The 111,931-nt window shown below is 41.6% G+C and overlaps 3 protein-coding genes across 7 annotated transcripts; all 3 read right to left on the reverse strand.

Annotated features, from left to right (window-relative positions):
- Nucleotides 1–42,800: 42,800 nt before the first annotated feature.
- On the reverse strand, nt 42,801–45,577 carry LOC117498887. The gene is made up of 6 exons (XM_034151046.1): nt 45,204–45,577; nt 44,815–44,919; nt 44,579–44,709; nt 44,275–44,436; nt 43,737–43,963; nt 42,801–43,569 (listed from the first exon to the last, which is right to left on the reverse strand). Exons 1-6 carry the CDS (start codon nt 45,268–45,270, stop codon nt 43,467–43,469), a joined length of 795 nt encoding a protein of 264 aa, XP_034006937.1. The 5' UTR covers nt 45,271–45,577; the 3' UTR covers nt 42,801–43,466.
- A 946-nt stretch (nt 45,578–46,523) lies between these two features.
- On the reverse strand, nt 46,524–99,025 carry LOC117498850 (FERM and PDZ domain-containing protein 4-like). 2 transcript variants are annotated; one of them, XM_034150988.1, is made up of 16 exons: nt 98,653–99,025; nt 64,351–64,473; nt 60,602–60,753; nt 59,748–59,850; nt 59,154–59,199; nt 58,657–58,761; nt 58,310–58,417; nt 57,061–57,192; nt 55,942–56,061; nt 55,404–55,540; nt 54,863–54,989; nt 52,881–52,970; nt 52,594–52,776; nt 52,362–52,500; nt 51,029–52,039; nt 46,524–50,762 (listed from the first exon to the last, which is right to left on the reverse strand). In XM_034150988.1, the coding sequence occupies exons 1-16, from the start codon at nt 99,003–99,005 to the stop codon at nt 47,437–47,439; spliced, it is 6,255 nt and encodes a 2,084-aa protein (XP_034006879.1). In that variant the 5' UTR covers nt 99,006–99,025; the 3' UTR covers nt 46,524–47,436. The 2 variants fall into 2 exon arrangements, with proteins under 2 accessions (XP_034006879.1, XP_034006880.1); XM_034150989.1 differs by lacking the exon at nt 98,653–99,025 and adding an exon at nt 81,118–81,273.
- A 1,740-nt stretch (nt 99,026–100,765) lies between these two features.
- On the reverse strand, nt 100,766–109,709 carry LOC117499106 (male-specific lethal 3 homolog). 4 transcript variants are annotated; one of them, XM_034151404.1, is made up of 14 exons: nt 109,488–109,709; nt 108,181–108,260; nt 107,896–107,991; nt 107,558–107,655; nt 107,374–107,471; nt 107,008–107,136; nt 106,744–106,901; nt 106,472–106,630; nt 106,107–106,342; nt 105,848–105,937; nt 105,225–105,334; nt 104,834–104,933; nt 104,607–104,691; nt 100,766–102,193 (listed from the first exon to the last, which is right to left on the reverse strand). In XM_034151404.1, exons 1-14 carry the CDS (start codon nt 109,578–109,580, stop codon nt 102,094–102,096), a joined length of 1,632 nt encoding a protein of 543 aa, XP_034007295.1. In that variant the 5' UTR covers nt 109,581–109,709; the 3' UTR covers nt 100,766–102,093. The 4 variants fall into 4 exon arrangements, with proteins under 4 accessions (XP_034007295.1, XP_034007297.1, XP_034007298.1 ...); XM_034151406.1 differs by lacking the exon at nt 109,488–109,709 and adding an exon at nt 109,023–109,072; XM_034151407.1 differs by lacking the exon at nt 109,488–109,709 and adding an exon at nt 108,982–109,048.
- Between the last annotated feature and the right edge of the window lie 2,222 nt (nt 109,710–111,931).

Raw genomic sequence — 111,931 nt, forward strand, 5'->3', positions numbered from 1 at the left:
TTGGTATTTTGAAAAAAAAAAAGTATAAATATGCCTTATATAGGTATGGTCCTACACTATATTATTCAAATATAGCATGATAGGTCCACTTTAAAGGAGGAAGGTTGAAAAGGCCCTATTCTACTCATTTTCAAGTTCATATTTATATGTTGTGCATCAACTGTGACATGTTTACATACTTAAATGTTTAATCCAAGAACACCGTTTATCACTAAGTTACTCATATTAACAGAACGCATCTATATGACAAGGCTTTCTAAAAAGTAAAAAAATCAAATCACATGCATTTGAGGGCCTCCGTACAGTATTGTAACGGTATTGTTTTAACCCGTTGCCCTTGAAATAGACAGATCGAGCTTTCAATAGTAGAACAAAGCTTTTCACCACAATTCCCCGGGCTATGATTACGGATAAGACTTCCCTCAGGCAATTCCGAGTGAAGGGCAGATGATGAATAGAAACTTAGCATGTGGTCTAACTACGGGCCAACTAATTGGTTACAAAGCCAGATAGAAAAGCCTGCCTTCTTTGTATACATATGGTAAAGTACCATATGTATACATAAATAAACAGAACGATTGGCAGGTTTGGCATTGCCTGTCCCTATTGTCCATCTTGAGAATGACTCTATTCATCACTTCATCGCAGCTCTGGGCAGAAAATGGCGATCAGTCTCTGATGGCATGTAGCACAGCTTTGGAGAGCCATCACGCTAAAGGCCAGGTTTGTTTGAAGTTCGCTTTGCAATGCATCAGTGGCGATGACCTAGATTTCCTATCTCTGGTTCCTCTAAGAGTGCAGAGAGAGACAGCCTCGTTTCAGCCCTCTCCATCTTCTAACTATGTCAGCTTGCCTGTAAACATTTGGCACAGAGTCACATCGCTGCGTCTCCCCATTTTCCCCGCAGACAACTCCCCTTTCCTGGTGTCAACTCTCGACTCCCCGAGTGTTTGTCCCCTTGCAGCAGAGCTTTTCCTGAGCCGAATGAAAGGGAGGTACAGTACTAGATGATATCAAACAAACAAATGATGGAACGGATGCATAATCGTGCAACCGCGAGGGCAAGTCATCACTTTCAAAGTCTTTTGGAGAAAATAATTGGGATTAAAAAATAATGACTAGTATAGGCATATCTGTTTTTCAAGATTGTTGCACAAAAGGAAGCATTTGGAGAAGACATTTGGGTCATCATGTTCCTGCTCTTTTGGCTAGAACCGTGCACGGTCGCTAAACCTCCTGCAGAGAAAGACTATGCTACTCCAGACACAGGTTAAACCCCAGGTGGGCTCAGCAGCATGGTGTGTCTGATTCCCTGACCTCACGTCTTCCGGTCTGTAGTCCTACTCTTCTAGCCATCTGCTTTCATGGTGCGTTTGTCTCATTGCTTGACAAAACGTGAAGAAATGCAAAATACAAAGAAAAGAACTGCTTTGCAGCCAGCCTGCTGCCTCTGAAGTTTATTTTTGATCATATCTAAAAGCAGCATCTTAAAAAGGACCTTCCACCTCCTTTCCCTTGCATCCCTTCCTCCTGTCCTGTGTCCTTACCACACAGCCAGAGTACACCAGAGTGAAGGCTCAAGGAAACCACTAAAAACCACTTCAGCTCAACTGCAGATTCAACAAGCCACTTTTTAATTATGCATGTGGCACAGCATTACGTAGCCCTGTCAGTCAGAGAAATTGCGCCCTCTTCGCCATTTCTGCTCGAGTCTTTTGTTGGTTTCCTAGGTGACCGTGTAATCTGACATCATTAGACATGTACAGTAAGTTAGCTCCAAAATAACCTACCTGCATAATCCTGCAACACCTACCTCTCACTGTGTTGTAATTACCAATAGAAAAAAACACGTCTGAACAACTCTGTCAGACCTCACGAAGCCAGTGGAAAACAGAGTGTCTCAGGAGTGCAGCTAATTAATGTTCTTTCATGGAAAATCAACCGCACACTGTAGGCTTGTGTGTGGGATTGAATTTTGGCTCAGGTCCTAGCTATTTTGCTCGTTCGGCTCTGCTTCTTAATATCCTCTGTGTGCAGAAGCAAGTGCAAATAAAAAAACACAAAAAACCCGGGATATGATGGATTGCTCGGCTTCCTCACAGCAAATGAAGAGGCAACAATTAAACATTTTCAAGGCAATAAAGTTTGACCTACAACCGTTTTTTTTTACACAAAACGGAGCGAGGACTCATCCATTGTTGCCTTTTTCTGATTTGTACTACAAATAACTTTATTTTAGTCTGTAGTCTTACCCTTTATCGCATTAATAGGTGTTTGTAATGTTTTTTTAAGCTCTTGATTATAATGATGGTACCTGTTGGTTTGCGCCCTCCCTGTCAATAAAGGGGGGCCAGTCATTTTGATTCTGATTGATACAATAAAGGTCAAAAGGAATGTTGTATTTACATGAATTGATTGCTAGTGACCTTCACTGCAATAACTCTAGTCCAACTTATCCACCAGTGATGTTATGGTTCAAAGGATAGGCGAGATCAGAGAGTGCAGTACAGGCCTGAGGGTCTAATGCAGCTGCACACTACACAAGGCTGAGATTTACACCTTGCAACTGTACAAATATCCTTGGTTACCAAAAAAAACCAAGATACAATATTCTACTGCAGAATATCTGGTTTTGCATTTTGCAAAACCTAGAATATTGTTGCTTTTAACCGGTCAGTACAAATTGTGCATAAGATGTAAGCTTGTTAAGTCAGGAATGAAACTCTGTAGAGACATCCAGTTAAATATTTCATCTTAGTTTGTGCATGAAGTGTCACAGTAGGATGAGGCTCTTGCAGTAAAGAGTCTTTCCACAGAAAATGTGTCATGATCAAGATCAGATAAAACACATCCCTCTTATCCCTGATCTTCTATAAGATAGCATTAAAATCGGATACTTATCAAAACTGAAATGCGTCCCAGTGCCTCTTGTGTAATCATCTTTTTTTTTAACATTTGAGGATTTTCTGTTAGTAATCACAGTCAAGTGTTAGCAACAAGCCGTCAATAATAAATACTGTTGAGTTGAATTAGTACAAACTAAGCAGGACTTAGAAAAAACGTTCACATTTTGAAGACATGCCCATAATCCTCAGGAGCATATTTTGCAGGCGTGTGCAAAGGAAATATGGTGGATGGAATAGCGTTATATTCAGTTTTAGTAAACCCTCAGATTATTTTGCTTAGTTTACGTCCAAAACATAGCGACATAACTATGTAGCACTTGCGCTTCTATTGGCTAGCACTTCAACACATATATGTGAAAGGCTAAGGGGCGGGACATCAACAGAACTGTCCAAATAACCAATCAGAGTAGACTTGGCTCTGGTTTCAGACAGAGGGTGAAAAGAGGTGCTGCAGCACAGGCAGTATGAGAAAAATAAAGAGCTTTTTGAACATTAAAGCATGAAAACATGTCACAGTAGAGACACTACATACAAATATGAACCCGGAAATTAGCTAAATATGTCCTCTTCAAAAACCCAATGGTCAGAATGGCATAATATGTGCTATACGCATTCAGTTGAAAAAGCCTTAAGCCATTCATTTTCATCAGAACCTCTATCCTTTTAATACCTTTATATACTGTAGCTCTTCTAGCCCACTACAGTTCACTTAAAAGTAATGGATAAGTGTTCTTAAATTCTGCAATCAGAAACAAAAGGAGTTATGCCACAGCTTCTAATTGTATAGCATTGTGTCATTTCTAAAGAAATAGCATAAGCAAACTGAGTGAATGTTATACTTCTGATGCATAAAAGCTGCAGCACTTTATATACTAATGGCTTTCAGACAAATGGATTTAAGGTCAATGTTCCTCTAGCAGGTCTTTATAAGCTTTTAGATTGATCTACTGCAGTCCATTAATAGTGGTTTTCACTACTCCTAAATATTAAATACATGTAATCGCACCATGCTCATTAAAGTATAATGCCCTAATGAGTCCCGAGTGTGTGCTGGTTGAATGGCATGCAACAGACAGTTGTCAAGAATATTTCACTTTGCTTAAAGGACAGAGTTAGCACTTCATTTCCAGGGAGACTGGCAAAATCAATACTCCATGAGCAGAAACTGAGAGCTTGGCATACAGTAATTGCTATCTTTAATATACTGTACATTACAGTAGCTCAGCCACAGCTGGGAAACGTATTGGTTATTGCTAGCAAACATCTTGGTGTCTGCATGCTTACAACAAGTTAGCAGCATTCAGGAATGACCTCATTCTGTCGAGTTTTCCAAAGAGGCCCTATTCTGCTTTTTGGGGTTTTCCCTTTCCTTTAGTGTGTTATATAGGTTTTTGTGCATTTAAATGTTCTGCTAAGGCTAAAATCCCAAAGTTCATCCAGAGGGAGTTTCTCTCCCACACATATAATTAGGGGTGGAACGGTATCCGTATTCGTCCCGTACCGTCACGGTTCGGACGTCACGGTTCGGCGCATGCAGTCACACGGCGAATACGCCTTTTTTTGGAAAAAAGTCTGTCACTCAGGGCAGTATCCACTACACTATATATAATACAGGGTGCGGTATTGCGCCTAAAAGCTGTTTGCCAGCCGCCCTTAAACAACAAATGAAGAAGAAGAATAAAACACAACGAACAAAATACAAGAAGAATAAAAGTTAGTATGGCGAGTTCAGATAACACACAGGAGCTAGAAGACCCACCTGCTTCTTTTAAATCAGCTGTGTGGGAACATTTCGGGTTCCCTGTGGACTACAATAACGATGGAGTGCGAGTGGTGGATCGGACGAGGGCGGTGTGCCGGCGTTGTTGGACAGCGGTGCGGTATGCTAATGGTAACACAAGCCAAACATGCTAAATCATATCAGAAGGCATCACCCAGATTTGGCAATCACCGGAGCCCGGCAAAAGACAACAGCAGTTCTACAGCTTATCCCCGCTGTTTTTAAGAAGCCAATAGACATGAGAGCTGAGAGACCAAAAGCAATAACGGAAGCTATTGGCATATATATTTCAACGGCTATTCTGCGCCCTTATGCAATAGTAGAGGACCCCGGCTTTTATTGATTGTGATTGAAACACTTTCTTATTATTTATTTTGTAATATTTTCAAGACATTCTTTTTAGTTGTACAGCTTATTGAACCTTTTAGTTTGACATTCAAACAGCCATTATAGATAATATGGCCATCTGAGTTTGTGTGTGGTACTGTTTGTAGTTTGTTTTTAACTGTGTAATAAATGAAAATGTTAGAGTTCCTTATTTTTAAACTGAAACTTGCACTACTGTTCAAAAATAAATAAAAAACAATCCTGGAATTAGGCATTTGGGACTTTTTTTTTCTTTTTCTTGTTGTACCGAACCCGTACCGAACCGTGACCCCCAAACCGAGGTACATACTGAACCGTTACACCCCTACATATAATATATAACATTATGCAAGAGTTCTGTAACAACTTATGTGGCATAGATTAGACACAAATACTGTATAAAATGCACAAGAAAGTTTAAGATCCAGTAGAGAAAAATGAGTTATTTGGCACAGAATACAAACTTGAATGTAACATGGGCAGTGAGCCACCGATTAAAACGAACCGAATAAGTATCGTGTGTTGACAGTTCTGTAATGTGATGAGTGAAAAATAGCCTCATAGAATTTCTGCAAGCAAGACACTTTCAAGCTATTAATACGGCTCGTAACGAGCTCTCTTTCTCAAAATAACATCTTCACTGTTATTAACTTCAATTGATTCAAAGTGATCAAATACAAATGGTTCCACATTAGCTCGGAGCCATTAGCAGTTTTGGTACGAGGCCAAGCTGGCCCATGGATTCTTCCTTTAGCAGCGTCTCGGAAAGAGCGCTCTGAAGCTTTTGTTATCTTTATTGTCATTTCGCTGACACAATTCCCCACTCAGCACAGGTACACAGATACGGCCCCAGATCTGTGGAAAGCAAAGATGCCTTACAAAGCAATACCAGCCGCAGGAGTTCACAGGGGGCAGCTCTCTAATGATTTAGTATCTACACTTTTTGTCAGGCTATTTTCAGGTAACTCAATTATATGTTCAATCCAGAGCAATACACTTAATTTATCCCTGCAGGGCAATATTCATGTCAAGCATAACATATACAGTAAAACACAATCAAGCACGTAAACCCACAGGACTACAAGCAATAACAATATCTTATAGAGAGTATTACTTAATTTTTTAGGAGTTCCAATATTTAAAATCCTCTTGCTTAGTGTGTGCATTACAGTGATCTTCTCTCACACACACCAGCACACATTCAAAATGTACTTTAAAACATATGTAATGGCATCCACGGTCATCATCTGTGTAAAACACAAACTGCTGTTGTCAAGAAGCAATTATTGAAGGTTGATACTGAAAGACTTCACAGATCCACACCTTGAGTATGGGATATATAATGGCGGGGAGGTAAAACACTTTGATACCAACTTCAAAATGTGAAGCGTGAAGATTTCCTCTGGCTCACACACTTGCTACAAGCCATCTTCGCAACCGACCTTAACACATTTTTCGCATGATCTACACATCTTACAGTTTGTCCCCCGTGGAAGAAGATGAAAGCTTACATGGAAATCTCTGTCAGATAACACAAGGCAAGAGTATGTATGAGAATATCAGGAGAGCACCTGCTGTGAACTCAAGGTAACAAGCTACATTATTCCACATACTATAAAGGAAAGAGGCTTGGCTCTATGCAAAATATCTTGCAAATGACTGCTTTAATGTGGACTCAAGTGCACATATTAACCTTGTAAGCTGTGAAAACCCAGTCTTAATGGATTTTATTACAAACCTCTTTAAGATGCTGTTTAATTTGCAGTGCCTTATATTCTAATCAGCAGAATAATCACAAATCAATGCAGATGTCCCTGCTTATTACAAACTCTAATTTCAGCGCGGTTCAATTTCACCCGCTAATAACCGCTATCTGTTCCTGTGAAAAGCACATGTGGTCAGACCGAGGAAAATATCTGATCAATAATTCACTCTAGATTGAAGCAGTCTTGGAGAAAGCCTATCAGGCTGAGGTGGGGAAAAGGGTCATTCTACATGAGAGCTTAAGCGGAAAGGTGGGAAAACCAAATGGGTGAAAAAATATATATATCACATAAATCATTGTGGATGAAAGAGGAGAAACCTTGAAGGAGGCACAAGGGTATGTCTTCTGCATGATGTTATCAAAGCAACTCCAGTTATCTGACAGGTGGCACTATCTACATTATTATTGAGAAATATTACTTCACATGTCTACACTGGTGCTCACAAACAGACGGTACACTACGAAAAACGTCCATCTTCCTGTAGTGTCAAAACAATAGAAGTGCTTTAGACTTGTGCACCGCTGGACAGAGAGACTCTTATTTGCACTAGCAACCTCCATGTTATGTTTCAACATGCCCCTGAGCATGCTTTAGTGAAAACCGGGTAGTGCAAGAGTCACCATTATCATTGAGTTACCTTGTGTCCTACCCAACCTGTTGAAATCAAACTTGACTAATAAAAGCAGTTCATGGTTCTACCATTGTTTTACAAATTGCAAGTCATTCATTTAAACTCTGCTAAGCGGCTTCATTTTCACAAGCTTTCTAAACATTGCCTTGAGGCACATTTGATGCATTGAGTGCACAAAAGTAACCAGGATATTGTCGGCTTTCGGCAATAAATAGATTTCCTTAACATCATGTAAACAAGGAATTGGTTTTGAAGGTTAGCTCTGCAAATACATTTCCGATGCACAATTCATCACTGTGATTATGTAGATGTTTCTGAATGTATACAGTATATGAAAGCCCCAGAATACATGAGTCCCCATTTCCTTCACTACAATATATTTGCTATTCATACATGGACAACTGTTGAAGAAGAAACTCAAATGGGAATCAGCATTTATGAGCATTTGGGGTTTAGAGAATTTAGAACAACGCCAAAAAGTACATTTAATCAGTTTGAATGAAATGTATGGAAGCGCTTAACCTCTTTACTCTCTTTTGTGATGAATTCCTTTTCAGTCTTTGGTGACAGGCTACTGAAGTGGACCCTCTCTGTATAAAATACAATATGGACAGGGGCATCTGTTTCAAGGATGTTTTACTGAGTCTAAACAACCTCCATGAAGGGCGGATTTACTTTTCATTCCCTCATTTTAGATATCATTCAGACGATGTCTTTGCAAGAAGTATTCAAGGGCAGAGTGGAAGTACGTGACCCTCTTCTCTTCTTCGATGGAGGGTTGAGCTCCAGCACTGCTGCCAGAGTCAGATGCCAGCATTGATAAAGCCAGAGGCATGATGGCAACTGTCCACCCTGGAGCCTGCATTTTAAAACTGATCCTGCCTGCAGCTTTCAGATGGGATCTAACTGCAGAGAATAAAACTCAGCCTCAGCAAGCCTTTTACTCTATTTGTGTGTATTTTCTACAGCTCTTATGAACATATATTTTAAAGTAATATAACAATACTGTGTTGTGATAAGTCCTAGATAGATACATCTTCAAAAATGTTTTGTCTAAAGTCTATTTTCTGGCTTATCTGTGAAGCTTTCAGGCAAGGAGCACACAGCTGAAACTAACATTCACAGCACATCAAATAAAGCCATTAAATGTCACAGACCTCAAAACCAAGTGAGTGATGATCCACTCGGTAAACACCCTGAACACACCCTCCAGCCATGTTTAATGGTCGCCTCCAATTTCAAGATTGCAGATTCTTTATCTGTATAAAAAAAAAACACACCTGGGAACTGTGCTCAAAGAATGTTTCATCATTTTCTACTGAAATGCTTGACATTTGATGCAAAGATAATTAAAGGAAATGCAGGTGGTGGAAAGAAAATGCCATATTTTTCTGATGCTTCGACACACCTGCAGAAAATGAGAGCGGGAATGGTTTCAACCAGCCTCAGCTTCACAGCATGAAAGGTTGAAGTGCACGTTACAGGAGCCAAAACTAATTATCGATGAGGTCACTGAAACTCCATCCAACCCAGCTGCTGTTTCATCTGATTCATCTCAACCCGTGTGTGTCTTGCTGCTCAAATTATTATCCTTGAACATTATTTGAAGTAACAAGCTCAAAACACACTCCTAGTTGGAGGGCTTACTCTAATCTACTTTTGAAACAGCCGCAATTAAACTGCAGCTAAAAAGCCCATCCTGACAGTTTGAACGTTAGCCACTAATGATCTGCTTGCTATGGATTCTGACGTACAGGTTTTACAAAGCCATTGTCACTCACAACCTCTGTAATCTTCAATAAAGTAAACAATAACATACTTCTACTGCAGGTCTTCCAAAGGCAACATTTTATAAATTGATGACATCAAAAGGTAAACGTAATTCCAGATTACAGTTTGTACAATCACTGTAAGCGACTCATACTCTTCATAGAATAACATACGAGTGGTTAGGGCACTAATAAAGCCTCACACCTATGACATTGAAATGTGTCTCCTTTTTTTTGCGACAAAGGAGTTTTGTTAAGCTTAATTGTTAATTATGAAACCTGAAATGAGCATATTATGTCCTCTTTAACAACTGTTTCCACTTAACAAAGACACATTAATTAGACATTGGATGATTAATCCTGAAATTGCCATCAAACGCCACGTCACAAGTATGATTTAGGAAATGTAAAGATTTTGATTTGACATTAAAATACCTCTTCGGTTATTGAGTCAACAGGTTGTATTGCATTAAGCTTTGCAAATTTGAAGAAGCATTCAGCAGCAATTCTGCTTTTCAGAGCACACTTTGTCTATGAGATGGCTGTCATATGCTGTCATATCATCAGTGTCATGGAACACAAATAAGAATGTATTAGCAGTTAGAAGGCAGCTTTTATTTTGAAATGTACTTTGAAAGAGATGGCACTTCCTTTACCACTTCCTTAAGTTTCAGGAAGTCCTTTTACACATGGACACTAGGGGTGTTTCTCAATCTCGAGTAATCTCGCCGAAGGACTGTTCCAATGTCCAGCATACTTGGAATTCTACCGAGCCCGGCGTACTTCGTAGCGAGAAATTTCGAGGCTGCACATGTGTAGACTCCGCGGTCTTAAAATCCCCACAATGCTTTGCGCACGGACCAATTTCCCCAAATATGTGGCGGGAAATGTAAGGCGGGGCCTCTCATATGACGCACACCTGCACACTTGCTCGCCTGTTCCACTCTTCGTTTTCCGAATGCCAGGAAGTATTCTTGCCTCGCTTCTGAAGCAAGTGACTCGGGAAATTGGTCCGTGCGCAAAGCATTGTGGGGATTTTAAGACCGCGGAGTCTACACTGTCACTACCCGATCTGCCCCCCTGCCCGATCTGTACTGCGCATGTGCGAGATGGTCCGCCATATTGGACAACTCCGTACGGCAACCCAACTAGGACACTTGACACCCGGACACTAATGCATTAAGCATGTAATGGGAGCACTCGCTGCAGAATCCCCATCCATCCTTCGTTCTAAGCCCTAAACGTGTCATTATCAGTAAGTCAAGTTACTAATTATTATCTTAGCTACAAGTGTTTGATATTATTTGTGGTAATATAATTTTGTAGTAAGGATAATTATTATTTTTGTAAGAACTTGTTGCTGTGTTATAGTGTGTTACGTAATGCTGTGTAATGTTGCATTGCATATTTACCTGCAATAACCTGCTCTTGTAAAAAGTACATTTATTCTGTAAATGTTAAGAACATATCATTGTTTTATGTGTACTTATGGAGAAATGTATTCTGTTTCAGTTTCACACTTCAAAATACAACACCTGCCTGTTCCTTGGAGGAATGATGCTGAGGAGAGTTGAGCTGGCTGTTATGTTCAATATCCATACGTTGAAACGAGAACAGTACAATCCGTTTCCTTTTGCCAAAGATATGATGTCAGTAAAAAGGCCAATAAAGGCTACAATGTGTCACAGGAGATGGCACATTCAGTTCTCTACGCAGCTTTGTTTTTCCCTTCAGCTCTCTTTATCTTGTCCTCCCACACTCTCCACCCTGTTCATTCACTGCACTGAAAACATTTCTCTTCTCTCCTCGTCTAACCTGATTGTTTTCCGTCACATGTATACTGTCTCTGCGTATGTGTGTGCACGTACAGTATGTGTGATAGGCACAATATAGCATCCACTTTGAACTCCTCACACCGATGGTCCACCAAAGCTGTGATCTATAATGTATCTGCCATGAGACCTGTGTGCACACGAGTGTGAAGAGAGTCCAGGTCTGGTTGTGTGAGGGAGAGAGTGAGTAACTGTGTAGGGGGGGAGCCTTGAAAGCCATGCAAATTGTGACTAATGATAAGAAACTAAACCCAGACCCATTCTTAGTGATAAATAGGTATAGAAACTTTTATACAGAGTAATGTGACATGTGTTACTGCACATACTAGCCTTGAAAACAAAAATACACTGCATATCCATCGAAATATTGGATATGGTGGCGGTATGCTGGGAGTGTGTGTGTGTAAATCCCAGAATAGTATCTTTTTTAGCAAGAGGATAACACAATCCATAAAGCCACAACGGGCTCTGAGGAATAAAAAGGTGAGTGGAATGGACCTTCCCTAGATTCCTACCCCTTACTTCTTGTTTGGACCATGAAACATTAAACCAGCTTTTCATGTGCTGAAACTTAAAAGCTGTTGTTAAATGTTATCATCCTGCATCACAAAGTGTGGCTTCCTTGAGGCCTCTCCTCTTTCCTTAAATACAGATCTGGTCACAGAGATAATCTGATCTGTGTCCACAGGATTTAACAGTGAATTGAAAACGTTGTTAAAGGGGGGGCCCTATTAGGCGCGTTCACACCGGAGTACTTTGGAGTACTTTTCCCACTGCACATTGGTGTACGTTTGCACCACCTTCTCCCACCAGGCCGAGGTTCTATTGTTCACCCAGAGAGAGCGCGGGACACGACGCGTTCCGTAGTATTCGCATATCTGGAAAACACATACAAAGACACAAATTAGCCCTACATAACTCCATAAATCCTACATTAGATAGTATTCATGTATTTAACGTACCATTGCTGTTCTTTGGGCGTGATAACGGTCATCATGCTCGGCTGTCCTACGGCGAAACATGTCCATAGCGTGTGCTTTTCGTGGTCCAATCCTTTTGTTAAGACTTCTTAACCGCCTTCGCCTCCGACTCAGCATTTCTATTGCATTTGAATGGTCGATCTGTATTCGTATTTGTGGCTGAGTTATTGGCTTAAATAACTCAGTTACGAAGCTGTATAACACGACCACCAACGTCAACTCCATACCGTGTCTGAGGTCGGAAGGTAAACAGAAGCATACAGCGGAAGCGGAAGTTTTTTTTTATCTTCTTCTCTCGGTTTTTTGGCGAATTGCAACTTTAAGGTGCATACCGCCACCTACTGTACTCGCCGTGAAGTTGTTTGCGGCCTGCCACTAAACCCAAAGCAGAAGAAGAAGAAGTGACGTCAGCGGCTCATTTGCCTAATCCACCCCCAGGAACTCATTTTGGTGTGAACGCGATCTGCTTTAGTTCATCAGAACTAAAAGAGCTCTCATGAACTAAAGTTCTCATGAACTACTGTGGGAAAAGTACTTGGTGTGAACGCGCCTAATAGGCCCAAATTGTGCTTTTGGGAGTTTCCTCTTAACTGCAGCATGTTATAAAGGTTGTTGTGCATGAAAATGGTCTGCAAAGGCAACAATCCCAAAGTTTGCTCCTGAAGGAGTTTCTCTCCCTCACACTCTTTAAATCTAAAATCAATCAACCCATAGTAAGCTGCTGAGTTTAGCTACAGCACGTTTCGTAATTTGTTTCTTGTCGTTTTTTTATAGGCTGACTAGTCTATAGTTCACTATTACTTATTTTAAAAGTTATAACTTTAATGCAGGTTTTACCACTCTACTACTTTGAGACTGCAAAAGTCTGAAATACCTTGCACACATCTGTGCGTGTTCAGCAGGGCAGTGAAAGGTGTGACAAATTAAACAGATTAGTTGAACATATATTGTTTAATGTAATTTGTCCTGCATACATTTAGTGTAGGTTTATTTGAGAGTCTTTTGCCTATTTTCTCTTATCTCCGACTCACAGACATTAATTACCCGTGTGAGTCCATGTGGAGTGCACACAACACGGGGAGGTGGTGCACCACTTGTGCTGGTAATTATTTTGTACTTCAGCAAGCTTGTAGACAACCCACTGAAAATGTAAGCAGCATCCACGATGACAACACATCAGCAATGGGCTGCTCTGGGCTGATTACAGAGTCTGAGCCCGTAAAGTGGATTAAACAGAGATGGAACATCGGCCGTCGTGACATAAAAGGTGAACTCAATGCTCATGAGTCACATTTTATTTCAACTCTTTGTTTCAAAGGAATTGCATCAGTTTAAATGAGAGTATTTGGGTTAAGAATAAAAGCAGCAGTAGCAACATTTATCTCCATGACAGTCAAGGATGGTAAACATACTTCCGAGTGAATTACAAGATCTGAAAGTTTTCAATTCCCCCAGAAATAATTTGAGCAATGTTTTAAAATTTGATCTAACTTATGTTCCATTTGAAATATTTCAGCACACTGTCTCTATCTTGTTCAATCTCCTAACCGTGATTTAATGAGATGCTTTACACAGGGAAAAGGTCTCAGTACTGGCTGCTCATGCTGAGCTCTGCATGCCGGCCAGGTGTCATCGCTTTACACCAGTGTTCAGAGACAAGACCCCTGACTGTCACCAGCTGCTGTCCTCTAATCTCCATAACCCTCATCTCTCCCTTCTGTCGCTCTCCTTATTCATACTCTGCGTTAGTCTTGTTTGTTTCTTGTACTCTGTTCATGGATCCTAATTTCTACCCTTTGTCTTTGGCTCCGACTGTTTTCATGTCCCTCATGTACCAACTGCTGTTGAGGATTGGAAACTCACTTGGCAACATTTTTGCAGAAAGGAACATTTGTATCCGACAAACGCAACAATCCCCAAACTTGTTTTAAATATTTATAAATTACAAGCCGTCACTGGCCTTGTCCAGTGGACGGACACTTTTTGAAGGCATTAGGGTTTTGTCAACTGTGAAAAGAGGAGGCTGGATCAAACAATGTGGCCTTGTTGAACATTGATTATAGTGATTTGGAGAAACTTGTTTTGGTTTGCACCCTTTCTGTACGGTGGCCAAAAGGTGCTAACAACGGCCAAACAACACATGCCCATTAGGAGAAACACACTGCAGCTGCAGAAACGATGCTAACATATAAACACAAATGGGCCAAAATACAAGCAAATGAAGAAACATCCTTACCAACTTGATGAAACATGCGTAAGGAAGCTCAAAACACATATTAGCGTTTCTACAGCGACAGTGTGTTGCTCCTAATGGAAAGGTTTTGGCTCATTGTAGCACGTTTACACCCGTCAGCCACCATTTATAAGTTGTTTAAAAGGTATTATACAAGAGGGAAAGTAAAGCATGTTTTGTTTGTGCTCATCATTTTAGGAACTACTTGCTTAGTTTTTAAGATATGTTACCTGCAGAATTACTCCTACAGAATAAAAGGCTGCAGATTTAAACCCAGGATCTGCGTGATCACTCAGAGCATCCGTCTGTGGGTGTGCGGTAATTACAAGATGTGCACATCACTTTGGAGAGGCATAATCAAGGACATGCGAACAACCACTTGGGTTAGCTGAACATTGCTTTACAACAGCTGTCATTATTCCTGGACCAACCCTGGTAACCTTTAGAAGTACAGAGAGAAGGAGGTATTCAAAACCAGAAGTTAGGAGTGGGCATTAACATTCAGAGACGTTATGTCCAGTATTATAGTCTCCCACGAATTGCATTCACACTGAAAGAAAATGTAAGATACTGAACATAATTGGGTATTGATGCAGCTCCTTTTGCAAGAATTCAACCATCATGTCAGAAATGTAAGTTAAAGCTACTGCAGTCAACTCAGAAAGCACCACGGATCTTTGTGACATCTGCAAGAGTCTCGCTGTGATTAATCAATAAATCTAGCTTCCACTCTTCTCATTCATCATTCCCTTTGGCTTTGTGCTTTTGGAATTATGCCTGGTGATATATCAACACCAGTTTGCAGTCATCAAACTGTAACCCTCACCAATGATTTACTTTCTAAACTTGTTAAATACCGGGCTTCTAATCAATGTTACCAGCTTGTGTTGGACTGATACACCATGTGGAAAGAGCTTCAGTAAAGAAGAACTTTCATAAACAAATTGGCAGACAGCAGCACTGTTGGAGACAATGCATCCATCTTCTCCATCATCACTATTTCCAGCTTGTCATCACTTTGTCCTCTCATCAACCCTTGTAGTTATACCCAGAGAGAAGTGCAGGTTTTAAAAAGGGGTGTGTGAATGATCATGGAAGTGAGTCTGCCAGTATTTATTTTTGTGAACAGCTGAAATAAAAGGACCTTCTGTATCATACATTGACATAAAGTTATGCCTCAGGCCAACATTATCTTCAAAGCAACTTGATCAAGTGTCGAGTGGCAGCGAGACTGCTTTGAAATTGAACCTTTTAATGTGAGATCCTGATGGTTTAAGAGCGGTTTAGTCAAATGTAAATGTAATGTTCAGTTTCTAATGTCTAGTCAAGCTGGTTTGAATGCCAAGTGTAGAGTAATGATGAGGAGAGAAGTGCTTTCTTCTCTCAGTCACCTATACTTACTGCTATCTCTGAGAGGCTGAATGAATGCCACGCAGGCCTCACATCTCTATGTGCTCTGCGTGGGCGGCTTCCTACACAGAGAAGATACGAAATTCGGCTTTGTCAAAATTGAAAATGATAATACATTTGATATGTCTGCCTTTGCCTTTAGCACATTCTGTACAATTGATGTGAAACACTCAGAAAAAAGGTGTGTGGGCAGCACATGCCTTACTCAACTGTTACAATAATTCGTTATGAAAATGTGGAAAAAAATGTTACAAGGCTTCCGTGTTTGGTATTCGCTACACTTAAAAAGGGGAAAGTGTTGTGCTTCATCGAAATGTTTATATTAAAGCATCTTTTCAAAATTAAACATGTCCCTCTTCCATCTGTTTTCATTTCATTGTTCACACAATGTGCTATTTCTGTGACCGAGCGCCCCTCAGTGTAGCTTAACGTCAATAACCGTGGCATCAATGAATATGAAGTCCTAAGACTCCATCTTGCCTGCTACAAATATTCACTTCATGATTAGGGTGTAGATGTGACACAAAAACAGCCTCTATACCACCACACTGTGAAGAGTAAAATGTATTTGATTATTTCCCTTTTCAACCAAGAGAAGCAGCATATTAAATCTCCTCTGATCAGGCAGGAGCGACAGAAAAATGCACACTTGAATGGATTGGCGCTGGGAAAAAAAGGGTTATGAGCTCTATAAAGATATCATCTACAAATTCCCTTGACTGGACGTCTACACAATAAAATGTAAGTGATACAGGTTTGATCAGAGGTGGAGGCTGAAACGGCTCTCTGGCAGGGCCGGGCCATTTCAAGTAAGCAGAGAACCCAAAAGGGAAAGGAGATGATATTGGTTTTACTGAAACATCATTGTTCCCAGGAGATTCAAGATTCACTAGGCTGGATAGTCCATTTCATCAGCACCATTTACTAAGGCTCCGTTTGCACAAATTGGACAATCCTCCACTCTCACAGAGACAAATCAAAACTTGCAATGAAAGGTTGGTTAGTTACATTGTACATGTTTTGCAAAGTCCCTGATGTTAACTTTCACAATTTCTGGATTCTTCAAATCTTTTCATGCTTAGCAGAGCAGCCAGTGTGTGTTAGCTACCCTTTGTAGCTTTTAAAGAGGACATGTGATGCTCATTTTCAGGTTCATATTATTATTGTGAGCCTCTACTGTGACATGTTTACATGAATTAATATTCAAAAAGGACTTTATTTTAGTTAGCAGCTGTAGTGCAGGGTGACTAATACCTGGCTATTATTTAAAACGTAGGAACTAACTGGGATAGACACTCAATGCATTCATTAGATCGAGGGTAACTAACAACAACCTAAATTAAGCAGATTTCTGCAGATTTCTGCTTATTCAGAAATGGATATCTATAACTGTCGTGAATCCCCTCTTCAGATAATTATGATGCTTTTATTCCACTCACTATTCTCTTCCCGACCGTTATTAATCCATTTTAGAAAGAGAGGACATCATGACAGATGGGATACTTCTTGTGCTCGTGTCCTCCCACTTTGATTGCAGCAACTCATCCATACTGCCCAGGGGGCCATATGTGCTGCACTCCTCCTTGGAGGAGTGCAAGGAAGGGGCATGGAGACACGCCAGCTCACTGTAGCCTCGTTTTAAACACAATGCCAAACATGCAAAGCACACACGTTGTCAATACTTTAAAGTGGACCTATCATGCTATATTTGAATAATATAGTGTAGGACCATACCTATATAAGGCATATTTATACTTTTTTTTTTCAAAATACCAAACAGATCATGCATTTTAGCCATGCCTCATTTTGCTCTATTTGAAAAATGTTAGCTCTGTTTTTGCAAGGGTTGATTCTGTGAGCAACAGCACCATCTACAGGCCTGGCATATGTACTACAGCGTCTCCAGCGCTTTCGAACGGCAATGCCGTGGCTGTCTCCTCCTGATTGGTGGAGTTGGCCCAATAGCCGTAGCGCCACCGTCCTGACGTCAGGACAGTGTTCAAATCTGGATCAGTTTTTATCAGATCCGTTGCAGCCCCTTTTTTAGAGATTTGGGTATGGAGGAAAATAGAGAGGGTTGTGTTTTCTGACACTTGGTGAGTTCCCTGGAACACCGGGGACACATATTCATGTATAAAAGACGTACAAAAGTGCATTTTGCATGATAGGTCCCCTTTAAGGCAGGAAACCTATAATGTCTTAACAGCTATGCAGTTTTAGTTCCCGGATTAGTTTTAGTCAACACAAACGGTTTTAGTGTGTCCGAATCAGAAAAACTACCCATCATTTTCACATTTCTCAGCTGCTAGAGGAGATGTTTTACTAAGTAATTTCAGAAGAGGCAGTTTGGATCTAGTATTAAGAGTAAATCAAACAGGATTGACCTCGGCCCTGACAGCCACCGCAGAATTGTGCTGTGAGGAATCTACTGTGAAAAAGTGTCTGTTGGCAAAAGTCCAAGGCTGCTCTGTCATGTCAGAAAGAGCTTTTATGGACCATTTCCAGCACCATGTGCCATTTCTTTTGCCCCGAGTCACTTCCTCTCGTCAGTTCTACCCCGGAGTGCTGCAATTGAAAGGATAGAGGCCCTGGTTGGCTGTTATCTCTAATGTACAATATCTTAAGCTGACGTGAAAACAGCAGAGAAGAAAAACTGAACAGGTGAATTCTGCATCAATCTTTTAGGTCCCGACCCCTGCAGGGGGCCGGTCCCTCATGCGACAGTCTTTGTTTCTTGTCAAAAACGATGACAGATTGGAAGCAAGTAAGGGAGGTCAAAGGAGTACAATACACATGTTGCTTTCATCCAATTCCTGAAAGAAACCAGGTTGAAATGTCTGCTCCATTGTTGTTATTAAAAAAGGCATTTCTTTGGCTAAAGGGTGACATTACATGGGAAGCACCGCATCCGCCGCTGATCTAAAATTACAACTTCCAAATACCAAAGCCATTACAAAAGCAGACTAACATAAATGACCCTCGGTGGCTTTTCAGTTTCACTTCATCATGAGTGATATGAACAAACTGATTCAGTCAGCTGGGTCCACTCAACTGTGTTAGATGCTGTTCCAATTGCCTCCAATCTAGTTCCCTTTGTAGAGCATGTATTGCTTCTGGCATTTGGAAACCATTCACCGTGCACAATCAAATGAAACAACATACAGTAACAACACCAAATAAACAATATATTGTCATGGCTTCCTATACATGATCAACAGAGATTTGTAGAGGGTATAGCACAAATCCTGATAATAAATTAAAGACTCACGCAGACACATGGAGGAAGAACTGATTGCATTTTTTTTTATCCAGAGGTGACAGTTATGTTAATGCGGCATCCTAATCTGTCAGTAGCACTCCTTCAGGATTGATATTTTGACAGCATGACAGACTTGAGCCGTCTATTTTTGGGTAGATAGATTCGACTGTCAGACACACTGACTGAACCATCTTGCATCAGGATAAATATTGTGTTTGAGGGCATATTCTTATTTAAGCTTAGAGTTTTTGATAGTATAAATAAAATGTATTTATCTACTGGTTTAGGGTTGCAATGAATGTTTGTTAAAATAAAATAGGACTGCATGGAATTTCAGGGGCAGCTCACAGATTCTGCAAAATGGATATGATCAAGTACAATTTCTAAGACTTTAGGGATTATTTCTTAAAGGGTTTAACACTACAATGGATACAAGTGATGTTCTCAGTTCCTAACATGCTGTACATTCCCACTGAACTCATCATTCACATGTGCTGCGACTGAATAAATGTTCCCGGAGGCGGCAGGCATCTGACCCAATGATGGCTCTTATTCTCCCCAGCAGATGCAGAGAGTGCAATTACTGCTCACACAATTACTGCTCCTCACAGCAGGCCGTCGGGATCACTTTCTGTCTAACGCGTCTCTCAAAAAAAAATCTCCAGAGCAATGCTGAGAGAAGGAATCCTCTTAGTGGCCATTTCAAGATGTCATATTGAAAGATAATGCGTTTGAACTTTAAACCCTGAAGAGAAGACTCATGGAGATTTTAGTATATGATTGACAGCAGTGTATATTTAGCCAAGCTATGGATAATACAGTATTATTTACAGAAAAGCCATTGGTGATTAGAGAGTAAATACTACTCCAGGATTCTGCAGCACATTTGAATAAAGGACTGCACGTTGACAATACACACTCCTCTCATTGAGTAGAGGCTATTTTGAGATTTTATGTTTCTCAGGTGGTTAATACTGTTCAGGAATAAGGGTTTTCTCCTCATATTATTAATCAAGCCAACAATGCATGTAAAGAAGCCAGTGGCGCAGAATGTACTTGTTTGCCCCTCAATGGCACTCCGCTGACCAATTTCCCATCAGTTGCTCTGACTCACCCCATTTTGAAGAAGCAGCGCAATGACTTTATTACCGCGGCACAACCAGACAGGGACTCATAAAGCTGACGGGTGTGATAACTCGTTCTCTACCTTGTCATGGCTTGGAGAGGAGGCTGGAACAAAGGTGTGATGGAGAAGGGCATGGAGCCATCGTCTCGCAGTGTGCTCGATGGGTTTTTCGCAGTGACACCCTGTCGCTCCAGATTTAAAGACTGAGCGGAAGGTCCAGACAGTGACGGGTGATGGAGTGCCGTCGATGCAACACAGGGCCTGTGTACCTTTGTGTTTACGTCTTGCTGTGTACATCTACAAAGAGACGTTTGTCTACTTGACTGAGGTCCTTTTAAGGGCTTCGGGAGATAAGGGCATTCGTGCCTCTCTTTTAGAGTGGACCTACTATGCTCATTTCCAGGTTCTTATTTGTATGTTGTGCCTCCATTGTGACATGTTTGCAGGATTTTATGATCAAAAAGCTTTTTATTTTTCTCAAAATGCCTGAGCTGCAGCACCTCTTTTCACCCTCTGCCTAAAAAAAGAAGCACATTTTGTTTCTTGTAGTTATGCAATGCCAAATGTTTAGAACAGGATTTGGTGCAAAATCCACATTCCAGAAACCAGAACATCCAGAAACCGATTCAACACACTATACAGTAGGAAAGGAAAAACCCCAAAAGCATAATATGGCATCTTTAAAACAGTGTATGTGTATTCATTGTGCTGCTTTGCACATTTGAACTATTTTTCTTTTTACTGTTCCAAATAGAGTAACAGACATATGTGTTGGATCTAGTAATTATGTAAATCATCCCATTTGGATGTGAAAGTGGAAAACGTGGTGCATGTTAAACTATTTCGTTTTTTCTATCTAATGACAAAAGCGATTATCCACCTTGTAAATGTCCTTAAACGCTTGTTATTCTGCAACAACCCAAACTTTTATTTTATTGTGGAATACAAAAGTCATACAAATGATTATGTTAAAAGCTTTGACTTACAGGTCAGCGTATTTTGAATAGCCGAGCAGTTTAGGAGGTCATTGCTGGTGAGGCTATCATTTCCTATGCACAGCTCTGTGCGTTTGCTCGGGGGTAATGTCGACCTCTGCACTGACTCAAACGTATTGCTGGTGTAAATCACACACACACACACACACACACACACACACACACACACACACACACACACACACACACACACACACACACACACACACACACACACACACACACACACACACACACACACACACACACACACACACACACACACACACACACACACACACACACACACACACACACACACACACACACACACACACACACACACACACACACACACACACACACACACACACACACACACACACACACACACACACACACACACACACACACACACACACACACACACACACACACACACACACACACACACACACACACACACACACACACACACACACACACACACACACACACGTCCATGCCCTTTCGCCATGAATATTTGAACAAGTATACATAGTGTACATACCATGCTGATTCACATTGTCAAGAATAGTATTGCTTCCCTGGAGCCATGCTTGAATTATGCCTTTGTGTAAAGAAACATTCACATTTGACATATTCTGGATATAAAAGACACATAGATGATCAAATATCTAAAATAAATACCTGCCTCATGCACTTGTCTTGTTACTGGGGACACAGAAGTGACGGGGTGTATCCACAGTAATGCATCTCTGCTCACAGACAGATGACACACCTCCAGACCTATCTGTTCATTTACCTCCACAATCAAGATTCACGGCTCTATTTTCCCCTGCCCTGTTTGCCAGAGGTGCTCGGTTTTCTTCAGTGTTAAATGAATTAAATGGGCAGGGGGCCAAAAGCACTGCTCATTCCACATACCAGATATGGCAGGGTGGCTTCGTCTCGGGTATGTATAGACAGATATTTGGAGTGCGTTCACACGTTGCCAGCGGCCGATTCATAGCTCTGCACCGCAACCTCTATTTTCACTGATCAAGCTGTGTTAATGTCATGATAATAAGAGAAGGAATATGAATAACGGCTTTAAGTTATAATTACCATTATACTATACTTTTAAATGCCACACTTGTGGGTGCACAAAAAGTCGGCTAAGGCACGTGATGAGCATGGTTGCTCCTCTGAATGAGCTGCAATAAGCCTGGAGAAACAGTGAGCAGCAGACAGCACAGCCTCCGCTCTGCACGACTGGCTCTTCAATGGCAGCATACGGAGGACTGCTGCTGGACAGGTGGCTCCTACATCTGGCCCATTAACTCAAAACCACTGCAATGACTCTCCACACCACTAAGAGCCTGTTGAAATAACATCATCAGGTCCGGTAAGAGCTGACGGCCGCCTTGCCCATCGATGCTCAAAACTAGTCATGGCTACACTTAGAAATCTGGAGTGTGAGCTGTAGTCCTCAATATCTTGCAAAACTGTGAGGAGTCTGCAGTTAAATGTGCTAAAGGGGCCCTATAATGCCAATGTTTCACCCCCTTTGTATTAAAACAGAGCCCAGACAAGCCAAATAAACTGCATCAAAATGTGTGTTAGTGTGTATCCTCAATCGCCAAAAGCCGCCATACATCTCTCTGACCGTATGCAGAAAGATATCAAGTGATACAACTTCTACAACTTTAATACATATCTTTACGGATTTTAGTCAAGAGCATCTAGTAAAGGTGTTGTCTTTGCTGCTGCAAATGTTCAGTATTCATCACTCGGATGTAGCAGCCAGGTTTGAATAATATATGTTTTTGTCTGAGGCTTCATCCGAGAGACATGTTTGTCCCTTGTGAATTTCGTGTCCCTGTCAGGTCACGGTAGTTAACGTGAACAAAGTGTCCGGGTCTTTGGCCTTTACTTTCTAGTCTCCAGTCTCCTGACTCTCAGGGACAAACCCCAACCTCCAAAAAAACATGCCTCTTGCCCCGAGCGCTGCACCAAGTGACATCTTCTATCCATCAACTGCGGCGCTGCTACATATGAAGCAAAAATGTGCAGGGATGGCACATTTTTCATGCATAAGATATTCAGGCTACAGCACATCCACCTACGTTAACCCAGGAGAGCGAAAGACGGGGGGGGGGGGGGGGGGGGCTTTGAAGATGGATTACCAGATCACGTCACGAGAAAAGAAAAGAGGCTGCTATGAGCAAGCAGCAATTCCAGGAGAAGGCACTCAGAGCGAGTGGAGTGTGTGCAGAGAGGAATACAGATACTCATTTGCAGCAAAGACTTTATTTTCATGTCAACTAAAGAATACTTTGTATTAGTGCTGTCAAAGACTTTAGACCCCAAGCTAAAAGCCACTCTTCTCTGGTCTCTCATAAATAATAATAAAACGAGATGTCATGGCCCTACATTTTAAATGATGGAGCCGCTGATATCGTCACAGATAAGTGGTGATAACATGAATTTTTGCTTCCTCTCATTAGGTTTAGCTAATTAGCTACATTTGGCATGTTAAAAATCTTAAATTAAAATGCATAATTCAGGGTTGAACAGGCAAAAGGGGACACAAGCCAAAAGAATATGTGGGTTATTCCTTAATGAATTAATCATCATGCTACACCAGTGACGAATAAGGTAGAATGCTCTATTTATCTCCTGCTGGCAACAACTCTTGTAAAAAACGAATAAAACCTTTAAAAAAATGATTTTCTTGTCCTTGAATGACAAGGTCTTGCTGTAGTAGTTTCTCCTAAATAAATAAAGACCAGTGTAATGAATGCCCGGGTCTTTCTCCTGCCAAAAACTGCATTACAGTCCTCCTAATGGTTTCCCTCGACTGAACCAAGCTCTCTGCGGACATGCACCCAGAAAGAGTGAATTAACCCGCCAGAGATGAATTGTGGGAGGTAACAGCTACATGACCCCATTCACAAACAAGGGGCAGGGGCATTGAGTATCATAAGCTCTCTGAAATGAACAACAATTCATCACACACAAGGTTAGCAGCTCTCACTCAGCAAAGACAGCATGTGGGGAAATGGCATCAACATCATTAAACAACTCTGTCACGACAACAAGACTGACTGAAATCATTTAACAGCAATAGAAAAAGTGGTGGTTATAGATGTCAGTGTTTTCATTTTTATGTATGCATTTCCACTGTTATAGCAAAAGAAAAGTCTCACTACGTTTCCTAGAAATGAGCAGATTTAGTATAGTAAGCATAAATAATTAAAGAAGTGCTCCAATGAAAGGATTATGTAGCAACTGAGCAGGGCATTTCAAGTCAAAAGGCTAGCAGAAGGTAACTGAACATGCTTTTGTGTGACCTGGTTCTTAACCTTATACTATTTACCTTGATATTGATGGTGCCTGAATTGTATTCTCCAAATGTTCTTAAGGATACAATCTTGATACAATGCTATTGATGCTGCTAAATCCCACACACTGTCCCTTTAAGGCCAGGTTACAAACTCTTTGGCACACTGTGGGTGTTTCTCAATCGCGAGTAAAGCTGCTTCAGAGCCACTATTTCAAGCATACTACGTCATCGAGTGCCGCCGAAGTACTGTTCCAATCTCCAGCATACTTGGAAATCTACCGAGCCCGGCGTACTCCGTTTGGAGAAATATCGAGGCTGCACATGAGTAGACTCCGCGGTCTTAAAATCCCCACAATGCTTTGCGCACGGACCAATTTCCTCAAATCTGTGGCGGAAGATGTAAGGCGGGGCCTCTCATATGACGCACACCTGCACACTTGCTAGCGTGTTCCACACTTTGTTTTCCGAATGCCAGGAAGTATTCTTGACTCGCTTCTGAAGCAAGATGCTCGGCAGACATGTGCTACCAAGCAAGCGTACTCGCGATTGAGAAACACCCTGTCCCTTTAAGGCCAGGTTACAAACTCTTTGGCACACATTGACTCACTTTCATGCAGAACTAGAGCTGTGCAAATGAGAGAAGATATGTGGGCACACTATAAATTGGATGATGTGGAAGAATTAAAATAACCTTGTGCGTCCTTCCTTGGCATTACCATCTCTCCCTCTAGCTCTGTCCTTCTCAGTTATTTTCTATTGTGTGATATATTTACATTTTACATTTACATTTTTCCCAATCATGGAGATTGGTTTTGTGCCCCACACTGCATTTGCACTGGCTTCTTAAGGTTTTGGGAGGAATTTGAGTAAGGGCAGTGTGTCTTAGGTGACTGTTTAAGGTACATCACCGAGAAATATAGACTTCATCAGGCTTTCTACACAAGTCCTCATCGCAAAGGGCAGATGTGCTCGGCTGGAGATATGAAGGAAGATTTTTTTAACCTGATGAGTAGAAAGACTTGATGGATTCAGAGGCCATCTCTGCCTGATCCCTGGGGTTTGTCATTGTCATTGTCATTTGTCATCAGACAACTATTGCTAGCTCAGCAAGTCAAACGCCTGCTGCTCATTACAGCACACAGGACCGCTGTAGTTTGTCCAGGCAGTCAGACTCCTGTAGCTCAGCCATGTTTAAAATGGTCACCCATAAACACACTTAAGTCCTCAAAGCTGCAACAGTGATACAAGGCATTGAATAATCATTTGCTTAGGGAGATCACTCATACTCCATCTTACACGCACTGTTTAATTATGTTCTCTCTACATATGCAGTCTTACTCTGATATAGCCCCATGGGAGAAGCAGGCAGGTTTGGGACTCACCGAATGCATGCAGGTCCCTCTGGTCGAGTGCTGAAACAGCAGAGCGTGAGTGTTTCTTCTCCTTGGTTGCAACATCATCATTTTCAGTGCCTGTGATGGACAAGAGGAGAATATCTTATCACATCTTATGATAACATATTTTTCTCCAACATTTCAACAGCTAAACAAAAAGCGTATTTACCTTTTATATGGACACGTTGGCAAGTCCATCAGCTGACGTGTCACTTGCTGTAGGTGTCCTTGAGATCTGGGGGGGGAAATAATAACACAAAAGTGTAACCATCATCATACAGATGTACATAATCTCATCTCACAGAGCCTTATGGCAACATCAAAACCTGCTAATAGAGGTCTGCACAGGGCGGGCTGGCTCCGTCCCACCAGGCCGACAGCAGATGTTAGGTGCACATATTTATTTATTTGTTTCCACTGTTCTCTCCCAGGCTGTGTGAGTGTATGTGCAACTTGTAATCTGCTAGACAGTGTACTGTTTGACTACAAAAGCCACAAACGGCTATTCAAACAGCATGTATTGGAATTGCTATCGGGATCTTTTGCAAATAAAAAGAAAAGTTGTGAAATGTAAATAGTGCATGGCTAAAGGTGCTGCTGGGGAAGTCAAATAACAATTGTTAGATTTATATGACTTACTCGCACAAATCAAAAATTGCCTAAAGGGGTTTTAGAATCTGTAAAGAAATAGGCATCCTCTGCATCGAATAAGGAACAATTCCCCCGAAAAGAGCCTTTTACAGGGCAGACCTGATACAGTGGGCTGGATAAGTGCCGAAGAAAATCTGCAGATGTTCACAGCTGTGGTGCAGAGAGCACTAGGAGCAGGTGGGGAGGTATTTCAGGCATGGCAACACAAATACATCTATTCCTGGCATTAGGTCTAATTCCAACACATCCAAATACACAAAACTATTACTGCTTTTCAGTGTTCAAATGTCTATCTCTCTAACCAAGATACTTTATTGGAAAAGGAACTAAGCAAGCCTCAGACCATTGTTTTTATTCTTTTTTTATCTAATATTTCAAACACCGAGGACAGGTGAGGTAGTACATTTTCTCAAATGTAAGATTATTCTACATGTAGGCTATGTTTACAACATTTACACCCAAACAATATAGTAAAAGAAGCCCACCCACAGACATGAAAAACGTGCACAGGTGTCACCAATTAATCTGATTAGACCCCTTCTCATAACTATTAATGTTCCTCTATCTCTGGGCTTTGGGGACATTAAACAACTTCAAACACTTACAAATAAAACCGGAAGGTAAATGGAAACAACAGAGCCAGGTGTTATGGGAATAAAAAAGCAGGAAAGTAGCCACAGGCATACAAACTACAGAGCAACTTTAGCAAAGCTAACTGAACATTGTATGTTGTGACAATAGACTGTATATCTAAAGGTTGTGACGCACCATTATTTACATTAGTTTCAACTCTGTATTACTCTTTGCGTGGACATAAGAAGGTTTGCAAGTTATTTCAAGAAAGCTAGCTTAAGTAAACATGTGCTCAATAAAGCTAGCTTTGGCAACATTTGCACGACAACAGCTAGCAAGCAAGCTGTAACAGTAGAAACAGCTTGCAAGCCTCACCTGTTGCAGACAACATGCAGCTCCCTTTCGGTTTGTTTTGTAGACATAGTTCTTTAGGAATTCGCGCAACACAAAACTGCGTTATTTATTTATTTTGTGACTATTCGTTTTATGTTGGGAAAAAAAGTGGTGTAAATTGCCGCCACTTCCGACATTCACCTCTGGTCAAAAGAGGCTGCATGTGCATCGCCTCACGATTATATATTTATATATAGTCTATGCTCACGACCCATAATGACTCCACTGTAAACAAACTGTATTCTATTCTTAAATATGACATTTGCGTATTAATTAGTTCTTATTTTGAGGAATTTTCATACTATTTATTAGTAAATATAAAGTTATTCAATATTAACTGGGTCTAAGATTTGTGTTGCTGTTTGTAGTAGTAGGCTACACATTGCGATTTGAGTCATAGCCTCGTAGAATAAAAAAGGCGACCAAAATAGCTGTATTAGATTAACATTAACATGCTTATTGTAGTTGTAAGTGCACTGCTGCGGCCTGTAGCACCATATGTGTGGGCTGGACCTGTATTTTACAGGAAAGGAGTGAGCAGAGGGTAGAATTGTCGATTCTTGTTCTGTTTGCTGTGACTATCTTCCTCACCCTCTCAGACTTTCAGTTGCGCGCGCTACGCTACCATGGAAACCAAACAATGGTGTAGCTGTATTAAAGTCCGAGTGGAAACAGTCCTGAGTAAATCTGATTTTGTCAGAAATCGGGAGAAATGCGGGAGAAATATGACCCCGGGAGGAAACCGGGAGAGGGCAATGAAATCGGGAGTCTCCCGCGAAAATCGGGAGGGTTGGCAAGTATGATGGGTGGTCCCATAAGCATTATCAAGCAGGAGAGCAGACTATGACAACCATTCAAGACAATATTTTATGAACTTTATGAAAAAAAGGGAAGAATGCATTTACATTTTTAATATAATTGGTGCACATTATTACACATTTTACAACTCCCTCTTCTTCCCAAACGTTTTAGGAGCATCTATGCATTATAGTTTCACTTATGGCTGTTAAGATTAATTAATAATAATTGAAAAACTTGAAAACCCTATTGTTCAAAAGCACTTTCATGCATTCTCCTGTGACCGAGTGTCAGAGCAAGACACTGCAAAAAAAAAGCAGCTTGCAGCTTGTAAATCTCACTCCCAAAAGAACATATCTAATCCGAGTTGGCTCTGTCTGTTTGCTTCGACATTGTTTAGCTAAAACAACAGAACAGCAGGGAGTCATGGTGATTAAAGAGACCGCCCCTCAACTGGAGGATGCTGCGTTCGGGCCCCCGTGTTGGCAAGCATCTGTCCGGTTGTTTTTGCGACACAGTGTACCCCCGGATCGCTCAGGGGAGGTCTGTTCTTTTCACCAACTGGGGGAGGATTTACATCACAGTCTCACAAACTTTGGAGAGATGAGCACATTCCCTAAAGATTATGTGTTGTTCTGCAAGATCTTTGGTAAACAAAATAAACTTTTGGCTACATTTAATGAGTTTTTCATGCACAGCTCATACCAATTCAGCCATAATCTGCTTGTTTTGTCCATTTAGTATGAGGGGAAATGGGCATACCTTACATGTGGTGGCCTTATCAACCTGAATTTGGAGATTTTAAAGATCATGTTTGGTTCTGCAGCATCTTTGGTGCAAAAAAAATACTTTTTGGTACATTTCATTTGTTTTTCATCCACAGCTGACACCTGACATTTGGAGTCCTATTCAGCCTGAATGAATTACATTTGTTGTCATTGTTACAAGAGAATTTCATCAGACTGAGATATTTCCAAAGGGATCATCTAAGTCACACATTCTAATTTAAAAATACTTCATAGCTATAGCGACTGTTTCCAGAGCTTCATCATGCCAAAGCATCCACCTGAGACGACTTTGCTTGCATAAATAGAAGCTCTCATCTAATGGCGAAAATCATAAAAAAGGGATGCAAAATCAGGGCTGATCTGACAGGAGAAAGAGTGATGGTGGATTGTTAATTCATAATCACCCTGAATTAATGATTGAGTGAGACTGAAAGGCACGGGGCATATGGAAAAGAGAGGGCTGCAGATGCTCCCAAGTGCCTGGGGGCGCTTCTCAGAATGAGAGCAACTCAGTGCCTTGTCACACAAACACGCCTGTATGCATGCCCATAAGCACACACACACACACACACACACACAAAAAAACATCTCATGTAGGGAAATGGTTTCAGTGTATTCAGCATTCAGGTCACATTAGACCATATTTTTTTAAACCTTAGTGGTTTCGATGCCGACAGCCTGAGGGAACTTAAATAATGAAAAAGATATATTTACTCATCCCTGGACAGTAAATTGCAGAGGGGATGCTTAAAATGCGGCATTTCCTCTTATTTAATTTCCTTTGTCTTGACATTATTATTCCAAAAAAAATTATTTATTTGCTGATTTACCTGAAGTGATTTCTACTTGAGCTACTCGTCCCTTCAGACTGCATCTCTTATCCGAGCAGGGTAAAGGGATGTCAATTTGTGTAGACCGCAAATTGAAATGAAAACTGCCTCCTCCAAGAATCACCAACGCCTCAAGCGAAAAGCAAAGGGTTTTCTTTTTCATTGACCAAAAAAGGATTATCTGGACAAGCCACAAAGAAATCTCTGTGGATTCATTTCTTGGTCGGGGGAATATTGCACATCCTATCTTCTGACATACAATATAGCCAAGGGAAGCTGGAATAAGTGTCCAGACTGTGGCAATGTGAACAGCGCCTAACTGTCTGCTATCTATATCTACAGCTGCCATGACAAAAAAGCCAGGAACGGATGCCGTAAGAAACCGCATTCGTTCATTTTTTTATTATTTATGCTCTCAGAGTCAGGCATGGATTGGGATTTGGCAATGACTGCTGGCTATTCTTTTGTTTTAAAGTTGTTCGCCTGGATCAAAGCATGGACTCCTGTTCGTGTTCCACAAAGAAGTTCAGAAAATATCTTGTATTCAGCGCTACTCACTTGAAAGAAGAGCTTGAGCAGAATAGGAAGTTTGATGGCCCTCTTCTGGAACTGCTTCCTCCTGTAACCCGAGCCGAATAAGCGGTAGAAAATGGATGGATGGGTGTCGATATTCTTCGCTAGGTGAGCTTGTAGGCGGTCTTGGTTGTGTTTCTCCCCTACACACAGTAGACAGTAATTGGGTGCATGTTAAAACGACATAACCAAAATGATACTTCTTCAATAAGGCATGATCACAATGAAAGATGTCTGATCCTAGAATCAACTTCAGTCTGCAATCTCTGGCTGTGCAGCCTGGGTTCGTGGGAAGAGAATGTAGCTTGGTCTGATTAGGAAGGAGTGCTGAATGATAGAGCAGAGGGCACCTTATTGTGAGTGAGGCAATCTTCCTGATTGAACTCGGGCTAAGCTTCATTTAGCTGCTATTGAGACAGAACAATGGAGGCTCAACAGTGTGAATTCATGCTTAAACATGTAGTGTGAGCCCATGGGTATTTAGGGGCTAATTCAGCCTTTGACCACTTAAACTACTTTTTGAATTTCTAAATGATTAAAAGAATATGAGCATGTATTAGAGTACAACATAACAAGTACTGGATCAATGTTTTCGGTGTCAATCTGTGAGAACTCCTTTTTTCCCCTGATGATTACACCTTTTTATTTATTTTTGCATAAAAGTTGGTTTTCTGTCTGGATTTCACAGGACTTTTGAAGCGCTTTGAAGCTAATGGACAATCTGAATGTAGCATCTTTACTAATGGGTCACTCCTCTGACCACGTTGCACTTAAAGGGGACCTATCATGCAAAATGCACTTTTGTACGTCTTTTATACATGAATATGTGTCCCCGGTGTTCCAGGGAACTCACCAAGTGTCAGAAAACACAACCCTCTCTATTTTCCTCCATACCCAAATCTCTAAAAAAAAGGGGCTGCAACGGATCTGATAAAAACTGATCCAGATTTGAACACTGTCCTGACGTCAGGACGGTGGCGCTACGGCTATTGGGCCAACTCCACCAATCAGGAGGAGACCGCCACGGCCATTGCCGTTCGAAAGCGCTGGAGACGCTGTAGTACATATGCCAGGCCTGTAGATGGTGCTGTTCTCACATAATCTGCCCTTACACAAACAGAGCTAAAAAATGTCAAATTGAGCAAAATGAGGCATGGCTAAAATGCATGATCTGTTTGGTATTTTGAAAAAAAAAAAAGTATAAATATGCCTTATATAGGTATGGTCCTACACTATATTATTCAAATATAGCATGATAGGTCCACTTTAAATGAGCAGAAGCAAGATCTCCTCCCTTCACTTACTCTCCTCCTGTGACTTCACGGTCACCACAATGACTGCAGACGTGTGGTATATGCTGCATTCATGTCAGCATAATGGGAACAAACGGAAAACCTCCCATTATTTTTGACTTATTCCAAGATGGTTACCCCCGTTACAATTATAGTGACATCAGACAGTTAGAGCTTACATTTCAGGAGATAATATAGTAAAAGGATGGATGTTTTTTTTTCTTATTCAGCCACTTGTGAATACTGTAAGATATGACGTGGACGCAGCATTCAATCTCTGCTTGTTCAAATGCCCGCTGAAAATAGGATTCCTCACAATTATAGTCCATATAAGCCAAGCCAGATGCCTCCATTGTTCACATGAATGTAAATGACTGTTGGCACTTGCTTAACTTCTCATTACTCATCTCTGGCCTCTTCCCACTTGACACAGAGGAGTGGAAAGGTGGTGGAGAGGCTCTTAACTCCATCACTCTCACTCGTTGATATTTGAAATTCTTAATAACTTGAGTTTTTATTCGAGGTTGACCAAAATTGGATGGCCTTCATTTTAATATAATAAGGTCTCAGATGTTGGCTGAGGATATTAGTTCCTGTCAGTGATGCCCCAGTGCCCTCCAGATCTTATGTTTAATGATACTTCTCAACCAAGTATATTTTAGTCATCGGCCACCACTATGGAGAAAGTGACTTGCTCTGAATATTAAGCAGACATTGAATTGTATTTTGTTCCCGTCTCTGTGTTTTCCTGCCTGTTGGTTTGTCTGAAAATGGTTGAAATACACCAAGATGAGTGCAAGAAAGAGAGCAAATAATGCATCATAATATAAATATAAGAGGAAGTTATATCTCTCTTCAAGTCCATGCTTGCTCCGTGTGTTATTTTGAGTATTTCACGCCATAAGAAATGGTTCCAATTTACAGTGTCTTGAATTGTACACTGCTCAAAGCATGCCTTTTCTTTATACCTGTGTTTAGCTTTATACAAAGTGTCCCCAATAAATGCTTGGTAAATACAGAGCAAAACAAAGTTATGACAATAATATTGACTTGCAATTTCCGCGTAGGTAACAGCTTCTTCGACTCTTTTTATCATTTTGTCTCTTTCTTGCTCATCAGGGAGGCAATAACAACATAAGGTCACTTTATCGGATGCAGCTAGAATAGCTCGATAATTCACATTATATTACAAACAGACACCCACGCACACCGGCAGCATCTTTCACGAGCCAACTCCATACAGCTTGGACTTAAGACGGAAAAAAGCCTCTAAGCCCAAAGCAGGTTGTGGGAATAACAAAGAGGACTCTGTCAATCTGGAGGGTATTTGGATTTGGATTCATTCATAGATCACTTTAGATATTATTATGCCCCACTCTCTTTCACACTGTAGCATGCACTGCAGTAGGTGGACATCACGTACAGATGCTATGTAATGCACTTTGAACCTAAAGCTCAAAGTGCACAAATAGGCTTTTACAAAAGTGTGAGGATCAGTGCACTGCCAACAAAGGAGAGCAACACATTTGAAGGATTTGAATTATAACGTTTAAAATAAGTGACAGGATATTTCAGTCACTCACTGCCTATTTTCATACGTATTGATACATAAACACCATGCTGTTGTCTCTTCTAGGCATTGCTCTCTTCTTCTGCCGCAGCTGATTGATGCCACTCATCCCAGCGTATCATGACAGAAGTGCATATTGCCCCTTCCTCTGTGGAGTATCACAATGCCCCTAAGCGTTCCTTCGGAGCCCTCGAGAGGTATGGGACCAAAGCTGCACCTCAGTGTTTGTTTGGCTTGTCTCCTCTTTGCTATCGCTGCCTGCCTCTGAACACAGATGGAGATTCATCTGTTGCCTGTTCCCTCTTGACTCGTTTCCCTCTTCTATTCCCATCTACTGCCCCCCCCCCCCCCCCCCTCTTCCCCTTCTCTCCTTCTCTCAAGAGCCTGTCTGCCAGCAGAAGCCCTGTACCTCACCGTGCGCTTATCAGACAGTTTATCCTTTTCCTGTGGGCGCCGTCCTCCATCTGTGTTCTGTGACAGCCTATCGCCGCGTCAAGAGTCCATTCCAAGCCGTGATTTAGACACCCGGCCGTGCCAGCAGTGCACTCTCAACCCCCTGTCTCCCCCCGTCTCTCATGTGAACAAATTCTCACGCAAAGGTGCTTGGACATAACATGCTGCCATTCCTGCATGCTCACAAAAGTTGTACACATGCAAACCCACACAGTAGCTAGATCCTAGGGCTGTGCGATTATGGCAAAAATCATAATCACGATTATTTTGGTCAATAATTGATATCACGATTATTAAAAACGATTATCCATTTACTTTGAAAACATCCATTTATTGAAAAATAAAATTGGAACAGTATGTTTTTAACAGTTGATTACCCTGAACTTAAAGTATAATTCAACTGAAAAACCAATAAAAAAAAATATTAAAAAAAATAATCACATTTTTTTTTTTTTTTTAATAAAAATAATAACCGTTTTATTTCGATTACGTTGTTTTCGTAATCGTTGCAAGCCAAAATCGTAATCGAGATTAAAATACGATTAATTGCACAGCCCTACTAGATCCTTCCCCTTAAAGTTCACAATGCATGTCAATTACAATCTGCACCATCCAGAGGAATATGCTGTGTGTAATCCAAAGTGGAAGTGGACTAATGAATAGGCCTTGTGTTTACATTCCCCATTGCTCAGGCTCTCCTCCTTAATAGCCAGGATACAGTGGTATCACTCAGCACTTGCAAACATCCTCAAGAGGTCTCTTCGTTAATATTTGACTCAGTGGAGATAGTAAATAACAAGCAAGGCATTTCCAGAGAACAACAGCAAACACAACATAGCAAGGAGAAGAGAGGATGGCTGTCTCCGGGGTGTCAGCCACAATTGCTTTCTCATTTTTAACTTGTCAAGGCGGCTTTATCCGTTTTATCACCAATGGAACTCCAAACGCACCGAAGGCTAAGGCAGCTTGACAGAGCAAATATGGCTATTACAAATTTCGATGGAGCAGCAAAGGGAGATTTGAGAGGAAAAGGCCTGCTGTGCATCAGCTCTTTTTTTTTACACGTTACTCAAAAACAGAATAAAAAACTGAAAATAAACAAAAGGGGAAGTTCTCATCAGAGCTACAATGGTTTATTTGCAGCTGTGCTAAGATGTGTTTGTTCAGCAAGGAAAATAAAACTGCACAACCTCGCAAAACTATTTAAAGTGTCTTCTACCTGAGACAAACACATAAATAAATGAAGGCGCCAAGGTTGAAGAGCACCCCCCCCCCAAGCCCAGCACAGCAGGTGAGTGAGAGATAAACATTTGTGCAGAGTCGGCCGGGTCTAGTCAAGCGTCTGCCGCTCCTGGTTCATTTGCAGTTGCCAGCGAGGTGTTAAATGGCCATCTGTGATAGGGTGAGAGCCCCTGTAATGACTTCCTGTCTGGGAAGGAAGACTGGTGTGTAGGGAGGGCTGACACACACACACACACACACACTCTGTCTGACAACATGAAAGGTGCCGTTGGAGGCAGAAACGAAGTGGATGTTTTATGGGATAAATGTTCAGTTTGTGTGGCCTCTGAAGTCAAAGTTGAAAGGGAGTTGAGATAAGTTAAAAAAAGGCGATGCTGACTGAAGAAAGAATTCTTCTCCATGCCATCCATGCTTAAAATAAATTAAAGAGCACATATTATGCCCATTTTTAGGTTTTATTTGTAGCTTTATTTTGCTGTAAAGACACTCCAAAAACACAGTTATTTTACACTGTAACTTCTGCTGTGAAAAAACTATTTCCCAATTTAGGATGAGTAAAACACATCTAATCTACTCCAATTGAATAAACAACAACAATAATAGTGTAGCTAGAGACTTATATTGACACTGTATGTGTTTGGTAAACAATCCTGTCATCCGAATGCTCTAACATCTATTGTTTCCATTATACAGACGTAAGGTAATTCTATTTAAATGTAAGTTATGACAGCTCAACCAGCAGCAGATGCTCGTCTGTATCTGTGTGTCCATTCCAGCTAACCTCTGAAATGTGGAAGGTCTCCCTTTAGAGGACATTTGAGGCTGCATAATTGCCCGTAATCATCTTTTCAACCCGGCTCGCTGTGTAATTTCAGAGCTCGACAGCTCTCTACTTTTGTGTTTCTACTTTAGCACCATCAGCACTTCTGTGCTCAGGTTCTGTGGCAGTAATTTAGCTTTCACTCCACATCGTTCACGCCGATCAGTGTGACTCACAATCTAAATTTAAATGGAATCGTCACTATGGCTGAGAGAGAGAGACGGGCAGCAAACTCCAACCGTGTTGTTTGCAGAGTCCAGTTTGTTTTGTGCATACACACAGTTTGGAATTGCAAACCCATTTTTCTTGGTATCACCAGGCTTAGGGAGTAACTGAGACATAATCAGGATACAAAAAAAGACATCTTTAAAGTTAACGTCCCAACTCTGGATGTCTCTTTGACTGGAAAGCTTTTGGTTCATCCACAAGACTGATGAATATGAACATGTCTATGCTCATAATGTGATAAACAACCATATTTGATCCATTTTTACTCTCACTCACAACACAAACTATGTCAAAATAAGGCGAGCTTATCTTCAAAAGCATCTGCCTGTGCAGCCGAGTGAGTGGGAGGAATCTTCTCTCTGCCTGCGTGGAGCTTACTCCCTGGGAAAGAGGCAAAGTGAGGACAGGCGCTGGCCGCGAGCGCTCTCCACTCAGCCATGAAAACAACATCTCTGTCCTCGCTGCTCGGCTGTTTCGGAGTCTGCCACCAAATCAGACCGTGATAATGACACATGACCCTGGGACCGGGGGGCCCCTGGGGGCTGGTCAGCGCCTCGCCTGACATTTTAAGACCCCACCATCAACCATTACGCTGCCCATCGCTGTTGCCTTTCACTCCCCCTGACACACAAACAGTCCCTGGTAGCACAGAGAGCGCTCACCTGTCTACCTGCTGCCATTAGAGCAATGTCAGTAGGAGATGGCAGTCATTTTGAGGCCTTTTTGATGTGTTCTCTAATGACGATATTATTCATGCCCACTAAGCACTTTGTGACAAAGCCTTTTCTCTCATTTGGAATACTTAATTTGACTTTATGGGGCAGCCGCCATTGTGGCAGCATTTTAAAAGCCATTTTGATCGTTTCCTCTGAATAGAAGTCAATCAGGAAACCAACCAAATACACAAAGTCAAGTGTTTTGAATAAATTCTGAACTAATTTAATTATTCAGTTATGCCCTGGCCAGGCTCCTGCTCATTTTCTGAAATTAGGATTTTCTTTTTGTTCTTATCTGCAAAAGCACTAGGCCATACTTATGATTTTAAACATGCATACAAAGGGATCCCTTGATTTAAAACATGCATTAAACCTAATTCCTTGGTTTAAAACATGCATTAAACCTAATTCCTTTGTTTAAAACATGCATTAAACCTAATTCCTTTGTTTAAAACATGCATTAAACCTAATTCCTTGGTTTAAAACATGCATTAAACCTAATTCCTTGGTTTAAAACATGCATTAAACCTAATTCCTTGGTTTAAAACATGCATTAAACCTGATTCCTTGAGTTAAAACATGCCATCAGAAACAAAATATGGAGGTCACCAATGCCTGATCCAAACTTTTGATAATTGAATATACTTTCCCATAGCTTTACATTTCCACCACATGCTTGCAGGAGTTGAGCCACTAGCTTCGGTCTTTAGTTGTTCTCGCACCACAAACCCCACTGTCCTCTCCTCCTTACACAGTCTGATGCTAAATGATTTTCAGCAGAGTAACCAGACAACAAGCAAAGTCACTTTTGCTCTCAAGACGAAAAGAAAACCAAAGCACAAATAACACATTATTATCCTGCTCTCAGACATATCATAACATAACATCCAAAGTTACTTACAATAAGTGCCTTCAAGTACAATATTGTGCAAGCTCTAAGGGATGGATACCTCCTACAAATTATATTTCTGTTTTCCACAGTTTATCATGAAAAAATGACAGTTCCCTTCTGCACAAAAACCTATATAAACATACGCATAATACGGCCCTCTTTAAAGTTGAACACTTTTCCCATTTGGTTCACAAACATTGTGTTAACTGCAAAATGTAATTGCTTATGCAAAAAATGCATTTGAATGCAGCGTGAGACATTTTGTTGAATGTCTTTGAAGGTTGCTTATTAAGGTCAATAAAAAACTATTTGCTGACCAGTGCTGGGTAATATATAAATAGACAAATATAATTGAATAACTCATAGGGTGGAAAGCAGCGAGCGAGACAATCACTAAAATAAGTGTATCGACAGCACTGCTAAATGCAACTTGTAATAAAAAAAGAAATCTGGCTTGTAATTAATATCTTCACGCATATTTAACATCCTCTTTATTCATGAGCACCTGCTTCCAATGACCTGAGGGGCCCTCAGAATCAACTTGCATTTTAAACATTTGCCGTTGAGGCAATAGATATGGGAGCCAAATATTTTAAAGTAATCTAAAACAGCTTGACGTAATTAGTTTTGACAGGGCCATTACGTGGTCATTTATTCCCTCAGAAACACATCCCGATGAATGATGCTCACTCTTTGTCCCCGGTCAAAGATATTTTAATATGCTTAGTGTCCAAGTCACATAAATATCAGAATCCTGGAGCAGGTAAAGTTCATCCTCCTTAAATATCAGCCAACTGAGTCTGTGTTTTGATGACACAGGTGGAAAAAAACAACCATATTTTCGGTATTTTTCCACTGTTCAGGGACTTATACTAAATTGAATCACAGGGGGCAAAACTCTCCAAAAACTCCACATCACTGCGTATTTTGATTCCCACTGGACTGGTTCTCAGGATTTGATAGAGCTCACTCATTTCTCTTGACATTTTGCCACCGAACAAATTGCTTCGCTCTTCAGTTGGTGAAAAAAAAACCAACTGCTCTCAAACAAAAATACTTGGCTCCCTAACCGGAAATATCCTATAAATGGAAAGTGTATCCATGCTTTACTAACAATGAAATACAAATTGACATACATTATTGGCTAAACAAAATACAGGTGGTTTAAGTGACCCATCGTGCTCTAAAGGTCCCTCTTATGCTTTTTGGGGTTTACCCTTTCCTGTAGTGTGTAATATAGGTTTTTGTGCAAAGGCAAACATTTTGGGAAAACCACTCACTTCCTCTCTCATGTCTGCAAGACCAATATGCAATATAAAGATGGAGCTAGCGGCTAATTAGCTGAGCACAACGACAACAAACACCCTAAAATATACCAAAATCCGCCTACAAGCATCTCCCATGCTTTGCTATTGTTATACAAATATTTCGAAAGCTAACATCTGACACTAGCAATTGCATCTTTGCAAGAACGAATACAGTACACATATTATTCTAAATAGCAAACTACTCCTTTACACAACCAAACATCACTGCTTTCAGTAAAAACCAGTAAACTACAAAAACGACATGCAAGCATGCTGTATAATAACAGTATGCAGTTTATAAATCAGAACTTATTTTGTAATAACCTTATTCGCAGCATTTTGAGTTGTCACAGCAGGAGTGTTGCACATAACGTTAACAATGGCTCTGTTCCATTTAAATAAGCCAGCACAGAGAGCCAGCATGCCAGGGCCCTAGAATATGAATGGTATGCAGCCATGCTTGTTTTTATGATATGTAAAAATGTCTGATATGAAATAATCTATTGACTAATTTAGATCTAGAACACACAATAATGCAAATTAAGGCCTGAGGGACCATTATTCAAATGTTCACACTGTTTAAAATACATGTATCTTTTCAAAAGTAATCCCTTGTGAATGATAAAGCCCTGCAATGAATATCCACAAAAATCTAAATAGAGCCTATCTTAATGGAGTCCTGACATTTTCTTACAAAGTGATCACTGTTTGGGGGCTGTTATAGGTCACAGATGGAAAAACTATGAACACGTATAGTTTATGAATTATATATCCAAGTGATCATTTGGGGAATTAAATAACAGGCATCACCAGCCCACAGCAATTTGAACCAACGCACTAAAAAGGAAGCTTCTACTGTAAGACAGTATTAAGCTTTGAGAAAATGAGACTGTAAAGGTCATATGCAGTACTTAGGAACCACTCTTTCTGTTCTTATCAGTGTACCTGCTGCACAGCTCTTTGTAATTCTCTTTCAGCTATTTGCCTGAGCTGCAGCGACAGATGTTTGAATGACAGTGCAGATGTCTGAGAGGAATATAGCAACGTAAAGCTATTGGAGTCACGAACAAACACCCAGTAGGTTCACTCACTCATTCTCAGTCGCTTCTGTGGCTCCTCGGGACTCGGAAGTGCTGCTTTTCTATCCTCACAGCTAGCTAATTGCTGCTAATTACACTCACCAGGTGTAAATCAGCCCCTCATCAGAGGGCTGAGGAGGATCTAAAGAGCACCGATGTAAACTCCACATTCTACGAGAGGGAATTAGTCAATCCATGTGAACACAAGGGTTGTAACTTACTGTTTTTGTACACCCAGTTTCCTCCACCCATCTATTTCTGAAGATGTTCTAGTGACGTGCGGTGAGGTTCATGGCTGGTGAGGAGTCAGAGTCAGATTTACAAATATTATATTTTGACCTTAATCGAAATATTCGGTTATTTTCAAAAGCTTTTTTAGTCTGATGCTTCGATTCATTTTAAACAGACCGTTCAACAAAAGGATACCCAAAATCTAAATATTGGATTGTTCTTTCTTAGTAAGATCCCATGTTCATTACAATTGTGGTCTTACCTTGACTTGAAGATGAAGTCCATGCTATCCTTCTGGACAACAATCTCCATTACTTTTTTGTAAAAGCCCTCCTTATCTCCCTCTAGTTTCAAAACAAAAGTCTAGTTTGTTGATGGTTTGTTGTTTGCGTCTACCAAAATAATAATAAAACAGTAGCAACAATAACCTGTGGGCTCACGTGCGCCCCCTTCAGTGCGGCAGAGGTTATGGCTGCCTCTCCTGGTGCTTTTTTCAATTGCCGTTGTATGATGAGATCAGCGGGCCTAAATATCATATATACGTGAAATAAGTTATTTAGAGACTATGGATGGCGAGGATAAATGTAATAAAGGGATCTACAAACATTACATTGGTGACATACAGTGAGATGGTAACAGGCATGCGCTTAGGGCCCGCTTTCCAGCCAGTTTCTGTGGGGTGACGCATTCTGAGGTGAGGCAGAGGTCATCTGTGCCTCACCTCACCCCACATGCAAATGAGCCTGGCTTGAGCGCGCTCACAAAATAAGTGCCTGCCTCACTCCTCATCGTTCCCATAGTTGTAGCGGAGCTCGGCCAATTTGCTGATTTTGACTATAAAAAGTGATTGGAATCATACAGAAATCACACTTACAACACAGATCAGTGGAGACATTTTATTATTATTACTATTTAGTTTTTCTTTAGTTGTTTTTCTGTTACATTGGAGTATGACAGGTGAGGCTCTGTCTCCCCTGACTGCACGTCGCTTCCTATCTCTTTAAAGTGGCTCTATTTTGCTCATTTTCATATATATTTGTATTATGTGCCTCTACTGTGACATGTTTACATGCTTTAATGTTCAAAAAGGTCTTTATTTTAACTTTGTTTCTTAACTTTGGTTGTTTTTCCAAATCTGGCAGCCAATGCCAAAGACCATATTTCATGACAAACAAATGAAAATAGTAGTCTTCCATTTTAGACGACAACATATGTTGTCACTGTTTTGGAAGCCAAGCATGAATTCTTAAATATTCTTGCATTTTCTCCTGGGTTAACCAAAGTGGCAGAATATAGAGTGTTGCTGATTTTGAACACACTGACTGGAGTTCTGTGTGGGGAGTTAAAATAGAGGATTTACAGCACTATGATACAGACAGCCGTGCACAGGGAGGTGTGTCTTTGTAGTTGCTAGCTCTGCGATGTTGTACTGCAGTGAAGGCACAGGGGACCAGTAATGCATTGAGGTTGTTTTTTATATTATATTATATCTGCCGCCATGTTGTAATGAAAGCATTTTACCTTCTACACTTCTTCTTCAGTGTGCCTTGGACTTCTTAAAAGGGTTGTTTCTTCTTCACTGCCAAGACCAGTTAGCTATATTGCTTACCATAAAACACTCTTGTTGCACATTAGATCCTGTCTTTCTGAATTTACTAAGCATCTCTTAGTAGCCTCTAAAGAAGCTGCAGGAAAAACTCTGGATAACACTTTAAAAAACATTTGCTTGGGTAATTCTTAGGTGAGAACCAGGCCATGAATAATTTATGATGATGGTGGTGGTTTAGACAAACACTGGGATTATCCCCTATTTTGTTATTATTTCTGTAATGAGGAACAAAATATATAGAGCAAGACATCAACACCAAAGAGTATATCTATAAATCTGTTACATTTGCAAATATGAACTTGCCATGGCTGTAATCTCACTATTTCCCAGTCCCTACAACACCCCGGAGAAAAATACATTTATTAATACCGATTATGTAATCATAAAACACAACCAAAGACCTAAAGTAAAATATATTCCTAGGAGATGAACATCCCTTCTTATTTCTGGCACAGCAGGAAGTCAGCATGTCAGCCAACACCTCCTCACCCTATCAGCCTCCCATTCATTAGGTTGAACCCTAAAGAGCATTTTAAAAGTATTTAATATTCACTCTACAGAGCCATGGAAACAGCCGTTTCTACATTGGTTTTGACATTGCTTCTCCATTTAAGTCAGAAGCCCTGAGTATAATGACAGGGACGCTGGATGTGGGAAACGGTGCGACGTTGGCTCCACCTAGTGGTGTAAAATGGTAACTGAAGCAGCAGCGCTCACACTGCCAGAGGACAAATGATCAATCCATTGATTGATTAATCCTATTATATACTACAATGTCCCGTCTTTTAGGGGCAGCAGTCTGCAATCAAGGGCCTTTACAAACTCCCCAGTTTACAAATCAGCAGTCCGGCCTCCTAATCAACGGCCTGCTAATCGATTCCAGAGAAAAACTAGAATTAGAGTAGCATACAGATAGGGGAAATAACGCATGGTCATTTATACTACAGAAACACATGATATGGTTTGTGATCTAATAAACTATAGTAAAAACTGATTTGTAGTCACACATTTCATCATCAAAGCCTGAGAAAACTATTTTGAAAAATGCAGGCATTAAGGCAAAAACACAACAAAGGAACAATATTTTTTAAATAGTTAAGTCATGACTTTATTTCAAATAGGAGTCTATTTTTTATCAAAAGATTTCAAGTTTTTTTAGGACAAATGGCAGCAGTGCAATCATCGACGTAGAACATTTTCTATTAACAAGACACATGTAAAAACACAACTACAGTCAAACAGTTTCAAGTACGTACACACACAGCCATTTCAACAGTCAATGCAAACGTTTTTCTAGACAAGGTCTAAAAATATACAAACTATTTAATTATACATCAAAGGCAGCACCATCTGATGGCAGCATGTTTTCAGGCTGTTGGTTAATGCATGTACATTACGTGACATTAACCAACGATAAATACATCATGAGGTATGCCATGCAGCAAATGTCACATTCCCAACAATACTCTCCAGTTGATTTAAAAATGTAATGTGATTAAATAAGAGGCGTCATTACATTTTCAGCTGCTCTTTGAGGAATACTGCTGTGTTTTTTCCAAACAAACCCCACCATCTACGCTGTTTTTGGCACACACAGATTATGTAATTCATCCATGAGTCACTCTTCACTGGGGGTGCAGCCAGTTGGTTTCATGGTGTTTCTCAAGTTATTTTGTCTCCATGGAGGAGTCATCAGCACATCCCATAATCCTCTGCAACTCGTGGATACAGGGTGCAATCGACTGGCTGTGCATCTGAGCCATGTTGAACCTGGAGAGAGAGAAACAGTTTGTTAGATAGGAAGGACTGATAAGGATAATACAAACACATTGTATGCAAAACGTAATCTTTTTATAACTGATGTAATTTGTGTGATCATTGACACGCTATCAGCTAAGACCTGTGTGTGGACTGTTTTCAGGCTCTCAAAGTGTTACCTTCTGAGCAGCTCGCGGCCTCTGCTGGCTTCAGGCCGGTGGTGCTGCAGGGCCGTGAGGCTGTGAGAGGCCAAGATGCTGTAACACTGTTCTCTCAGAGCATTATGGTTCGCTGTGTCCCACTGCGGCAACTCGCTGGTGTATCGCCACGCTAACAACGCGTGCTCCAAAACAGCATCCCACTCTTTGTTCCTCAGAAGAACCTGGCCCCACTCCTGACACGAAACCTGAGCGGGAGGAAGAGGAAACTTAGCATTACACCGTGAAACACTCCAGTAAACATGGCAGAGCTTTTATTAACAGTAAACGGGGAAAAAACAGAACAACCCCAAACTAAATAATTGTCTTTTAGAAATGCTCAATGAGAAAGGAATAGCAGAGGTGACTTTAAAGTCTAAAAAGATTATTGCACAAGGCCATATTGCAATTTTGATTTAAAAAAAAGAAGAAGAATTTAACGCTGCAGTAAGAGACAGTTTCCAAGTGAATTAAATCTGCAAAGTTTATCAAAACATTCCCAAAAAACCCATATACTCACTTTAAAGGCCACCAGGTGAGGATATGCTTTTCTGTAGCAGTGAGCGTCCCTGTTGGAGCCGAGCCGCGAGTAGGGGATGGATCTGTAAACATTTGCTTTCTTCAGCTGCAGGTCTTCCTGGAGATACTTCAGGTCAGACGCTATGACTCGGGGTTCTTGGCTCTAGGATGAAATGCAACACATTTCAGATTAGATGCATGTAGTGAAGGCACAGAGTTGGGTTATTATAAATTGTTGTTACTCACATAGGATGTAAAACATTTAATCTTAAATAACAGTCATGTGAAATGACCAGGGTGTGTACCTGTTCAACTAGTATGAGGGATCTGATCAGCTGTACGAGCTGCTGTTTAGAGAGAGGCGTATGGTGCTCCTCCATCTTCTCACACTGCTCCTCTAACCTCTTACTCCACACACCACCAATGGACAAGTCCACTGCAAAAACAAAAATAATATGGTTAGACAATGAAGGGGACAACAATAATCCCTGAGAAGGCTCAGAAAACCAACCACATGTTATATTTGCAGGTTCATACTTACATGAGTGCACACGCCTTGTGTTTGAAGTTGCATTTCTCCCTCTCGGAAGTGGAGATGGAACCAAACGAGCACTTAAAATCTCTAGATAGGACCTCCTTATGCGAGCTGTTAAAAAGAAAAAAGGGAACATCATTTAACAATGTTTCATATTCTTAGTTTTTTCACAACACACAGCATCTTATAAACAGACTAGGTAATGCATATTAAATAAGGATGTCCCATTATATCGTTGGATAAACTGACAGTTGTGTTGATAGTATATTAACCGCCTACTAGTCCTGTAGGCGCGCTCCTGTTAAACATTAGCATGATAGCAAAGTGGCGCGTCTTGCACAAAGAACACATAACAGGATTATTTAAAGCCTAAATTAAAACTATTAAAGGCTTACCTGCGATTTTGGGTTGTGGAGCAGGGATTTCCACCAATGCCGGTCGTGGCTGACACAAAGCTGCCATAGTTTTTAAAGTATTCTGTTAATTACGGAGCTAACTACCTGCTAGCAGCCAGAGACGCTAGCTGAACTTTAAACCCCACGGGGTACCGACAGTAACTTTTCCACGGTAACAGTAGATAACTTCAACTATTAAACTCCTTCATACGCGTCAGTGCTGTTATAAAGCTCGCAAATACCCACTACAAATTAAAAAAGTGCTTGAATTTAACTACAAAAAGTCCCTGCTCTAGTATACCCTGCAGCAGGAGGTGAAGAGAGACTGATAACTTTTTGTCTGCTTCACCGCCAGTACTATGCTGATGAGGCGCGCGACACGAATTGCCGCGGGGTCGTGGTTTTGCTGAATGGGGTGATCTGATTGGTTGACGTGCCAGCATGTGGAGAACAGGCGCCCAAAATGCTAATGAGGTCCTTCCCCCACAGCTGCGCTGCTTGGGAAAATGATCACGTGACGAACACACGCTTGGCTCGTGCACAAACGAGCACACACTCGCATTGTAGTGCTAATCATGGATGTATAATGGTGCTAATAAGTTATTTTACATTCATTTAAATATCAGTATTGGTAGAGTTTGTTAATGCATCTGAAACAAAGACTGCATGGAGTATCCATTATCTGTCATTTAATGTGTGTCCTATTTTAATATTAATGTTGCTAAAACTGAATTTTAAACTCACATATTTGTAATAATATGTCCAGGTCCATACTCACACTCAGTGCATTTATTTTTGTTTTAAAAATTGCTCACCATAATTCTTCCTTGCTTGTGGTGTCTATTTGTTTTCCATCAGCTGGAGCTACTCATACACATTTTATTTGAGTACGAGGAATAATACAACACACAACCCTTGATTCTTATTCACTCAAGTTACCCCGTATCATTTATTCAACCCTATACTTTTAACGTATAGACTGCTACTTCTTCTACTTTAAATCCAAATAAATGGGCAATGGAGTGGCTCGAGTTTACAAGCCATCTGCAGCCATCATGAACCCTAAACTTGTAAAAAAGTTAACTTGAAAATCGTTCTTTACTGTACCCTGAATGCATGTAAAAACCAAATATCTTGAACAAGGAAAATATATTTAAAAATATGTCAACTTTGCATTCAAAGTGGATGGTTCATCCACAAAGTATTTTTCTCTTTTAATATGATAAGCCTCATAATAGAATATATTTTGTAATAGTATCACACTGTGCGTACAGTATGTTACATTAAACCATTAAAACCAAGAGACAGATGGCAAACATATCTGTAAAATGTTTTTTAATAGGTTTGTGGATTATTGAAAAAACAAACAGGAATTGTATTTCTTCTCAAGAGACATAACTGCATCCTGATACAGAGTGTGGAATAATAAATCATTCAGAACTTATTCCAAAACAGGAGATAATAAAACACAAAAACCTATATAAATAAATTATTAGAGATAATTAACACAGTGGTCAATCTGACATATTTTGTGATAAATAAAAAAATCTAGATTTGTAATATTAACATATAATTATACTTATATATATTTACCTTTCGGGGAATAGTGCTTTATATACTGCTTATAATTCTGAAAATAATCTATGTGGTAAATGATGAAGCTGTGAGTGCAGTATTTTCAACATTTCTGACAAATATTTCCACCACACTTTCCTCACTTGACTGACAGTGACACATTTCCACAGGTTGATTATAAATATCTGTAGTAAAACTGCACTTATTGAACTGATTGAACTGAAAGTGAATTATTCCAGCATGGTACAATATTAGAGCAAATTAAGCTAATTTGCTTCTTGACACTGCTACGGCAAATAATATAGTTATATATTGTATTTATGTACATTATATACATTTAAATAAGTTACATAATGCACAGGTAAAAGAGTATCTATTAGGTACATATGATATTACAAAGGTCTGTGACAGTATGGCTTTGTAAATAAACATTACAACATTGTCATCAGAAAAAAGCAAGGGCAGTCAGACGGGACTGCCTTTCAGCATCATACTGTTTATTTTGTGTAATGTTAAACTGCAACTACACTTTATTGGTTTTAACATGGAGATCGTCTAGACCTTGTATGAAAAATATATCCAGCTGAACTAACAGGATGCTTAAAGACAGACTTCTACTGACTGCGTAGGCCACACTATAGAGCATAAAGAGTAGCCTCTACTTGCTAAGCAGCGTTTTAAGGGAGCGGGTGAGTGCGTTAGCAATTGCCGACATGGTGCTGGAGTGGCGGACCAGGGCCTTCACGCTGTGCTCCCCTGGGGCTCCCACGGTGGCAACCTCAGCCGCTTTGAGCAGACAGATATAGTTCATCACAACCTCGTCCACCTTTGCCACGACCTCTCTCTGTTGGTGTGAGGCTGAAGCTCCGAGCCCCCTGACCAGACACATGCAGGCCTCGCAGAGACAGCACAGCACCTGGAAGCTACACGTCACAGCTAGCAGCATCTCCTCAGGACTGCTGTGAGCCTGCGCCATCCTGCGGCATGCCCGGCCTAATTCCTTCGACTCCACAGAGAGGAGCTGCTTGTACTGGGAAACATCCTGGAGGGGCATCTGGGCTCCACGATCGCAGCGACCTACGCTGGATCTCACCAGAGCGATGAGCTCGCTGGCGTCTCGCCGGACATCGACGAAGCCGGAAGGGAAGCCGTACATTCGGTCCTTGAGTGCGTTGATTCGTGCGAGCCGGTCGCTGAAGCTCATGTTATTGAGGACCTCTCCATACAGCTGCTCTCCAGCTACATCCACGGCTGCCCCCCAGGGCGACATGGCTGCAGCTGCGCCGCCATTATCAATATCGCTCCCACCACGGCTTCTTCTGGTACTCTCCCACTCGATTTCATCTTCCTCTCCCTCACTCTTAGGTTTGAAGAAGCAGTAGCTAAAGGGCCCGTTGCATCTCCAGGGACTGGTGTCTAGCTTTTGGGAGCCCTTCATGTGTTTCTGCAATGGAAATGCCACAGAAGCCCTTCTGCTGTCCATCCTGCTGCCGGTAGACCAGCATGTGTGGGACGACACGGAGCCCTGGGAGTAGCTCTTGGAGAGCCGCTTCCTCGTGGGCCTTCGCTGGACTTTGGTCTCACCTTGCTGGGGCACAGATGGTGACAACGGCTGCTGGCTCCGGCTCCGCGTGGGCTTATCGAACAGAGCCTCCACGCTCCCAGAGCTGCCAGTCACGTTGCTGGTGCTGCGCCTGAGCTCCCGGCCCCGTTGCAGGCTATTGCAGAAGGGATCCGTCTGCGGGTTTACGGCCTGAATGTGGTTCTGCCGGGCCTGGATAGAATAGGGCATGTTATCCTGCGTGCAGTTGCTGGAGATAGCATTGGCTTGCAAGGGAGAAGACAAAGGAGGTGGAGGAGGTGGTGTGGGAGGTGGTGGAGGAGGTAGGTTGGGAGTTGGAGATGTAATGCAAGCCCTATTGCCGGTAGATATCTGCCTGCTAAAAGCTGAAGGGTGGTCTCCCCTTCCTAGAGAGACGGTGTGGAGGTCTGCCCGTTGACCACTTACACTGGGGGCGGCAGAGAAACAGAGAGAATCATTAGGACGAGAATGAGGGGACTGACGGACTGCATGCTTTGCCCTCGGGTCTGACCTGAACCAGTCCTCATTGCTGTTACTAGGTTGGCTTCTTGACCGAGGTGGGGGACGGTTATTGGTACCCCCACCATCACGGTTTCCAACTGTATTGAATCCCCCATCGCGACTGATACAGCCCTCTCTCTTATACAGTGAAAGGAAGTGCTCTGGGTCCATACCACTCCTCTCTAGTTCACTCTCCAGGCCCGAAAAGGAGCTTCTCCTCTCAGCCGCAGCTGCCCTTAAATCTAGACTCTCATTCAGTCTCTGAGCATGCATGTCGAGACTTCCCTTGAGTTTGGCAGGAAGGGTGGCAGAATGGTATGACTGAGGGTTTCTATTTGCCAGCTGCATGGGGTTCGCGTTAGGGGTTACTACATTTGGGCTGAGGAAGGGGGATGATATTGAGGAAGGCATACACGGGCAGCGAGCAATGGTGTTGCTCCTATTCTTAACCATTTCCACCAGCTGAGGGTTACTAGTGATAAAGCGCCTGGTGTCCTTCTTGACTGCCCCTCCCATGCCTGCACTGTGCAGCTTCCCTCCCTGATGCATCTGGCTGACTGTTAGATAGTTAATCAGTTGTCTGTAGGCCTCACTGCCCTCCTTCTGGTTCAGCCCCTTTAAACAGGCCTGTTGCTTAGCATGCACATCATTGTGGGGTCTCTTGCTCCCAGTACCTGTGGTCTCTCTATGCTTAGACGCCGTGGCTGAGGAGGGCCGGCCTGGTTCAGCCCCGGCGGCCGGAGGGTGAATGTTGGGCAGCATTTTCCGTAGGAGGGCCGGATCCGCGTGAGGGTGGAGGTCCTTTCCCTGAGCGCTCTGGCTGGAGAGCCCGCGAGACATCCCAGGTTTGTTGTCTTCATGGTTTAGCACCCTGAGCAATGAGGAGGAGGAACTAGAAAGCGGGTGTCTTTGCGAATGCCGGTGTTTTGCTTCAACTGCACCGGCACCGACCGGGGAGTCGGTGGGGGTGGCGCAGGCACTGCTGTTGGTGCTGCCCCCCGCATCCAGTGAGGAGCACAGAGACCCCTGCAGTGAACTGTGGGCTTCTCCTTGCAAATTTGAAATCCTTTTTGCCAGATGGTACTCACACAAGCGTGCTACACTCTGTTGTCTGGAGATGGGCTGATGGTCGTTCTGTACGTCCGATCCCTGTTTGGTCGGGGACAGCAGTGAAGCAACGACTAAATGTTCGTCTTGCTCGACAGCCGCCGCTCCGTTGTCTGCCCCGCAGTCCCCCAAGTTCACAGCATCTAACATGCGATTGGAGGAGGCGGAGGGAGGGCGGGGGAGTCTGTGCTGCTCCCGGGGGAGGCTGTTCATTGCAGCGCCCTCAGCTGCAGAACTTTCTCCCAAAAAAGAGTTCTGTCTTCTTTGACTTTCCCCTCGCTCGCAGAAGGAAGTGCGCTGGTCCATTTCCAGATGGACGCGGCTCCCACCGGCCTCACCCCGATGCCCCTCCCTTGTGCTGAAGGTGTTGTACTTCCCGCTGGAGTCTGCAGACTTCTTGTGATGCTTGCCTCCTGGTGTGGTTGAACTGGGGCGCTGGAGAGTGGCTGAGAGGTTATTCTGGGTCCTCAACACCAAAGTGTCTGGCCCCGATGATGCAGCGGTGTCCAATAGGGGGCTCCGCCTCGGAGGAACTGCTGGAGGGTGGAGGTGTCGCGTTGGACTACGGGGTCTTTTCTGTATCGTTCCTACTGGGGTGGGTGACACGGGGAAATCAGTTTTCTCCTCAATTAAAGGTTGGTACCCCTCCCTCGTGGCCACCATGAGACGCATGTGGCTCTCGTTGAGCCGTTGAGAAGCGACCAGCTCAGAGATCTCCGTCATCTCTGAGGAGTTGGTCTCATTTCCAGAATCTGACGACGACTCGGCGCTCAAGCCTCGAGATGAGTAGACTCCTAGACGATAAGAGATAGGAAGTTAAATATGGGTCAATACATAGATACTCTAGCTGCTGTTAAATGTGTCTATGATTTGCATTTGAGAAGGCACGTGACCTGATGTCATGGATGTGTTTTTACTAACTTAAAGGAGGCAAGTGGGCACAGAATTTAGGCTAAATGGTAGAGATAAAACACATTAATGACAACAAATAACTACTAAAGTTCTGACACAGATTTAGTTTGGTTAAGTAAAGAGGTCTAAACAAAAAGTATTAACAGACCTGGATGATTGTGGCTATTGCTGGGCGGTGGTGGTGGTGGTGGCGGTGGAGGCCTCTGATCAGAGACAGACAGAGCCTCCACCGCCAGTAAAGTTTTCATGACGGCATTATCCAGCCTTCTCCCCCCTCCCCTGCTCCCCTCCGCCTCCTCATGAGTTGGAACGGCGTCGATTAACGACACCGGGATGTCGTCGTTTCCCCGCGTGCTGAGCGGCCTTCCCTCGGGGGCGCCGTCCTCGTCCGAGCTGTCCCGAAAGCCCGGCGGTGGGGCTGCGATGGCGAGGTTGAGGGTCTGCAGCAGCGAGTCGTCCTCGGGTTCGTCCACGCTGTCGTCTCCCTCGGGGGGGGGCAGGGAGGTGAGGTCGATGATGTCGTCGGTAGAACCAGACAGTGTAAGGAAGGTGGCGTTCCCCGCCGCCGTCCCTAAGCCTCCTCCCTGGTTGCCGCAGTTCTCAGCGATGGGTGTCCCGCCCGTGGAGTCTTCGTCGTCGTCGTCATCCTCTGCGTCGTCCGTCGTGTCGCGGTAGAACAGATCCCTCAGCAGCGGCTCCTCCCCCCCCTCCTCAGTTATAATGTTACTGTACACATGTGTGAGACCGCTGAACTGAAACGGCACCCTGTCCTGAGGCCTGAAGTCCACGTTGTTGTGCAGGTATGGGGGTCTGTGCTCGGGGACGTCCGGGCTCTCCATCAGCCTTTCATAGCCTAAGTTCTTGGGCCGGTTCAGAGGAGGGTCCCCCCCAAAGATAAAGGACACCTTAGCGCTCCGAGGCGAGTCTTGAGGTTTGTGTCTGGTCGCGGGGGGAAGAGGAGGGGGTAACGGACTTCTGCGTGTCCCGAGGTCTCTGTCAGGGTTTTGTTGCTCGTGGAAGTAAGAGGGAATGCTGTTCTCTCTCTGCCCGTTGTCTGAATACTGCGAGTTCCTGTTGTAGACCTCTCCCTGGCTGGGGGGGGGCTCCTCGTTATCCCCCAAAGATATGCTGTACGGCCATTCCAGGACCCGATCCTGACCTGCACAGAGCAGAAATAAAAGTCCTAATTATTTGATGTGTTTTATATTTCATGTTGATTACATTTTAAAGTGGCTCCACTGCGAGTCTTGTTCTTCTCAACTTCTTTTAAGTATGTGAGTGCTCTGCCAGGACAAAGATCGTGTTGCTACAACCTAAAACATTTCCTCACCCAAATGAAAATCAATTCCCATGTTTCAGGAAACAATTTAAAAACAGAATGTAAGCAGTGAACTGTGAATGAACTCTTGAAATTGCATTTGTGTAAAAATGAGTAGAAAATCCATACAGACACACACACACACATGCACACATGAACTCACTAGGGTCATCCCCTCCAGTGCTGTTGCAGAGGGGCATGTTGAAGATTGATCTCCTTGCGTCCACTAGGAGGCGATAGTATCCTGCTGTTAGACAGGCCAGGTTCATGGCGTCACTGGACTCCATGATCAGTGTGATGGGCTGTGGAAGGAGAGAAAGGAAAAACAACAGATGCTTTTATTTCGGTCGGGCAGAATAATGTTTCCTGGCACTTTCGGACAGATCTGTGCTCACCCTGACATCCAGGACATGCAGCTCCAGCCGGACGTTGGTCTCGTCCTCGGTGATGATCTCAATGCGGTTCACGTGGCTGAAGTCGGCCAACAGGGCCACCAGGTTGGTCCGTGTGTTGATCACATGACTGATGCCGTAGCGGGGGCCCACCAACAGCGTCACATCTGTCTGTTTCTCCCCTTGCTACACAAAGACAAACCAGGTGTTACAACTTTTATCCTAAAAGAGTTTGATAGAGTTCAACTTAAGTTTGTTTTCAAACTGTCTTTCCAGAACAATGGTCTTACCAGTAGTATTGATTTGAACTCCCTCCCTCCGTAGAGTCTGAGTTCACTGAGGTACCTCAGGTAATGCACCTTGGCCTGCAAAGCGGTCAGCTGCACAGAGAACAAAGTTAAATACATAAGTAAGCATTAAAACCGGAATCACTTCCACCTGAACAATTGCCTCCTAATGCCAGGATGTAAAGCACTCTCGAGCCATTTTGATCCGGACCGCTGATTTTCCATTATACCCCATCATTTAAATCGGATCAAAATCCAAAGCACTGCAGAACTCTTTATGGCTTTCTTGTGTGGATGTGCTCCGCTCCAGCCATTTAGAGTCAATGAGATTTTCCACTTTAAAGTGCATTTCTGCAAAGTACTGATGCCTGCACGGAGACACACGTATCTATGACATGTTTTCTGAGCTCATTTGGAATTCTTCATTTCTATATATATATATTTGACCACTAACAATACTAATCAGATGTATATGGTACACTATCATGGTACCATATTACCAGTTATTTCTAAATCTTCAATCTAAAATGTACAGAAAACAAAGACCCATGTCTTCTGCTTTTAGAAACATTGATACAAGACATTTACAGATGAATAAATCCATAAATAAATAAATAAATCCAATTCCTTTAAAGACTTTTTAATGATCCGAGGGAGATATATCTATTGTACATTCTCCTGGTTGCACCTAAATGTAAGATTAGTCTCAGACACAAAAGGCTAATGGACCGTTTCACCTTGCCAGACATCTCTATTAAAAATAATTTAGTGATTTTTTTCGTTTTAATTCTTGCTCAGTCTTTCTACAAAAGAGTGAGCTGAGGACTTAAGCGAGGACTGAGATAAATTCAAGGCCGTAACAAGAGAGCTAATATGGAGCGTCAATGTTTTGGATTGCTTGTCAGTGTGTTGATGTTGCTCGGACATATTTCTCCCTAATGAGTGGACTGGATATCAGCTGTCACTGTGAATGCAAATGATCAGCCAGCACATCACACTGCTGCAGGCTTCAGGGGGAGAGATCAATATCCCTCCGGTAAGCCTGAGATTTTATACACAAATATGGAGTTCAGGTGTGTGAAATACATTCCTACATCCACTACATGAAGCTGTGTAAGGCAGATATACAAAAACGAGCAAATCTGATTAAGCAATATGCATACACATATTTTTTGAAATTCTGACAGGTACACTTTTGACATTTTTATTTTGTATGTGAGCCGTAAAACTAATGAATAATTGAATATAAATGGTCCTTTATAGTTAAAATGGGCCAAAAATATAAGTAATTTCCTAAAACAGCTGAGCTTTAGTTCTCTGAAGTAAGGAGTCAAAACAGTCAGAAGGGCTTAATACATATAGTATTTGGCTCTGTTATGAAAGCATGATGGTGTTTGTGGGATTGTCTCAAAATAAACTATGGGGCCCATGTTCAGTAGACATGTGACCGAGAGCAATCTTAAGGCGCACAGATGTGTTTTTAATAAAAACACAGGACTTATTTTTTTCCCCGTTCACAAAAACGAATTTTAGAGAAAAAGAAAACAACATTATTCTAACTGCTCAAATGAGATGTCTTTCTTGTAGCTAACCCTATTTGCTTGGATTACTTTAGTTTTTGCTGTGCTGCATTTTTGTAAGTGTTAAATAAAATATGAGAATAAATGCCTTTACCAATACAACCTTTTTTAAAAAAGAGCTTCAAAGTTGAGCTGGAGTCGGAGAGGTCGCCCCTGACCGAGACATGTGTGTGTGAATATTAATATTTGATTATGCACACAGTTTGGCAATGAATTTAACTCACATTAGTATTCAAGGTCTGGCTCGACAAAGGGTCTTAGGTTGACAAGGGTGAGCACCTTTACGAGGTGGAGGCTGGCAGCGGTGCTATTTTAGGATATTGCGTCAGAAGACACACAGACTGTTTGTCGGTGTGTCAGAAGTTTATTAACAAGGGCAAACAAAGACTAAGGAGAACTGCTTACTTTTTTCCCTGGAGGCACGAGGTTCTGGTTGGTTTTGAGGATGTGTGTCAGAGCCTTCTTGATGTTTTTCTCCTTCATGCTGGTCAGCACGGCGGGGGGGAGGAACAGCGGCAGACCCCACTCCTTTCTATTGAGGGGAGATTGATTTGCAGCATTAAGTCACTCAATCTTCACCAGACCAATTCTCGTAGAAAGTGCTTCCTAATAACACATGGTTTATCATAAGCAGTCAAATGTGCCTAACTACTTGACATGTAAAACCGTTATGCAAGAAATGCAAGAAACAAATCACTTGCGAACAAATCTATTTGTATGAGTGTTGTTTTTGCATAATTCACAATGTTTTCAAGACATGTCGAGATTTCATTGGATGCTATTTGAAGATATCAGCAAACAAGGCGGGAAAATGGGACGATGAATTGCTGGTAAAGTTCTGGGAAACTGTTAAAAACCCTCATCTCACTCTGTAATTCATTATTGATGGATCCAGGGTGTACAACAGTTCAGATCTCACACATACTCACATACACATCAAACTTACTGGATGTATTTGAGGGAGACTTTCTGGCTCTGTCTGGTTGTCATCGTGAGGATGTACATCTGCAGAGCGGCCAATCGTAGCGCGGCATCGTACTTCAGCTCCGGGCCGAAACGCTCCAAAACCACATCGTTACAACTCTACGGCAAAACGGAGAGCAAAGTTATCTTAAAGTCAAGTCTTTGGGCTTGTGAACTGCATTTTCATCTCTCCGTCGAGCAACTCAAGCAGCAGGGCATCCCTGCAGAGCGGAAATCAACTGTTTTCAACCTTTGTTGGCTTCCTTCAAAGGCATACAGTTTCCAGTCCCTCATGAAGGACTCGGAAGCACACAATGGTGAGCCGTGATTAGCTTTCCTTCTCTCAGGATATTTCACTTGATTAATTATCAAAGGAGGGGAAGCATTTTATTACGTTAGACAGTAAGGGTGTTTTTAATGGAGGGGCTTTATTGGCAATTTGTGTCTTGAAAGCATCCATCCTGTCACATTGTCTATCTCACAGAATCAGTTTTAGGACTTTACTGCTGAGTTTTGCCCACCTGTACATAGAGGTATTCAAATGCCACAGCGTCTCTCCGCAGCAGCTCCACGGGGTCCCTGGGCACGAAGCTGATCCTGAAGAAACACTTCATCTTGTCACAGCCAGGCCTCTGGGTCACCTGGGGGACACAGAGGAAGCAGACATGAAGAAATAAGACAAGCGGTTTGTGCTACAGTGCAATCCTTTTTGGTATAGAGTAAGTATGTGTAGGGCATTTCCCAGGCAGGAAGGGTTTAATGTAAGACAGAATGGAGATGCATTATGGGAATCGTAGGATCCAGAGTTATTAGCGACTGACCCATACTCAAAGTCAGGTTATGTCAGACTGAAATAGGATTTTTAATCTCTCTCCAAATGGAAGTGCAATACAGAATTGATGGGCCGCTAAAAATATAGAAATATGTTGTGTGTATTGTCCTGATGAATAATAGCAGATGATTGAAAAAGCAGTTGTAGCGCTTGCAGTGTATATAGTAGACTAGTGCCATATTAGTGTAACCACATTACAACCTCAATACATTATTTAATTCAGCAGCAGTAGCCCTGAGAAAGCCGACTTGCTTGCTTGCGGTGGTTGTCCATGAATATGATTCCATTTATTTCTCAGGACCAAACCACGAGACTAGCATCTTCCATTAAATATTGATTATTTTTGATAAATTATTGAATGTGCAAGTGTAGAGAGGGCAAAGGAGTGTATTTTTATATTTCAAGGACTACCAGCTTTCTCCCACACCGAGATTGACACTCAGCTGTTTTATAGTAAGGAGTGTGTTTTATCAAGCATGTCAGTGACTCTTAAACTGCCATTGTGTGTTCCACTTGCAGGCCTTCACATCTAAACTGGGTGGTTATGAATATTAAAACTGTCCCCTCGTGATCCTGCAACCTCATTAGCATGAGGCGGGCACTCTGGGTGAGTGTGTGTGGGGTTTTTGTGCATTTCTGTGTGTGTGTAGGTGTAATGCGAGCTGTCGCCCTGCTGTGCCAGTGTTGATAAATGACACTGGGGTCCAAATGCTGCTTGAATGCTGAGCAGGAATGTGTGCAAGTTGCTGTGTGTGTGGGTCTGATTGATAGGAGACAAAAAGTGATGAAGAGGAGAGACAGCTCCTACCTGAGTAAGCATCTCCTGCTCATGCAGCAGGAGCAGTCTGCTTCCAGAGCCTTCTGTCCGGTGCTCCAACACCAGGGAGAAGTGCTCGATGCATTTGATTGACAGCTTCTCTTGCAGGGTCAGAATCACATCCTGAAGTGAACACACAAAAGTATATTTAATTATGATAGTGCTTAACAATTGTGTCTATGCATTAACCCATGCAAGATCTATTCAGCCTCACCAACATCTGACAATTGTGTTTGTATGCTCTCCAATGCTTCTGTATTTACTTAGTTGCACATTTTGGGACAAATCAATCAATAGTGTTGGTTTTTTCGCTACATTTGCATTTTTATTTTAGTATACTTTTCCGTTTTCCAGTACGAAAACACGGCATAACGTATTCATAACCTGCTTAAAATAAGAGGGGGGACTTTTCAAAACATATTTTTTCAAAATGCCAGAAACCTTGAAGAGAAATCTCCAAAGATGAAAATGTGAAAATGTGAAAAGATGGTGATTTCTCAGGAGTAAAATATGAAAGGTCAGAATATGACAGTGTAAGAAAGGTGTTTTGCTACCAAATGGTATCAGGTAGAATAAGCGTTTTTTTTCTGTGGTGTACATGTTTATAATTCAAGCCCATTAATTGTTCATATTTACATACAAAATAATGTAACATTTGATATACATATGTTTTATGTTAAAGAGAATCTGCTTCTTTAATAACATGACCCTTTTTATAGCTAGCTCACATTAGCTTACCAGCTAACATAACTGTAGTTGTGCATAACTGCTAGCTTTGTAGCATGACTAAAACAGATTCTAAATGCTAAGGTTGATAATTCAAGAGTGAAATGAAGGAATACTCTTCAAATAATGCTTTTTATAATGTTAATCAATATTAAAGTAAAAGCCTTGATAAGATAACATGACAGTATTTGCAGTTAATCTAAAAATAGCAGTGACTCGGCACTTTCTAAACTCTACTCTGGAAGCCACAGTGGATCACAACTGAAGCTCCAGGTCTAAATATGTAAATGTACTCTTTGCCACCTTGCCGGAATAAATGAGTTGCTCAAACAAATGGAACTAAGTGATTGAATTTCATGGTCTGTGTGTGTGCGTACCGAGACACACTAATTTGCACTGCAAATGAATTTCTCCCTTCGTAATTATAGATGCTGCAGAGACGGCTAATTTTGCCGAGTGTGCCTTAAGGGATGGAGCACACACTCAATCACACACACACAAACACACAAGACACCTTGATAGAAGTACTGCTGTCGAAGCGAAAAGACTTGGTCTGCCCGTTCTCCAGGTAGACCTTCAGGACATTTGGCATGAACAGCAGAGAGTTGTCCTTCACCGGGTTCTGCAAATGAGGAACATGATCAGTATTTTAATTTAAAAGCCTCTGATAGAATAGATGTCAGGCGAGTTTAAATATGTGAATTCTTATCATTCATAGCACATTTTCAAGATTGTCTTATCAATCTGACATAGCTCAACTGTTTGTCTTATGCTGTAACCATCTGGCATTGTCTTTATAGGTCATACATAAGAGTGTGTGCGGGTACATGTTTGTGTGTGTGTGTGTGTGTTAGAACTCACTGGAACCTGGCCGTTTATAATGACCTCCTCTGCAAAGCGCACTTTGACCGGATTGGACTTGAGCATGGCTTTTTTGGCTGCACTGATGAACGCTGACTTAGGGGACTATGAGGCAACCGTCCAAGAAGAGAGACCGAGAGATAGAGGGAGACAGATGGAGGGAGAAAGATAAACACATGCACCAAGGGAGAGGGAAGAAACACATTTCAACCATCAGCTATAAATGTAACATTGGAAAAATCTATAAAACATTAATACAGCAACTTTTAATTTCCAGAAAGTCTTATTTTAGAGTGCTATTTGTTGGCAATTTTACTGAAACCCAACCTTGGTACAACAAAATACAATCTTAAGAAGTGCATGGGGCAAAATGAATGCATAAGTCTGTCAACTGAGCCCAAGCCCAAACAAAACGTCAATACAGAGTGATATAAGGATGAATGAATATGACACATACATTTCCTTAAGGCTGATGAAGCTAACGCTGATGTACTCACAGGATAAGGTTGGACAACAGTCAAAATGATGGATTCTTTGCAGCTCCTGAAGCGAGAAGACCCCAAATCACAGAGTTAAATAAAATCATCAGAAAACAACAATCACAGTGAACAACAATGGCAGACAAGTGGAGGGAACTTGATTAGCTTGGCTGAAATGGAATGAGACGCCTCTGGCAATCACCACTTACAAGAATACACAGTTAAAACCAGAAGCACACACACACACACACACTCAATACTTCGAGACATTTGTTATGCATTGGAATAACAAAACGTTTGTTCTTTCTTATTATTAATGCTGAATATCTTTGGATAATAACAGTGCTTGTGTGATAAGCCAATGAGTAGTGCATGACAAATACTTGGCAAGCACTGCATTAGAGTTCCTCATAGTTTGGTGAAATTAATAATGAGATTTTAAACGATTTCAAAAGCAAATGAATGCTAATGACTGGGACTTTGTCAGGCAAGCTGTTTAGTATGTCCGTTATCATGTTTTTAAAAGGATTGGTTTACCCAAAATTATTCAACATAACTATGTAGTTAGCTATCTAAACGAACCACCTTATTCTTAAGTCTTTTGGTATTTACCTGACGAGGTCTATGACTCGTTCTCTGGGAGCAGAACTGACGGGTTCATCGTTGATCAGGATGATCTCATCGCCTGGCAGCAGTCTCCCCTCTGATGGACCGCCTATATGCAAATAAACAAGCCCTTGGTTGATCACAGCGCAGAGCGTTTCAGTCTGTCAGCCACAGATTGCAGCTTGCAGGCCATTTGGGTGTGTCCGACTCCTGACACATGCAATAGATGAGACCATTAATAAACCGCTGTGTCCTCAAGCATTTATATTCTGTCTCTCTTTGCCCCAACAACTCTAATTATAATATTCATCAGTTCCACTGTCTGCTTGGAATTCAGCGCCAATTGATTCTGATGCCGCGGTGTGTGTCTGTGCAGCCACCGCAGCTGATGGGTCTGTGAGCAGAGCTCTGGCAGTCATTTGGCCACCTAAATACGCATTACTCTCACTTAAAAGCAAACATTATTTCGTGTTCATTTTCGTTGTTGCATGGGGTCAATAGTACTTGTGCAATCATAGCCAACAGGCTGCACGGTTCTCTTCCAAACAATCATTACAGCAACTGTTCGCATTGATTAGCACTTTGCAAACAGTTACAAATGAAAGCGCTCAGTGCAAACATGCAAACTCTCAGATTTCTACACTACAGCATCGCTGGATGCTTGTTCTCCACACAAGTCACTAAAAACTTGAGTTATTCTTTGGGAAATACATGCAGTTGAAGGCCCATTTCTTTCCGTATTGCCAGTTTTTCTGTCTAATGCATGGTTTAAAGCCCCAAAGTGTTGAGTTTAACCATCTCTGAGTTTGTCGAGTCATGGTGGTGGTATCAGAAAACATCCAGTACAGTATAGCGCCTACCCGGAGTGACAGAGCGGACCACCACTGGTTTCTCGCTGCCTGCCACAAAGCCGAAGCCCAGGACGGGGTCCCGCCTCATCTCCACCAGGCGAGGGGCGGGGGGGAGCCCATCCAGGTGGACCTCCTCCAGGGAGCTGCTCTGGGACACTTGGCTGGACAATAAAAGAGAAGAAAGAACATGAAGATTAAGAGAAATTCGACCAAACTATGGCAGGGGGAACAAGGTGATTCGTATGGAGTTTGCTGACACACTTCTCCATAGTGACGTTATAATGAGTCAGCAAATGTGTAGCTTTTAATGAGCACAATATCTGTTACCGGGATCAAACCTGCCCTGCTTATTAAACAGGGGTCTCTCAGATATTATGACAATGCACGTTAAAACGCAACCAATTCATTAATTCCTTGTCTAGAAATGAGTTTCGGCTCTAAAAGAAAACATTATCTTTGCATGAGTGGGTTTTGCTATCCAATCAGCTGCTCATAAGTCAAAGTCTTGGCTCAGGTATGGTCATTAGCTCCATTTTTTGTGTGTGCTTAAAAGCCACTTATAAATGAAAGCGCAGGGCCTGAATTTATAAAACGCCTCAGGCCTACAATCTGGAAGCTATTTGCCTCTAATGTCTGTACAAATCTGCACAGTTTTCCAAATGAAAATGAACTGACCATTTAACAAGTCACAATTATTCAATTATTTAATGTGTAAAGGTAAAAAAGGCCGTCTTTGATAAGTTTAACGGGCACATATTATATCTATGTGACAAGTGAAATCACCCGGACCCAGGTGTGAATCCGGCCTGCCCCAAAAAGAAATGGTCCCATGTCCCAATTGTCCCAGGCTGGATTTAATCAGATCATATCAAATACAGTGTAAGAGTAGCAATTTTTGGGGAAAATCGTTAGAATAAAAAATGGGTTTAAACTCCAAGAATGCCATTTTACCATGATCGGGAATCAAGGGGATCGATAAAGCATTGGATCTATGGTAAGAATCCATTTTCTCATTGGGATCCATACAACCTGATCCAATTCCCATCCCCAGTGCCTTATTGCAAGTCACTCAGTCTGAGAGCACCACTTCAATGTTAATGTGCCATATTAAATGAAAGCTTCCTGCTCGCTGAACCCCAGCCGTCTGTCCTCGGCCGGGACAGTGAGGATGCAGAGGGCCTGTTAATTAAGAGGTGATATATGCTTTCAGAGGGCTTCACTCATTCTCTCTCTCACTGTCTCTACCCACCCCCTAACCCCCCCTTTCTCTTTCAGCTCCGTTGGCAGCCGTTTCCTCCTCTCTGCACATGAGGTCTGGTACAGGGTGTCCATTGTTACCTAGCCAACATCCATTTCATCTTTGTAAGCAGTCAAGGTGTTTTTTCAAACTAATTCACTTTCATTTGATCAGTTAATATTATTTAGACATTTTGCATGACAAACGTGACTGTACCAACTGATATGTATCCTCTTCTCTCTACTATACACCTGCAGCTTTGCCCTGATAATATATAGCAACCATCAGGGACTTTATCTCCCACCAATCCGGATCAGTCTCAATCCCCGTCACCTTCTTTGCCTCTTACGCTTTCTCACCCTCCGTCTCATTATCACATTGATCTGCATTGTGCATACGGCGCAGACATCTCAAACTAAATCTGCCTCTAATGAAGCATGTTCCAATCTGTGATGTGCCCTGCCAGGGTCAGCGGGGGGTTTAATCCCACGGGAGGGCAGCGCTACCATGTCAGGGGGTCAGGGGAGAGCTAAATTCAAAAGGTTAAACCCCTGCTGCCAGTCACTGGATAACGGGAACAAGCGTGCACACCGGTTCATTCACCTTTGTAGTTCATGGTTGTATATTTGATAAGCTGTGACAAATAACCCTATATTTTAGGTTTAAGTCCATTATCATGAGCAAGCTTCAAAAAAGAACTACCATGAGTCGAAAAATAAGAAGATGTTATTCAATCAATGACATAGAGTAGTAGGTTACAGTTACATAACAAGCTTAAAAGACATAGCTAACCTAGTCTTAGCCACCTGGCACCACATTTTACCTGTGCATAGAGAAGGGCTGGGTTTATTATAAATTACTGTGAGACTATATTCATTTTATATTTCCTTTTTGTATGCTGAAATGACTTCTGTAACACTCACACTTCTATTGTGTACGTGACTGGCTAAGGGGCGGGACATCTCTAAGCGTTTGACAAATCACAACAGAAGCCGGCCAGCTAACCAATCAGAGCAGACTGGGCTCTGGTTTCAGACAGAGGGTGAAAAGAGGTTCTGCAGCACAGGCAGTATGAGAACATTAAAGCATGGAGACATGTCACAGTAGAGACACTACATACTGATATACAGTACACCTGAACATGAGCCCCGTTAACCAACACATTCATATGTATTAAAATGTGCACTGAAAGTCACTTAAGGATAAAAACACCTGCTAAATAATGTATATGCACTGCTGTCTATTATTTTATCTATTGGGAGTCTTTAATTTGATATTCTAGAAATGTACAATGCCTTAACGCGTCAATATTGCAATTAATGTATCCATTTAACGCAACTATAAAAAGGTGACCAGCTGGGAGCATTGCCCAAGAACAGCTGGCAGGATTTACAAAGCACGCACAGATAAGCTCATGAGCACACACCTGCACCTCTCCATGTGAATGAGCTTCCACAAGGGCAGGCATATGCTTACTTTATACACACCCTTATCCACTTGACTCTATTGTAAAACAATGCAATTCCTCAGACAGGGAAAAGTAGGTTATTTGTTTCTAGAACTGTTACAAAACTATTGCAATCGCTGCACATATTTCAGAGATTTCAAAGACTCCTGCTGGATCATGTTAGCTGAGGCCAGGGGAGTTATCTGTCCAATAAAATGAAATCAACTATTGGCTTTACTCACTTTTTCTTTCTCTGGCTCGCAGAATCCAATTGTAATACTCAATCTGTGTCACCTGTGCTAAAGCCAACAGCTTTTCTCTGGGAACAAAGCCACATAACCAGGTCGGTAACCCTTGTCAAGTTTGACTCCCCTATCATGAGGAGAGGAGGGGCAGCAAAGACCAAGGATACAACGGAAAATAAGAACATGTATAGAAAGGATGGGAATACAGTATAGTAAGAGGACAGGAGTGCAGGAGACTAAAAGGAAAGTGGGAGAAATACTGAAATGGATCTTAGAGTTTTAGAAGAGAAAATAGAAAATGGGAGAGTTGAACTAGCGGGAATTGATGTCAAGGGGTCAAAGCAGGAAGAGGAAAGGAGGGAAAGGAAAGGTTGGAGAAAGAAAGGAAGGGGACGGAAGGAGGGGGACATATAGGGGTAGAGAATAGATACAAATAAGTAGCAGGAAGGTGCAAAGGCAAGGGTAAAGTTCAAGAGAGAATAAAAGTGCGAGAGAAAAAAAGACTGCCCATGTCTGATTGAAAACGTGGCTGGATTCATTCTGGAGAACTTTCTTTAAGCCAAGCCCTCAAAGCCAGTCCAGGCTGAAAGTATCTTTCTGCATAACAAACTCACGCAGACAACAGGCGCTGAACAAAACCCCCCCAACAAAGGTGCATTATGGGAGGAAGGGGCAAATAACACCAAAACCCGTCTCATAAAGTATCTTCGTGATGATATTGGGCGTCTGCTTCTCCACTGGATCCTCATGATGCAACCACATGCAACTGTTGGTGCGATATAAGGATGATTGTTACATCATCCAATGTTTATGATCAGACTGTACGTACTTGGTGAAGCAGTCCCGGCCCTCTCTGGTGCTGTTCATGCTGTCCCAGCTGTATGGAGGCCCCTGCAGCCCCACCCAGGAGCCGGGGCCAGGGGGCGGCCAGCCCGACATTTTGTTCTTATGGCTGAAACATAGAGGAAGGGAAAAATCAGTGTTTCATCATAATATATGCTCTAAGAGATTCAGTTGGGATTTCATCTCAGAAAAACACATTTCCAAGCAGTGGAGGAATATCATTTCGTCCTTCATTTCCTGTTGTTTTTGGAAATATAGCCAAACAATGAGCAGTGTCTTAGCAGAAGTATCTAACTCAGCCTGAACACAGTCACTTCTTATAGATGAGCGTTCTTGTTTAGAATAAATGGCGAAACAACCTCAGATTTTATGCGGTGAGATAATCCACTGAGACAGAAGTCATACATAAACATGCTTGTCAAAATCATCAAGAGGTCAATCTTTTATGGAAAAGAATCAAAGGTGAATTTATAAATCATTTTCCCTCCTGTCTCTGGACCCTGGTTAGATGCCTCTTAGTGTGACCTCTTGTCTCTGTGTGGCTTTCAGTGTGAGAGCGCACTGCTTAGCGCAATCGACCACAGTCAAATGACGGCTCATCGGCTCCGTGGAAGGGAGATCAATAGCGGCGTGTGCGGCCAAGTGCTGCGCAAGTTGCTCTGCAAACAATTGTCAGAGGGAAAGCACTGATGTGACAGCTGATTGGGTTATCACAGATTACTTAAAACAATGTCATTAAGGAGAATGGGAATGTAGAGAGACAGAGGGGGGAAGATATGACAGGCCATCTTAGTGTGCATTCCTAATGGGAATAACCACCCCCCCTGAATCAACTGTGCCGAGTTACGCCACGGTGACTAATCATTCACAGATCATAAAACTCTGCAGGAATAATCAAAAACGCAATCAAATATCATCAAGTCGCAGAAATGAGACCGAATTCCAGCATCTATGCACTTTATACTCATAGTTGATTTATTCCGGGGAACATTTCGTCCCACCAGCCAATAAACCACGAGGACAGGTTTATTGTCCTGACCTCAAATCTATGATAGCAAGCAACAGTAACAATGAATAAAATAACGGCGTTCCAGTGCCAGACTGACATTCTGTTACGCAGCATTTTCTCCTACTGTGCGAGCTTCGAGAAAGACGTCACACATCACTCATTCAGCTCGGGGGGGGCTTTACCATTAAGAGCAAGGATCCATCATGTGATCAATACAAATTCTTTGAATAGAAGAACATGCGTACTAGATGAGGATGTCATCGCCGTAATAATCCATCTGATCGATTCCCATGTTGTGCCTTTGATGGGACGAATGCATCAGTCAGTCACGTCATTGCTTGCAGGGTGTGAAGAAGAAAATTGAGCGGAAGCTGTCACAGTCATCAGTTGTTATGGAGAAGATGAATAGTTCACTAATGGTACTTCCATGCTTTCATTGACACCAAAAGCAAACTAATAAATCCGTTTTAACACTCTGAGGCTTTTGAGCTTCACTCCGATTCTCGATTCTGTTGCCATGCACGGATTTCCTCCAGACTGTTGTGCTTCTGCTGGTCGCCAGTCATCCGAGAGGAAAACAGATCTGCCGCCACTTCAGAATCCCAATCAGAGGCTCTCCAAATATCCAGAAGCTGTGGCGTCAGCGCCTGTGCAGACCTCCAGTGTGTGGCCAGACGCTCATCAGTGTTTGTCATTGTGCTGCGGCCGCTGCTCAGAGCAGCTTTGGTCCAAACTGAACTAAACTGCTGTGGCCTCGCCTCCTTTATCCCATAATCCCTCTCATCACAGAGAAAACAAATCCATGCTGTGTGTGTGTGTGTGTGTGTGAGGGAGAGTATGAGTATTTATGTGTATGAGAAAGGAGGAGAGAGTGTGTGCAGAGGTGAATGTGTGTGTGTGTGTGTGTGTGTGTGTGTGTGTGTGTGTGTGTGTGTGTGTGTGTGTGTGTGTGTGTGTGTGTGTGTGTGTGTGGGGAGTAAGAGGCTTTTCGGAGAGCAACAACGTGTGTGTGGAAACACCGCTCCATCTCAGAGCCGCAGCCACACAGCGTGAAGCGTCAAGAGGAAACTGACTCTTCACCTGGATGGCATTAATATTTCACTCTGTTTCACTTTTCGGTCATCCTCCAGCACAAATAAACCTTTTTCATGTCAGAATATAAAAGATAAAAGGGCAAAGGGTTCATCCAGTAAGATCAAAATTGTAGTCCCTTGAGGCAAAACAAAAGACCACATTGTAAATACAATACGGCTTAAGGGTGGATATTTTCTATACTGTAAAGGTCCTTTGTGTCCAAGCTCAACATCCCCTCCTTCACTTGCAGAAAATAAAGGATAGAAATGTTGGTAAATCTCAAACTTTTGACTCACAAATTGATCTGAATGGGAGCACACCATCAGATAACTGGGTTTACCATTCATAGCAGTGACAGTAATATGTATGTATATAGGGAACCCTGCATCCTCTTGCCTTCTGTGTTCCGTTGTTTTTCACTTCTCACGCAGTGTTTTTGTAAAAGTGCAAGAGGTGACTGACTAAAGAATCTCTGTGCTGAATGTACATCAACAGATCCCAACACAAAGCGCTGTCGCTAGAAATGCTACCCCCGACACATTCATAAAAGTTGCCTCCACAATGCAGCAGAGTTTAAGCTCTTTCCCCCTTTTCATGCATTACCATTCAACAGGATCCAAATGTATGCATTCAGAAGAAGCAGCATGTATCTTTTTCTTAGGGCTGAAAAGGGTTCACTGGAAAAAGCTTTTCAATCAATTCCTGTTCCTCCCCTTCTCTTTGTCATATCCACTACTGCTGAGAAGCTACACTTCATAACATAACGTCAATCCATTTCCTCTGCTGAATACAAATAAACCGACAGGAACATTTTTAAGTGAAAAGGTGGGACAGGACTTAAGGTACACTTCGGTTGTGGGAGAGAAAGTCAATAAAACACTACAAGAAAGGGAAAACCCCAAAAGCGTAATAGGGCCACTTGCCAACAAGGCCGAAACAATTCAAACGGTGGTACTTAATTGACCTACAAGGTAGATTATTTCGATTATATTCATAGATGAATGGATATAGTTTGACAGGTTGATGGTAGATAGACTGCTGGTGCAAGCAGCTGCCTTTAAGTAATCATATCTTGTTTCATTTAAACTGAATTCATATTCTGATGCTTGTTTCACCCGTAAACCCCCCCCTGCTTAATTGATTTGTCACGGTCAGTCCCTCATACACTGCCATTACAGATATTGATCCTCTGGCGCTTTTCATTAGGTGCTTTGAGACACGAAGGGCAGATATTAGATCACAGTGATGCATTGCACGTCAAGGCGTAACCTCCATAGAGTGAGAGACAAATAGTTTTCCCCCCAGTGAACCACAACGCAAATAAATGCACAACAAAGATGGCGGGTTCCTGGAGCGAGTCAGGATGTTTTTTTTGCTGCATCATATGTCAGAGCTTCCTATCACGGGAAGCGGGGAAGCCAGCTGGCACAGAGCACCGCACGTATTCAGTCAGCAAGAACGCACTGCCCCAAACTCTGGGAGCATCTCACACCACAACAAATGTTCCTCATATACTGCAGCTATAATTCAGATTGCTGCTTCCCGGTAAAGTAATCCATCACAGGGTTTAACCAAGGTAGTATCTATAGTAGACATACACATGAGTCTAATATGTGAGAGTCCATCAGAATAGATTATAATCCCCTTTTCTCCGACATGTATTACACGATTGCTGTGGCTTGCATAGAGATCAGTTCTTTTTGAACAATTCTGTATTTCCCCCTCTGAGGCTTACCTGGCTCTTGCCTCTGATAAGTGACACATTTCTGGCGTGCCACTGAACCCTAACATTAGCCAGCCTCTCTCTTCAAAGGAAAGTCAGGAGCAGAGAGGAATCTGAGTCACTGGGTCATTTTTTCGCGTTGTCTACTCTGAATTTGAATTCAAATGTAAGCAGGACAAGGTAGCATTACCAGCATCAGGCCTGTAAAGAGAGTGTTTTCTGTCAATGCGACCTATAACTGCTTGCACGCACGCACGCACGCACGCACAATGTCTTGTAAACCCCCTCAAGATGTTTATCAAGATTGACTGGATTCACACAAAAAGCTAAAAGCTCTCTGAAGATGCGTTAGCCTACATTATGACAAAGCTTACTACAGCTAGTAGCGTAAAACCCCTTCCAATTCTCGCCGCTTTACACACTATAAAAGAAGGGTAATTTAAGCTCAAACACAACTTTGATCCCATATTGATAAAAGCTCTGCTGCAGAGTGTCCTTCATACAAGGACATGTAGGTTAAGTGGTGGGTGAAGGAGAGAAATAAACATCGAAAAAATACTTTCTTTCTGGAGTGGATTTGAACAACAGCTGAGTCTGCAATAATCATGAAAGGAGATAACTTCACAATTAGCCTAAACTAACCCTGAGCATATTTAAAGAATGTGTCATCAAAGATAGCAAGAGGCTCCGTTAAAAGCACTTTTTTTTCTGGTTTAAAGGACAAGAAAAAAAGGGGGGGGGGGGGGGGGGGTAAGGAGTTTTTCTCTGATTGCAGTTTAAAACCATCATCCTGAAGTGTAACTGACTTAATCCCCACAAACACTACGAGATAACATTTTACAGGTTAATTGCATGTCACGCTGTGCAATAACAAAATGTCAGCCGCAATCTGTGTCAGACAGGCCAAATGAACTGCGGCATGTTAGAGTGTGTGATGTATGCACAGTGAATCATAGCAGTAACATGTCCAAAGGAGAGAAAGAGAGAACGCAGAGACACTTCGTCAGCACGTGTCATCTAAATTTGATTTGAAAATGCAACAAAAACCGAATCCTTGGCTTAAGAGGCCCTATTATGCTATATTATATATTATATAACTGCTGCTTTAACTTGATTGATGAATTATTACAAGCACAGTGGCACAATTACACAGATTATACAGTAACATCTACATCTGAATGAACTGGATTTGTGCTGTTGGAAGTAGGACTGTATCATTTGCCGTTTATCTGTCACTCGACGTTTCATAATTTGCTCGCTAATGGGAGCCTCTGTCCTCTTCATCTTCATCATTATGCTCATTAATGTCCCAACCTAACACACTCATAGCTCCTAGCAAGTCAACTCCAGCCATCTCCTGACCTTCTTCTCGTCCAATCCACATCGTCTTTCCATTTTCTGGCCTTTCCCACTCTCTTTCGGCGCGGATCATGAATAAAACATTGGTTGCACGTTGTTAAAAGTTGCAATGGAAGTGCTCTGACTTTATATAGCTTTACTATCTGAAGACAACATGTTTGGGCTCTCAGTGCACTTTGCACACACAAACACACACATGCACACACACGGTTTATTTTTATGTAACCTCTTGAACATTAAGCTTCACTCTGCGTGCACTCTCAACATCTTGCAGAGTGCAGATGTTTGCAAAACAAGCTGAACTCAACGGAAAAAAAGCAGAGAAGAAAAACTTTTAACAACAAATACTCTCAAGAAGAGAAACGAAAACACTCATTAACTGAGGAAAAATGGATCAGACGATCACAAATATCCATCCATCCTCATCTCCTTTTACAACAACCATCAGTAGCACTAAGTCATTCCTTCACTTCATTATTCAGTCTGTCTCTTTGCGAGGAGGGCAATCATGTTTTACTGACTCATAATCAAGTCATTTCAAAGGACTGCTTTCAATCACAAGGGCAAACTGTAGTGGATATTGCATCACTAACCAATCACAGGGGCATCTTGACAGTGCTGCAGCCCTTCCTTTGAGTAGCTTATTAGCTTTAAGCACCACTCACTTTTAGTTGACCTTCTCTGTTGGAGTTTAGACTACTCTACAAAAGAGACAAACCTTGATGGGACAAATACATGTTTTGTTTTAATATGCAAACTTAATGTCTCATTAAGTTATAGTCGTTTAGGAAGCTTGTTAACGGCCAGTAAGCTAACTGTCAATTAGCAAGGGTGTTGGCTTAAAAGGCCTCTTATTAGGTCGTTATTTAATTAAATGGTGAGGCCAAAATAAGCATGGAGAGTAAATTAAGCGACTACAGATCCCAGTTTAATCCATTAGTCCTACTGTAGCTGGTAAACTACAGTCATTCACCATAAGCACTACAATAAGCCACTATGTGACCTAGCCTGTAGCATGCCTGTTTTGTAAAGTTGGTATTTTCTCCCATATTGTTATGTAAGTCAAAATGACTCGAAATATTTCCACAAATGACGCACACATTTATTTTTTTGCTGGGTTGTCAATGAGTACTAAGAAACAGAACAATTTAAATATTTGAAAAATCGAATCTAACGAAAAGTTAAATCACTCCACCACATGCAATCATTTCCCCATCAGCCACCACGTAGCTAAACCCATAGCCTATCATCGCTAACTGTTAGCAGTGACTCACCACTATTATGCTATTTTATGGTTGCGGGGAAATGCTGCATTTGTCATGTTGCACTGTGCTGCACTGTCTTTCCCCTGCAAGTGAAATGTCCTCTGAGCTCATAATAAAGAGTGAACTGTACTCCAGCTGATTGGTGGGATTTGGATCTTTATATCCTCTAGAGCGGAAAGTCCACTCCTTACTAACACTTAACTGCTTTAATGCCTTACTGATGTGGAAACATGCCAGCGGCGTGCAATGATGAAATCAATTAAAAGCTTACATAAAAAAAATCTACTCCTTACAAAGACAGAAAAGTAGGTGAGCGGGGGGGTCCATTTTCTTTTAAATTGTATTGGCCATTTTATTTTATCTTTTTTATATCATATAAATATATATATATTTGATTTAATCTTTTTATTGCAGGTTCTTACTCTAACTTCTTATAGTTTATCCACATATTTTTATTCAAATATTTTATATTTAGTTTATTCCATTCTATAATAAAGCGACTTTGACAAAGCCCAATTTCCCCGGGGATAAATAAAGCCTTCTGATTCATTTCAGCACCCTGGACAGCTCCCCTTCTGTTTCCCAGCACAGTGCCGGATGGAAATACTGATTTTAAAGTCAATACCGTGCAAAAAATAAAAGTATGGTGTTACTATCTTCTCACAAACCCACACAGAGAAATATAGAAGCACAAAGAGATGTCAGGAACAGGTCAATAAGAACACCGTCAGCTGCATCAATCACAGCTGTCCGGCTTGGTTAAACCCCCAGTCACTGCAGCCTCATTTCACAATGAAACTCCCATCATACAGTGCAGAGAGCGGCGTGAAAACACTCCATCTGGAAAAGACATTTCAGCTCTGTTTGTTCACTCATTTGTTATCTTCCTCTTGACTTCGTGCTGCTCTCACTCTCTTCCTCACACACACACACTTACTGTGAGAGTACCAGACTAGAACTCTCCTTCCCCCAATGAGAACATTTGGACTACTCCACAGGCGGCTGACCACACTGTTGACCGTGGCCAAACACACCCATGCACATCTCACACTCAAAGCCCCTTAACTGCACGGCAAATGGCATCTAACAGCTTGAGACAGGCTGGTGAGTGTTTCCGAAAGTCACACCTGTCTTCAGAACGGACGTTTTCTGCGAGGAGCATTTGGTTCGTGGACAGCAGGTGCAGCTAAAAGTGTGTTCATTTATAAGATAAGACAATATCAGATGAGAGATACAAATATAGGATATGGCAGAGGACGGGAGCACAAGACCAGAAAGCTAGAAACTATAAAAAATAACATATATTTAATGATTAAATACAGGTGAACTAAAGTAGGCTTTTTGAAAAGTCAGACAGACATGATTGACTGTTTTGCTAATTTAGTGTTGACCTTTTGGAGACACGTACGTCGACACTTTGATTGACAGACAGGATTGCTGGTGCTATGAGAACGTGGGAAACAGAGCAATTAGTAGCGTGACTCCTACAATGCAAATGGTTACCTTTACACACTAATATTTCTAAATGTAAGGGGAAGGTCACAAGAAGAAAAACGACACGAGGTGAATAAAGGACAAGAAAATGCCTTCAGTTGTGGAAAAGGATGACATATATTTTGCTACAGGAATAGGTTATGTTGCTTGTAGGTCCTGTCTACAGCCTGTCACTGAGCCAGCAGCCCACCTGAAACACTCAACAGTGTTGCCTTCAACCTTTGCAGCACAGCGGCACGTCTGTGTTGCACAACACCCCATCGATTCTTTTTGAAATGCCACATAAAGCCCGCTGGAACCAGGGGGCAGAAAACACAAAGGGCAGCAAAGCAGAGTTTTAATTATGTTGTTAAAAGAAACCTGATGATTGTCTCTTTGAATTATGTTTATGCTCTATTTGGCCCCAAGCTCCACTGACGCAGCGCAGCAAAACATAGCGGTGTAGAGCAAACTAATGCAGATAAACTAATATTAGGACACACTGCACCTTCTGACTGTGAATGCAGGGCCCTATCATGCTTTTTGGGATTGTCCCTTTCTTATAGTGTGTTTCTTTGTAAAGTATATACTGTGATTTCAGCAAAGGCACTCAGTCAAATAAGGCTTTTACAGTCTTGCATACATAATAAATCAACTTTAAAACCAGTTGAATCAGTGACATAGAATCAGTTGTTGTAGATCTCTTTAAAAAACACATTTTGCTTCCTGTATCGAAGCTTTTAACCTTGGGGAGTAGTGCTTTCACTGCGGCCTTGCCTACGGGGAGTTAACTGGCACTTAGTTTATGGTTGGATGCCTTTACTTGCGTGATGAAATGACGACTAAGCATTGACTACCTCCATCTATTTGCTGCAAGTCAATCTGAAAGGTTACAGCGTGCAGTGTGTAAGAGAAGCCAGTGAGTGAATGTACGCTATACACACTTCATTTGTCCCTGGGTGCATTCAGCCTTATGTCAAAAACACATGCACCGATCACTGAAGTGTGATTCTGGAGGCTAAAAAGACCACGCCAAAACAATGTCCCTGAACACACACTAGCAAAGGAGCGTGGTGATCATTGTCACACATGTCTAGTTCCCTAAAATGTTAATTAAAACAATAAAAAGTGGGACAGATAAACATGTTGACACACTGTTGAGTGTGCAATGAATGGAAGCATAATTACAGGAAGTGATAGCCAATCAGTGAAAGAAATGTGTGTCACAGCCAAGCTTGATCATCAGAGCGTCAGAGTGCAAGTATGCATACTGTACCGCATGTAGGTTTACAGTACATTAGGTGTGTGTGTGGGTGTGTGTGTGACAGTGTGGCTCTGAGAATACACACTGGCACTTAAGTATTATGTGAAAGCATTTGGAGCAGAACTAATCACTCCACTCAGCTCTTTAGCAAACACATGTATCAGCAAACGACTCGGGGGAAGTCACCGTGAGCTCATCCATCATCACTCGCACTTATCATGACATCTTTCTGACTGTATTAAGTTCAATCTTTCTTTTTTTAAATCACACAAATGTAAGGGTTTACTGCACAATTTGCTTCTTGAATGTAAGAACATGCACAGTGCTGCAGAGATAATGTACGCTCTTCTTTTGTATCCCCTCTCCCTCCTCACTATGACTCCTCAACCTGACTGAACACTGACTTCCTCGACACAAATGCAAAACAAAGCTTGAGAAATTACATCATTTCGGTGCCATTTCTTCCACAGCGCTGCCTCTTCCCCTGTTGCTAACCTCACCCAGAATGCCATTGGGTTTCTGGTGTGAGAGAGAATATAAAATGCTAGAAAATGCAAGATATTTTTAACTCTTCTTCTGTCCCACAAGGGCGGAATTGCTCACTGTATGTAGTAAAAAAAACAGCCAAAGTGATCCATTATTGAGTATGCACTTCCAAAGAGGCATTTACAGTATGACTGGGTTTGTGAAACATCCCATACATGCATTCTGGTCAAGAGACCTGTGTATTTTAAGCTTAGAGGTCACCTAAAAATACATAGTTTTGCAGGAGTTTCTTGTTATATAATGAGACATCAGATGCCAAACCAACCAGCTGTCCTTGGCATTTGATGCTAACACTCAAGCATACACTAAGCAAGTGAATGCATCCATGAGCATCCATCTCAAAAAAGATCAGCAGTAGCTATATGGGGTATGGAAAGTGGACTTCTAACATGTTTGTTCTGTAAATGTTCCATCCTCATGGTTACAAGACTCCTATGATGTCTTCTTTATTGTGTTCAAAAATGACGTTTATCATCAAACTGCCAGAATAACTATGTGTCATATGTCAAAAGTGATGAAATACATGAGAGGATTAACTGGAGACGTAGTGAGATGCAAAGACTGTATAGGGTTTGCAATCAAGCTTTGTCCCTCGGGTTCAATAGGTTTTAAATTCCCTTGATGATTTTCAATGATTGTTCCCAGCGGGTTTCTGTGCTGACGTAGAAAAAAGGAAAAAAAGAGGGGCCACGAATTGACTTTATTACATGAGCACTGAGAGTCCAGCACTAATCCTGTGCTGTTTGAACACAGTCAATACGGACTTTCTGTTATGCAGAGCTAGAGGAATAACCTGGAGGTAGGACTATTGGACTTTAACGTTGGTTTATTTCTGGAACATCAGCACATTGTACGTGATATACTAAGGGGCGGGACATCTATAAGCAGTTGACAAATCACAACAGAGCTAGCCAGCAATCCAATCAGAGCAGACTGGGCTCTGGTTTCAGACAGAGGGTGAAAAGAGGTGCTGCAACACAGGCAGTATGAGAAAAATAAAGAGCTTTTTGAACATTAAAGCATGGAGACATGTACAGTAGAGGAATAAAAAACAAATATGAATATGAATATCTAATATATATCATTCCAATAACTTGTATATAGACTCGTACTGCACTATTCCACATGCTCACTTTATTTTATAACTATTTTTCTTTTTGTATTGCTCTTGCTATCTGTATTGTTATTATGTTGCATTGTTGGTGAAGCCTGTGACATAAGATTTTCAACAACATAATTACTCTGTAACTATGTCAGTTTGACAATAAAGAACCTTGAACCTTGAAGCTGAAAATGAGAAGAATAGAGCCCTTTTATTTAGTCACTGTCTGTAAAGTCTATATCCTCAATGCATATGCTACACAGTATTCATCCAAAAGATGTATAATTGTAGCCAGCTGCTGACTAGAATAACTTAAAACTTCAGAAAAAGATCGGTCACTGGAGTGAGTCATTTTGATGTCCTTCTTCTCAATGATTTGTAAGAAGTACAACCTAAGGGCAAACAGTAGTACGTGCCTTGTTATGATGGGCGATAGGGAAAAGAGGAGTTTGTCTCAACAACAAGAAATGCTTTGAATTGAACGAAGTTTCCATTTATAATGCATGTCCCAAGGTTCAAGGTTCTTTATTTAGTCATACGAACATAGCTACAGAGTAGTTATGCCGATGAAAATCTTAGGTCACAGGCTTCTCCAACAGTGCAACACAAAACACAGATAAACAGAAAAATATAGTGCAAGTAAATAGTAAATACAAAAAGAAAAATAGTTTAAAAAAGTGAAATAGTGATCACATGCAGAATACATGAGATATACAAGTTCTAACAGAGGAACACGTGCTGCATGTCGTTTTCTCCTAACATTTACAGAACACGTGGGCATTATTTAATAGGAGCGTCACTTTCAGCTGGCTTATTGTGTCTGAATATCATCGGGCTCGCTGTATGAGAATTAAAGCGTCATTGGGAAATGATACATGTTGAAAAAGTTATTTGTTTCTCGCAAAGCGGATACGAGGGAAGGAAGTTCGGATCTGTACCGGAGCGCGAAACAAAATGGGCTTTTGCTCAATTTGCATAATTGATCACATTTAGTTCTCTTGTCAAAGGGGGGCGGAAGCATGAAGCACGTCGCTGCAGTATTATCTGGTGAGTGCGGTGACTGGAACTATGGGATGTAAAATGTGTTAGTCATAAGAATAACAGAATATTAGTTTTCACCAGGAAATGAATCCCTGCAGAAGACACAGGGAATAAGGAATGACTGATTAAAGTACTCCATTTCAGGGCTGGTATCTTTGATCAAATACGCACCAAGAGATAACACGTGTTATTCTAAAAGCCTGAATATGTATAAGCAAAAACATTTTTTAAATAAACGTGCGGATCCTGATCACAATCCAGTCTCAATTTGAAAGATGAAGCACATTGTAGCTGGTTTCAATTAGACAGGGAAGTGGACGGTTGTGCTGCCATATGAAGTAGATGAATAGGTGAGGAGAAGAGAGAGATATGTGTGTTGTGATTTCATCTCGTGAATAAAACAGCCAGCAGTGTGTCCGCCCCGCAGCCCCTCCTGCAGTGATCACCCACCAAATCCCTTAGGAGGATTATCCAGACTCAAATCAAGAAAAATCGTGCAACTTTAAGGGTTAGGGGCAGACAGTGAGAAACGGAGAAATGGGGGGGAGGTAGTATTGCAACCTGATGTTACTTTATATCCTCACCACCTTCTGATTGATGTGTTTTGACACCGTGCCTGTTCGGGCTACACCAGATAAGTGCACGTTTGTGGAGAAAATGGATAATGAGCTATAGAGATGAGGGGTGGTCAAATAATACTCAAAGCTCAAATGTACATTGAACGAGTTATTGGTTGCTATACAATTTTATACTACAAATTGGAAACGTTTAAAGTTACAGACTTATTTTAACAAGCTCAAGCTAAATATAAAGCTTAAGCCGGCTAGCCATTAGCTTACCGTAAAGCCTGTAAACAGAGAAACAGCTAACATAGGTGTCCAAAGGTGGGGCCCCCGTTAATTCCTAGAGAAGTTGCTCAGTGGAGTATTAAGCCATAATGGCCGGTACCCATATGTGTGCACTTGCGTTTTAATATCCCAAATATCTTGTGTAATCAAGTACTTGTACTATGCCTCCACTCGTTGTAAAAATAAGTCAATCCTGTAGTCCAAACTTGAACTGCTTCCACAAATCTCCGCTACTATAATATGAGTAAAATGTCTCAAATTCAAAGTATTAAGTGTCCTGATTTCATTCAGAATTGAAAGTGACTGAATATTAAGAACCCACGACTCGTCAATATGGCTCTCGGGTACAACGGAGCTTTGCCCTCTGAAGTAGCAGCATGCATTGGTGTAAAGCAGAAGGCAATTTGGCATGCATTACTGTAATCTGATATTCAGAACACAAACAAGCCCTGCTGGCCAGTTTCACTGCCAAATGCCGACACACTAAAGCCAACATTTTCCCACAGTGCAAACAGTGACACAGGTCCTGTCTTTGTCCCTGGGAAGCATGGATATAGAGATTGGCTTGGTGTTACCAGACTGAAGCCAGGTGTGTGATGACAAAACGCTTATTAGAGCATACGTCAAATAAAAACAACAACAAGGGGGATCACAGATGTATCTCACCTGCTGCAGCTGTTCATTCCTACAAGGGATCGTTCATAACGAGCATTAAAAGGTGATGAATGAGCCACAACTTCTCATTAAGGTTTATGAAGCAAACTTGGCTGGTGCGCGATCTGCAAACTCAGAAACTGTATTAAGACAGCTCATGGATACACAACGGCCATCTGGGTGCAGGCAAAGCGCCGCGATCTTGCCAGAGACGCAGAACCGTCTCTTGGTGCCTGTTAGCGTTACGGCGTTTATTCGTTTTCCCGCCAATTCACAGTCTGTCGGCAATGGATGGAGCCAAATGTGTATGAGTGGCTGTGGTGAACACTGGCTGAACAAGTGCTAAAGCGTAAGGAGAAGTGCAAGAGGTTCCCAGGAGGCGAAAACTCTTGAGGGAAGGCACTTTGTCTGATACATGGAAGCTGTTTATTCAAATGAGAAGTCAAATAAAGATAACAGTGTGATAATGTGCAACAGATGCACACTTTAGGCATTTGCTTCTGCTCTGTGTGTCTCATTCGTCAACCTAAAAGTCAAAAAGAGACAAATGCAATGTGTTTCATATTCTGTTTGTAAAATGAACTCCAGGAACACTTTTCAAACAACATTAAAACTGTTAAGTTTGTGATTTACACAGGCATTAGATGAGGTGACCCTCTTCATCGCGGTAACACTACATAGGGCTGTGCGATTATGGCAAAAATCATAATCACGATTATTTTGGTCAATAATTGATTATTAAATACGATTCTTCATTGACTTTGAAAACATCCATTTATTGAACTTTAAAACAAATACAAATAATAATATGAACAGTATCTTTGTAACTGTTGATTACCCTGAACGTATAATTCAACTGAAAAACCAATACAAAAATAAATAAAATAGATACATTTATATTTACATTTAAATAAATAATATCAAAAATAATACATACCAATAAACAAGATCAACAAATATTTTGGAGCGCACTTCATACAAGCTACTAAACATATGTAAATATGATAAATACAAATAAATTAGACTAAAATTAATTAGATCAGTCACAACCAAGCAAAGCAAAATAATCGTTTTTTTCGATTATGTTGTTTTCGTAATTGTGGCAGGCCAAAATCGTAATTGCGATTAAAATACGATTAATTGCACAGCCCTAACACTACATACTCTTAACATGTTTGAGGGTACGAAACACTCATGGTATTACTATTTTGTAGAAACGTTAAAGTAACAGCAGTTTCCCGTTGTCAAAGTCAAATGTCTGTTGACCCATCAATCCACTCCACGCTTATTGTGCAGACTTTATCGCTCTATAACAACCTGACACCTCGCACCTTCCCTCCCATCATAATGACTACGGCTGCTGAAGGGATTTGTCACTTGGACGTCAATATGTCGTTTTGGGGCACTTGCTGAACGCACTGACGCGGTCGTTTATCTCGGGAGGACAGTCTTCGGAAATGAACTTCAGTTTTGTCGACAAAACATGATTGATCCAAAAACAAAGCTGGGAGCAGGCCGCTTGGAGTTTGGAAATATTATAAACTTTCTATGGAGCAAACTTGGGGATTGCAGACCATTTACATGCACACCTTTATACCACACTACAGGAAGCGGACCACCTCAAAAAGCACAATAGAGCCCTCTTTAATCTGCACATTACATAGACTTGTGTTTACTTATAAATCTGATCTTGACCACTAACGTTTAGAGCAGGGGTGTCAAACTCAATTTCATCACGGGCCACATCAGCATTATGGTTGCACTCAAAGGGCCGGTTGTAACTTTAAGACTATATCATTAATTAATATAACTTCATAATTAACTACGTCTGAAAGCAGAAGTCTAGAGCAAATAATTGCAAGTCTCTTCAGTAAGAATGTCACAATATGATTTTATAAGAAAAGCCACATTCTGGAAAAACATTGATTGTGACATTTTGAAAAAAAAATCTATTTATGAGAAAAAGGCTAATTCTAAGAAAAAAGGCATATTTGGACAAAAAAAGTCAAATTCTGAGAAAAAGTCAAATTTGAGATGCATTGTGGGACATGTCGTTTATGGGCAACGTGCTTCTGTAAAGTAGCAAGTAACCGTATAATAAACATATTATATTCTTTGCAAGCTCTTGTGGGGCCACATAAAATGAAGTCGCGGGCCGGATTTGGCCCCCGGGCCATGAGTTTGACACCCCTGGTTTAGAGACTTCAACTCTCTTCCAACTTTAGCATGTCTTCACAGTCAAATATAAAACATGTGTAGAAATACCCACATTGGACCACAATGAAGACTTTGATTGTCTGCCCTCCAGATGCTAGCCTCTGAGTGTGTAGGTTTAAGAGATTTGCCATGAGCGATGTTTAGTGAGCTTAGGGATGTGACCACACATGAGTCAGGGATCATGCAAACATGTTATTATGCACATGTGTGTCCAATGCTAGTCATTATCGCTGCAGCTCCGACTTACAGAGTCTCCTCCGTCTTAAGACTTCTTAGTGCGTCTTCACATTTCAGGCTGGTTTATTTCAACTTGTCCAGAATAGTTTACATGAATCAAAAATCATTTGAAATGAATAATCTTGTCTTCCCTTATTTTATCATTCCAATAAGTGCATGTGGTTAGATGAGATTGGATGAGGTAGCTCAGGGTCAACCTCCCTTTCTCTAACAGAGTTTGAAACCTCTGTCTTTTGAAGTACTTGGTATTCTTGTACTACTGGCTCTGTTCTCTCCACTGTCTCATTCTGTTGATGTTCCCATCCTTTTCAGCAACCATTGTCCGTCCTCTCTTTCTCCTTTATCTCTCCAATAATCACTGGTGCTATCTGCTTTGCTGCTCTGGCTGTGATTCCACCCCGCTTTCATTTCCCCACATTCACTGAGCCTCTGTTTGTTGCTGACACTGTGCATATCTTAGAATGTATCTCATAGATCCTATTACTTCCCAGTTGCTACAAATATGACCCATAATACAATCAGCCTTGTTCCCATGGACAGGACACATCAGTAACAAACCCCAAACACCACACGCAGGTGAAATATGAATCTGTTGAGTGCAATACGCACATTGGATGCAGCTTCCTTTCATTAAACACTTCACTTTTCAACACGCCTCGTTAACAAACTCTCTCAATTGAAGCACTTTCATTCATCGTTAGAGTTACTATTCAGTGTCCACGTATCAGTGGACAAAGTGTCTGCGTAGTGCGTTTTTTACGAGCTGAAACTTATGGATCCATTACTTGTATATCATACAAAAAACGTACAATAAAAATAAATGTTTCACTGTCGAGACAACTTTTCAGTGAGAGATCTGGGATGGATTATCTTGACTTTGTTCCCAAAGAAGAGGCTTTTGTGAAAAATCTGAACAACATGTGATTTGTAATGCCACTCACCCAGACAGCTTTGGCATCTTGGAGAACCCAAACATGTCCATGTGGTCCTGCTCCAGGAAGCTAAGTCCCAAAGCTCAGGTGCTCCACATCAGCATCCTAATCCACATCCGAATCCCCGACAATCCAGTTTCCACCCGGATCCATATCAAGAGCCAACCAAAGCTTTTCAAACTGAGGTGTTCTCACAGTTTGAGAAAATACACTCAAACAGCAGCCAGCATCACCCTTGTTAAATGCCCCATCTGGAGCGGAGCCAGTCCAATTCCTTGTCTTTCCACAATGTTGCGTTCCCAAGTGATGACATAGGCAATGAGGGTCACCCCCCCCCCCCCCACCGCTCTCTGGGACGAGTCAGCCCTTTCTGCTGCTCTCCACCTGCCTATGTTGAGCTGCAATAAGCCCACCGTGTGTGCTCTTCATCCCAACGCATGGAGTAGTGCAGTGATCCTAGCCGCGGCAAGCAGGGTAAAGAGAGGAGGGAGGGAGGGACAGTGAATTGAAGAGGGATGGGATATAAAAGGAGGGAGGGAGGACAGAGCGAAGGGATGACGGATGCTCTCTGGCTCCCGCTTTTGCCCTCCGTTCATCGGGGCTGCAAGTGTGTTCAGGGCAGAGGAGAGGATGCAGAGGAACAGGAGTAGGGAATGAAGATGAAAGATGCGGGAGAGGAAAGGTGCTTTGGTTGGAAAGAGAAAAGCAACTGAATGGGACTGAAGGGGGAGAGAGAGGGATTATGGGAAGAGAAAAGCTGACTCGGCAGAAATGGGCGCTGATGGGAGCAAGACCCCCGTCTTTCCCCCTGCTTGGTTTTACTAAGTGAGCTTGTACACACTCACGCATCATCACACTGAAGCATGCATTAGTCTTGTTGACTACAGATGGAAGGAACATTACTATAAACATACACTCTTTTTTGTGGTGTTTCAAAGCACAAGCATATTTGCTGAGAATGTTATCTTTATCTGTTGGTCTCAAAACATTATTGTGACGTATGCAGGGGAATTGACTTTGGACAGTCTTTTGTTCCTGATTAAACCATTCAAGGACTCTTATTTCAATAAAACCCCAACAACTAATCCAGGTCTTGTGTGCACATATGTCTCAGCCTTAGTGAGTGATTCTCCTGTTGGCCCCCTGCCATAAGGTGCCAAGGACAAACCGGAAGCGAGCCTCAGTGGCAGTGATAAACTTTAATTGAACGCAAAAGAGCGGAAAGTATGTTTAGCATCCCATGTAATCCAACTTAACTCAACTGGGCGTGTAATGAAAGGACGCAAAATGTTTTTCACTTCTCTCGTGAATGAAAGGATATTTTTATTGGTTGCTACCAAGTTGTAACAGTGGGCTATGATATATGATTCACTGTGCTTGTTTTCGCCAATGTCAACAGATATGTCTAACGTGACAAGAATCTCTACAGTGTGGCATTTTCTTAAACTTGTCCATATAGAGCTGTCAGATAACCTTCAGCAGAGAGGAGACACAATGTCAAGCGACATGGAATGAGAGAAATGGAAGCAGATCTCCTCAAGTTGAACGCCACAAGATTGAAGAATTCATAGAAAGTTATTCTGATGTTTGAGGACAGCCTAATCACTATTTATGAGCCTGAGCGTTTCTCAGGGGAGCAATGGCAGACTGAATACTTGATCACATTAAGTTTAAGACTTTCAGTTTTTTAAGAGAAAAGTTTGACAGAAATTGAGATTGTCCCAGGGTTCAGGAACATGACGTAATGGCTATTTGAAATGATGAGACTGTGAAGCTGTGTGCAAAAGGGGGAACCAGCGTTTGTACTGTCTTAGGAAAACTGTCCTATTTTCACTTTGACAAAACCATGATGATCATGTTTTATCGTGCTTTTATCGAGTCGATTCTGTCTTTTTCATTAATGTCATGGTTTGGTAACCTGACTTTAAAGAGCAGAAAGTCTCTGAGTCAAATCATCAAGTGGTCCAGCAGACTGATTGGTGAGCCACAGCTAAAACCTGGAGACCCTGTACCTCAGGCAGTTACAGCTAAACCTGGAGACCCTGTACCTCAGGCAGTTACAGCTAAACCTGGAGACCCTGTACCTCAGGCAGTTACAGCTAAACCTGGAGACCCTGTACCTCAGGCAGTTACAGCGGTTCTCCAGCTCCATATTAGATCATGACTCCCACCCTCTGCACTCAGAATTCAAGCTTCTTCCTTCGGGCCGGAGGTTAGCTGTCCCAAAGAGTAGAACGAAGCGGTATAAAAACAGTTTTATCCCAGCAGCTATTGCACAGATGCTTATTTATTTAATTATGAATTTTGAATGCCCATGTTTGTACTAGTGTTTTTCTTCTTAAATGTTTTTGAAATATTTTGAGATTTGACGGAGATTTTTATTAGTCCTTTTATTAGGGATGTGTCTGTTGTTTGTGTTTGTTTTTAGAGTGTGTCAGGATGGACGGACCCCTTGTCTTTTCCTCTGCAAACAAAATCTACCTACGGGTACAAATAAAGAACCTGAACCTGATTCCACATTCAACTGCCACTGCCATCCATAGAGCTACGCCACGAGCACGTCTACAAATAAAAGCCAACAAAATGTTGATAATAATTTGGTTTCTTAAGCAAATTTCCAATCTTTGTTTCCAATTCCACTAAAGGAGCTCACAGACCTTAAGAAATCTTGTTCATTGTATGCCTGTATATAAAAGGCGTCTCGGCTGTCCCCTCTCTCACTTTGAGTTTAAAGCAGAAGGAGAGAAAGCAGATTTACAACAGGCGGCTTTGATGCAGAGACTCTTTGATGACCCTAGCCCACCCTTAGGCACAAACACGCTCATGCATCAAACACACTTTGTGAGTGGCGATATATAAAAGACCTTTTGGCCCTCTAATAATTCCATACTGGTTTGGAAACATCTCATATAAGGCCCAGACAAATGAATGAGGACTCCTTTTATCTGTTAGTATATTTAATTTCCTGTCAGAACTTATTACAGATAGAAGCTATTTTATCTAGCGTCGTGCATCACTGGATAATATTTTTTCATGAATCAAACTTGGTCCTTGAGCTTTGAAATTGGGCGACTTTGGCATGGACAGCTGAAAATCACGGGCCAACTAGATTTATAATGTATTTATCCGCCATCAATTAATTTGGACTGTCAGAATAGCAAAGAAGAATCCCCGTAAAATGCATATTTTCCATGAAGAATAAAGCTTTTGAACACAACAGATGCAATGCCATTGTGTGGCTGGAAGCAGTGCACTACAGGACGAGCTAATTGGGTTGGAAACGGTGGCTAACGATTGGTTCCTGTGTGAGCGAGCGAGGGGAGTGGTACCTTTAGGCTTGAGAGATTGGTTGGATTCATTGAGGAAGGAGTTGCCTCATTTGAAATGGACAGGATAAGAAAGGCAACCAGGGATCCATGAGAGTGGGATCGGGGGCCAAGAGGCGTAAAGGGTGAGAGGAAGGGATAAATAAAGAAGGGTTGGACTGTGAATGAACTTTTGCCGTGGTCCACAAATTCCCCCTGTTATATATTATGGCTTTGTTAAGGGATGCAAAGCAAAGCACAGAGAGTGAGTTAATAACCCATGATATTTCCCACTAACCCCCATGGGGGACACGCAGGACCTTTTACTTCGAAGCTGGTTATTTACTTCCACACCTCCTTAATTCCACCTCTGATGATTTACCTATTCAAACTTTTCTGGAAATGTCATGCACCTCTCAGAGAGACAGTTCCAACTTCACAAGAAATGCAATATGAAACTAAAGCTCTCACACTACAACCACATACCATAAATAAGTGCTTTCTTTCTCGATTTGAAATGCCTTTATATGCTTTCAAAGTCCCAAAAGGAATGTTTGCAGAGAATCAACCGTTTTATTTCCAGATGAATGAATCAACTCATGTGATGTGAACAGATGGGGAAGATGCATTTTTGCAGAGCAGCAGACAGACAGCAGATGGTTCTTCAGATTGTCATTCTTTGATGGAAATAGTGCTAAAAAACTTAGAGCAACAATCATAAAGAAATGACAAACGACTGTAGTCACGGAAATCATACCAAGGTACATATGGTCTTTTTGAATTTAAATGATTTTAATGACATTTAAAAGTAATACATTTAACAATTGAAAAATATTGGGTGTTCCTGTCTTTTGAATGGCATGCATTTTGTGGCAAAATGAACAATGAAATCAAATAAAAGTAATAACTGTAAGTGTAAATATACACGTACCGGTATTTCAAATTGACTAATCTCGGGCTTTTCTTCATAGTATTTTTGTTGGTATATTTAAATAATTGTATTAACACATTTTGGCATGGCAATACAAAAACAAATATCTTATTAATAACGTATTTCTTAAAATAGTTTCCTGGTGTTATCATTGGGTGTTGGAAATTGTGAAGTAAGAAAAAAAAGTCCATAATAATTAATTTAGAAAATGGTGCTTTGTGTGCCATCAGCAAGTCATTCCTTTATATCTCACCTCTCTTTACCCAGGCTCTGAATAAAAACATTATTGTAAAGAGTAATAATCCTCACAGTGCATGAAAGTGTTAAGCACCTGACGGACAGAACAGCAGGACCTCTCATTTATCTCTCAAGGCTGCTGTCTCATCTCTGCACTCGGCTGATTTAAAGCAGCGATTCTTATTACAGTGACGACCGATAGGGACGCCGCTAGCATCCCGCTGCTGGTTCGTGTCCCATAGAGATAAGGAGCCTCTGTCCACTAATGAATAACAATATAGCCCAAGGTCACTATTCAAGTGTGAGTGGCTGTGTGAGGGAGAGGAAAAGGGAGAAAGACAAAGCATGTGAGCTGCATTACTCCACAGCACATTGGCATTCAGCACCCATCCACCGTGTGGTCTATGATGGTTGACACACACGCAGAAGTAATCATTAACCTGTGTGTGTTTGTGTATCTAGACATCTCCTTTAAAAGAGCAAACTAAATAATAACCACCATACGAGTATCCTGAAATGGGATTTTTTTTACAAGAGACTGCTTCAAGAACAACAAAGTGTTTTATTCACTTTAACATGACAAGCTGATTAAATGTAATGAAAAGATAACTTTGTTTCTGTTGGATTTCGACCTCGACGACTTTGACATTCCCTTGAGTGTCTGAGAGGTGGCGTTCATACATAAATCACTGTCACCTTTGCAACAGCCACTTACATCTCAGTCCTTGTTCTGTATTCTGCAGACCCACTGACAAGTATATACACAGAGCCAATCCTGTCCAACTATGGCGGTGGAGAACCCGTGCAGATTATGGTTTGATGGAAATGTGTTTACTAACGGGATAACGTTCACTTGAAATGCTTTATTTCAATTCACATAGTGTCACAGGGAGGAGGTCAGAGTGGATGGGGCAGCATACAAAGCAACTCTGCAGACTGAGATCCTGCATCCCACACATGGCTGGGTGAAGGTAACTAAAACAAATGGTTGAGCATAACAATCACATTGTCACCTCATAATTATCTGAATGAATTCCTGATTGCTCTGTATCGTCCATCCAATAGCCCCGATCCATCATCGTACAGTCATTTAGCATGCTGTCCAATCCAGACTAAATCATAATGATAGATGAAAAATAATAAAAGTGCAGATCAGACATTCATTAAACTCTTCCTGTCCCCTCACCAAACACACATGCATGATTTCCCAGCATGCAACAGTGCGGGGCCAGGCGTTCCAGGCCATGCCGCTGTCATTACAGGGGATAAAGCGCACGGCACCCTTCGCACGCGCACACACACGCGCACACACACACACACACACACACACACACACACACACACACACACACACACACACACACACACACACACACACACACACACACACACACACACACACACACACACACACACACACACACACACACACACACACACACACACACACACACACACACACACACACACACACACACACACACACACGGCAACTTTATGCGAGTCGTCTAAACAACGAGATCATAGAATTTCATTCCAGTTTGCCTTTAATCCAACCGACAATCTCTCCCTTTCTCTCTTTTCCTTATGACACAGGCCTAATCTGGTAGGGCAGACAACCCTAAGGCGAGGGAGGGGAGGGGAGGGGAGGGGAGATGGGAGGGAGGGTGTGAGGAAGAGGAGAAAAAACAGATTGATACAAGAGGGGGGAGAAAAGGGGGGTGTATAGGGAGAGATGAGGAGGGTTTGAGGGGAATAGAGAGGGAGATGTCCCACCCCTTCGCCTGTGATGAGTAATGGGTTGGAGCGCTAGCTAATAGAAGCGTGAGTGTTACATAGTGATGTCACTAGGTTCCTAACGAAGGGGGAGGGGTGTTTGGGAGAGATGTAGGCCTTTGCAGACCATTTACATGCACAAAAACCTATATAACACACTACAGGAACGGGTCCAAAAGTCATTATAGTGAGAGAATGAAAGAGATGGGAAAAGGGAAAGGGGGGGGACGGGTTATATGACAAAGGGAGGGGGAAAAGAAGGTACAAAAAGAGATATATAACATATACAACTTTTCCATAGGTGAACGTGACCTGTGTACGTAACAGAGGTTCTGCTTTACGACACTCGCAGAGTTCTTTTATCTGCCTGGCAGACGCGCTGTACCTGGCAGCAACCACATTGTTTCTGACGCATTAAACCTGTTGGCTTTAAACACAAAATATTTTTGGCTCATCTCTTTGTTTCCCCCTTTTTCATCTCTCGCTGTCAGCCAACTAAACGTCCCTCTTCCATAACGGAGCTTGTCAGAGACACTCAGGAGATAAGGAAGAGTGGGAAATGGCGGGAGCTATTTGTCACCTCACTGCATATTAGTAATCTGCTGGCTGCCCCAAACCCCTGAGCCTTTTATGGGCTTTAACGCAAGGAATTAAGCTGTAAACACACACTAAAAACAACGTATTCAAAGCACACACATCCTCCTCTGGAGTGTATCTTCACTGCACATATTCTCATCATGCCTGGTGCGCACACACATCAAGATGCATTCCCATGTGTAGACTGGACACATTGATCGATGCTATTAGCGATTCTTGAGGACCAGCGTGACATTTAATTACGCACACATGCACACACTAACTGAGCTTGAATGCTGACGAGAGATTTGTTTTTCCGTCCGTCAGCCACATCTTTCCAGGCGAACGGCGAAGCCAAAAATCTGTCTGCCAAGTACACTCACACAAACAAGCATTCAATTATAAACAAACATGTGTGCACACGTCTGAAAAGAGGTAGAATTCTAATTGTAATGGGACCGTTCTTTATAGATCAGCAATATAACAAAGGCAGAAAGTATATAAATACACATTTTGACTGATCAACTGAGTAGATGTAGTTTTTATGACTGAGTGTGATTAGGCTAAGGTCCAAAAATAATGTGTGATGACAAAGTATCTTGAGGGGTACTGATTGGGCTACTCCCAATGATGCTGGAAATAACTGGGCAGAGCTCCTAGTGATGAGAGACACAAAGTGAGAGTCAAAGAGATGGCGGAAGTGTTCTGGGCAAGAGTGGAAGTAATAAATAACAACAGTTTTTCCTCCATGGGACAGAAGCTGAGAAGCCATATTGATGATTGTGTGTTTTCTGTTGCACCTTCAAAGCACTTTTATCTGCTGAAGTGTGTGAGAAATGTACATAAAGAATCAAATCAGAAATGGGCGTGTTTAACATGAGAGTTGTAGCATTAAACAATATAATGCCACAAACACATATTATGTGAGACAGAAAACCTGTTCATCTATATCTAGTTAACATGAGAGGGAACACATATGCTCATATGCAACTAAGTGGCACTTGAGTTTGAAATCTAACAGCTCCTGTTGACATGCATTAAGAGGAGATACACATCATGTGATAACCCTGTTGCATGTTAATGTATTTTTCTGCCACATCGCCATTGAGTCATTAAAGGATTGTGGCTTTTAACATTAGCTTATCTTACGTTTTTTAAAGATCCCTAACTGTTTGGAAACAGATGAAGGATTTGCACCACAAACCCCCACTTAGTGCGACATGCGGTGAACACGTCTAGTCCACACGTCACGACACACACACTTGTGTTTGTTTGCTAAGTGGTATTGCTAGCGAGATGATCTGCTCCCATTATCTCCAGCATGCACAACAATGAGGTGAAGAAAAATACACAACCAGCCAACAACAACAACAACAACCAGCCAACATCCCGCAGATGCCTTGTCAATACCTGCCAGTGTAGCTGCACACATAGGCAGAGGGTTTCAGCTGGTAATGTGATATTGATGGTTCAGCCTTGTTGGTCGATGATGTGGTCAGCTGTTTTGGTAACAGTGTGTCTTGTCTTTTTTTTTGTGTGTTCATGTCAGCAACACACCACTAGTGTCTAGAGCACATTAAACACAGCAAGGCATAATTAGCTTAATTCTGATCATATATATAACACACTACAGGAAAAAGAAAACACCAATAGGGCCTCTTTAAATATCTTCTAATCATTACCAAATGAAGAAACATGTGCCAGCCACATGCTGTAGACACACATAGTTTACTAGACATGTGTTGTGGTATTAAAGCAACAGTATCAGCCTGCATTTCTGTGGTCAAAAATATTTGCAATGCTAAAAAACGTTGCTATTGTGAGTGTTTTTGTGCAATTCCTATCAGAGATTGTATTTTTGAAATCGAAATGGGCAGAGTCGAGTATGTGATTGTTACTGTGGCTTTTTTTATAACGCCTTCCAATTTCTGTTTGCTTTCTGCAGCCAACTGGAATTTACATGATTTTCCATCCGACAGGAAGAAAGAACAGAGGAAGAGGAGGAGGACTGGACTTTGAGCACCTGCCAGAAAACTAATCGGACTATGACCGATTTGGCCTCAAGACCCTTCCCGCCTGACCCGACCAATCTGAGCACAAACATCCTGCAGTGCCGCGGAGCACAGTGGTGGAGCGAGAGCAGATTATAATCAGAGGAAGAGCGATTTCAACACATACAAATTCTCTGCACTTTTTTTGGAGAGTGACAGAATTGGATCCGGTCTCTAACAAAGCAGCCAAGGCGTAACACTTTATTTAGCATACAATAAAAGCTCAAGTGTCTACGGTAAAACCACTGATTTCATCACAGAGAGATCCCCAAAGGGATTTTGGGATGTGCACAGCTCAAAAGATGAACAATCACAGTCAAGAAATAAAGTTCATTTCCCTGTATCGTACATACAATATACAACCTCTTCCATGAGCATAAGTGAAAGAAAAACAAAGGAATGTGCTATTATGAAACTATCAGAATATGATCAAATGTAAATCATATAAGTATTGTTTTCATTACAGAGCATTTTAATGACTAAAACATTTTACAAGTGAACAGTATTATAGATGCTGTGTTTTGATTGCTAAATGCCACTTCTGATTTATTAGTATCTGTTTCTGCAAAACCATCTTTTTCCCATGGAGACAATAAAAGCAACCTTAATCTTAAATATGTTTGTATGGATTTGGTTACTTTGTTAAGTTGTTAATTATTCTTAATTTCTGGACTTACATTTGTTTAAAGCCTTTACGGTGCAATAGGGATGAGAAGAGCAGCACAGCACTTGATTTAACTTGTATTGCAATGTGTGTCACATTTAATCTGTAGCTGCTGAGTCGATTCATATATTTGGAATATCAGTGGTTTGAAACCAAGAACAGCAGGAGGACATATTGAAAAAAGAAAAACCAGTCCACGCCTGCCTGCCTGCCTGTGTGTATGTCTGACTGACACAGATGAGCCAAGTCTGAATCTGAACCAAATTTCATTTGTCTGCTTTCTGGGCCACATGTTTCCTGGCCAATGACCTATCACCTCGTTTCTGTAATCCTCCGACAACGATGCTGCGATCTGGCGCTTCCTCAATCCCACAGTGCACTGTTGACCAGCGGCCGCATAGCTTTATGTTAGGGTAATAAGAAAGTAAAAAATATATAGTTTAAAAAAACATACAATTAAATAAGGCTTTATTGGGTTTTTATATTTAATCTGGCAAAAAACAAAATTTTAAAGGAATTAAGGATTTCAATATTTAGATTGGAGCGTCGGAGGAAAGTATTTTTTATTAACTATGACACACTCTAAATGTCAACTTTGTGCACATTATCACAGACTTTATGTCAGTGGCTTTGTAAGATGCATCCCAGTCATATACTCAAGTCACAAAACCACCAGTCATTTTCTATATGTTCATTTTAATTCACCTTAGTTTTGCAACTCTCTGCTGAGCTATGTCGGCTAAATGTCCATCAATCACAGCATATACATGTGTGTGGGGGTTTATCTGTGGATTAGAACTTCAAATGACAATCAGTAAACATACCATGTAGCTCTTAAAGAGACGATATTGAAACGATGAATTCCCCTCTTGACCCTCACTCACTTGGTATGCTGACCTTACAGCCTTCCATGCAGTATCCATACACACTGTACAGTCTGCATGATCATACGGAACATGCAGTGTTGGAAACGCCCTGCATACAAAGAAAGGGACTACATAATAACATTTTATGAGACCACACCTCACACACACATATGGCCACACTTCCCAGCAGCCAGCTAGCTAAACCCCCTCAATCCATGATGTAATCTTTAAGTGTGTTCAGTAATTACAAGGGCCTGGATTCCTCCGCTGCTTGGAGCCACCTCAGCCTTATGTAACGCACCACTCACGTGCCGTCAATTCACTGAGGAAGATTACAATATGGCTGCTTTAAAGCCTGCGGCAAGACGGTCGGCCATTACATCCACCGACTTTCTCACATCAGCTGGGGAGACAGTGGATAGAGGATGAAGTGAAAAATAAGAGGGGATACTTTTGACCTGAAGAGATCAGTCAGTTGGGTAGAGAGATGTGACTCCAGTTTTCCAACCCATTCACTTCAATTTGATTGGGCATGCAACATCGTGAAGTTGAGCACTACATAATAAAAGTTACAGGGTATTTTTCATATACAAACATAGGATCCATTTATGAAATAAGATCTATTATTATAGGTAAAACTCCCAAACAGTAAAATAACTAGATACAATTCCACCTTGACAAACTAAATCAAACACTTACTAAGATTTGTACTTGAAATGTAGTATTTTTGGTGTGTTATTGCTACCATAAAACTTTGATCTGATTCCTGCTTGGTAAGGAAAAACTCAAACATAATCCCCCAATCACTTAATCCATGTACAATACATGTTTTTACACAGACCATAAGGAAAGGCATCAAAAGATCAACAGCTGTTCATAATGAATCTGTGACCCCAAGCCAGAGGGCCATAAAAGGCTCCAACGAGCAGCAGCAACCTCCATGTAAACCACCCATGGAGCTTCATCAACAAAGCCCTCACTAAAGAGCCTTAAAGAGCTTTGATTTGGAAGTAGTGACAGAGGTGGAACATGCATCTTCAACTCCAAAAAATGTGCACATTAGTCCAACATGGCGACGACATGCGCAGCGACCACAGCAAGCAAACAACAAGAAGCGTCAAGGGACTCCAGGACTTACTGGAAAGCGGCTAACATCCCCAGTTCGTCATCGTCGTCGCACGGCTCCATCCTGTCAGCCGGACCGGCAGATGAAGGTGAGAGCGGGCGGAGAGAGTGGGACGGACGCCCCGGCCCCACCACCACCAAAAGGCTCAGAGCGTCGGAGATAGAGTCCTGCTCCCTGATCAAACTCCTCCACTCTAAAAATCCACTTCCTCTGAATCTCTTTTAAAAAAAAAAATCCCCAAACTCAATTTTCTGTGTGTGCGTGTGCATATGTGTATGTTTGAGTGTGTTCGTGTTTTTTTTTTTTTTTTTTCATTCCTAGCTTGGTGCCAAATGTTCCAGCTTAGCACTGCTGTGCAGCACCGCCGGTGATGGATTTAGCCGGGGCATCTGGGCCAGCGGGGATAAACTCCGTTCACTCACACATACACACAGAAACGCATGGACAACGGCACACACACAGGCATGCACCGAGTGTCATGCAGTGTGAGATCGAAGGGGACAATGTTGGGAAAACCTCCCCCACACGGAATCATCAGAGAGATGACAAGATGTGTGATATACAGTGTGTCCAGCCACACACACACACACACACACACACTCACTGCACACACACAGCTTGCACTCAGAGCAGGGTGGATCAATGCATGAACAGATGTGTGCCAACTTTAGAGCTGCTACTAAGCACAGACATCAGCAGCTGTACTTACCGTGAGCATGTGTGTGTATCTCAGACACAAAGATGTCTGACGCACTCTTAAACCCCGATGCCGCAGAGAAAGGGCGCTATAGTAGACTTTTCTGTATGTGTATATGTGAAGGGATGCGATAAATGCCTGCGACATGATTCTCTCCTGTCAGAGCAGGCGGAGGTCAGCAGTGCCTGAGGCCATGCAGCAGACAGCTGGAGATTAACACAGCAATAATGTATATACAATTAGAGAAGGACACAACACAATAGGGCAGACGTCCGTGCTGACTCAGCAGAGATTAACAACGACTGGTGACAATAAGATCTGATTGTGTACAGTGAGAAAGAAAATGTATTCACACACCATCACATAAACTACCCTCTCTCTCAATGAGGAAGGACAAACTATATGAAATGACTTAAACACACTAAATCTAGACTGTCTGGACTATGTGGGGGGTATAGGGCACTATCGCTATAATAAAGGCAGAGTGGGAGGGTCCTGGTAATCTTTACTCCCTTTGCATGTGGACAAAAACAACTCAAGGGCATAGCTAACACAGACTTTAGGAGTTCACGGGGTAAAATGTGAAGTACAGGAAACAGGAATTTAGAGAAAGTGCAATGGTTGATGTTTCTGTGGTACCTGTGCCCAACTGCCTCATCTATTTGTGGTACGAGAGAATAGAGATCGGAGAACATTTCTGTGACGGGATTGTTCTATAAATAAAATAGCCATCAAAAGCTATTAAAAAAAAACACAATTTTATTCCAAGATTTTGTTTTTCTACATAAGCTTTCCGCCTTTTTTTTCGTTTTTTGGTAATATTATTTGTCATTTTAGTGTATTAAGGTAGAGGGGGTGACTTGAGCTGCATTTCCAGTAAATGTAAAGATGTCAGAAATCACCGTTCAGCCTGTTGGAAGTGTTGTTGGCCCGATTCTTTAACACGTTGCAAAGACTGTTCTGATCACCAGAGTGATATGCAGTACCTACAATCTCAACCACTCAACTCTATAACGTCTTGGAAAGCGCTGCCTGTCTGATTACCCTCAGATTTATGACTGCATGGTCCAATGTCCTCTGCAGTCACCCTCTGTGGGCGAGTACATCATTCTTTTTGAATTTGCCTTCTGTATATAACAATATCAATTTGCTTGTGTTACAAAATGCAAATGGTTGTTTTGTATGCACATGCCAGTTCAGCTCCGTTTGCTTCCTCTGAGATGCCACCTGGTACTGACTCTTGGCCAAGCTATCTATAGCCATGTCTACAGGGACGTGGCTACTGATTTGTGCACGCTCGTGACCGCTGTGTGTCTAATTTTATATACAGCACGATAAAAAATGCATGTTAGGCTGAAATACAGGCGATGCTGCGTCAATATCAAATGTATAAAATCAACCGGGCAGTGTTTCCTGACCACATGAACAAGTCTTAAATCTGCAAATAAATCCGTTCCTAATTTACAAATCTACATTCAAATTGTTCTTCCTGAATGTAAATAAATGTGTTTTCTCGCTCTGCAGTAAAGGTTAGGATTAAGAATGAAAGTAAGGTATAGGTTACTAGAAAGGTGAGGGGCAAAGGCGAGCTTGTAGTGAAAAGAAAATAGGATTATGGAACAAGGCCGTAAAAAACACACACTTGCTGATGTGTATATGTGTGATAGTGTGTATATGTGTGTTTGTGTGTGCCGGAAAAGACCTGGCCAAAAGACCGCACCTCCATCGTGTCCATCTGGAGGCTTTGAAGACCTTATGTAACCCTGTTGGTTTACTGGGAAAAGCATCAAACGAGTCTCCTAGGTAAAGGCAATTGATCTGTTTATCCACTTACTACAATGAGCTCTATTTTATGTAATACTATGTAGATTGAGTAGGGGGAAGAAGGGCAGGAGAAAACTAAAAGGAAGGGAAATGAAAGGGAATAAGAGAGGAATAAGGGAATTGAGGAATGAGGGAAGGATTCAGCAAAATAAAAAATATGGATTTTAAATGTTTGTGCAGGGATGAAAGCAATAACACCTTCCCATCTGTATCACCTACATCAAATAAACAGCTAAAAGTTTCATTTGTTGGATTTGATGGCACACACTCTTCAGTCCTTACTGTTTCATTAGAACGAGAATAGAGATGCAGCCTCTCTTTTATTACACCCTCTCTATCAGTCTATCAGCCATTAGACACCTGGCCCAGCCACCAGCTGACCAGGACAAAAAAGAAATCTGTCACTAGTCTCAACTCTTTTTATTGGCATGAATGTGACAGGAACAATATGTCCAGGCATTAATAAATAATTAGTTTAAACAGAAAAATATTGCTCAGTCTGTACATTGTCATAGACTTTCTTAAATGATGATTTTTTTTGTTACCGAGGTCAGGTCATTTGCTAAAGTGATTTTAGTATCAGATATATTCAACACTCTGTATTCCACACACATCCAGCCATGCTTAAAAAAACGACTATAATTACAAAGTGTACACTCAAATCAGAGAACACCGGAGTGACATTTTGGCACTGTGTTCTGGTGAAAACACACACATACATGCTTTCCTTATCTATCTAATTACCTCTCTCAATCAATCAATACATATTTCCCAGCCAATTCCATATCTGATTGCAAGCATCCGCTGTGAGCTAAATGTGATTTGAATGCATCAAGACCTGCCATATAATATTATCAAGTTGGATTGGATCATAAAAGCCACACCGCTATCACTGTGTAACCTTGTTACTGTGCAACCATAGTGATGGTGTTAACCTAAACTAATTAAAATGGAGCTCACTGCAACAAAGAACGTTTGCATTAATCAAATCAGGTAAGAAAAGCTTTCAAATGTACATTCTTTTTTTGACATCTTTCCAATACCGTTTCACTGGGAAAAAGTAGTAGACCTCAAACTGAAGCCTGACTTTAAATCCTATCAAAATGTCCTATCAAACCACAAAGCTTGAAAGACGTAGAACATACAGTTGCGACAGTAGGATAAGTGGGCGGGCTCAGATCAGAGGGTCTCCACCCAACTGTGAAAATGTCTGCCACACACTGCGCCTGCCTGGGAGAGAAAAACAACTTCCTCCAAAGAAATTCTGAACCCTTCGCAGCCTCTGCTTAGATAACATACGGCCTGCAACATGGAAACACACTGCCATGTTTGAACCCCTGTGCTGCACCATATGGATGTAGAATGTCATTATTTTGGTAATCCGATATGATTTAAATAGAAGAGAGAACATACAGAATAAGTTCAATCAAAGCCCATACGCACGCACGAGACATATACTGAAACCCCTTTAACACTATACTGTATGGCAGGACACTCATCCACAAAGCTCATCATTACATTATATTGACAGGATGAGATATGAGTATATACTATATCTTACCCCCCCCTCATGACTCAATGTACCACCATGCTCTTTGCCCGACTGTCACCTAATCCTCATGCCGCCACCAGCAGAGAGGCAGGCTCCAATAAAACAATGTCTAACTGCAGCCAAATTACTTTATGTTTGTGTCAGTGGGGGTCGGGGGAAGAAAAATATAGTTGTGAAGCAGATGAGATAACAGAAAAATGGAAGAGATGGTGGGAATATAAGGCAGAGGGTCCAGAAATGGGTAAAGAAGTGAGGTTATTCTGCCTTAGGTTTTAAGTGAAGTGAATGACAGTTTGTCCAGAAATGGTAATTATATTAATATTTGACTATGATATTGTTTAAGTGTAACGATCGCTATTAAGACTTTAAATACAGCACAAGAACATTACCCGTTAGCATGCACATTACTGAGTCATAGAGGCACGAGGAGAATTCAATATGAGGAGGAGACCTGAAGGAGGCAGAGAAAGAGAGGAGGGTCACTAGTGATTTTCCCGTCTAACTGTCAGGCTCATCTTCCTAAAACTTTTGAAACGTTTTAAAAAATGAAATATGAACTTGTCATTTTTACATCAATAAATGAATAAATGGGTTTTTTAAAAGAAAAGTTTGGTATTTTGGTTAGCTTAGCTTTAAGTGACTTCATGTAAGTTAGAATGAAAAAATAACCTTTTTTATCATTCTGATTGTGTGCTATTTATCTCTCATATATATAAACATATGTATATAAAAAACAAAATACGTTAGTATGAAGTTCATGTTGCAAATTAGAACAGAAAAATACATTTAAATGTAATTGTTGTGCATTATATATCCTTCTATATATTATGCACAACATAGTCATTTATCTTATGCCCTAGAGCAGCAGAGCATTGCCAAATGTTAGTATCGTCAGCACAAAATGCATCCCCATTTGTCCTTTTTTACACCAAAAAAATAACCTGCTTTTCACGCCTTTCAAGCCCAGCTGACATTTGCCATTTCTATTTAGACATTCCATTTCAAAGACGGAAACCCAGCTTCTGACAAAGACGGATACAAAGAGCAGAAAGCATTAATATTCCAGCTGGCTCTGAAATATTCCTCAAACAAAGTTTAATCAGTCTTTGTGTAAAGATACAGAAAACTCCACGGGGAGTTGTTCGGGGTGATATAAAGAGTGTGAGAAAGTGAGTGTGTTCAAACTTTTGTCTGTCTTGTAGAAGAGTAATTACGTGTTATCGGGGTGAAGTGATGGAGAGCGGAAAGAAAGTGAACAACACTGCAGGTTTTCTGAGGCCGAGATCCTCTGAAGAATTCGAAGAGAGAGGTGATTTATGGTTTATATCTAAAGAAACTAATGCAGTGCTTGTTTTATTCACTCTCACAGTCCTGCGACTGGGAATAGGATTCCCATTACAGAACCACAAGTGATTAAAACCAGATGAAACAGATAATCACACCACTGTGGGCTGAAAGCTAAGTCTCAGCGAGAGCATTGTACACTATTGGTACAGATCTGTAATCCTCTTCTCTCCCGTCCTTTTCGAGAGAGCATAGTTTGACTTCTCCTGCAGGAGGGAAAGAACAAACCATTCCTCAACTGAACAAAACATATCTCTTGTTAATGACTAAGATAATCTGACTCAAAATTGCAAAGGCAATGCAATCACAGGCTCAAAAAGTGTGCAGAACTACATTTGATATTGACGATCTTAATGAAAACACATTGATCACACCATGTGTTCGTATCAAGGGACTCGTTATATTATATTGGAGTCCACATCAGTGTTATACATGACACAGAAATGATATCTAAGAACAGATTCAATCCTCTAATTGGATTTAGATGGATAATATATCACTTCTTATTGAGCAAAGTGACTAATATACACATGTAGACAAGCTTAAATCATATTTTCCCTGAGGAATTCTCTAGTTATTAGAATAATGTGCTTACTCATCATTTCCGAGAAAAGACGTCTCCGTCCACGTAACCTCAGAAGAGACCTTGACTGAAGAAGAAGACATCTTCGGACGCTGGTCCTCGAATAGTTCACAGCCAACGGGAGCTGTAAGCGGAGTCAGGAGTTGGTCAGAGCTGACTGATGTGAGGTCAGTGCTATGGTCAAAGGACGTCCAAGAGGAGTCGGAGGAAACAGATGGGCTTGTGTCCACGGTCTCATCTCGCACTCCATCTCCACGGTCCATGGTGCAAGAAAGAAAATCGAGAGAACGGGACAATGAAGATGAATGAAACAGACAACAAAAGAAAGGAGACGTGGGTGAAGACGGGCAAGTAGATGAATGCATCAAAAGATGGCTTGATAAAGCGAAAAGCTGGAACTAGATGATGATGAAAAAACACAAGAAATGTCTTTGCACTCCGACTGGCCAAAGGCTCCTCACGCTTCTCTTCTGTCTCTGAAGAGTTCTGTCGCGAGTGATGAATGGAACGGAAAGACAATCAGAGGAAACACTAGACAAAAGAGATTGAGATATGGATGTGAGGGCCAGGAAAAGAAAAAACACTCAGGCACTGAAGAGGAAGCGAGACACGGACACCGGAGAGTCCTTTTTAAAAAGAGCTGCAGATGTGTAAGGGAGGTGATCACAAACAAAAGAAGAGGCGGCATCAGTTGAAAGGTGCGGGCAGCAGCACTTACAAGGTGATAACTCACAACTCGCCCAAAAAAAAATTGAATCATGTGGTAAGTGGATAGAGTCGGAGCGGGACGGGAAATCGATTGGAGATGCGTGGAGAGGCTTGAACTGGTGGCTTCTGTGGCTACATGATAGCAGCAGGCAAGAGAGTGCCGTCTTGGGTTGCACTGATAAGCAGTTTATTACAAGAAGTCTCACCCCACCTAAATACAATTAGGGCGCACCACTTAAACCCATTAGGACCCTGATATGAGGAAGCCAGGTTAGCCAGCCTCCCATAGGTACACTGGGAATAGGCTGAGAGCATTGTGCTGCAGACAGTAAAGAGACAGTATCTCAGCAGTTCATTGTCACATGGAAATTGACAGAAAGACAGTTCGGGAATTGGTCGATTTGCTTCTTTTCCTGAGAGTTAGAGGAGAAAATGAATGCCACTCCCATGTTTAATGTATTAGCTTCGCCTACAGACTGGTAGAATTAAAAAATCTCCCATGATGCACTCTATGGATAAAGCAGTAACACAAAATGTTCTTTGATGTGATTGTGATTTCATAGCATACTTCCCATAGTTTCCTTTTTTAGCAGTAAAGTTTGTCACTTTGCCTGACACTCTTGTTCAAGGAGAGCACAAAGGACAAGAAGGGTTCTGCATGCTTTAAACAAACTAGGGTTGAGCTGCAGTGCATACTAAAAAAAAAAATTGTAAAAAAAATGTGGAAAGTATTTAACCTAGCCATGAAATATACCAAGTCCTTGCATGCATCACTCTCAAATGCATCTAGCTTTTGATCAACAGTGGCTGCTGCAGGAGGGGCTAATCATGATAATCCAAGGACATCAAGAGCTTTATCTATTACAATATTTTTAATTCAGAACTTTTCCCACTAAGTCAGGAAAACCAGTTCCAAAAGTTCCCGATTTGGAGCAACATATTGAACTCTTATCTCTGCCAAAAACATGTCCGCCTCTGCTGAGAACAACGAGCACGAGAAGGCTCCCATCCATCTTCAACAGACAAGGGAACATTGATTAAATCAAAAAATCCCAACGTGTTCACTAACTCCCACCAGGGGGACAGTGGCAGGATCACAAAAAGGTAAAGTAGTGCACAGTTTATTTGAACGAGAAGCATTAAACTCAGAGGTTTGCTCTCAAGTAGCTCAAAGACAAACAGATGAACTGTGTTAACAAGGACAGCAGATTGAAAATGTCAGGCCACGAAAAACATGTTCGGGTTTTACTCCGTTAAAAGTGCGAGGACATAGAAGGTCAAGGTAGCTGATAAAACTCTCTTGTCTACATTAACTTTTAATAGAGAGGTTTTTGGGATTCATATCAATGCCCGCTGCTGATTCATCTCACAGGAACAGAACAAAGGCGCAAGGATTAGCCAGATAGTAACAGCGTTGGACAAATTATAATAAGCTAGGGTAGTTTATTCATTATGGTGCTTTATGTACATGTGAATAAGATGAGCTTCAGAAAGTGTTTATTCAAACTCTATGAAGAAAACATGGCTGATAGGAAACAGACATTATAAATGAACATAAGAAATGTCTAACAGGCTATGCATATCATAGCTCTGCACAGAACACAATATTACACGTATATAGATCCATTGTATCACACAAACAAGTGTTTTACAATACAGCTATTTCAACATATTTTGTACAGAAAAATGTATTTGCTCAGAAACTGAATGTGTTTCAACTGGCCTGGAATGAGCATGGCCAGGTATTTTATATCCAATTGAAAAAATATATGAACATGGTGTGCAAACAAAAATAAATATCAAAACGGTTATTTACATTTTCACAATTTAGTAAAAGGCATCAGTGGAATAATGAATTTGTTCTGGACACATTTACGGGCTAATCTGGTTTGTCATCAACAAACTAGACGATAATAACTATCTCAGGTCTTTAACTGTATACATTACTGGTTGATACAGATGACCTCCAAATGCATTTATTATGACATGCCTCTTGAATATGTTCTACAGACAACCAATGTTTCATGTTGAGGAGGCGCAAGTCCAACTGTAGATTTAGAGGAATCTTATCCGGAAGAGGATCCCTGGCGGCGCTGCCAGCACTGACAGGAAGTCATTACAAAAAATGGGGCCAAGCCACCGAACAGGTGACCCAGTAATGCCCTTAAGAGTATCCAAAATGAGTTTATTTGGCGGGCACAATGACAACAACACATGCGGTCTAATCTGTGTCTGTTTCTCTTTCTATGAACAGGCCAAAGTATTGTTTTTTCCGGCTACAGAGATGGGGCTTTTGCAGAGAAGTTATGTCACAGCTAAATGATGGAAGCCTGGAGAACTTTCCAATCATCGCCTGGTCTTAAAAAGTGTAGGCCAGGTAAGAAAAAGCAGATGTAAATATGGAGAGAAACTGTGTCCTGTGAATTTAACTTGTGAGGCCCCTAAAAAAAAGGTAGGTATTCCAACATGTGGCCCCCGACATTCCTTGAAACAGTAAATGAATGCGGAGCAGGGTGGCTCGAAATGCAAAGTGAGCATCGGCGAGGGTTAGTGGCAGGGTTAACGCAACTGGTTCCCAAAAGCAGGAGTGTTAGCCCAGAGAAAAAGAAAGGTTGGTCCAGAAAAAACACAAAATAGCGACAATCCAGAGACAGCTGCTCCGTGAACGAGCCCAGACAGCTCAGTGTACACAAGCTGGAGGGGAAAGACACGCAAAGGAAGGAAACACAATGGCCGACGTCTCCTTTAATAAATTGGCCTCGGTTGTTTCATGCTGTAGTGGGCCTCTGATGCTGACACATATGCGGACTCAGGAAAAAAATCCTCCTGGAACTCAGCCAGAAACCTATAAGAGAGAGGGCGGGGTGGGGAAGTACAAGAGAGGGAAATCGGGTGAGATCTTTTTGACCCAAAACGCATTCAGAAGGCCTCTCTGTTCACATCAAATATTCAACATAAGCGATTTGTCACAATAGGCTTACACGAAGCAATGACAGTACAGCATCTCAAATGTCACGTCCCTGTTCACTTCCACTTCCTAGATATCCCTGGATCATTCACATAAATCCCAGACCCCCTGCCCTCTGCCCGGGGTATATACATGTCGGACACAAAGCCCCCTCATCCGTCCCTATACCACCACCACCACCACCACCACCACCAGAGGACCAATGGCTATGACAGGAAGGCCGAGGACAGGAGAATGACTGACAGTCAGCGAGGGAAGAGTGAAAAATCCCCCCTCCTCCGCCTCCTCCCATCTAATCAGTAGCAGGGAAAACTAATCCGGAATCTTCTTAGTATCCGCTACTCGGCCAAATCCTCTAAATCTTGCCATCTCATTTTAGCTCCACCGGCCCTCCTAATCTCAATGCAAACAAATTATCCTCATCAGAAAATTTAAGAACGCTTTGACAACGAATAACAAGACAACTCTAATGGGACAATAAGGGGAATATATGAGGGCTCTACAGTAAATTAATCTAAGGTGAGGAGGAATTTCAAGCCTCATTCTTCACTTGAAATTAAAAAAGTTGATTTATTGGAAAGAATTGAACATTTTTTGATCCAATATTCCAATTTTTTGTGCCTTAATTTAGGCTTGTGCCAATCTTTATTGCCGTTAGATAAGTAATAACGCAAGGCAAGCCGCTTTAGGCCTACACATAGTAAATCAGCATAACGTGTGCGTACACATGTGCACACACACCCAGACTCAATCATAATCACTCTTGGGGAGAAAGGGAGAGTGAGAGATCAACTGTGGCCAAATCCCAGAATGCACTGCACTTCAGTCTCTGCGACATCAATCAGTTTTTGCCCGCTCTGCACAATCTGCCATGAGGTTGATTTCAGAGCAAAAAAGGCCTGAAGGCTTTCCCAAAAGACATCAGTATTTTAGTTTGTGCCCAGTGTCCTTCAGAGGCTCCAGCACGGGGGAAAATATTAAGTAGTTACTGCGCGTAACACTATCAATACCGCCTGAGCACCTCATCACTGAGCTACAGTGAAGCTGCAACACTAATTTACTTCTCTTTGCAAGTTATTGTCAGTGCCATTTTGCAGAATGATATTCTATGAAAGGAAATGAGCCCGTGATTTGCAGTCCAGTGAAGTGAAGACAAATACTTTCTTCCCAAACTACTGATGACTACAGATGATATGCTTAGCCAAGAGAAAAACTGCTAATGCTGCTGCAAATAATGAGGTGTTTTATACGGTGTGGAGTGGTAGGATCCCGTGTTGACAGAATAGAATAAATCTGTGCATCACATATGTCGCTGAATGCTGTAATCATACTGCACACCACTCTCTGACATGATTGCCAGCTCCGGCTATTTTCAGAAGACCCCCCCCCGTGATTTGTATGGCTCTGAGTACTGGGCTCCAGTTTATTTATTTATATACATGTTTCGGTTGAGTGGAATAGAGGTAATTCTGGCCCACAGACTCCCGCTCCGTGGGGAGTTGGGGGGCTGCTCCACAGCACTGCTTGGTGGCAGGGGGCGGTACTGCGTGTGTTTGATTAGAGAATGAGAGGACCTAAATCCCCCAGGTCTGGGACCGGCTGAACTGAAGATCGCTTGGGAGGATTTAAAGATTAGACTCCGACGCTTGTGTAACGCCCACTCATCTCCCTCCCTCCAACACATGCTCTTTCTCACTCCATCCCTCCCTCCCTCCACTCCACCCTCTGCATGTTCTCATTTACTTCCATGCCTTTTTGTTTTTCTGTTTCTGGGTTATTCTTGTGCATCGATAATCACTTTCTATGGATTCTTTAGTTGCTATTACTTTACTACTGTGGCGCAAGTTAACAAAAATGTGCATACGGTATAATATGTATTTATCAAGGCTATAACCCTTATCTCCTTGTGAAATGAGAACTTCCTGCAGCTCAACTTTGGCTGTGGTTAATGAGCCGCGCGGGTTATGAGCAAGGTGCATATTAAGTCAAAGTGCTTACTATTTAATGTCTCCTTAATTGAATGCAGCACCTCGTCAATATAATGAGATATTCTCTGTGGAAATCACACATGATTTCACACCATTTACGGGTGAAATAAGCGGGTGAAATTCCAATATTATGCCTGAATGTTTAAGGGAATAAACTGAAATCCTTTAGGCCTGAGTGAAGGAATTTTAAACCTGTATTTAATCTCTGTAGACCATTTGAATTGAATACTTTCTTTCCCTAACATGCCTCGTAAAGTGCCTAACTCTGAGATGCATTTCATTTGAACACCATAATTACTAACCTTAGAAAGAGCTCCAAGTGCTTGACCAGCGCTCGGAGATTCCTCTCAGGGATCTGCATTTTCCCCAAGATTTCAGGAAGCTTCACTGGAAGAAAAGCAAGAAATTGAGCAAGAATTCAATCAAAATCATAAAATAAGAGGAAGATTAGTCCCTGCTCCACATTTAAACCACTGAAATCACGTGTAAAAAGTGAACCGGTGAGAGTAAAGTGAGCAGAGAAACTAACCAAAAAGACGCAGGAGGTGCTGGGCTCCGTACAGGTATGAAGGTGGGGGGGGCTGGTCATGCAGAGGGTAGTTATCTGGAGTCAGCTTCCAACTTAGTACCTGTACACAGAGTAGAAGAAAAGAAGCAGGAACATTTAGGTTTTAGACGTTTACATTGAAATCCCTACACAGTTCTGAACGGCCTACATTTAAAGGTTACAATCAATGTTTCATATGTTGTTCCATATGCATGTATGAATAAATAATCATACACACAAGGACCACTTTTACATCCTGGGTATTTGACTGTGTCGTTGTCTCTCGAACTATCCAGGAGTCCTTGGGCGAGATGTTGCTTCCCTTCCAGTTATCAGTATGTTCATCACACACACACACACACAATTTGATCACCTCATTAAGCTCATTGTTCCTCCGGCTCTCAAGGCCATAGAAAGGCCCACTGCGCTCTTTGCTTGGCGTCAAGGGCAACGGGGAGGATGAGCCACTGTGCACTGGGGTTTCTGGGTAAAGAGAAAGACAGCAAAACATGTTAACAGTTCAACTTTTAGAAGTGTTGCCTGTCACTGCTGAAATGGAGACTTCAAAATAGACCCCATGAGAGCAAACAAGGCTACAACAAGTTTTGAGAGTTCTTCTCAGAGGAGTATAATTAAGGATGAGTGTGTGAGGAAAGAAGAAGGGCAGCACCATCTACTGGGGAAATCTCGTTATTACAATTAGGTTTTACTTTACTGTGAGCGGTTACAACACAGGTGTAGCAAATAACGGCAAGATGGAGCAGAGCCATCATTAGGGTTATTAATTGCACCTGTGTAGAGAGAAAAAATATTGGGTAATTGCAGGCCATGAAAACAGCCATTATCTTTTCCATTATAATGTCAGAAATAGACAAAAAGAAGTTTACTATTTTTAGTAAAGGCAAATAAAAGTGTTAGAAAAGTCCACATGGCTCTTTATCATCATAATAAGCTTTTATTTGAATTCATATTTTCTTTTATGGAGTGTCATCTTACTTCTGTCGAGGTTAAGGAAGAACTTTGGCTGGGATGAGGTGTCGATCAGTCGGCGTTTGAGCTGCGGGGATGCTGTGGCACTGCCTCCACCTGGATCATTACATTACATGTATTAATAAACAGCATGCATCAACAGCTCACAAGTGTAGTCAGTGTTGCAATATGCTTCACACACACATCGATTACTGAGAGAAAAGTGTTTTAAGAAGAGATATAATTGGATCATTTTTAAATTAGAGCATAAGTAATAAGGGATCACCTCCACTGCTTCCTTCGGCTGGCCGGTCTCCTCCAGACGTGTTCCTGGTGGAGCGTCTGAGGGACTGAGACTGGAAGGAGATGCAGTCCATGTCGGGGTGGCGCCTGCGCTTCGGGGTGGGGGCTGGGGCGGTGGGCGTGGAAGCAGATATGTCGCTCAGTGCTGGTTGGCTGTCTGTGGACTGGGGGGTGGGCGGGTTGTGCCCCAACGGGCTGGGGCTGCGCTCTCTTTGGGCGCTTTAAACATAACGGGAAAAGAAAAGGCCTAAAGTTGAATGTTGGTGTATAATATTCACATTCAGTACATCACATCCAAAGAGTGTTACAAAAAAAACACACAAACTAGATTCACCATGGCACACTTACTTGCTGGAGCAGGGGGAGCTTTCATTGACGGCCAGGAAGAGCCTGGATGAGCTGACCTTTTTGAACTGAGCTTGTTCACACGGGTAGAGGAGGATCATGGGTAAGGTGAAGTCAAACGTGATCCTCAACCCGTCGACCATCTCCTTACACAGCTCCTCGCTTAAAACAAAGAACGAGTTCATAATCATTCATGCATTCTGAGCTGGGTCTGATGTAAAGATTCAGCTCATAATTAAAAATAACATGTTTACAACATATAAGTAGATTCTCACCTCTTTTCTGGAGGTACAGGCTGTGGGCTGCTGCTCTGTGTGGCGCTCTGCTGACGCCGGTATCTCTCGTTGGCCATGAAGGCTTTGTTGATGGCAAAGTGTTTGACGTAAGACTCGAGGATGTGCACGACATTCGTCTGACAAGGAACCATCACCAGCTAGGAGAGAGAAACATGGCCGATTATTGACAAGCCTCAAGTCAAATCAATTTATCCACACTGCCCACAGGATGTACAAATATGAAAATATAAACAATTAAAGTACCTTCTTTCTCTTGTTAATGTAAAAGCAGTCATCCTCCAGTTTCTTCTTCAGGATATCAGGGATGCTGATGTCAACATGGATAATCTTTTCCTCACATTCTCTTTTAACAGTAATGTCTGGCTCAACCCTCTGAAAAAGATGCAATATAACCATCAGGTAAATGGTTAATAGAAACTAAGAGGATATACAGAAGTATTGGTTATTCAAATCCTTTTTGGCTTATCAAATTATTGGTTCATTAGCCAATTTGCAAAAAAATGATGGTTGCTAAACTGCGATTTTGTTCAGATAATAGCATCAACTAAAGGCCTAAATTCCAAATGTTGGGTGTATGTTTGAGATGGGAACAGAACTGTTCCCCTTTACCATTTTGTCAGTATCCTCAGAGAAGGTGCTGTCCCCGCTATTTGAAGATTCAGTGTCTGAGTCGTCCCCGTCACTGCTGTCTGTAGACGAAATCAGACCTGAGACAGAGAAATACGGAGAAGGATTAATTTGATTGCTAAGGGAGACTGGGAACAAAACACAAAAGACAGAGAAGTCATCTTACATGCGTCGTCACTGTCGTCCTCCTTAGGAAGAATTTTGAGAGAGGAGGATTTGGTACCAGATTGACGACGGCGCCTCTTCGCCCATCCCTTTTTCTTCCTGTCGAAAGGAAAGAAAACAAACAACCTAAGATCAAATCAGAAACAATGTGAACACAGATCTGCAGGAGCATGCAGTGCACTGAACTTAGTTTAAGTTACAGGTGTCCAGACTTTTTTATCGCTTGATAATCACAAGCTCTCTAGTAAGAGTACATGATTCACATACAAGAGAGTATACTCTATGTCAATGGTTACATTGTGATGGTGTTATGACTGAATGAACATAATATGAACTTACATGCGACCTAGAGCTTTGCGAGCCAGTTTATGTTGCAATTTACGGTTTTCCTCTGAGTCCCTTAGGACATGATCCTCAGCAGCCCACCGATCCCAGCTACCCAAACACACACAAGTTAAAAATCACACAGACCTGCATGGTTTAAGTGTTTCACAGCTATTATCTCACAAGTTGATGAACATGACATTTGGCAACGATAAACACTACAATGAGTATGATATATTTAAGTAGGTGGGTGGCTGTGACTGCATGTTTATTTAATATGAATTCAAGCGAGACATTTACCTTCTGCTCCAACCGTTGAAATGAATCAGATACTTTGGGATTCTTATTCCATGTTTATCTGCAATCAAGACATCAATGACCTGTAATGTGAACACAAAACATTACAATATAGCCTTCTTCACAACTTTCTTTGGGATGGAACAGTCTTATACTCACAATTCAGCTATTTTCATTACTCAAACACTAAGATTATGTCAGCAGAGGTATGTGCATTCACTAAAATACTGTCCTGTGTAATTCCATGTTTTCAGACTCTAAAGTTTCTGTTACTTGCATTTCAGCCGGAAATATCTTAGTTTTTGTTGCACTACTTTTCTGCTGCAAGCTTTACATACTTTTTTACTTTGTCAATCACGAACAGTGGAGATTAATAATTTAACTTGGCATCAATTATACCAACTTCGATTATCAATAAGAGAACGGAGCATTAATTTCTACATTTGGTTTTAGCTAACGTTACATTATGCTGCAAAAAGATGAATGTAGGAGATACTTGGACATTGGTATTTTACATTGTACTGTAGTTCTTTAAACAAGTATGTTTTTTAAGATTCTTGCATCAATGCAACTCACAAATGCGCAGTTAAACAACAGTTACGGCGAACTGTTAGCTAGCCTCAGTTAGCAAACGACAGGCTATGATGTAAACAAACCCTCTATTAGCATTGGCTTGCTAACTAGCTAGCTTGTGAAAACGACTTGCGAACTTGGAAGAATATACCAAAACCTTGTAACCCCAAAATATGTTTGTCTACTCATAAGCCCTTAACATGATTATACTCTAAGCTATCGAGGAATTACATTAAAATAGCAGGACAGTCATCAAGAGTTAGCGACATTACAATGTTCGGTGTTGACAAAGTTAGCAGGGTAGGTGTGTTGGTTTATTTGGAGTCAGAATAACGTCACGTTGGATGATTGCCACCAAGCTACGTAAGGGATGTCTTTATATATCTGTCTCTTACAAAATAATTGCATTACTTGGTGATAGCCTGTACTGCAATATAAGCTGTTATCAAGCAGCCTGCTTTGACATTGGCTAACGTTAAAAGCTACAAAAATAACCCTTGTCTTTACGAACATAACTTGGCTAAATCGCACGATATGAGAAGAAACGTGCAATCAAACGTACCCGGAAACCATGCATTTTTATTATGCGGTTTATAAACTGTTAATGTTGTTTTTTGGGGCCTAAGTATTTGTCAAGATGCATGCATCCCACACCTACATTAACAAACCTTATTTTCCAATATAAAGTATTCGTTTAGACAATAGAGAATATCTTAACTTCTTGCAAAAAGCATTACCTTAGCGTCATACAACACTTTAGCCTTAGACGGGTCGGGTTCAAAGCACAGGATTCTTTCTCCTTTGTGAAATTTAATTCCCCGCGAATTCATTTGTTCATGGCGACGTCGATCTGGACCACCCTATAAACTCCGTAACCCTTTCCTTGCCAAACTGTAATAAGGGGTCTCAATGCAAAACAGGCGTTGGAGGGATGGCGCTGTTGTGGACAAATGCATGGATGAATGCAGTCAATGTGTGCTGCCTTCAAAGCATGCTCGTAATTTTCATTGCTTCAGGTTTAAGGAGCTGGGCTTTTTACATTTTGGAGGCCTTGATTTAATTGAAAACTTTTTTTTTGCAATACACATTCAATAAAAACAAACCTGATACTGAACATCACCCAGTCTGTGAATGATCTAAATAACAACACTAGGTTAAAAAAAAAAAGTAAACTCCTGTTTGCAATCATTCAATTTCACAACATTTCATATAGCACTGAAGGCAGCACAATAAACGCAATTTACCAAGATAAAATGGTCTCTCATGGACACCGTACTGCTGGTGCGATTTCAATAACTGTCCAGCAGATGTCATTCAAGTTATACAAAAACTGAGGGTAGACACTAAAATGTCAATTTAATACAACTTGTCTGTGTTGTGTATGTGATATCATGAATATTAGGTTTCCAAAAGTCCCTTTACATGGCTCCATGTATTTCTATGTACATCCCCCAGACTTATTGTTTCTGAGTTAACATGACCCTTTTTCCTTGAGGCAAAATACAGTGAAATGAAATTCACCATGTCCAAATAATCTAATCTTGCTCTATTGGAACAATATGGTGGCGCTACAGCGTGGGGATGTTTAAATGTTCGGCCAGAAACACATGCAATCTTAGGTTGGATAAATATATTGCTTGAGGTGTTTTGAGTTTAATTACTTAAAAACATATTTTTATTTATTTCTTTGAGTTATACATCTACAATAATACTGATGTTAATTGTCTTTGACGGATAAAAATAACCCCTGTATCGCTGGATTAATGTTTCATATTGCTTATCTGAGTCTACAATTAGTTTGATTCATTTCGTTTTCTTGACCTTGTGGCCCTTTCATTCATTTCTGTCTAACAAGCTCAATGAATTTTACAATGATCCATGGCACAGGAAACCATGTGTGTGTGTGTGTGTGTGTGTGTGTGTGTGTGTGTGTGTGTGTGTGTGTGTGTCACACTGAACATGACAGCCCCGTGGATTTATACTGCTTCCCTCTGACCCTGCCTGTGATATACTTTGACAGTCACCTCAAATGAGCATTACATGTTTTCTAGGTAACACATAACAGTCCTGCTTTTCTCAAGAAGAGTTTAAAGGCAGCAAAATGTAAAGTCAAAGATGTTATACTCTCTTAATCTGTGGTATGGGAATATAATATATATTCAATTATTCACTATTGTTCCATATGACTGTTGTTTTTGGCTTTCTTCCCAAATGGAGGAGTAATATTGGCCCAGTTCAGGGCAACCCTGCCTCAGGAGCTGGCTTCTTTCCATAAATGTTTTTTACAAAGTAATGTGAAACACCATGTTTTCTTTCTATAATTCCTGCTTCTGTGTTTTCACTCAGTCTGTGTCTCATTCTTTCCCCACCCCAGACCTGTTTTTAGAAGGGTCGAATCTATCTCAGCTGTTATCAGTGTTATGTCATGCTGTGTTGTGTGTACGTGTCATGCGGCGCAGCTTCATAAGCTCCTTTATCAGCCGTCCGGCACCCTCCTCTCCAGACCCCCGCTGTCCCTTTTCATTTTCCCCATACTTTCACACACTGGGCCACACATGCTCCTGCTCTCTTTCTCTCAAACTCTCCTTTACACACACTCACACAGCCATCTCTTAACACACTGAATAACTCCAAAAGCATCTGTGTAAACAAATGTCTGGAATACAGCCTTTTGCACAGGTGTATAAAGAAAGGCATTGGCTATTAATCCTAATGCTCATTTATTGTGTGGCTAATAATAGCACACAGCAGGCTGCACTGATATGCCCATTATTCCCAGACAGCGAGCTGGATTAATGGGAGACAAGAATTAATATGCCTATTTTCATCCCATGCTAAATCATGTCAGCCTGTCTGAGTGCGTGACCTTCTGCCTGTCTGATGATTATGTCTGTCTACTCGCCTAATTACCTTCACGAAATGAGCTTGTTAATTATAGAAGCATATCTTACCCCACATTTTTAATTGCAGACGCAGCAGGACACAGTTAGTAAGTGGTGCACATTGTTTCAGGCAAATGAGGACAAATGCATGCCTTCATAAATGGATTTAGGCTGAAAGTGATCACCCAGGAAGTCATTTACAGTGTATTTGAGGACAAATAGGGGTCTTAAGTTGACTTTCTAAATGCAACTCATCTGTATAGTTGAAAAGTAAACTCCAAGTGCTTCAGAATATAATG

This window comes from Trematomus bernacchii, unplaced genomic scaffold, assembly GCF_902827165.1.
Source record: "Trematomus bernacchii unplaced genomic scaffold, fTreBer1.1, whole genome shotgun sequence".
NCBI classification, from domain to species: domain Eukaryota; kingdom Metazoa; phylum Chordata; class Actinopteri; order Perciformes; family Nototheniidae; genus Trematomus; species Trematomus bernacchii.

What these genes read in the sequence shown, in the direction of transcription:
- LOC117498887 (XM_034151046.1), bottom strand. Translation starts at nt 45,270, where the DNA reads ATGGCAGCTTTGTGTCAGCCACGACCGGCATTGGTGGAAATCCCTGCT. An exon ending in TCCACAACCCAAAATCGCAG is followed by an intron (nt 44,920 to 45,203) that starts GTAAGCCTTTAA and finishes TCTTTTTAACAG; the next exon opens with CTCGCATAAGGAGGTCCTAT. An exon ending in GGCCGCGAGCTGCTCAGAAG is followed by an intron (nt 43,570 to 43,736) that starts GTAACACTTTGA and finishes CTCTCTCTCCAG; the next exon opens with GTTCAACATGGCTCAGATGC.
- LOC117498850 (XM_034150988.1), bottom strand. Translation starts at nt 99,005, where the DNA reads ATGCATTCATCTACTTGCCCGTCTTCACCCACGTCTCCTTTCTTTTGT. An exon ending in GTCTCCCTCAAATACATCCA is followed by an intron (nt 54,990 to 55,403) that starts GTAAGTTTGATG and finishes TCCCCTCAATAG; the next exon opens with AAAGGAGTGGGGTCTGCCGC. An exon ending in CAATAGCCACAATCATCCAG is followed by an intron (nt 50,763 to 51,028) that starts GTCTGTTAATAC and finishes CTTATCGTCTAG; the next exon opens with GAGTCTACTCATCTCGAGGC.
- LOC117499106 (XM_034151404.1), bottom strand. Translation starts at nt 109,580, where the DNA reads ATGAATTCGCGGGGAATTAAATTTCACAAAGGAGAAAGAATCCTGTGC. An exon ending in ACATTAACAAGAGAAAGAAG is followed by an intron (nt 106,902 to 107,007) that starts GTACTTTAATTG and finishes TCTCTCTCCTAG; the next exon opens with CTGGTGATGGTTCCTTGTCA. An exon ending in AGCCGAAGGAAGCAGTGGAG is followed by an intron (nt 105,938 to 106,106) that starts GTGATCCCTTAT and finishes GTAATGATCCAG; the next exon opens with GTGGAGGCAGTGCCACAGCA.